At 43.1% G+C, this 143,653-nt stretch overlaps 4 protein-coding genes across 6 annotated transcripts; 3 read left to right on the top strand and 1 right to left on the bottom strand.

The window, feature by feature from the left end:
* Positions 1-35,886: 35,886 nt before the first annotated feature.
* PTDSS1 (phosphatidylserine synthase 1) lies at positions 35,887-64,360 on the bottom strand. 2 transcript variants are annotated; one of them, XM_053959067.1, is made up of 13 exons: positions 64,069-64,360; positions 58,733-58,824; positions 57,189-57,233; positions 54,984-55,108; positions 51,697-51,855; positions 49,104-49,255; positions 47,072-47,213; positions 46,019-46,131; positions 44,449-44,514; positions 41,541-41,640; positions 40,309-40,377; positions 39,637-39,706; positions 35,887-38,323 (listed from the first exon to the last, which is right to left on the bottom strand). In XM_053959067.1, the coding sequence occupies exons 1-13, from the start codon at positions 64,245-64,247 to the stop codon at positions 38,211-38,213; spliced, it is 1,425 nt and encodes a 474-aa protein (XP_053815042.1). In that variant the 5' UTR covers positions 64,248-64,360; the 3' UTR covers positions 35,887-38,210. The 2 variants fall into 2 exon arrangements, with proteins under 2 accessions (XP_053815042.1, XP_053815051.1); XM_053959076.1 differs by having other exon boundaries at positions 35,887-38,320.
* Positions 64,361-64,517: 157 nt separating this feature from the next.
* Positions 64,518-80,472, top strand: MTERF3 (mitochondrial transcription termination factor 3). Its single transcript, XM_053939322.1, has 8 exons — positions 64,518-64,609; positions 65,057-65,410; positions 67,755-67,907; positions 68,890-69,079; positions 72,068-72,215; positions 73,426-73,497; positions 76,222-76,383; positions 78,715-80,472. Exons 2-8 carry the CDS (start codon positions 65,080-65,082, stop codon positions 78,907-78,909), a joined length of 1,251 nt encoding a protein of 416 aa, XP_053795297.1. The 5' UTR covers positions 64,518-64,609; positions 65,057-65,079; the 3' UTR covers positions 78,910-80,472.
* A 946-nt stretch (positions 80,473-81,418) lies between these two features.
* On the top strand, positions 81,419-85,896 carry LOC128786216 (cytochrome b-c1 complex subunit 7). 2 transcript variants are annotated; one of them, XM_053939345.1, is made up of 4 exons: positions 81,419-81,442; positions 82,534-82,605; positions 84,303-84,469; positions 85,659-85,896. In XM_053939345.1, the coding sequence occupies exons 3-4, from the start codon at positions 84,308-84,310 to the stop codon at positions 85,734-85,736; spliced, it is 240 nt and encodes a 79-aa protein (XP_053795320.1). In that variant the 5' UTR covers positions 81,419-81,442; positions 82,534-82,605; positions 84,303-84,307; the 3' UTR covers positions 85,737-85,896. The 2 variants fall into 2 exon arrangements, with proteins under 2 accessions (XP_053795320.1, XP_053795310.1); XM_053939335.1 differs by lacking the exon at positions 81,419-81,442 and adding an exon at positions 81,561-81,947.
* A 32,404-nt stretch (positions 85,897-118,300) lies between these two features.
* Positions 118,301-129,051, top strand: GDF6 (growth differentiation factor 6). The gene is made up of 2 exons (XM_053954261.1): positions 118,301-118,637; positions 128,189-129,051. The coding sequence occupies exons 1-2, from the start codon at positions 118,301-118,303 to the stop codon at positions 129,049-129,051; spliced, it is 1,200 nt and encodes a 399-aa protein (XP_053810236.1).
* The last annotated feature ends 14,602 nt before the right edge of the window (positions 129,052-143,653 follow it).

The raw sequence follows: 143,653 nt of genomic DNA, 5'->3' as shown, positions 1-143,653 counted from the left end.
AATTTGCTGTCTCTTGGTGTTCTGGTATCTCACCCATGAGAAGCTATGTGCATATCACTGTGCCCACAGAGCACCACAGAATCAGCACCCTCTCAGGGCTTTGTGAAGCGCTGAGGCAGCGATGGGCAGCAATGGGCCACGAGTCCAACCTCTGCAGGCAGTCCTGCCTGGAGAAGATGAAGCTGAATGAGCACATTTAGCTTGATTTCAACCCTACTCAGGTACTGGCAGCTGAAGAGATTTGCACAGAAAGAGCTACTGCCAGATCATTGTTGGATTTAGATAGGAAAGGAAGAAGATCAGGGTGGACTCAGTCCCTACACCTGTAGATGGCAAAGGATCTGACTTGACGAGGACAGGCAAGCCCCTGTAGGGAGTTTTTCTCCAAACATGATACTGTGGGTCCTTTCTCTCTGAAAAGACCCCCAAACCTGCTGAATGGCTGATGTCAATGGCAGGCAAGAGTGTGGCTGAACTCCACAAAAGCCTCACAATTATGCTTTTCCCCACATCAACATCCAAGAGCAGCCTCCTGCACCCCCAGCTCTCTGTGATGACAACATGAAGCTACTCTTGTGTTTGCAAGTTCTTGCTGCATTTTGATTCCTCTGTGATTCACAGGTGTTTGCATGGAGACTCAGCCTCCTGTTCTTCTCTGCAGCCTGCTGTGCTGAACTGCCTGCCCTGCCTCCTTTCCCAGGATTACTGGAGTTTATGGTCACAGCAGCAACCAAAAGGAATTAAGAAAAGTAACTTCATTGTGATACAGCTTCATGGTGAAACTGTTGAAGTTTACATACTACATACTACAAAAGCCCCATTTTTCTAGTCTTGACTTGCTCTCTGAAGATTATTAGAAAGCTGTACCAAGTAGTGACAATGCAAGAGATCAGGGGTGTGCCTTTTTAGTGTAAATCTGAAATGGATCCCAAATTTGCTGCTGATAAAAGTGCTTCAAGAAAAACCCTTGGCAGGTATAAACAGTGTAGGGATTTTCATCAGTTATGACCTGTTGGGTGGAGGTTCACATCTGTATCAGCTTGACAATAAATTTTACAAAAGTGAGGGATTAACGGGTAAAAACTGATGGTGAGCATCTGACATGGAGTCAGAAATGCCTGCTCATACCATGGTGAACATGAGGAAGGCACGAGTGCTGGCATGCTGACTTAAGGGAAACTGTACATTTTCCTGCAGATCTGTATCTGATCCAAAATCTGTACACCTGAGGGAAGGGAAATGTTCAGCCTCCCATGGAAATTGACACCAGCAAGAAGGGTTCAAGAGAGACTCAGGTATAGCCACTGCTATTTCAGGGAAGAATGACCTTTTCTTAGTGGTTCCTGGATTTCAGTGTTAATCCAGCTGAAATAGTCCTCACTTGCCCTCTGGTGCCAGAACCAGATCCTGAGGTAAGGTTCAAGAGAGCAGCTGAACCATTTCACATCTCCTGTTGGACACTCCTCTGCCAATGGTGCTGCCCCTTCAGACACCACAGAGGTGCAGAGCAACTTCAGAAGCTCTGTAATTATCTCAGCAGGAAATGGGGCCAAAATCACAGTGGGTTCAGTGCATTGGTATCTTCTTGAGCTGTGCCTATTGCATAAAAATCCTCCTATTGTTCCTCCAGTGATACATCTTTGCCAAACAGACGGGGGTCTTGGTATACCTGCTACTAAAACTGAAACACAGGCAAGTGGTAAAATTTGCTTCAGATTCAAAGGAAATCCTTTTATTGAGGGTGGCACTGGCAGAGTAGCCCAGGGCTGGCAGGCTGCTGCTCTGCCCATCACCCTACTGGATTCTTTGGAGGAAGGAGGGTCAGAGGTGGAAGTTGCCCCTGTGTCACCCTCCAGGTCAAGGATCAATCCTGTGGCATTACTTTAAAAACGGAAGAGTGAATGTGTAACCTCAGCAATGTCACCAAAATTCCTTTTGACCATTAAACAAAATGAAAGAGCCATCCAGAGCCACTGGAGTTGAAGTGCCTGACAATTACCTATGCAACATTGCTGTATGGTTGCTACCAGCTGATGGATATCCACTGCAGTTTTTACATACTCCAAGTGTGAAAAATCCAACACAAACTCAAATTCCTCAGGACGTACTTCACAGCAATTCTAATTTTAAATGGCTCATGCACACAGACAGACTTTGAATGAGAAGCAGATGTCCAGATCCGATACCTATTGTCAAGCATATGCATAGGACGATGAGACGCAAAGCAACAAACTCTAAGCACGTGACCTGAGTTGGTTGTGTGAGCCACTTGCATGCACTGAGCTGAGAGTTTACAGGAACTTACTGCACTGAATAATTCCAGCAGGGTACGAGGCGTTTCATCCCATTGCCTGAGGGACGTTTGATTACTCTGTACTGCAGGCTGCAATCCTCAATCAAAATGTTTCACTATGTTCTGTTCACCGAATGGGAACATCTGGCAATTTACAGCAGAACGTCTTGTAGCATTTAATGCCCGAGTATCTCTTTCCTACAACCTATTTTCATTTTACTGAACAGAGTCCCAATTTCCTGAATTTTTAAACAGTCTTGCTAACATAATCAAATTACCCTGATTCCTCAGCAACGATTTCTAAAAGTCATAAAAGCGCTGTTCTGGCTTTGCAGTGAATCCCTATTACATGTAGAAGATTTTGTAAACACTTTAAATAGAATGCTTTTAATTCAATCAGACGAGTAAACAGTGTTTGGTTTTGACTATTCAATATATTTGAGCCACAAGCATTTTTTCAAGTGAGTGGCTATGGGAGTTTGTAATGCAACACAAAGCAAACACTGAGAATATAAAATCACACTTGTTCAAACAGGATTAGAGAGTTTATTCTAGCAGAGTTTCCAAGGATTTCAAAGAGAAAATAGTTTGGGGTTTTTTTTTGGTTTTTGTTTTTTTTTTTGCTTAGAGAGGTAGAAAATATGTGATGCCTGGTCAGTGATTGTACTTGGTAGAATCCCAGCGATACCGTGCAGTGGTTCTTGCTGGGTAGCAGGGCAGAGATGCCATTCATTTTTTACCATCTCCCAGCCCTTTGCATCTCTCTCCAGTTCTGCCTTTGCTCAGCAATTGCTTTCATTGTATTTCGTTTACATGAACTGGAAGCCAGAAAAGAACTAAAAGCCTATTTCTGGCACGCATGCAGCAGCTGCTGAAAATAGGAAGTATTCCATGTGTCTTCATGTATGCTTTTTGCAGGCCCTGTGTAAGACATGGTGGTAAGAAAGAGAAGAGTTTCTTTGGCCTGGGGAATGGGTACAGTGCCTCAGCCCTGGCTTGGCAATAGCCCTTGCTCCCCTGCCCACACCACTGTACCTCTCCCTGCATCCCTCCTCTCTCTCCATCCCTCCCTGTGCCTCCTGCAAAGATCTCCAGGTACCTTTTGCCAGTATTTCCTAGTAAAACATCTTACACAGGCCTGGAAACATCCAAAAGCATGGAGTGGGCATAATCCCTCCTCCACTTCCAGCAGAGTTGGACCCCATGGTGTCTGGCCATCCCATCTCCCTCAGCCTTCCTCCCCAAGGCAGCAGCACATCAGGGTGATATCAGAGCTCCATAGGAAATGACTGCAAAAACCTCACCCCATTCAAAATATTAGGCAGCACAGAGAGGTCTCTGCAGACTCCCCTAAAAATATTTCCTAGGTACTGCATTCCAATTTTCTGTGATAGTAAAGTATTTGTTGTGGGGATGTGTGAATCCTTTGTCCTGGATGGTGGTTAGCAGGTCAGCTTGTGAGCCCCCACCCATTTCTGCAGAGGCACTTGTTATTTGTAAGCAGACAGTGAACTGCTTGAACACATGATTTGTAGAATATGGGCAGTGCACAAACAAAACCACACAATTTTTTAAAATTTGTGTTTTGTTTAGCTACTCACTCTTCAGGACTTGTTTTATGCAATTGGCAATTTAAGTGACACAGTGTCATTTCTGATCCTGGATTAGATGGCTGAAGTATTTTAAAGAGAAGAGGCGAGAACAGCAGACAGAAAACAATGCCATTCTGATGCAAAGACACATTTCTTCTACAGCTCATCATCGACTTCCATGGCATTTTTGTAGGCATGAACAGTGGTCCAAACACTGCCAAAATGTCAGTAAGAAAATTCCACTGTACCCAGGGTATTAAGAAAATATACTAAAAATTTAGATTTCTTTTACCAACTGACCTTGTGTGTCTGCATACACGCCCACATTTGTACAGGGACACATGTGGATGCAAAACCAGAAAAAAAAAAAAACCTTGTGTAAATACCATATGTAGAAACACTTTCTAGGCATTTACTGTAAAAATACACAATTTTGCAATCCTTCTGCAAAGTTTGAGCAAATGTTTAGTGTTATCTATTATTGTGCAGATTCTCTTAATGCTGCCTTGATTTAGTACTCTGTCAGCAGTCCAAAATCCTTGTCAAAAAAGGTTAGAGAGATGAATTTTTATTGTCAATTTCCTTAAGGTTGATGTTCAGAATCAAATAATGTTTAGCCACTGCAGTGGTACCTAATTATTTCTGCTTTTGTTCAGGACACTGGAGTGCTCTGGAGAGCCTGGGTAATATGAGTGAAAATTTGTGAGTCATTACAGTGAACAGAAGCTCTGATATAAGATAAAGCCAGCTATTCCCCATGGGTATTTCCAAAAAAAGGTGATAGTCATCCCAGACATTTTGGGTCTGGGCAGCACTGCCCTGTGCTGTGCCCCTCTCACTGCTCCACAGTTCTTCATGCTGAGGGCTGAGCAGCTCCAGTGCCCCAGGATTTCAAGGCTGTGGAGAAGCAAAGCTGGGAAGTGCATCCTTCCTGCAAGTCATCCTTACATCAGCAGATTCCAGAGCTAACAAAAAGTGCAGGTTAGGGTTCCTTTTCACCTCATTGATGATCTAATGTTCACTTCCATTTGACCAAAGTAGGAAGAATGGACTTAAAATAGACAAAGTGAATGTCTTCAGTGGAATATTTAGATTCTGAAGAGTTATCAAATATATTTGTCACATGAGTGGGAGAATTTCCCCATAGAGCTTGCAAGATGGTACTGCAAAAATACTACTTATGAGGGTAATATTAGGCAATAGTCATATGTTTAGCAACATTTTAAGTTATTTAGCATCTGGAAATAAGGAGAGAGGATCACTCCCAAATGATTCACACTGTAGAATCTGCTTTGTAGGCCAGAGTTTGGGATGCTCTCTGCTCTAAGTAGTTATTTCTGCAACAGGCTCCAGTGTGATACCATGAGTCATTCAGCACCAGTGTTTAGTGCTTTCTCAACAGCCTGTACCCATGTCAGATCTTTCTTAGAACCCAACCACAGTGGCAAAACTTGCACAGTAGGATCTTCAGACATGAGACAGTCTCAACCTAGAAAATAACCTTGTCCATAAATCTAATGGTGAAGAATTCCTTAACGTTTTTCTCAGCTATATGTGTGGCATTCCTTTGACAGTGGGGGGACATGAGAAAGTCTATGGCCCTAAACAATGGTAATGGAGTGAGTTAAATGGTAACAGTTCTCCTGCTGGAAGACCTCTTGCAGTTTTTCAATCCCTCTTTCTTGGTTATTTTTATTTAGATAAATGAAACATAAATTAACAAAAGAATTACTGAGCATTTTGGAAACAAATTTCAAAACAGCTGATGTAGTTGGCTGTTTACAAAAAACGGAAGCAATGAGATTCTCATTGCATTTGTTGAGAAAGGGAGGGCTAGGTTATTTATAGAATTTACTTTTCCCTGACCAAAACCATGCTCACAGCACATTACACTTCTTGCATCCAGGTATTGATCTTTTTTGGGGTTTTTTTTTTGTTTTTTTTTTTTTTTTCTATATGAAAGCCCTGGTAGGGTAGGATTGTACCATATCAACATTACATAAAATAAATCAAAACTTCCTTTTCCACAGCTGGATGCTACATGGGGCCCACTGCTGGGGCTTCCAGTCAAGACCAGCAATTCACTGATACAACAAATCAGAAGGGGGCACTGGCAGCTAGTTAGGCACAGGATGAAACTTTCAATTCCTTCCTTTTATCATTTAATCTCATCACCTTGTCATGGAGGCAGCATTTTATTGGTAAGCTTTGGAAGTCGGTAAATAACATTGTGTAGAAAAGTGGTATGAATTAAGTGCTCATAATTGTGAGCAGTCTGAGATTTCAAATACCTCTGCAGATGGTAAAAGCAGGAGATGAGCAATGGGATGTATGGTTTCTTGAAAATTTATTTTGGTTTGTGTTTGAGTTTTGTTTAAACTGCTGCAGGTTGTGTAGTTTATTTGCAATTAAAATACGAAGACCAAGCGGCCCCAGGAATGGAGCCATTTCTGATTGTGGCAGTGAAAGACAAGAATGTTGAAATTTCAGTAAATGTTATTCACAGCCTCTTACTTATCAAAAGAACCATGCTATTTAGAGGTAACTAATGGATAAAATATGAACAAAGATTAAACTACAAAGGCTAAAAAGGATTATTTAGAGCATTGCCATTATGCAAAATCCTGACATTAATATTTAGACACTCATGAACACTTACATAACTGCAGCTTATTCTTAATGGTCTTCTATCTTGCTTTGACAACAGGCTGACAAAATGTAATTTAGGACTGTAAGCTGTGAGCCCCACATGGAGAAGAAAAGCCTGTAATTCACATCATGCCCAGGCTTTTAAGACTTAAGAGACTATAGCAATTGTATGGCAGAGAGCAGCTTGCAGGGCAATATCCATTTACATGCCATTTGAGCACCTCAGGCTATACGAAGTGCTGCAGAGTGCATCATTAAAAAAATAGGATGAAAAGAAGCCAGTTTAGTTACAAGTGAGCTGACATGAAGGCAAATTAATTCATAAGGTAAGAGGAAGAAAGGAAGTCCTGGTTCTGTCAGTGCAGTCACATACCCACTGACTCGGGCACATCTGTGACTTCACTTTGTGTTGTTAATTCATCACACCAGATTTTCTGTCCTTCCCTTGGTATAAAACTGCAGGAAGGGGGTAAAGCATCAGATCAGTATTTCCCAGGCAAATAGAAAGTCAAGCAGAGCCAATGTTTTAAAAAACCCCATGGTTTGTGTGTACTAGGAAATCAAAGTTATTAGTTAACATTTCCTTTTTCCTCATCCAGCCTGAAGTTAATAATTATTAAGTCTGTTTTGAAATAGACAGGGCCAGGGCTTGACCCCTGTTAAGCATGGATGTCACCAGTAATTATCCAGGGCTGCCCCTGATGTGCCCCTGGGAACTCGGTGTGGGTGACAGGCTGTAGAGGTGCTGCTGCAGCACCTGGTTGATCTGCCCCTGGTTTGCGTTGCTGCAGCTGCTTTTCAGTTGGAGGAATGTGTTAGTGGTTCCCAGAGAAAGACCCTCAACCCCCCATGCGTGATTGTGCTCTGAAGCTTGAAGGTGAAGCACTGCTCCTGCTGCCCACACTTAGGTGCAAGGATCGGGCACACAGGGCTGAGGACACTGAGGCCAGGTGGCTCTGCAGAGAGAGGAGCCCCAGTCACCTTGGGGTGATGGCTGATGATGCCTTGGAATGGCTACCTAGAACAGAGGCTACACAGAGTTAGAGAATGAAGTAGGCATTTATTAAAGGCCTTCAATAGGCCTTTAGTACACCTTGGGCAGTGCAGAGACTACACCCAAAACGGACGATGGTCATGAGTTTTTCAGACAGATGTAAGTTTGGTCTATTTGCATATCAGGGGTAAATTGTCCAATTGCAGCTTCAGGTAATGAAATCATATCCCCCCGCTTTGCTCCTCCCCAATTCACTTTTGTTTATACTTTTCCGGGCCTGAGGCTGTGAGGGTGACCTTGGTTCCCAGGCGTGGAAGGATTGTTTTATCTGACCAAAATGTGAAGAGAGCTTACTAACACTCTGTATGGAGTGCAGTGTTATATGCTAATGCAGTACAGGGTCTGAAAAATATAAAAGCTAAAAACTTAAGGCATCACTGATGCTGCTGCTGTGCTGGGGCATGTCTGAGGATGGCTGGTGGGGTGGCTTTCCCTTGGTTAGTCCTCGTAGGAACCAGTGGCCTCTGAGGAGTTGAGCAGGAGTCCCAACTCTTTGCTTGTCATGGTATGTCCTGTTTGTCTCCAGTTTTATGACTGCATGATTTGGCCTTGAATTTTTATGCATAAAAATAAATGTTTATATTCCCACTCTAACAAAGGTTGGCTTCACTCAGAGATTGCAAGCAAGAGAGAGTAAGTATAAAAGTAAGATGAAGACAGAAGATCACACTTAAATGCACAGTCAATGTATCTGTCATCAGTCAAGGTCTGTTGCTGCACTACATTTCCAACCTACTTCTCAACTAAACTGCCAGTGGAGACTCATGGTGGCATGTTGGGCTGGGTCTTGGACACTCTGGGAGAGACCTCCAACATTGATCCTCTCCTCCTCCCAGAGCTCATCAGGGAACTGAGCAAGGCTCTGGTTCAGTGCTAGGCTCTCCTTGGCCAAGCCCTGGAGCCTGGGCTGCAGACCACCACCTGTGGCCAGCACTTTCCACTCCTCATCCTCTTTTATGGGTAATGAGCTCTCAGCTGGGCTGTTTGCTTTATGTCAACTTTGCAATAACTGGTTTAATCAACACCTTCTCTCAACACTCTGGCTGGCTACAGATGGAGGGAAGTAACAGGCAAGGTTATTAGCCCTCTGTGTCACCTTCAGGCCTGTCTACCCAGACCTTTTCAGTCCTTTCCAGCATAAGTGTTCTGAACCTGTTTGAGACCTGGCTCTTCCTTTTGCTCATGGAGCCTTTCTTAGGATAACAGCTCTCTAGAAGGTGCTTTGTGGCCTCACAGCTTTCCCAAATCACTGAGATGGTGTAGTCCATCTCCATAGGTAAAAGAAGCTTGATAACAGTGGTGACAGGCTAAAGAGGTGTTGGCCTCGGTGTCCATGAAGGTTGTGGGAGGGATTTGGGACAATCTTGGTGGATTACTCTGGGAGAAGGATGGGCACACATGCTTTCTGATGAGGCTGCAGGAGAACACCCTTACCCTGAAGATATACTTGAGATTTCCACAGGATTGTATCACTTGGGTCATCCTACATATTGTTTAAGGATCATTTGGGCAGTGAGCCCAAGGGTGTGATCTTAAGGCATGATGTGATCATAGGACTGGCTCCCTCAGCTCCTGCTGCCAGCAGGTAACATGGGCATCTCCTGAAGGACTGACCCTCCCAGATCAAACACTGCTATAGAGAAGACAGAGGCTAATGGCTCTTTGTGGTGTTAACACAAAGTATGGCGGTGTAACTTCATGAGTCTCAACATGCCACTGTGTTAGTATATAAAAATGACTGTGAGAAAAAGTCACTTCAGATCTGACAGTTGTAATTTCTTTCTTCACTCCTTGCTGTAAAGATAAACCCTTTCTCTCCCATCTTTTTCTGATCATCTTTACTGAGAGGACCTGTCCTTGAAGACATTTGCAATAGGGAGCTGGAAGCCTCCTGTTTAATGTGTGACAGGCAAAGGAAATCACTCAATGCAGAATTAACTTGACAGAGGACAGGCTGACGTGGTCCTAAGCTGGAACAGGCACCGTTATGGCTCTGTTGGAAAAGAGGCATCAGGCAGAAAATCTGGGGACCCTGAACTGGGGTTGCACAGAGAAGCAGCACCAAATGGTACAAGCTGGGAAAAGCCACATTGCCCTACACAGAGCCATATGAAACAAAAGGGACACTACAGGTTCTCCACCCATTAAAGCGTATTGTGAAGAGCATATCATAAGCCTGGAGGGTGTCTGCTATGCTCTCCCAGAGGGCAGCTGCTTTGGAGCAGCAGAGAATGATGAAACAGGGTAAACAAACCATCACTGGAAAGAAGACTAACATCTTCACAGAAAGTGAAGAAAGTGATTGGGGATAGCTGCTCAGGCTGTATGAGGATGTCACCTTGGGTGTACAAAGTTTCAACTTCTCCAGACTACAGCAGGGGGAAGAAATACTCCTGAGAGAGCCACTCTGCCTGAGAAGGCTCCAGAGACAGCTGTAGCTGCTGGTGATCTTATGCCTGAGAACATGAAGTGATAGTGACGTTACAGAACTGAGCTAATGAACTCCCTCCACAATGACACCAGGAAAACCTCACAGGTCATGAGACTGGGCAGCTGCTGCCTACCCTTGGACCAGGAGCCTAAATCCCACCAGAAGTACCAATTCTGGGAAGGAGGAGGCAAGAAACTCTTGAGCCTTCCCTGACATCTTGGGCAAATATGGCAAAGTCAAAGGTTTTTTAACATGTGCTAGGGTTTCTGTTGTGCTAATAATAATATTACTGACGTTTTGGTTAGGCTGGGAAGGGCAAGGGAGAGGCTGGTGACAGCCCTACAAGAGGCCCACCAGAGCCAGTCACTGTCTTGTGCAGCAGCTCAGATTAGCCCTTGTGAAGTGGTTTTGACTCAGACTCAGCAGAAGCACACCCATGATTATTCTGTTGCTAAAAGAGGTTTCTAAGCAGCACATCTATAACCTGCTTATATTTTTATATGTGTAAAAACATAAGTGCATCACTCCAGTTCTGGACGAACTATGCAAAAGCCACAGGTAGAGTAGCTGTAAGCCCAAGCACATCAGCAGAGTTGGAAACGGGATGCCAAGAGATGCTGGGGACTGCACTCATTTTGCCTGGGCTCTTAGGAAGCTGGTTGTTGGTGCTGTTTGTGAAGTTTATGTCAGTGGCATATTTTAAACACAAAGTAGTCCATTAAATATCAGATCACAAATCAGTGATGTGCAAATGCTGTGTGCCACAGAGAGACTTCTGCTCATTTCCTGTGTGAAACTGTTTATTTATTTTCTTCAAAACCTGTAGACTGGAAATTCAGGCTCCTAACTTGAATGTAATTCATCCATCACAGCAGGATAGCCATCATATTCCCCACAAAACCATCTGCAGTAATAAAAATGCAACATAAAACCCAGGCCTCACTATGAAAATTTCACTTCATTTTTAAACCTTCTTCTTTGCAATAGTGCTACTCTTCCCTCTTGCTTACTGGTACTGAGAGCCCAGATGTGTCTACCACACTGGTTTAATATTCTCTTTGGAATACGAAAAATATTTGTTACCAGTCATGCATTGTTATTAACCTGCCAAAGAAGAACTCCCTCCATTATTTGATAGCTGCTGCTTTCTTCTGACAGTCTGAGTTTTTAACTTCTCTGTTTGTGATGGATTGGGCACCAGAGGAAGGGAATTATTTTGGGGTGCTGCAGAGCAAGATGTTTCAAGGATGTTTGGCTGTAGAAGTGTTGATTTCCTGGAGGGTAGGAAGGCCAAGGCTGGGCTTAGGCCAATTGTGTGAGGTTTCACAAGGTGAAGTGATGAGTCCTGCACTTGTGTCACAAGAACCCCAAGCAGTGCTACAGGCTGGGGGCAGAGTGGCTGGAAAGTGGCCCATTGGAAAGGACCTGGAGGTGCTGGTTGACAGTGGCTGGTTGTGAGCCAGTGTGTGTGCCCAGGTGGTTGAGAAGGCTAGTGGCATCCTGGCCTGATAAGAAACAGTGTGGCCAGCAGGACCAGGGCAGTGATTGTCATCCCCCCCCCCGTACTGCCCACAGGTGAGGCCACAACTTGAATTCAGTTCAGTGTTCAGTTTTGGGCCCCTCACTACACAAAAGACTGGTGTCCAGAGAAGGGTAATGGAGCTGGTGAAGGGTGTGGAGCACAAGTCCTATGAGGAGCGGCTGAGGGAGCTGGGTTTGTTTAGCCTGGAAAAAAGGAGGCTCAGGGGTGACCTTTTCACTCTCTACAACTGCCTGAAAAGAGGCTGTAGTGAGGAGAGGGTCAGTCTCCTCTTTCAAGTAATAATCTATATGACAAGAGGAAATGGCTTCAAATTGTGCCTGGGGATGTTTAGATTGGATATTAGGAAAAAATTCTTCACTAAAAGGGTTGTCAGGCATTGGAACAGGGTGCTCAGGGAAATGGTGGAGTCACCACCCCTAGAAAGGTATTTAAAAGCCACACAGATGTGGCATTTAGTTTAATGGTGCACTTGGCAGTGCCAGGTTAATGGTTGGACTTAATGATCCTAGAGGTCTTCTCCAATATAAACAATTCTATAAGTATTTGTTTTAAACATTTCTTTCCCTGATCACTCCTCAGCTGGCAGACCACAGGGCAGCATGGAGTGAGGAAGCCCCACATGAGTCTTGTTCCCACCGTGGTCTGCAGAGCAGCACAAATAACCAGTGAGAGCCCTTGCTGTTCAAATGCCTGAAACTTCACTCCTTCCTAAGGTCCTGAACTCATCTAGGGCATCCTCACACTACAAGCTTGATGCTTCACTGTGTCAGTGGAAATTGAGTCTTTCTGGGGGATAGAAGAAGCTTTGTTTGAGTCCACGAATGTCCTCTGAGTCCAGTTCACTAGGTTTCCAGTAGGCAATTTTACCTTGGATTTCATCACAGATTTATCTTGATGCTCTCTGGGTCATTTCCTTGCTTTACCTGCTGGCGTCAGGACTGTGGCTAGAGGCAAATTGATTCTCTGATGTCCTTGCAAATGAATTAAAAAATCATTTCAAATAGAGTTGAGAAAGGTTTTTCAGGTTCCTGTGAACAGCAGCCTTTCAATGCTAAATGATTCTGGCTCCAAATCTTTTCCTTGAAAATACCTTGAAAATAAACACAGTCTCATAAAATCATTTAACTTGAGTAAGACTGAATGCATAATTGCTGTTCATAATAAATTATTAATCCAATGAAGGAAATTTTGGCATTAGCTCTGTTTTAATTTTCAAAATAGAAAATTGTATCAAATAAGAATTGCTTATATTGATATATTTTATATAAAATTATATCAAATGGAATTGCTTTTCTAACACAGAAATTACAAGGATGGATTTCCCCTTCCTTTACATGGACCTGGAATCCCTCTGAGTGAGTGTAGGATCTGTAAGGGGAGATCCTAACTTACAGGTTCAGGTGTAACTAAACCCAGGCCTGCTGCAGTCAGTAGGATGTTCCCCTTCATTTTAGGATGTGCAGACTCAGAGTTTTAGATGCACATTTTCCTTTAAAGTAATTGCACACCAGTTAATTGTTTGTGTGTGTATGTGTGTGTATGTGGACCAGATGCACAGATTTGCGGACCCCAGAGAATTTCAATGCTTTTAAAGGATATGATGTAAAATTCTGTACACTAAATTTATTTCTTCCCATGCAACTGTGTACAATCAGTTCTAATAGGAACTAGACACTTCCTGCATGTCTGTTTTTTAATGGAATCTGCTAAGTTTTACAAGGGCCATATTTAGCTGTACATCCTCTCAACTGTTAACTGTATTATCCTTTTAAGGAAGTCATTAGCTGCTCACTAAACACTCTTCCTATAGTGGTTTTACAATGCATGCACACTGAAATGTGGTTCTCTGCAGGCTAAATAGCTCTCTGTAGTAAAAGAGTGCATATGTATGTGACTAGAATAAATGAGGAGAACCTCTAAAATGTATGGCACAATTAGCAAATGATTCCTTCCTCTCTGCTCTCCAACAGCTCCAAAGACAAACTTCATATACTTAAACAATTTCCTTTTTTTTTTTAAGCATCTGATCCCAGGACTTTTGCTCATGCCACCCAGACATTATATTTCCTGCTACATTTTTTTTCATCTTGAAGGAAGAAATTATTTTCAGATCCTGACTGGTTCCGCATTTGCAGCTGAAGCTGTTTTCTTCCATGTGTCATTCTGGACTAGCTTCTACTTTTCATCTCACACCATTCTGTTATGTACAAAGTGGAATCATCAACTTTCAGTCTAAAAGGTCTATTTTAATATGAAGGGGAAATAAAATGAGGAAGATCGTAAGTGAAGTCTCCATGAAGAAGTTCACTGCACTTCCTCTTTATGAAAACAACCTGGAGGCTGCCTCTGGCAAATACAAGATTTGTTTTAATTTAAGTGTACAGGAAAGACCTTACTCCTTGAACCTGCCACAGTCCTGCTCTGTTGAAGTCTGTGTAAAGTTTACATGGAAGTTACAAATCAGGAAGAGAGAGCACTGAAATAAATGGTCTCTACTTCCTATGGAATAATGGTATTGTACTCTGCCAAACTGCAGGTTGGATTTTTGCTGTACCTCTTACTCCCTTGAATAATCAAATACCAAGAAATTAGAATCCACATTCCTTTCTTTACTTACTTGCATCCACTTCCTTTACAAAGGCAAAAAATAAAAAAAAGACCCCACCAAGTCTTACTTTCCAATGTGTATGTTTTCATCCTAAGTTTTGTGGCTCTTCCTCTAACCGAGACGTGTGGAAGTATGTGAACAGGTGCCTAAACAATTTCAAGCATTCCCACATCAGAAAAACGTCCCGTTCTGACACTGTGGGACTCTGTAGCCCCTGGAGACGGGTCAATGGTAACAGGAACTGCCTGTGGGCTTGCATAATCCACCTACTCTGCTGTTCACTTTTGTGGACTTCTCCCACAGCAGTGGTAGACAGCAGAAAAAAAAATAAATGGCAGAAAAATTATTCTACCTTACATTTTTGAAAGTTTTCATGTTTGGACTCTTTTCCCCTGTCTGAGCCTGTCATGGGCAGGTCAAGGACTGATGGGGTCACAGTCCCAGTGCAGAAGCAAAATGCTGAGGCATGGGCACAAAAATAAGATGTTGCTATCCCAGTTGGCTGGCATATTTGGAGAAACAATGAGACTGGGGAGGATGAAACCATGACAGTGTGTGTGCTCAGAACAGGCAAGTAATGAGCCTTGGGCTCATCCTAGGATGCTGGGGGCATTGTGACCTCAGTGTAACTTCTGCTCTGATTTGCTCTAACCAGCGCAGGGGCCAGGGAAGTGAGAAGGAGCTGGTAAGTCTTGTCTTCAGTCTGGCAAAAGGACACCTCGCTTTCAGTCTCTGTGAAGCCAAGGGGCCACACCACGTCATTCTTCCCAAAAATGCAAATCCCAGAAGTCTGATAACTTGGAAAATCCAGAGTAAAACATGAAAAAACTTTTTAGAGAGTTTTTCCTTCATCTGCATTTTTAGGAGCTGTGATCAAACTCTCAAGGTTGTTTGCCTAACATTTAGCATCCATTTAAAAAAATATTTATTTTCATCATCCACATAAACAGGATCTTTCTTTTTTCCCCTTCCCTCTGAAAGAAAAAAATACTGGCTGATTTGTTTCTAGGAAGCTAACAAGAGCAAGAGTGCCTAAAAAGCTGGATATATCTACTTCCCACAAAGCTCTGCTGTGTTCTGGTGTTTGTAGGACTTGGTCCTTTATGAATGAAAACAAGATAAATTCATTGAATTCAACATGACAAACAAAGATTTCTGGAGAAACAATGAAAAGAAAGTATTTCAATTTTTACAGAAATTATGGGAAAAAAACTACTTTTCAAAAAATCCCCAAGCTTAAAAAAAACTACTTTTCAAAAAAATCCCCAAGCCTCTTTTCAAAAAATAGTCAGAACTTACTTTTTCAAAAATTCTCCTACATTTTGTTCTGCTAGTTGGAGACTACATCTGTTGATGGAGCAAAGAAAGCATCAGTATGGCCATGTGTGTAGCAGACATGATTCCAGTCACAAAGAGGGCTGTCATCTCCATGGTAGGCTTCCAGGGAGAACCCAGGGGCCTCATTCACAGCTTGCCACCCCCCAAACTAGGCCCTGCATAAATACCCTGAGACACACACAGCCAATTTACTTTTAAGAGGAGAAATATACAAGTCACTCTTATTATTATTGTTCAATGGGAAATGGATGCGGAGGGCACGGTTTTGATTAAGGAGCAGTTTACCGCTACTACATGGAGGAATAAATGACTACACAGAGAGTGGAGCAATGGGGAAAACAGTCTTTTTGATGGAGATCTTCAGGCTAAAAGCCAAAGTTTGGTGTTTAGGGTAAAGGCAGACCCCTGCATCACAGAACTGGAGGGGAAACCACTGTGCACTGACTCTTGGCGGATGAAAAGAATGAGAGCACCTTGCTTCTTGACCAATGACTTCTGACAATACTCTTCACGAGAGCCCTCAGGCCACTGCAGGCTTGGTTACAAAAAAGGAAACAAATCACAACTTTTTTACAATGGAGGAAGGTCAAGGACAGACTTTAGCAATTTGTGCTGGGACCTGCTGATCAATAGACTCATAAATGACCTAGACAAAGAGGTGTGCAGCAAGATAGGGAATTTTCAGATGATAGAAAATATTGAGGATACAAAGGCACCCTACATTTACCAGGGCAGGGTTATGAAGTTCAACCTGATGCATAAAGCACACGAGATAGAAACTGAACATGCATCACCTAGTGGCAGTGCTGGTAGGTCTAAACTGCCAATGGTGTGTCGTATGCATAACTACACTGTAAATAGATTTATTTCAGTTTATCTGTTAATTAAATTCATGTTTATAAGCTGCAAAACCCAAATACTTCCTGCAGACTCAGAAGGGCTGTGCCGGATGGAATGACGTTCTTCAGCTTTGAATCAGATCTCGTGGCCAGTGAAGGAGTATGATTAAGAAAGGCTAAAACATCTGGAAAACAGCTGATGATGTCCCCTCAGGGGACATCATCAAAATATCCTGAAAGAATATTTTTGTTGCAGAAGCAAGGCCAGTGTTGCACACACAGAAGTAATTTTTCTTGGGAAACTAAAAAACTGTCCTCATCCAGAAGTTTTTTTCTTCCCTCTATTAAAATTCAGGGGAAAAAAATTGAAATAGCAATTCCTCCTTTTTTGGATAATGAAAACAAATGCTTACTAATATCTCCATATTTAGACAGGACAGCATACTTGGGAGATATAGTCACTCATTTGATATCAAGGGTTCCTTTGTTTGCAGAAGCAAAAATAGCATTTGAACAACCCTCATGGACACTTGGGCCTTCAAGCATAACATAGCTTTAATACAAAATTGCAAGTAGTTCAAATCCCCTTTGAAATTTATGTTGAGATTCAGCTGTGGCCTGCTGCTCTTGTCCTTAAGGCCTGAACTTATTTCCTCCCTGGCAGCGTCAGACACTTCCTCTTGTTCAGCGACACAGGGCTTGGCTCTGCCCTCCACGGCCATGTGCTCATGGGGTGGCACAGAGCTGGCCTGCCACCAGCACAGCTGGTCAGGACAGAAGCAGCACAGCTAGACAGCTCCTTGACCTCGGTAATGAAGGGAATAACACCTCAAAATCTTCCTGAAGAGCATTTCCACCCCTCTGGCTTTCTGGCTGTGCCAGTCTCCTCTTAATAGACAGGAATGCATGGGGCTGGCTCCTTCATGGCTCCTTCAGCTTAACAAAACCAGACCTTGGCAGCTGCTCTCTGTAAATTCTTCCCTGACCATCCAAGGACATGAAGGTCATGGGTCAGCTTCCTAGTCAGGCAGCAGGGACAAGATAAGCTGATGAGTTTTCAGATGGAGCTTGATCTTTTTAGTAAAGGACTTCAATGAGTTGTTGGGCTGCTTTGTAGAAACCTGGGAGACCCAAGTTCCTAGGAAGCTATAGGCTCTGTGTTTTTCTATCTGTGTGGTACCAGCTGTGTTACCAGAGGATGACAGGCAGCATCAAACAGCTGAATCTTGGAGTGTTGTACAGTCACAGAAATGTTGGCCAGTACTGTTTTCAGATATTAACCTTTGATAATGGCATTTAGTCAGTCATTGCCCACACTATGGCAGCAAAAGGCTCCTCCTTATTCCTCATTATGGGTATTGTCAAGTTCTCTTCTATTTCTAAGGTAGTTTTCTCCACTTCTTTTACATTTCCAAGGAGGAAACCAAAGAATCAAATGGCCTTAAACCAGCTTTCTTTCAGCATGATATTTTTCTATTGTGTCTTGTGGTCAGCAGCCTCTTGTGCCTGCCTCCATGGGATTCATTTTTCCCCTCATGGCAGTATTAAGTTTATACAATCCTGCCATTACCTGCCATGTTTCCAAGGTGAGTCAGGTAATTTTGGTGGGATCTCAGAAGCAGGCATTTTATGGCATTTTATGTTCAGACTGCAGCAATCTATGGCACATGGCAAGTACCACATTCCATCTTGCCAGAAGCAATTATCTCTTTAATGCAAAGTTAGTCTACATTCAAGGTAAGAGAACTGAGAACATGGCAAAGAAACTGGAGAGCTGCAATCCAAAATTTTGTGTAGTCAGAGCCATATGAGATCCCATGCTGCAAAGATTGGACAAGACATCTAAGGCTGCATAACTCCATGCTTCAGTCCCTCTTCACATCCTCATGCATTTCTTCTGAAGCCAGGGAGAGTCCATGTGGCTTCTACTAATTGGAGTTTCAGGATTTTTGCCTGAGTTTCAAACAGTTACTAGAATGTAATGGGAAATGTGATCACAAGGGGTCCATACTTGGTAGTTTTCCTATATAGTTAATAAACACATTTATTTAAGCTTAGCAATTTCCTGTGGTCTGCAGCATATTTCCAGAAAGGAAACTCAAGTGCTGCTGTACAACTGCTGTCTATAAGCAGCACCACAGAAAGACAATACACAAGCCACTTTCATTTATTTCACAATTCGGAAGTAATCACACTCCTTTGTAGTCATGTGCTTTTTACTCAAAGCTCTCCGTGTACTTCCTCTCAACACAAAGTCACGTTCTGTTGCTAAAATTAATGCTTCCTGAGTAGTGATGTCATGCCAGAAGAGCTGGTAACACCACTGACTCAGAGCCAGTCCTTTCCTCAGCACCCTACCCAATGACCTGCTTTGTTTCCAGCTCCATAGCACAGCACTCTCACTATCTTTCTCCATAAAGAGGTACCCAAAAGAAGATTTGACTCGGCCTGTCCAAGCTGGGTGTAGGACTTGATTTCCAACCATTGGTTAAATTCCCACCTGGTACTTCAGTGGTGTTTATTTAAAACAACAACAAAGTCTCAAAACAGTGTAGCATCCTGCTGTCCAAAACCAATCCATTTATGAAGAAGAGCATCATCACTCAAGACTACAAAAATAAATAGAAAAGCATAGTTACTTGGGGTATGTTACAACTGGTTGCCAGTGCCAGGCAGCTCATGCTGTGCCATCAGACCTTCTCAGAGTTCATCCCTATAACACCAATTAAATCAGTTGTCAGTAATCTGGCTAAAGATGGCCTGTGGGGATGAGTAGAAACAGAGGAAGGAAAACTACAGCAATAAAGGAAAGTGAATCTGAGAAATTATGTATAACTGTAAACAGCAAGAAACCTGGCTCCTCTTTTCAACACATAAAGGGTTATGAAAATTCTGTGTGATCATTACAGGGCTGGGGGCGGGAACCACAGGAAGCATCAAATACTTACAATCCAAATTCTTGCAGAAGATTTGATCTGTTAATGCAGGCACTGTTGTGCTGACTTCCCATGTTGCTGGCCCTGGGCGAGCCTACACTCCAAAATACAGGGTAGTTTGGCATGGGGAAGTCTGGGAAGAGATCTAGAAAACATGTTCACAAACATATTATTTAAGACACAGAAATTCAAACCAGCAAATTTGTAGCCAGATTTTATTGTAATACTTATACTTACTGCTTACCCAGAAAACTGACTATTTAACAGTTCTTCCTGTATCCACAGTAACTAAAAGTACTTGCACTGCCCAGGGTATGCACAGGGACTCTGAAACAAAGCTGAAGTTTGAATTTCTAGCCAAGGCTCTTCACTGAGACCTTTGCCAGTGGGGGCTTTGGAGTGAAATAATCTCCCCTTGAAAAGACTATCTCTTAAGTCCTGAATATCCCATATCCTCTCTTCTGTTCCCTGTTGCTCCCACACCATCTGTGCACGTGCTGCCACCAAAACTTATGATTCCTTGTCAATGGCAACTACTACTGATGGGGAACTGATGGGAGTAAACAGAGCAGGCCCCAACTGAAAGGGAAAATATTGCCCAGAGTCAAGCACCTGAGGCCAGCCCCAGTCTTACCCAGTCTTACTATTGGATACAAACAAGACACCTCATTCAGGCTGGCTAGCAGTGGGGCAGGAGCAGGTTAGGTATCTGGAGACTTCCACAGGCTGGTGTGGAGGGCACCCAGCTGAGCAGGTCCTGCCTCCATCCATCCCAGCAGCCACAGACAGGGTGTGCTCACCCACAGCAGCTGGAGCTGCTCAGAGCTGGGGATAAGCAAGCATGCCAGTGGCCTAGAAGTTGGAGAAATACTGATACATGGGTGGACTTTAATTTGTGCAGGCAAACTCTAAATATCACTGCATTGAGGGCAATTGCATTGATTGCAATTGTTCCTTCTTTTCCAATTAGTCTGAGGTAATTTTATGGGAAAGCACTTAGATTCTCAGGTGGGGATTTTGGGGATTTTCTCTGAAGCATGGACTGGGAGGGACTTTTAACTGGTTTTTCAGAGTTCCCCCAGGGAGCTCCGTGGGCAGAGAGTCTGAAGGCTGGTGAGCACCACTGTGTGTTTTACATACACGTGGTGTTAGCAATGCTATTCCATCACACACAGCAGAGTGGGCTGTCTTTCATTTGCCTATCGAAGCCATCAAAGCATTTTCTTTCTGCTTTTAGCCTTAGAAAAGATTGGAAAAATTTCTCCGAGAGCAGCCGGGTTATGTATCTAAACCTTAGCTTCATTTGGTGTAGAAATCCAACCAAAAGGAAAGTGGTATTACAGAAAACTTGTCTTCATACAATCATTGCTGTCTCCTTTTCTTCTCAGGCTTAGGATTTGTACTTAGGTTAACTCTACATTTCTAACTGTCTTTTTGATTTAACAGGGTTGGCAAGGAAAGGAAGAGCTGTCATAAATTGTTTCACCATCTTTTTTTCTTATTATTCTAAATCAAACAAACTTTGGAGGAAACTGTTTTACAAACAAAAAATAATCTTTAATGAAACTTGGAGAGCTGTTTTGTTCCAGTTTCACACTGATTTCTGGAGCAGTCACTCAGACATAAAAATATGGGTGTAAAATGCTGAAGAGGATCTGGTTCTGGCAAACTTCATCTAACCTCTGTCATGAAAAGTATGTTTATATTATGAATGCTAAATATAAATATATATATATATAAGATTTTCTGGCCAATATTAATACCCAGAATGTTAAAAGGTGGCCCACTGTGTCCATTTCACACAACAGAAAAAATGATAAGTGATTGATACCATTTTCCTCATGCTTGGGTCTGAAATCACCTCCTTTGTTTGCAAATGCTTTGGGAGAAGTTGCTTAAGAAGAGAAGGTGTGAAGTAATACCCAGCTTGTAAGACATTAACACTTGTTGGCTCCAGAAGAGAAACTATAATGACAATTAGATTTTGCCATTGACAATGGAGCAGCTAATCGCCTAAGCTAAAATCAGATTACCCAAAATGAAAATCTTGCTTGGCTGCAGCTGAGTTTCAGATGTTCTTATTGAAAGTGTACTAAGAGGAATTGCAACCCTGTTATCCAGACAAGGACCAAAAGCCCAAATCAAATACCAGACAGATTAAACTGAGGCTTCCCATGTCCCCTCCCTCCTGCTGAGCCCAGAGCCATGCACTGCCCCTCCTTGGACACCTCCTGCCAGGCACTGCCTTCGGCTCTCCAGCAGCAGCCTCTGAGCCAACTCACAAGACCCAACCTGCAGATCCAGTTTAAAAGATGATGTAAATGCTAACTGAAAACTTTTTATCTCATTGGTCTCTTAAGCTTTTCCACTCTTTGTGTTCACACATTGGTTGCAAGATGGCACATAAATTCAACAACAAATTTTATCCTCTGCTGGACAGGCATGCTGCGGTCAGAGATGGTGCAATATCATGTTGGCAAACATTTGCACTCCTTGGTATTTTTGTAAATTTATTAATATTCAGCCAAAGTTTGCAGAAGGGTTTAGCTAAAAGGTCAATGAAAGAATATCTGCATATTGTAAATCTAATAATCAGAGAAGATGTAATTTGTGTAAATTTGTAAAAAAGCCAAAGTAAACATGTCAGAGAAATTGCTCATATATCTGAGGCTAGAAGTGGGGTAATAAAAAATAGAAAATATGTACATAGGACCAATTGTGGTATAGAAACTTAACCTCAACATATTGATTGAGGGAAGTCTTTTTCCTGAATTAATATATGCCTACAAGTGAGTATTTGTTTTAGGAAAGCTAAATAGAAAGGCCATGAATAAATATAAAGGCTGAAATGAAATAGCCATCTGGACTATATTAGCCCAAAATGCATACTTGGAGCAAAGAGAGCATACATCCTTTGATCCAGTCATGAACAACTGAAATCAAAGTCAATGGGCAATTCCTCTTATCTAATCATTGGAGAAGAGTTTGCAGCACATGTGAGTGAGAAGGACCACTGGAGAGATCCAGCTGGGGCTACCCCTGCAGCAGGAGGACCCCAGCTACACAGCCACAGGTGTCCTCGTGTCTGGTGCTACATCAGGGCCAGGACTTTGGTGCAAGCCCTAGCTAGGCTTACGTTTAAACTGCTAAATCCGTGTGTCCAGCCTTAGCATCTCTGCAATTTCACACGATTGGCAGCAGAACCATATGGCAGGGCAAGCTTGAGCTTGGCTCTGTGCAGCTGGAAGAGGTGGGGTGGCTTCAGAGTGCCGCATTCAGCCATGGTGGGACACCCAGTGTCCCACAGTGAGTGAGGGTGGGCAGCCAGGCAGGGAAACACCAGCTCCTTTTAATCCAGATTGGTCTTGCAAGCAATGGCATGGAAAGGGGGCATGCAGTGTTGTACTGCTGCCTTGGAGTATCCTCCATTTGGTTAAACATGAGGACATGGGAATGGGATTGCCAAAAAGTAATAATGGGAATGACAGCCTTTACTTTCAGAGCTTGAATTCTGCCTCAGCCTTTGAATCCAGGGCTGGCTCTGGTCTTCAAGGCACACAGATGCACTTAACACTAAGGTGAAGGAGCAGACAGAACTGAGGTCTTTGAATAGGATTTGCAACCTACCGTTGAAATCCCAGCCAACTCCTGAATGAGCTATAAACTGATCAGAAACTTTCTTCACTAAACTCTGCTTCCCTGAGCACCTCCTTGCCCAGGCCATGAACAGCCCATCAGAAGGGCTCTGCCTCCTGGCCCCTTGGTTTCTTGGTCAAAGATGTCCTGTTTGTCAGGGCTGCAAGTACCCCTGGTCCTAGACCAACAGTGTTGTGCTTGCAGAAGTCTGGAGTATAAGCCTTCATAGGAAACTTTTCACTGCTGTAGATGGCTTGAGGGGACAGAATGGGGGGACAGGGAGTAGCACAGGGCTGGTAGTCAGGGCATAGCAGGGGGCCAGGAGGCAGAGGCACCTGCTCAAGAGCCAGGCAGGAATAAGATGCCCGTTGATTTGGTAGTGGGCAGCACACTGCCGGAGTGAGGAGATGGCAGTGCTCAGGAAAGCAAAGCTTGCTGAAGGCAGCTTCTGATTAGTTTTTCACTTACTCAGGAGGTGGCTGGGATTTCAACAGCTGGTTCAACCACAGTGAACCAAACTGTCTCCTAGCAGAGCCCTGTCTGGAAAGGGGGAAGAAATTTAGTTGAATCCACGGAAATAACTTTTCAAGACCCTGTTGTCAACTGCCAGCTTCTTGAATAGCTTTTCCATTTCTCCTGTGCTCCTCAGTTCTGTGCCTGTGGTTAATGTGATGGGTTTGTAAACAGGCAGAATGTAAAGTCAGCCCCTCTGTGCTGAGAACAACAGCTCTGTGGCCAACAGCATAATATTATTTAATAATATTTCTTTGTTATTTTCTCAGCTCACAGAGCAAGGGAAATTATATGCAATTATTCACATATATATATACACATACAACTATATAAATGTATTTTCTGACATTACAACATGAAATGTTCCTGTGGTGAGTTTTTCCATCATTTCCCAAGCTCAATCAGATATTTCTTAGATGAGTTTGTCTAACTGGCATTATGTAGATAATGTTATAGTTTTTAAAGGATTGACATGATAATTCTAGAAAAAAAATGAAGTAATTCCAGAGCCTACTGATTTTGAGAGTGGAAAACTTTTAAAAGTTAAATTTTCAAATCCTTGAAAAACTCTTCATTGAGTAACTTCCAGACTGAGACAGACCTCATCCAACTGGCTCTGTTATGCAGTCGCCTGAGAAATTGAGAGATGTGTTAGATATGGCTCTCTTAATGTTATCAAAAATTATATAATGGGTCCTGTGACATACTGGTCATGATGGATGTTCTTTGGTAACAACCACCAGTCAACTGAGTGTGCTCTCTTCCAGTTAGTTAGGAAAGTCTGTGTGCAGGATGTTATATCCAGAGTACAGACCCAGCAGTACAGAAAGGGCAGCTGAAAAAATATACTACGCCTTTGAATAACAGCTCTCAGTCCTGTCAGCTCCCTTTTTAAAATCCAATCCCCAAGCTGGAAAACAAGATGAAACAAGTTTTCTCTCAGGGACTGTCAGGTATCACCCACTATTCTGTCCATCCTCTCACTGGAGGATATCTTCCCTTTGTCCTCAACAGTTTAGAAGAACACTTTTTTTTTTTTTTCCATTTGCATTTCACCATATAAAATGAGTAAAACTTGCACAAGAGTTCAGAAGAAAAGAGGATGCCCCATATCCCAGGCACTCACTCTTTCCCACGCAGCATGGCCACCCTCCTGCACTGTCCATCTGCCAAGTAAAATTCAACATCTTGGAGACAAATAGCAAGGGGGAAAGATTTTTCATGAGAAATGGTGAGTTTTCAGAGCAAATACTATATTCATATTTGTCAGGAACAAAAAGTACCATTTATAGCCACATGTGGCTGAATATAAATGAGTTTGCACAGCTGAGTTAACTTTAACCCTGCTGGGGAAGAAGAGATTTAACTTAACTGGAAAACCCCACATCAGATTTCTCCAGCCACAGCCCCATGCACTCCTGTACTGGCTCTTTTGGTCACACCACTGCAACCTGCCAGCAGCCTGAAAGATTTGTAAATGAAACACCATACTCCAGGACTAGGGGAAAGAAATACAGTTGAAGATTTTTTCCACCCCATTGAGTCCAAGCCCAAATACATTTACAGACCTACCAGGAAAGCCCTCAGTGCTCTTACCTATCCAGACTTCATCGTGGTTCCATGAAGTCTGAAAATGAAGTCAGGGTGACCCATCTGAAACAGGAAGGGTGAAGTCAGAGGGCAAGGCAAACAAACACAATTGCTACCTTTTGTCCCATTTCCGAGTCAGCCTCTCAGGGTCTAGAGTTTCTAGAGATGTGGCTTCAAGTTCCTGCTGTGACCCAGCTGTTCCCATAGGCGTTTCTGATGGAGCTGGCTGGTTTCTTGGCCTGCTCTTGCACTCACAGCACCTCTGTCTTCCCTGAGGCAGCTGGCTCTGTTGCTTGGTCAACAAGACCCTGTTTCACTCCTGCAGCCTCCCACTCAAGCCTGGTTTGGGGCTCTCTGGTAGGACTCCCCTTTGCTGATGTGGAGCTGAGCGTGCAGGCTGGAGAGAGATGTCTACATGTGACAGTGGATGAGTGTGCCACTTGGTGCCTCCATGCCCTCGTCAGGAAGCCCAGGGGTCTCTTTGATGAGGGTTGAGCTCTGCCACTTTCTTCATCATTTGTCAAGGAACAGCTGGAGATACTCAGGACACGCTGTGATTAGCTGATGTGGACTCACTATCAGTCAAACACAGGCTGCCAGAGGAAAGATTAAGGGATAGAAGAGAAGGGGAAAACAATATATCTGGGATTTGTCCTCTTTCCACCCTGTGCATGTTGCCTGAGTTGAGTTTCAAGGCCTTGTACATGTGCCTGGCTGCCAGCTGAGAGCAGGAGCAGCAGGTGGGATGTGTCATCCTGCAGTGCTGGGGGTGTGCAAGCTCTAAAGCAGAGCAGGACAAGAGGTCCCAAGCTTTCCAGGCACGGCTCTGGCTGGACCCACACAGGAAAGCAGCAGCTGCTGTACAAGGAAAGATGTTTGTGTGGCTGGAGGCTGGGGGAGCTGATGCAGTCATCCCTGTTGAGCTGGTAGGTCTGATGTTGCTGGAGATACCGAGCTGTGATATCAGCCAAGTGTCACAGGCACCAGATGACAACCTTGCATTAAGCAACTTCTGCCCCTCTGTGAGAAACAGGTTTAAAGAGAACATCTTCAGGATAGTACATCTTCTACTTCATCCTTTGAATCAAAGCTAGTCAATTGTGGGTGTAAATAGGTAACCTGAGTAACTTGGCCTTAGAATTCACATGGATGGATGGATGGATGGATGGATGGATGGATGGATGGATGGATGGATGGATGGATGGATGGATGGATGGATTCACCTTTGATAAAACTCCCCCAACCTTGGTGGCCTTGTACTAGATCAGCAGCTGTCCACATCTGGTTCCTGCTTGCTGACAGCTGGAAAGGCTGAAACAGGCTGTGTGATTCACCTAAGAGTTGGACCGGATGATCCTTGTGGGTCACTTCCAACTCAGAATATTCTATGATTCTGTGATGGAGGAGCTTCTCCAGATTTTTAGTGTGTCCAAGGCCACTTCAACATCAACCAATTTCTTAAAGTACATGCAGTCCCTGGAGGGAAGGTGGAGCCCTGGACTCGGCAGGGGAGCTGGCAGGCACTTCTTTAGTCCTTGATCCCTAAGCAAGAGAGTAAATACAGGACAGCAAAGCAAAGTTTTCCACAGGAAAAGGAAAAAGGGAGGGGGAAGAGCCAACTTGCCCACATTTTTATATCGAGATGAACTTGTCAGGAGCCATGAAACCAACACTTCACTAAGAAACCAGAAGCCGTGAAGGGCTCATTTGCTGACAGGCTCAGTCTCCTGTGGCTGTTGAACTCGAGGCCTACAGGGAGGTGAAGTACAATCATTTATATTGTTCAAAAAACCACTGGGCTTTATCATAGCCTGCCACAGGAGTACAGACACCTACAGATCTGGGAGTGTAGCTCAGATCAATGGTAAGACTAGAAAGGAGGGAAAACTTCCCTGGGGGTATTGAAAGCAAAACAGCCCCTCAATCTTCAAAGGCAGCTTAGCAAGAGAAACAGATCTCACAAGTTGATTTCTGCAGGCACTGCTTATCTTTTCCAGTGCTGGAGGTTTCACACTTTAAAGACTCACTTCCTCTACAGTGCTCACACAACATCAGTATAATATTATTTCCTCCTCCTCCCTGGTGTCAGTCATTATCTTCCAGTGTCCCAAATGTCTTACTCAGATCACAAACACTGTTTGTGGGCTCTTCTGCAGAGTCACCCCTTCACATGGACAAACAACAAATAACTGCAAATCATTCCCAAGGTTTGTTGTCCCAGTGCTGCCAGATTTTTTCAAGACATTTTATAAAGCCATGCAAAATTACTTGTCCTGACCTATGGGCAGCAAAGCCTGTAGCTCATGACAAGGGAGCTGTTAGCTGCAGCCTGCCATTCACTCCTCTCCTCTCCCGTTCCATCCACTGAGGTCTCTGTCTGTCTGTCTTGCCGTGGTCTGTCAACCTACAGCCCCTGGCTTTTGGAGAGTCAGGAGTCTGGCAGAGGTGGCAGGGGAAACCAGGCAAAAATCCTGCTCTTCACCCCTTCACATGCATCCACAAAAATGGTACAGATAGTAGTCCTAATATGTTCCTTGTTTTTAGAATGCTGTCATGGTCTGGGAATCTTTCTAAGTCATCCTTCCTTTCAAGAAAGTTGAAAGCCTGTTGTTTTGCATGTCATGTGCAGAGACAAGCAGAACTGACTGGGTCCTCTGCAGAAGAAAGACAACACAAGAAAATTAGTAACATTTGAGGTGATTTTACCCAACCTATTAAGAACTGTAGTTCTGACAAAAGATAAATTACCAGTAACTGAAGATGGCATAACAAGGAGAACCTGAAATATCCTATATTAGCATGTATGTTGGCTCAGTAAATTATCTAATTTCCATTTTTCTATCTTTGGTTCCTGCCAATCCACAGCACTACTTTATGCAATAATAAAATGTTTTCTAAATAAAGCCCCAAGCCCAAAGACCCCACTCTGGGTAAATCAACAGAAGTAAACAAGCAAGCAGCTGACTGGAGCTAATTATATATCTGCCAGCAGCCTTGCTTTTAAGCACCTTACAGGTGAACATTTTAATTACTTAATGTGCTCTATTGTTCTTGAATTAGATATAAGAAAAATAACATTGATCTGATCCTTTTTTTATTTTTACACACTGGAGTTGGAAGGCAAGTGGCTTTGTAAGGGGATTATGCATGCATTAATCCTCTTTAGCTATGATAAAGTTCTCTGCTTCCTAGTGAGGTTGTTTAACCCTCTTCTAACAGCTGAAGGAAGCTGAAGATGAGTTACATCTTGGGAGAGCTGAAAGCAGAAAGAAATAAATGTTTGTTTCTTATCTTTTGCCATGCTGAATATTGCTTATCACAGTAGTAGGAATACAGCCTCAAATTTAGCAAGTCCTGTAAGAAAGTAGGTGAATGTCATTCCATTATGGAACCCTTAGTTTCCTTTTTCATGCTGTAATGTTCTCAGAGTTTCAGCATCATCTTAAAAGCACACCATCAGGAGGAGGGGTGACATGTAATTCCCATCTCATCAGATGAAGTATAGTTTTCCTGCATCTAGAGAACAGCATCATGCTGTGAGGACCAATGGGGAAAATAGTTGGATGCCTCAAATCAATGGAGCACCGGGAGCATGTACCTGGACTCATCCCTTATAATTTGGGTGCTTGCAGGAGGTGATGCAATGTGAAGAAGGCTGATGTAGCTACACACCCACTCTCAACAGTGAAGGCTCCTTTGGAGGTCACCTGCAATTCCAGAGAATTATTAAACCATCTAAAACCTCCCTTGCTCTTTGAAGATGCCTATAGAATATTCTTGACTGGCAAGGAAGCCTATAAGGACTCTGCACCTAATTAAGGCTCTTCTGTCAATTGTCTTAAGTGGAGATGAATCCAAGTATCCCATGCTGCTGCTGGGAGAGGCTGACTGCTGCATGACAGAAAGTGACATGGCTGCTGAGGGAGAAGAGTGAAAAGTCATTGTTAGGGGAGCAGAAGAGAGGCTGATCTAGACTGTGACCAGGACACATCTGTCACCCGCTCAAAGCTGAAGCCTTGTGGGACCATATTAGGTGGAAGGATAGAGATGAGCCAGGAACCCAGCTCAGAAACAAAGGTTTTTAGTTCCTTTTTCTTTTCACTTTAAAATGGTTGTTATACTCTTACCAAGTTCAAAAAGTAATTAGTCCTTAACAAAAGATCTCTGATGCATCAAGGCAGAAGAGCATGGCTGATGGAAACAAACACCAGGGTCTGACAGGCTCAAGAACAGTATTTAAAAAGCAGAAATCAAAATTTTTTAACCTGGTACAATGACACTTGTGTCACTGTCTCTTTAATTCTTGCTGTAACAAAACAGAGCAAACACCCTCATGCCAGCTCACACAGCAATTGTAATAAATGCAAAACCATGAGGGCCTTAAGGTCATGGTGTTAGTGGCAGGCCTTTACCAAATCATCCATTTTCACAAATTACAGTTTCTTCATGCAGGAAGGCATTGCATGCCTGGGCAAAAAACCCACAGCAAACAGGTTTCTCTGGAGTTGTCCACCCAAGAACCGTGCACAGCACTGCAGGTGAGGTCTCACCAGAGCACAGAAGGGCAGAATCCCCTCCCTTACCCTGCTGGCCACGCTGCTTTAGATGCAGCCCAGGACACATTTGGCTTTCTAGGCTAGGACACACATTTCTGGGTCATGTCCAGTTTTTCATCCACCAGAACCCCCAAGTCTCCTCCACAGGGCTCTCAGTGAGTTTTCCCAGTTTGTATGCAAGATCATCTACTTCGCCCTACGTGTGTTGATCCACCTTTAGCAAACCCTAATTTTACATCAACAGCCAAGGTATTGGTCATGAAAGCTCACTGAAAAAGGTAGGTAAAGTGAAGTGAGCCAGTGAAACAAAATGAAATGAAGATCAGAATATAAGAATGGAGGGGGTATCACCTTGCTCCTGTTCCATCTTACATTGTATTTTTATCTTTAAGGACTAAGAGATGTGGCTAACATTCTTGGATTTACTACACCAGCCCTTTTTTAGGAAGTCCCATGGTAATTTTCTGGTAACAGCATAGAACCCCCCAAAGGTCTGCGATTTTACTCTTCTCTTTGTCTTCAGTTTCCTGAGGAAATGTAGACAAGTGACTTACCCTTTGTCCCCATTTCTGTTCTTTAAAGTGAACTTACTGGCCACTCCCCCCCATCAAGTTTGCAATGACTTATGCATTGTTCCAAAGAAATTTCTTCAACATGGAAGTGGTACAAGGAAGAAAACTCTACAGCATGAAAGATCATTACTGGTAATCATGTTACCATCCCCGTGAGAAGCACTAGGAGTGAATGAACAGCATGTGCTGCCGAAACCTGAAGTCACCAAGCGGAACATTTCACCCTGAGAGATATTTTGGGATGTTTAGAGAACATGTCACCAGGAAATTGCAATTCAGCTCTATCTGGTTTCTCCACCCCAACCTCTGTCCTGCTATTCCAGATGCATTTTAAATGTGGGCAAATGGAATGCATAGATGTGGATTTGAGAGCCAAATATGGCAAAGTCAGCAAAAGGGTAGAAATAATAGTATTTAAAAAGTTATAAGCATCATTTTGCATCACCTACAACCCTTACAGCACATAAATAAGAAAAAACACAAACCTAAATGTCTCAGCTAATGTAACAAAAGGTCTTGGTTTTCATCCACGTTATTTATTTGATTAATGGAAAAATATGACTCTTAGCGATATTTTTCACTGTATTCTTTCTCCTCTCCATTAAGTACTGAAGTCAGGCTACAACAAAAACCAGTATAGGCTTACCTATATTAGTGGCTTCCCTAGGCAGAGCCAGATTGAGAACAAGGACACTATTTCCTCCTGCAAGGAATGACAGCTGCTATTTTTTCTTCCAGCTGACCATATAAAAGTTAAATTTTTTTTTCCCCAACAGCCATCTTAATGTTAACAGACAGAAGTCATAATAATTGGTACAAGTTGGGTGCCTTGTTGAGGTTTGTAACTAGAAGGATTTTCCAAATCTTTAGAAAAAATGACACTTAAAGGAGAAATGGGAATTCTTTGCAGATGGTATGAAGTTTTGAATGCGTATTGATAAATACTCTGACTCATCCAAAACTCTGAGCCTCATAAACACATGAAGCAATAACAATCTGCATCCAGTGGCTTCCCTATCCTAAAGAGATTGGCAGGGATGAGGGACAGGCTCATCCAAGCAAGGAGATAAACTCACAACTTCATGGCTACAGCCACAAACTCAAGGGAATGGGCAACACTGGAGATCATGCCCTGGTTCAGCTGAGCTCCTGGGAGCAAAAACCAACCCACTTTTTCAAACAGCAGTCATCCTATCCCTCCCAGTGCCCTATACAAAGCCCAGTGGGAATAGGAGAAAAGCCTAAGAACCCTGCACAGAGCTTTATCCCAAAGATCCTCGGGAGAAAGTAGTGTTCCCTTCAAATCAGGAAGATACTCAGACAAGAAATTGGTAGTCTGGGTATGGTGGAAACCAGAATAGAAGTCTATTGCTCTTGCTCTCCAAAGCCTAGAGCTATCATTTAATGCTTTAAATAAAAGTCTTCTCAAAGCTACTAATTTGATTTTATTTTGCTTTGGTTATTCTGTAGCAAGTTTGATAACAAGGGCACTTTACAGGACTGCACGCATGGCACTTGTAATTAAAGTCAACGGGAGTTATGAAATCTTTAAAACCGAGCCTGGGTGGCTAAAGCCAGTAGCCCAAAATTAGAAGCAACATTTGAAAATCCAGGTCATATTCTTTGTATGTTTGTGTTACAGCATCACCTAGGGGCTGCAACTGAGATTAATGCCTACTGCTCCTGGAGCTTCCAGGGGAACAGACAGACTTGGATGCTTCCAAATGTTCAGATGCGCTGTAGTCATTGTCACAGAGACTGTACTGAACCAGGCTCCAAGCACTTTGATGAAAAAGTTCATCTGGTAGATTTATCTGTATGTATACAAATGCACACAACTATTTTATACATTGTTTTTTGAGCAAGAACCACTAAAATACTGAACTGGAGGGCACAACAGTTGTAGAACATACTTTGGATCACAGCCACAGGAATGCTGCTGCTGTAAATTCCCTACTCTAAAAACATTAAATAAGCCATCCAGTTATTTCATGATCATCTGAAAACTGAGATCCTCAAAAATGATGAAAATTGAACCCATGTGTATCCTCAGTATAGTCTGGCACTCACATTGTTGCTGATTATAGGAATTCAATGTTTATAGTTTGCATTCTTTCCCACACTTGCTTTTTTTTTCCTGCATTGAAGTAAAAACTCACTTGGTCTTACCATAATATAATTTTGAATGTTGAGGGCAAGACTGCTCCTTTGTGAGAAAAAACAAAATCCAAGCACAAGAGACAAATTTTTGTCTTTCACTGAGAAATGATGGAAACAGAAGATACAGTCCAGATTAAAGACACAGGAAGAAGCTAGAAATAAAAATTAACACCCTGAATTTCCAATGTTCTTTGAGATAATCATGACTTGGACTCAGAGTACAAAGGAATTTGATACATTTTGCTGAGCAGCTGCCCAAAGTGAACAGAGAGGTCACAAGCATACAACAGGAGACTTGTGCAGGATTTACTCTTTGTGATGTTCTTTAGATGGATAGCATACTTGCAAAAAAGCAACAGCAGATTTAGAATCATCCAGAAACAAACATACCAACCAACCAAACCAAAGTACTTTCCCCTGACCCAAACTGGGTTTCTAGAGTCACCCTCATGGTTTATGCATCAGCTCTCACATACAGGCAGGTTAGTGGCTTCATTGGTACAATAGAAAACGTGAGCAAGACTGAAAGCCTACTTATTATCTTCACACTGCCAATGATAAGCCCTCTGGCCCCAGCTGTGCTGACATGCCTGAAAAAAGTCCAAAAAAAGCTGGAAGCAGCACAGCCTGACTATCAGCTGGCTTATGGGGACAGGGGGCTCATACAAATGAAATCAGCACAGAGGAAGGCACCTGAGGTGCACCTGCAGCCACAGCACTGACAGATGAGTGAGCAGGCACAAAGGTAACAGACCATGTACCCTGCTGGGCATAAGCCAGGAGTTTGGTTGTCCTTGTACTTTTCAGCCCACTGTATGAAGAGCTTATGGTTTTCTAGTCCTACTTTCTTTGAGCAATATGTAAGTGCCCAATTCCTGACCAGCTATGCTAAAGCAAAAGCAAGTAACATGGGCAGGGTGTTTGTCCAAAACACATTTCCACTCAATTGGGAAACTGCACCTTTAGGAACTACTTTAATTTGCTACATTAGGACCAGGGCCTGCCATGGCTCCAGAGAACAACTGTGGTGTGGATAAGAAGGCAGATCACACCTGCAGACAAAGGGAGCCAGAGTACTGCAGGAGGTATTTTGAGCATCCAAGTAAAATCAGCTCAGAAACCTCTGGTTAAACCTAACTGTGTGCTCCTTAGAGTGCTCCAGCATATACCAGAGGGAACAGATGGCTCAGGAGAATCGTGCTTAGGCCCATGCATACATTAACAGGATGTAGCGGAACATGAGCACTCAGACACTGAATTAGGCACACCAACACCTATTTCAATCATGCTGCCAGCTTTTGAGTCCTGCTTCTAGTCTGGGCCAAATCATACAATCTTAATAGTGTGCAAGTTGTGCTACAGGGTGACTGAGCACAAATGAAGCCACTAGGCCCATCTGACACTGCTGATTAAGCTCCACCCTCAACAGCAACTACCAAGACATAAAACAAAGATTGATCAATGTTCAAATGTAGTAGAGCTCCATGCTTATAAAGGAGCACATTTTTGAAGTGTTGCTTCTTATACAAAGTTTCTTCCACTGTTCCAATTTTTTTCCCAGTAATTTTAAAATGTTTTAATGACGAATGAAAAGATAAACACCCTCCCCCTCCCCTTCTCTAATGCAGTAAGCAGTGTTCTGAGAGAGGTGGCTCTTATAAGTTTTTAATCAGGTATTTTCCTATTCTTCTGAAGAGGTTTATAAACTGAACACTTGACTTTTAGCTGTTCTTCGCAGACTATGAACAAGCTTAAGTCCTTAACTTAGGCTATCCCTAACTTTACTTCAAGCTCAGAAGGTACGGCCTCTCTGTAAACCAGAATTCAAAAAGAGAAGTCCTGTTGAAGGAAAGCCCTTCCTAGCAAATCAGAAAGTCCCAGTATTCAATGTCTGTATAGAGAAGGAACTGAAGAAGAAAAGAAAAGCTATGGTGCTTTACAAACTACATATCTGGCTCTGAAGAGCAATCAATAGCTCACAACAGATCTTAGGTATAACAGAACTGGAAACTGCTGTTGTGGGAACTGTCAGCAGTGGAAGGCAAAGCAAAGTGTTTAGACTCTCAGTGGCACCTTTATACTGGCTGTTTACTTGCTGACAGCCTGTCCTACTGTCCTTGTACAGGAGGCCTCGTTTCTTCTTTGAAGGTCTGTCATGAGACCATCTTGCAACTCAACTCTCCCATGAAATAATAAATAAAACCCAAAAAGAACAAGTAAGACAAGAACTTATCCTGTACATTCGAAAAACTTCAGAAGGGATAATGTAACTGTTCTTGTTATCAGATCTGCTTTTCCAAAATAATAAATTACAGCAAAACCTTAGAGTGCACTGTAGGCTTCTCAGGAACCACTACATTTGTCAAAATTCATTTGCTTACAATAAAACATATGAGCTACTAAAGGCAGTATGCCAATTTTCTATGCCTTACAGGTACAGACAAACACACATACTGGTGATATGGGTTGATTTACATAATTATTGCAAAATACAATACTTTGCAATCAATACAGAGCAATTGTATTCAAAAATTATTAAGTATGTGGTAACATCTGTGTCCTCTTGTGATAACAAAGTAAAAAAAAATAAAGTTTTAACAGCTAGAACATCAAATGATCATCTTCACAGAAGAGTAACAAAAGAATTGGTCGAAACCATGTTCAAAATGTTTAATTATGTGTGGCGTATGATCCGTGCAGCAACCTTAATACTGGAATTCAGCACTCAACATGAGCTCTGGTTCATTGTATAAATCTATTTTAAAATTCTCCATTTTTATTTAATCTACTACTTAAAGTTTTTGCCACTACCCTCTGCTTACAACACGTTGCCTCAAATTAGCCTCCCTTCAATGACTGACATTGATGGACAGCCTCTGGAGGGCCAATTCCAATCTCTCCATAGCAGCACAGGAGATCACTGGAGGACAGAGAAAGGAAAGAACATCAGAAGTAGGAAAGTAGGAATGAGAGGCTCTGGCAGAACAAATAGTTAAAAACAGGACAGTGCATCCATGACTGTTACAAAACACTGTTCAAGCAGCAGAACTCACACACTTTGCTAAACAGCTCAGTGATTTGTCATTATAGGTGTTACACACATACAGAATTCAGCAACAGCACAGTAGCTGATAAAACTGAGATCACCAAGTTTACAGCAGTGATCAAAAGCACCTTTCCAATGCCTTCCAGTGCAAAGCTCACACCCAAAGTGATGGGCTGAAAATACAGTTGTTAGTCAGTGGAGGACTTGTGAGAACACATGTGAATTCCAGCCAGAACTGCTGATAGAGGAGACAAAGTGCCATTTACCAAGCAGCACTTGAATAGTTTACTTAAGTTTTCCTTCTCCCTAGCAATCTCTCCTTTAAAGTAAAGAAATAAAAAAAAACAGCAAATGCAAGCAAAAAAAAAAAAAAGCCAAAAAAAAACCCACAAAAAAAAACCAAACAAACAAAAAAAAACCCACTAGAAACACAAACCAAGAAAATCCCAAAACCCCAAAACAAAAAACAACAAAAAACCCCAAACCAACACCCTCCCAACCCCAAAATGAAACACCACACAACAACCAAAAAAATTTAAAATAAAAATACTTAATTGGAAATAATTTAAATATGTTGTCAAACAACATTTTTTCAGGACAAAGCTGTTATAATAGTATACAGAAGTCAGCTTCCATCAAGATGACACTTCAATATTTCTCTTTCCAGTATTTTTAGGGTGCAGTTCAGCAATGGGAGCACCAGGCCTACATTTACAAAACATGTGCTTGTCCCCACAGGCAGGTAGATGTTGTACTTCAGCAGCTCTTTACACACATAAGCTTTGTACACATAGTTGGTGTGTATACCCCTGGCAAGTACAAAATAGGCTCTCACATTGGAAAACCACAGTACTTAAAATACCTAAACCATTAGATGTCAAATCTCTTGCTTTGGTATTGAATCAATAGAAAATTTACAATGCCATTCTTCAGTCTCACACAGACTGAGTTTTTAACCAAGAAAATAAAAGTATCCAAATAAAACTACAAATACATTCATCAATATGTAGTACATTACAAATACAAACACAATATATGGAATTGCTATAGTATGAATGAAAAACAAGTAGGTGTAGGAGAGCCTGGAAGTCTTCCTAACATATTTTTTCATGTAACATTTAATGTCACTGCGGCAATGATGATACAGCAGCTTCTACTACATTACTTTCCAAGATGTACAATCCATGTTTGATTGAAAAGCAGGGTAAGAAATTAAAGGCCTCTGAAGAGCTCAGCAGCAACACTTAAGTGCATTGAAAACATTGATAATCTGTGGCACATGGGAAGTGATGGATTACACAAGATACCTTCTTCTATTTACAATATCATACAATTGTATAAAAGTCTCTGCTGCATTTTTTTCTTTAGTACCTAGCCTGTGGCAAATCACAGTAACATTAGTCAAAGAAAAAGGAAATCCTTTTTTCTCATAAAGACTAAGGGTATTACTTATCCTTGCTTAAGCTACCTACCCCTCTGAATACCTTGAATCCCAAAATTTAATTGGCACTAAAACATTTTGATAACTTAATACAGAAACTGCTCATGATTGCTTACCTCTTGACTTAATCATTACATTCACTGCTGGATAATTATCCACCTTGCTAGATGTCACAATTAATACTTTAAAAAAAAACGAAAAGAACACCCAGACAAAAAGTAAATCACCCTTCTCAAAAAAAAAAAAAAAAAAAACCAAAAAAACCAACCTGCAAGAAAGAGAAGAAAGAGGGACTTTGCTTTTGAGTATCTGATGCATGATAGGAAACACCGAAGCAATGGGGTCTATCACATCATGCTGGCTCTCAGACACCAAAGAGAGCCACAAGTCTTCACAAATAATTATGTTTATGGAGATAGTAAGCAACTCAGCTTCAGCAAAAAACTGCCTTATCACCAAGCTCATTAGGGCATCTGAGCCTTCAAAGCAGTTTCTGATATCAGTCTGAAGACAACAGGATTTCTGGGTCCAGCTAGGATGGAAGCAAATACAAGGAAGTAGGAAGAAACATTGTACACAATGTGGCACAGATGGAAAAAAGACATATTTACACTTGAAAATGCAAAACACCATAGAGGAGGAAAAACAATGAAATAACATGACCTTTGTCACTGAGGACAGGAGGCATGGCCCTCTACTATGTAGCAGATTTTTATATATGTATTTTAAAAACTTTTAAAAATTGAATATGTATGACTCAAGCAGGAGGACAATGTAGAACAAAAACATCTGTTTGAAAATCAATTTCACATCCTTTACAAGAAACTTGGACCCATTTCTTTCCTAGTAAAACCCTGACATAAGGCCTAAAGAGCCTTTAAATAAAAGCAAGCAATATGAAATTTTTAAATACTTATTAACAGTTGCATGGGAAAGTTTTGTTGTGAGACTGGGAAAGAAGGGCAGAGTTGCTTTTAGTCAAAGGGTTGCATACTCTTCTAGAAAACAACACAATAAACCAAACAAAAAAAATCCAATTAACTACACCAACTCACTATCAGTTTACTAACCTTTGGGTTGAAGTCCTCAACTAATCTATTAAAAATGACCTTGCAACACCTGAATGCAAACCAGGGAGTACCTGCTATGATAAAATAACATTTTTTTCCAGTATACCCTTCATGAACTTTTGATGCCACACACTGAAGAAACTAGATTTATATCAGTGAATGGCAAGTGTCATCAGGCAATGATCTGCACTACACTGGTGGCACCATCTTCATCATCCTTCTCTTCAACACCTCATTTTTAAACTTTAATTTATAAATCGATCTTTCATTTGGTAATTCAGAGCCAGGTCTGATCTTCTTTGTCATTTCTGGTCACACTGTAGGATGCCTTTAGATACCATTCTTATTTCTTGCCAATTCCATTTGATACTTTTGATTTGGAGTGTCGATTCCTCCTTCTAGATGAATGGCTTTCACTGTTGACTGAATGTTTTGGTGGACTATTGTCAGCACCTGCTGAGAAATAAGTATTTGTTTAATACATATACATATTTATTTAGTTGACATTGTCAAGCTCCTATCTGAAAGGCAGTAAGGTTTTTTAGAGCTACAGTGTTAACAGTATGGATTATTTCAGTATAATACAAACTGGTTGATACTTGTACTCCATCTAGTGGCCTACTTTTTTTAAAGCAATTCTTAAGACTCCTGTAAAATTCTTCGCTCCCCTGCCAAAAAAAAAAAAAATCAGAAGTTTGCTATAGCGAAGTATAGTGGGAAAACATCTTCCATTTAAAATCATATAAAATAATTAAACCTCCCCATTTTTCTTAGTGGCAGGTACTACTATCAGAAAATAAGAATTATGTAAGCAAAGTCTTTTAAGGATCTTTTAAGAGTACACCTCTAGATTTCAGTTTTTCAAATGACAGAACATGTTTTATTCTGAGAAAAAATGGGAGGCAGTGAGCACCAAAACAAGAAATCAAGAACAAAATGTGAAAGAAGCTGAAGCCTGCAATTAATGAAGTAACAGGAAGTTACAAAGAAGCAGGTTTTTGTCAGATTTCTCCAGCATGCACAAATAGGAAAAATATTCTGAGTGTAAATAATTTTTCTCCAAAATAGAAAAGTCCACAAATTTACTAAACTGAGAATAAACATCCAGAAAAATCATGTATGAAATATACAGAAGATCTGCTTCAGGTGCTTTTCAAGCTTCTGATAAATAAGAAATATTTTTAATTTTGCAAACATCTGGAACATAAACTCTGACAGATATCTTCCAGGTGTGAATTTTTGATATTTGTTCAATAAGCAAGACTACGCCAAGAGCCTACAGAGGAGGCAGATAGCTAACCTCTAGTGTAGGGGAAAAGAAGTCAGAAAGAAGCTGCCTTTGCTTAGTGCAAAGAAAGCTGCTTATGACCATTAGGACTGCACTGACAAGGCAAGTGTCAGTAAGAACACAGGCTCCAGGGCCCATTGCTGACTAGCAGAAATAAAAGTACAGCAAATCAAACATGCAATGTTCAGAGAGAAAACCTGTTCACAACAGTTATGAAATGCATAATGCCCAACACCTACAATAACAGCCCGCAGTAACAGCAGAAAAAATCAATTGACACATCAAAAAAGAAATACACATCCAAGAATCAGAATTTAAAAAGGAGTAAAGAAAAATAGCTTTGCAGATGATTTATCTGCACTGGTCTTGCAGAGATATTAAAACAAGTCCAGCTGAACTAGGCAAGTTTCTCAAGCCTCACTTTCTAGTGCTGAGCCTTAATTATACCATTTCAGGAATACAGCTACAGAAGTACCAATACCTCTGCTGAATTTAGAATGAAGCCAGGAAGCATCTGGACTGTATGGACTGTCTTCACTTTCTGATAAGGTCTGTAAAAACAAGGACACATGTCATTGGGGTGTTGGTGGTTCATATTATCAGTACTCCTCCCATTTGCAACTGGACTTAGAAACTGTAGCAGAAGTCCTCATAAAACATTCAGACAGTACTTTGGACTTTTCCCTTACTAGTTCGAAGGCACCACATAGATCACACAGTAAGAACTCACCACTTGTCACATGATCTGTTGTGTAACCAAGTATTCTTAATATTCCCCTAGCATTCCACCTGTACAATGGGAACATTAGCTAACCATTCATCCTTGAACACTTTGCTAAAATTACGGCCTCATTTTGAGTAACTAAGAGGACAGCATTCTTTAGAAACCACAGTGTAATTTGGGATCTGTCCAAGACCTGCTGAATTCAGAGTTCTTTCTATTGACTTCAGTTACACTCTAGACCATCCCCCCTTATCCTCATTTATGCTAACTCTGGTAAAGAATTCCAAAATCTAGGAGCTTTGGAGTCTTAACTCTGGAATAAAAAACAAAAACAAAAAAAAAAAAAAAAAAACAAAAACAAAAAACCAAACAAACAAAAACAACAACAACAACAACAAAAAAAAAAACAGGCTTCTTTTATATAAGTACCTTTTCTCGATGGCCGTAGTACTCTGCATACCAAACCATACCATATAAACACAGGAAAGTTGTAAAGGCCTAAACAAGGGAGGAGAAGAAAAAGATCAACAAGAAAAACAATCTGTAAAACTTTTTCCAAATTCCTTGCTGATTCAAGGTCTCAGAGTGCCTGGAGATGCCACATTTAGACTTTCATGCTCTGTTTCTCCCTGCATCTTTTGTCAGGATGAGTAAGACTCGTGCGTCAACTTCAAGCTACACACAAAGCCAGCCACCATGGGGTATGCAGAACAATTCTCAATGGGAGCAGGAAAATACATCCAGATCACCCACAGGAAACACTGCCAGCAGGATTTTTGTCCACACTCTGTACAGTCATCACACAAAGGCAGTTGGTAGGCACTTGTAGGTATATTATCAGGATCCACCAGTCTGGGAGAAAACCAAATTCTCCTCCTCTCTGCCCCATGCTTCAGGCTAGGTTACATACTTGGTTTCATGGTACTCTGATCTGAGAAGCAATTCAATACTTTTCTCCTCTAAAGTATCAGGAATAAAATCACCATGCTAAATAAGAGAACAATAAATTCTGACTCTCCATCACCTGTTCAAACTGTGTTCCCAATTAGAAGAGAGAAGTATTTATCTGTCAGCCCATTATAAATGCCTTATTTTTCACTGACCATGAAAAATGTGCTTGGCATCAGAGTTACAAGTCTGGCAAGACAAACGTCCATTTACTGTTATAAAATGGGCATTTCATGCTGCATTTGCAGTAATCACACTAAAGTACAGAAAGTTACAGTGAGAATGATTTGCTTGATAAATGAGGGTTGTTTATGTAGTTGTAAGACTTCAGTGTAGCACAACACACATTGCTTATTAACACTATCCATTAACTCCTGTTCATTTCCAGCAGGCACTACAGCAAGCTCCACCAAAGCTAGGCTCAGTCAAACTGACATCATCTCTCATAAAGATAAAGCATCCTATAACTACTGTTTGTTTCATTGTTAAGCACCAGTAACCTGCTATGTCAAGAAGTGAGAAAAGAAGATATTCTAGTCCGTTCAATGTGAATTCTAAGCAATCTAGCATGTTTTTACTAGGACATGCATAAGGCTCTTTACTGGCATTGCCCCACAATGATCTCCTGCTGCCAATGTTCCAGAGAGGAAGCTATTTAGATGCTTTCAATGCTTTTGTCACACTTTATGTTTCACATTAGAAATTTCACTTACCACACAGAGAAGCCAAAACACAACATACAGTATTTGTGTTTTGGAAAAAAGATCTTGTCCAAACTTTATGCACACAATAGCTTCAAGGAAGGCAATTACCCTGTGGGTAAATGAAAGCAGGGGGGGAGTGATTAAAAACACTAAGGATTTAACTCACATGTTCACAATTCAGACCCCAAACTGTCAACTCTAAACAAGCACTACCCTCTAGTGAGCACACACCTCCCTGACAGCACCATTCTTTGTCAAATGTCATTTTCTTTCTATACTTTTCTCAGCATAAATAACACACAAAAAAATGATTGACTGGCAGTTCACTGTTCCATGGGGCTCAAGGGAACAAGGAGCATGTGCCAATAGCAGAGAATCTTCAACTGTGCCTACCACTGCGCTTCAGCTCTCACCACATATGAATTTCTTTTCCATGCTGAACACCCAACAGACTCCCTTGATGGATAGAACTGTGCTTTGTTCATTTCTCTACTAGATGTAAATTTACTACATCTCTAAGTTGTCTAGTTTGTTTGCTTCACATGTATTTCCCATATTTTTACATATAAGAAAATTCATATGAAACAACATTCCAAATTTTCTGATGATCCATGCATTTGCTCTGGTTTATCTGTTAACTCAGGTCCACACAACAGCCTCAGAGGATTTGGGGAGAAATGTGAGAGGAAGAAATGCAGAGTTTACTTTCCTCTCTGACATTAAAAGGATCAAAAAAAGTGTCTCCATCTCTGTCCCTGCTACCAGGTGTTTACAACTTTTCAGGTTCAAAGCTATGAAGGCTTTTCCATCACTTATTTATTAATCCAAAGTTTCTACTGTCTACCATGAAAATAAATCTAGTTTGTATAGGTCCTGAAGCGAAAATTATGCATGTTTAACAATACAAGTGTAGAAAAGTGACACTAAAAACCTGCATTAAAATTGTAGGAAACTGACTCATCTCAATCTGAAGCAAATAATGAAAAACACTATTAAATTTAAAGTGTAATAGTTAGCTTGTTCAATAGAGACTTTAAGGTTGTACATCTGAGCAATGCATGAAAACTCCTCCTCACCTGTGTGCAGACAGACTTAACATCACGTCAAGTGTTCCATTCTCCCCAGCTTGACACTGCAGGACACATTCCCTACCAGCACTCTCAATAACCAGTTCACAAAAAATGGCACTACTACCTTTCAGGGAAGACCCAATTTCCCCCATGAAAGGGTAAGGAAAATGTGTGCTTGACTAAACCACTGGTATTGTAGAGATGGTCCTGGTGCAAGTAATAAATCACAGCTTTCCCTGTACTATTTAATGTGACTTCGAGCATGATGAGTGGGGCCAAAACTTAAAATGCGGCAGTAATACCCAACTGACCAATACACAAATCAATGAGATGCATATTAGCAAAAAATTGAGAGCAGTACTACTCTCTTGAGTCACTAACTATTTTTCTTTCTTGGTTTTGTATTATTCTTACTGATCCAGCTACAGAGTAAAAAATCATGAAACCAAATTACTGGAGTGGGAAGAGAAAGACCACCATCAGGAAGCCAGCATAGGGTTATGATACACTCATTGTTTTATAAATAAAACAATAGGCTATTTTTTAATAAGGACTCAAAAAAAATTAGAGCTGTTTGCCCTGAACTTATACATTCTTTCTGTTATTCCTGTCAAGAATACTTGGGTTAAGCACATTTTACAACAGGAAAGCTATTAGTGGTAAATCAAGAGAAAGAAGGATGCTAACAGGGAAGGGTGTTAGTGTCCTACTGGAAAGGTCATGAGAGTACTCCACAGAACTAAATATGGTAAGTTTTCATTCAAGGAAAATGGTCTTGTAACATACTAACACATTTTCCTTTTTGAAAGGCTTCATCTTAATAAAAATAGTGCAATTTCAGCAGGGCTGTTGCATTGGCCTTGTTCATGATTTACATAACTTACTGTATCTATCAAGAGTGATGCAATAGTTATACCAAATTGAAACAGTTTTGTACTAATGAAAGGCACTAATTTTAATTATACCCATGGTTAGGCTCCTTAAAATTCCATTTGTGCCTTTATAAGTGTCTTGGTTACCACAGAGATGAATGTTCTATATAATTGCTTCAGAAATTATATTCTAGATAGTTACATTACTGGAAGATTTCCTCTTTTTCTGCAATCAACAGAAACTCCAGTGATGTTCTGTTATTTCTAGCAGATTACAGAAGTAAGCAGTAGAAAGGAGAATACTTATTCCATACACATTTCCCACTATTAGATCAGACTGTGGGTGAATGTTCTATTGCAGTAGACAATAGAAGAAATCCTGCAGACATATTTGGGTATCTATTTATTGACACACATTACATTAATGTGTTCAGTGAGAGCTTTGGACCAAGGATGATGAGTTCTGTAGTCCTTAACAATTTCCCAGAAGTAACCATGCAAACTCTTCATATAAAGGTATCCTCTAAGAGAAAAAGAGATTGCAAGGTCACCATGGCTCAGAGTACACTCATAGAAACAAGCCATGAACCATGCCTTGTTTCACTCTCCTTTACTGTAATGCTGCTATGCCCCTCTTGGCAGGCAGGGAAACATTACTCTCACAACCATCAAGCAAAGGCAAGCTGTAGAGGTAAACACTTTTTCCTTCTCACCTGACTGAGAATATGGGGAGAAAGGCCAATGGTGTTTTGAAAGAGCCTAGCTTTATCCAGCAGTTCCCAGTTATTCCTTCTGTTGTCCTTACTCATTCCATCACTTCCCATGTTCTACCTCCAAATTCAGAATTTCCCTTTCCTCTGAACTTGCAAAACCAAAACAAAACAAGGACTGGCTTCATGGGAACTGCCTGTTCCTGTGCTGGACCCATCCATAACACTTGTCCAAGTGCTTCAGGAATGCAGCAAGAACACTTACCCGAACACCCAGCACTGAGTTCCCACCCTCTTGCACTGTGTGTCTGTGAGGTAAGCATAGTATTGCCTGAGAAGGGAAAAAAGAAAATTCTTCAGTCAAGTTGAAAGTCCCCAGAATATTTACATTTAGAAAAAAACTTTGTGTTACAGATATATCTATAGTGAAAATGAAGTGCTGATGGTTAAAATTCACAAGCAATCATTCTGGATGTCTACCAGATGGCTTCAATTCTAGTAGGACAGATTATCACATATATCAAATAGCTTGAAACAACACAGAAAACAATCCTGAGAGCAAGGACTGGGAAAGTACCCAAACTAGTAGGCTAGCAACATTTGTCTCCTGCCTCTCCACTGAGTTTCCAATTCTTATAGGCAAACTGCAGCAGTTTCAAAAGAATTAGAGAATCCCTCATTTTTTTCCACAGTTCATCTTTTATTTATTAACAACCACATTTTCTTGAGAAATGTGGGCTTGAATCTTGAAAGAATATGGCTATTCCATATCCTTTTTGAATGTTCTAACCACTGGCATATTTTCCTCTCAACAACAGTATAATTTTTCACTTTTTTGAAAACAGTATGGAGACCATTCTGCTCTGCTCTCTATGCTCCAGAAATTTAAGTTTAGAGAGGGGAATTCCAAAGAAATGGAATCAAAGTTCCTGTTCTCAGTTTCTGATTTCCACTGATAGATGTGAAAGACAAGTGTTATTACTCCAACAATACAAGGACTGCTAAAGAATAAAGACTTCTACAGGTGTCCAAGTGCTACAAAGGAAAAAATAACCTTACAAATTCACCTATACAAGAGCTCACATCATGTTTTGAGTGATTTAATTAATAGCATGAAATCACTGCACACAACTTAAGGCAGTATTTGAGGAATAAACCAATTCATGACTGCCATTTAACTGTCCAAAGTAACATCACTTTGGACATGAAGAGGAAATTCTCTACTTCTAACTTCAGATCTGTGTGCATTCTGTCTACCTCCAACTATGTAATGGGGGAAAAAAAGAAAATTAAGGGACTTTGCTAACAAGGTAAGGGACTTTTAAGGGACTTTGCCAACAAGGTAAAATCACACACATGACCAAAAGCAGATTCATACCAAAAGCAGATTAATTCTTAATGCTGCATATGTACTGTTCTGTTCTCACAATAAGCTACTGCTCAATCACAATCAGGAGCTGTTAGAAAAACCAACAGCTCTGTTTTTCCTCATCTACACTTTTGGGAGCACCTGACTCATTAACTTGAATACTTTCACATGCAGTCCTTAAGGATAACATATGCAGCTAACTCCCAAAACAGGGAGATGCTACAAAACAGGAGAAGGAACAGACTGGCTCTGCATCCCTATGGCAACACAGTTGTTATGTACATTTTACCTCATTTGTCAGGAAATACATTTTATTGACAAGAGATTATTGTTTTGCATTTCATGGTGGCAAAAGCATACATTTTGTGAAATGTGCCATACTTATTCACAAACTATATGTAGTTCTTGGATGCCTAGAAGTTAAGCAACTTTAAACTGAAAAAAAGCACTGAAGCAAAAAAATTACCTTACAGTGGGTGCTGTAATGATTCCTATGAAGAGAATTCTCCCCCAGCTTAAAGGGTGGCTTGCTTGGAACACAAAGATATGTTTCAAAAAGAATGTGTTCAACTCAGTTAGCTAGATCAAAAAAAAAGCTAGTTAATAGTGTTCAACTTACATAACTCCTAATGAGTTAGTACAGAAAATGTGCAAAGATTAATATGGAAACTAAAACATAAGGAATTCCTGCTCTGTCTTTTGCTAGGACAAGCAAGTAATCTACTAGTAAAACAAACAAACAAAAAAAAATCCCCCATAGAAACCTCTATCAAAGAATTTGCTCTCTTTCCCAAAACTCATTAAGGGACCAGATACTAATTCATCCTGTAGAGGTCTTCTGATAGCTTGCATATCCTAAATCAAGTACAAATTACCAAGGCAATTTTGGGAGAGAAGCAGAAGAGATCATATAGTAAAAAAAAAACCCCAAACCTCAAACAACTGTATAAAATATTTATGGTTTTCCTTTAAAACACTAAATTAAGATTTTTTTTTTTAAATTACAAATGTTTTAGTTTTAAGTTTTTAAAGCATTTGTGACACATCATAGAGTCTTGCTGGATCAATGACAGTATTTGAGTATCCTTGATCCATTCAACAGTCAATGGGAAAGGAAAAAAATCCAAGCAAAGCAAAACAAACAAATAAAGAAACACTTCCGCACATAAACTAAATAAATAATCCCCTGCCACATCAACACAACAAAACCAAAATAAATTAAATTTCCAACACTCAAACCCCACTGTCTAGCAGTTTTTAAATCTGTGTCAATTGCAAAAAGCCAATACAGCAATCTGTTACATTTGGCTTTTTCCAGAGATTCTGTAATTATACTCCTGAACTACCACATAACTCCCATGGAAGTGCCCTTTCCAATGCCACATTATCAATTCATTTAACTGTGTACTTCAGTAACAGGCATACTTTCCATCAGAATATTTTTTGGTCCAACATAGCCAACAAGTAACTGAGCTGATTTGATTTGAGCAGCTTTGATTTCACAGAATTTATTTCTTACCTGCCAAATAATCATGAAAAGGTAGACTCCAGCCACTCTCTGAAATGAAGACTTTGGGTCAAACCAGCGGACATAGGTCCAGCTGGCTGGGGTGAACTGTAATACAGCTCTTTTGATTTTCCCTGTGGTTGTGTGAATGTCCCTGGAAAAAATAATGGCTGGAGTAAATACAAGGAATATGCCAGAAGGAAAAAACAAAAAGCAACAGCCCTGTTACTGATGTTTCTGAGGAACAATCACTTTTTTTGACCAACAGCAGAGATCTTCTCAGACACAACTATGTACCAGGCAAAGGGGAATTCAGAAAAAGAATCTATTAAGCATTTCAGTCAAGGTGCGTATTCTCCTACACAAGTCTTCTCTAGCCTCAGTCAATAACTCAGTAACTAACTACAAAACGCATTTAGCATTCTCTTCACAAAGAAATGAGGACAGCAATTCTGCAACTTCCTTGGAAAATCTAGAGGTTATTTCTTCCTATTTATGTTGCCACTGCTCTTACCCCAAACATTCCTTGTTATAGAGCTCACTGACATCAATCCTTCAAGAATCTGTCAGATTCATTACTCATTATTTGTATCAGGGACTGGCTCCACAGGTTCAATAATACTACACCTCCAGCACACATAAGCCCTGCTGTTCTGATATCAGATGCATGTGGACCTCCTGGAGAGGTGTGATAACACTGTTAAAAGCTGGAAAGCATTTAAATTCCATTTTGAAAGGGGATTTTAATGCAGGCTCATCTGACGTGTTACTGATTCTTGCTTTTCATAATATTAATTCAGATGAGCAACAGCATCCAAAGGACACAGAATCTAAGAAATACTCAGTGCTTCCTCTTCTGAAGGAAAGCTAGCAGGACTAGAAGCCGGTTTTTTCACCTTTAGCCCTTCTGGATCAAAAAGACAAACCCAAAAACCCCTCAGATTTGATATTTCCAATATTTGTGTTCTTCTAGGCTGGAGAAAGCTTAGATTAGGGAGAATCTTGTAAACTTTAAGATCTGTATTTATTAAATGAAAAAAAAAAAACTAAAAGGGCACAAGCAAAAGCTTCTCATTCTCATGAAGCAGCACCTTCATGTTAAAGGTCAGAAAAATCTACTCATGCATTTAAAAGAACATGAGGAAAAATTATTCCACAAAGACAGTAAAGACTAGTTGTGCCATAGATAGCCTGCTATTTAAACTTTCAGTGAACTCTCTAAAAACAGAAGGACCATCAACTCTGATAGAAATGCAGGAAAACTGAATTCAGACTAAAGGCTGGATGGTTCTTTGAGTAATTAACAAATCTGTGAGTAAAAAAAGAAAGCAGTACAGAAATTCACACAAGGGACAAATCTGGAAGTCAAGATCTGAGTTCCTTTCCACCTCTCAAGGCAATTCACTGCACTTGACCCTGTTTCACCTACACCACTGGTAATGTTCAGATAACCATGATTGCTACCAGCTAGCAGGGAAGAAGGCAGGAGAGGGGCTATGGAAGCTATGGAAGAAACCACCTGGACAGCTAGGAACTGACATACTAGGCTATAAGCTGTTGCCCTTTTGTACAACAAATGCCTCTTTATTTTACAATTACTCCATTTATTTTAGAAGGTCAGCAATGAGGTAAGGCAATTCACAGCACAGGTACCATCAGCCCCATGCCCCTACTGCAATTACAGCTAGTGCTGACAGATTGCCACACTAATGCATCACCAAGGTGAGCCCAAATCTAGTTCAAAAATGTGTGATGAAAAAACAATCACAATTGGTTTTGCTCCCTCAAAGTTTTATGTATACAAAATAAACTGAAAATGCAAATAGCTTTACTATTTTGTATTGTCCACTGGCATCAATGCTTGCAACTTAAAATTACAAAGGAAAATCATATATACACATTTACAAACATGCTGTACAAGAACACTACTACGACATTGATATTTAACATTGAAAATAAAATTACAGCACTGTTAGCACAGGCAGATTCCATGCTATTTTTATACATGCAAAACAATGTTTATCAAGCTTTAATTTAGACCTACTTGAAGCTTGCCCAGTGATAGGTCCTCATCTCCAAGAAACGACAAACTACCATGCCCAACCAGATGCCACCCCCGTTACAAAGCAGGATGTCCAAAATGACTTGATCCCACCAGCATTCAGCAAAATTAGGCAGAAGGTGCATGAAGAAGAGCTATAGAATACAGCAAAAATATTCTGAGTGAGGAACAGCACAGAGTTAATATAAATTCACTTTTAAAGTACACATTCAAAAATCAGCTTTTTCAGTACACAGCATACTTCAAGGGCATGAGCCACAGACACTGAAATTTGATGGACATCTTTCCATTAACTTCAGAAGTCCTTGAACAGAACCACACAAGGCATCAGAAAGTTCCTTCTCACTGTTTCCTGTTGAGGCTATGCTGTATATAAGGATACCATGCAGTGGTTGGCCTCTCAAAGACAATACATGATACATTAATAGAAATGTATGAAACAAGCAGAACTACTGCATTTCTTGGATGAAATAAGGTGGTTTGTGCTTTAAAAAATAAAATTAAGAGAATCTTTGTTTCATTTTTGCTGAATAGTTTTAACTAGTATGTTTTCTAAACCAGCAACAAGATGCACAAGCTTTGCTGCTATACTTAACACAGAATGGCTCAAGAAGTTAAGAGGACATTTCACTCTACTGACGCAGTGAGGGGAACAACTGGCCAAAGTTAAGGCAAAATATAAACATATTTTACCAAGAGCTAGAAACAGATTCACTGCCTCTATTTCTCCTTTAAGAAAAAAAAAATTATTCTTTTATTCTATGAGAAAAATCACTACAATCCAAAAAACAGACTGTAACAGAAAGTTACCCACGGACAGGAGATCAAGACAGCCATGTGTTAAGCAGTCCCTCTGCAATACTCAAGGAGGTAATTAACAAAATACATAGAAAACTAAAGAATGTACCTCCACATAAACAGTGCAATTCTTGTCAGTTAATGTACGTACACTGTGGCTGTGGAAGATTATTGGCATGATTTTGTAATAAAGTATCTTTTGTTCAGAGATGTAAGCATAAAGTACTGAAAAAAATCAGATTTGAGAAAAGGAACAAGAATGTTTTCTGTATACAACAGGAATGAATGCTGGCTCATTTACAGTACATTAGAGTGACTAATACTGGCAATGACAATTCCTATGAAAACTCTTGCAAAAGTGTATCAAAAGCAGTCATTTTTCTTTGACAAAGCTATGTTGTGGATTTCAACCTTTACAAGAAAGAAAAATTGACTTTTTCTTCAGAACTCAAGTGATACAGTGTTGTTCATTGTTCTGCTGAAGTTTCCCTTTCATATTTTTAATTAATTTAGCCTGAGAGGGGTGATAGCCTACAAATGTCAGTCAGATCCAGGCAAAGACACCAGAAGTTACATACAATGAGGCAGCAAAATCCAGAGCACAGGTGTTAGCCTGACAGCCTCTAAGGTTCTCTAGCTGCTTTCTCACAATGAGAGACCAAGGTCTGCCTGCTTCCCAACTTTAATCCGACAGTATGGAACACGAGCCAAGTTTCCCATTTCAGAAGAAGTTGGCTGAAATCCGTGAATGCTAATAGGAAATACTCAGCTAAATCCCTGTATAACTGCCCTGATAACTTCTGGAGGTTTCTAATTACTCTCCTGAATTATCTAATTTATCAAAAATCTATTTAAGTGGTGATAACATATCTGTGTTTTGAACCTTGTCCAACACAGTATCTGTTCCAATAATCTGCCTTCCAAGGGGAATACTAGACACCTGATGTGTCAAATTGAAGATGAGGGTTGTGTGATAAACAATAAGAGTATGAGTGAAACAAATCCAAATACATTATTTTCCAGAGGGAAAAAAATTAGTACAATAACTAGTTGAGGTGTTTTCTGTGAATAGGTACTTGTGAAATCCCAATCTTGAGCAATTTCAAAATTACTTAGAAAACAGTATCCTTCAATGCCACAGAACAAAAGCACATTTTTAAGAGGAACTCACGGTGCCAGGATTTTCAAACCCAAAATTTAATTTTAGATGAGTAAATCTTTATCTCTGTTTCTAAATTACAAATGCTTTGTCAGATAAGCCAAGCCTTCTCAAGACAGCAAGCTTTACAGAAAACTGGTTTTAAAGACTAAGTTCAGGTGTTTACACCAAGAAGATCCCTCAACTCTGTTTCATTTGTACATTATGCATGACTATACACAATGTGTGATATTGTTGTATGTGAGGTACAGGGACCAAGAGAGTAGATCACAGATATTGCAAGGTGAAAAATGAGAACAGTTGCTCTGAATCATGAAATACGTGAAGTAGAAAAAGTAGCATGATCCCCATAACAGCAGAAAATAAATTCTGAATGGCACAAACAGGCTGAGCTAGACTTCATTTCTATTCAAGCAGCAACAAATCACTTACATAAAACCCAGCTTGCTGTTGTCTGTTCATTCAGCTGCATCAATTATTCAGCATCTGGTTTATAAGACTTAAAATGTAAACTTATACTGAGAAGTAGAGAGCCATCCTTCTAGTAACATTCACTCTTCCCCCAAGAACAATTCACATCTCTTACCTTTGCTGATAATTAAGATAAAAGTAGCCTACCTCAGTGAGCTCCCAGGTGATGCTAATAGTCCAGCAGAGCCCATAGCTGCGGATCAGCAAAGCCTTCATAGCCCAGCCCCAGAAATGTCCAAAAGCAAATATATCAAAGTGGCTGAGGATTCTCTCCCAGGTGATAACATGACAGTTCACTGCATACTCCTGTTATGAAAAGAAAAAAACCCAGAACAAAATTACTCCATCAACACACAACTTCAGAAAGAAGAAACATCTTTCCATCCAGTGCTTTAACCCTGGAATTGCAAGGTATTAAAGTTAGCATTATTTCATTTTCTTATCCTTCTAAACTGTGGCAGAAAACTTCCAGTATTAAGACTCAGTGCCATCACAGTACAGCTTTAATTTAAAGGGAAATAGAATGGACCTTGGTGCCTGAAGAAGCATGTATTTCCTAAGTGACAGAGAAGCAACAGAAACAATAAAATCCATAACAATAAAACCAGAAAACAATACTCTAGAAAATACTTATTTGCCTTTCTTTGGAGTCTTGATTTGATATAACCACCTTTCTCCAAGTTCATGCTGTCTGGTATTCAGATGTGGCCTCATTAGTGGCTAATCCTCCTCAGTTTCTGATGTAATGTTATTTATGTCAAAGTTTACTTGAATATCTTTTGTGTCTTATTTTCCTCATGAAAGCAATTTCCCAGAACCCATTCATATTGAGGACATCCAGTCACAGGCTTGGATTGAAAAAAAATTTAGGGGAAGATCAAAGGGAACTTGCAAATGTTTTTTCACAGATGAGCAGCAGATTCCTTAAGAATACTAATTAATATTCTAGTCACCAGTGACAAAGGAACTGGGTTCTCAAAACATGTTGTACAGCAAGTGCTAGAAATCACTGCCCAACAAGAAAAAAAAAAAGTATGCCATCAGGAGGCTGCAATTGTGGGCTGCTGTCTCATCACTGGGCACAAACTGAACTATTCCTAATGGGAAACACACATTTAAAAAAAAAAAAATCTCTGCTCTTCAATCCTCCTAAAATACACATTGCCACCTGCAGGTGACAACTCAGCACTGCTCAGTGCTGTTGAATCAAGAATTCTCTTTCAGGCCAGAACTAATGCTAATCCTGCACAAATGAACACTAATCAAGTTGAAGATGAGATAGCAGAGAAAGACTTAAATCCTGGCCACCACAAAGAGAAGAACGCACAATTTCATATAAATCCATCTATCAGCAGGCAGCTAAGTCCCACTGTGGGATGATAGAGTTGTGTAGGTTACTGTAAGTAATCCTTACTGCTGGTGCTTTCTTGGGCATGCCTGTGCTGCTGGTCAGAGAAAGGTGCACCATCTATTCTAAGGATGGTAAACTTGCAGCTTTAGTGCACCAAGAGAACTGAAACTGGCTCCTTTGCCAGCATGAGAAGCACAGAATACACCACAGAAGGTACAGGCTCTTTGCTACACCATGATACCTATGATGAGTGAACACAATGAGGCTACTCCAAAAGTAAGGGTTTTTCCATAGCTCTTGTTTTTTTGCTTTTATTTTTACTGGGGCTTTTTCCTCTCTATCTCATCTTTCCAGCTGCAGTTCTGCCAGCCATACAGTGAAATGCGTTGAACTTTTTTTTATATCCAAGCAACTTTGCTAGTCCTGTGCAAGCGACCAAGCTGCAGCCTTCATTACAGCTGCAGTTCTGCCAGCCATACAGTGAAATGCGTTGAACTTTTTATATCCAAGCAACTTTGCTAGTCCTGTGCAAGCGACCAAGCTGCAGCCTTCATTACAGCTGCACTTTAAAAATTTACTCCAACTTTAAATGACAATATCTGGATTGCAAAGCAGACCAGGGCAAGTTTCCACTGACTGCTACAGTCAGGGAATCTGCTGTACTGTGGTTCTGTGCCAGTAGTAATACTAGTCCTCCCCTAGTTAGAATTTATTTCTAATTTAAATGACAGGAAAGCCAGGTGAATCTGACAAACCAACAGACTCCTTGTTTCAGCACCCTCTTGTTGCTCAGCAACACCACTGACACCAGTGCTGGGGCTCCATTTAGCCATGTGTCCTCCCCCATAAGGGCAGGCTGCCCTCACCTCTCCACCAGCACAGGAGATTCCTTGCAGAACCCAAAGTCACAGCCCAGAGATGCACAGCACGTGCTGCTGACAGGCTGAGGTGTAATACCTGAAGCGTGCATTTTTCCAGGCAAGGAGCCTGCACACAGCCCTATCAATCAACATGAGCTTACTGCACTGTAAAGATTTCCATTCCCCCATGTGCTCCAGGGCACGAGTTTGCAGCCACTGCTGATGAGGTGCTGTGCACTGGTTTGTATAAGCAGTAAGTTGCCACGTGTGAAAGACAACTAGTGAATTTCCCTACTCATGAGGCATGAGCCCTATAAAAGCACCTAGTATATGACAGTGACCATGGATGCACAAACCCAAGGTCAAGGGAGCATGTTGGTCAGATGGCGAGGAGTAATTTGATGTGATAGTGAGGAGGGCAATTGGCAATTCTTGCCTCCCCATGCAGCCTCCTCTTCTGCTTGGTGTCCAACTGCTCATACTGTGCTCTGCTTGCCTTCCTGCACAACTTACACCCTTCTTCCAGGCCTCCTTTTACAACCTCACCTCTCTGTGTTCGTGTCCTCACCTGAAGGGGAATGTTCTCCATATGGAAAACTCTTTGCAAGCTGCTCAGCGAGCAGAAGAACAAGCCTGGCTTTCTATGCCACTCCAGGTTATGGTCTATGGAAATAATTTCCCAATGGCAACAGCATCAGTGCTCAGTTGCTGACTGACTGGAAGGGAGCAGAGCCCTGCACGTACAGGACACATACTCCACAAGCTCCGTAGCACAATGGTAATGTACTAAACTCAGAGCAACAAGATGAGACCAAAGTTCTTCGAGTGCACCACTGTGGCATCAAAAACCCTGATCTGGGACGCACAGCATACAGGCTTCATTTAGATACTACCTTGCAAAGTCTATTTTCAGAATCCATGCTCATATCTATTACCAAAAAGAATCCAAAACCACCCCACTGCAAACATATATCATATTCCAAATTGCACACTCATCTGAACATCTACATTAGGAAAAAAAATATAAGAGAAGACTGAGAAGACTGTTTTTCACACCAGCTGATTTCAATGTAAATAAATTATCATTGACACAAAGGACTTGTTGACTCTGTCAAGTATAGGCACAAACTTGCACTGCTCATGCCAACAAATTCAGATTTATCCATTCCCACTCATATAAAATGTGCCTACAGTATGTACAATAAAGTGTCATGGATACATACCATAATATCTGCTTCCCTTGTGGCATAGCGAAGATTAGGGTCCAGCCAGTACATCACTGCTTTTACCTGCTCAAAGTTGAGGAAGAGCACGAACACCAGGAATAGAAAATAGAGCACACTGAGACCTGCAAAAAGGCTCAGTTTTAAAATCATGTTCACTCACAAAACTGCTTGGAACACAGAGTCCAAAAAGCTGCTTTCAAACAGTTGTTACAAATGAATTTCTATATGCAGCATCTACATACAGAAAAGCTGAAGAGACACCAGTCAGATGGCAATGTCTGAGCACTCAGCCCTTCATATCCCCTCCTGTGACAAGTGATACAATACATGCTCAACTGCATGAACCCAATCCAAACAGAATCAATCTAACCAGTTTAGACATGTGTAGTACAAGGCTGTGATCAAGAGATACATTAGGATCCAGGATTGCATTAGCTCTATCCCTTTGCTTTAAGTATTCTTGGTCTCATTTAATGCAAGTCCCTAAGGCTTTACACAGATTTCAACATAAGGATCAATTTAATAATGCCACCTGGCAATTCTGAGCTGTGCTGGTAATAAAGAGTAATTATAAACTAATGCATGTCTGAGTTACTTTTGTGAGCTAGAAAATTTGATGCTTGAACATTTTAAAGATAAATATGATTATTTATTTTCACACCACTCTAAATTATGAAACACAATTGCATTTAGGAGTACCCTTTCTCTCCTCCAGTCTGAATATGGAATTTTTTTTCAAAAAAGAAAAACTTCTTAGAAGCTGAGTCCTAGGTGTAGCTCTGTGGGTAGATGAAGCTTTTTCTGGGACCATATCTTTACATTATTCACAAGCTCCCAGATATCCAAGACCACATTAGGAGGAGGCATACAAACACTATTTATTTCCAGAGCCTCAAATGTACTTGTATCCTGAAGCCATGTCATGGGAGGCAGAAAGATTAATGTGAATAAAATTAGGATGTACCATTTAAAATAAACTGCAGCAATTCTAAAAAGGACTCACATGCTGAAAGCCCCCAGCGTACACCAGAAAGCAGCTTTTGTTCAGAGACACACACATGCATAGGAAGTATCTATATGGTCCTGAGCAGTCCCTCCCAGAAACACGAGGGCAACAGATGTCACCCTGCTAAAGGAAGCACAGCCTGTAGGCCAGGGTGCATCTGGAAATGTTGAGGATGCACCAGTCCTGCCCTTCATCTAGCAAAGGGGTCTGAGAACTCAAACACAGCTAAATGAACCACACCAAGAAGCAGCAGAATTACACAGGGGAAAATGTTGCTCCTAATTTTGCATGCAGCCTTTTCCCAAAAGTACAGGGGTCAAGCTCTGACAGTATCAATGTTGAGAATGACCTTTCACTCTACATGTGGTGAAACATGTGGTGAAAGTGAGCAGTAGGACCTGTGTTTCCCAAATTTTCCAAGAAGCAGGTTTGTTTAATGAGCACTGTCTAATCAGCAGTATCCTCTCAATGTCAACAGATGAGTAATCAGCTACTTTGGGAACCTACTTATTTTTAGATATAAAGTGGCAGGAGAGAGGAACATTCAGTCTGCCTAAAAAAAATGTGCAGTCTAGCATATGCTCTGCGAACCCTGAATTATTTGAAAATAAAATTCCTCATGATTTTGCTGTGTAATTCAGATGTTTAAGGAGCAGGATTTCACTTATTAGTTTTGTAGCTAACAGAACTATTTTTCAAACTATGAATGCAACTGATATTTACAGGTACTTATAATGAAAAAAGAATATGAATATATACATGTTGAGAATATTAATAAATGTTAACCTATGCAATGATACAATTTAAGAAATGTATAAAGTAACAGCATACTTTGCCAGGAATAAGAAAACTCCAACTACTCAACTGCGTTTAGAAGTCAGACAGTATATGCAGTAGCTGGGGTCAGAAAAGTAGGAAAGGTGTGGGGGAAGGACATTGGGAAGCACAAAACAGGGTTAAAACAGAGTATCCGAATGAATGATCCCTTTTTTGTGATGTCATTTACACCATCCTGACTACAATGATATTCCCAAACACAACTAAGAACAGATTATAAGCAACTGCTCAAGAGTAGGAGGAAAGTAACATTCACACAAGTTTGATGCACAATTATGTTTCATGACAATTCCATTCATCAGAAAGTTAAAAAGGCAGGTCCTGCAAAATCAGTGCAAAAGTTGGGAACACAAACTTACCAAAAACCATCCTCCACAGAGCAGGGTGAGGACGTGTAAAGGGTCCTATAGACAGCAAAAAAAAAAAGCTTATTAGGAGACAGTAAAAACTACAAAATTTATTTTTGAATATCATATATGACTACTTGACATGAGCATGGATCAGTTTTTCATCAAACTATATAATACACCTGAAAGTTGGAGCTCTATGCTGTTAAAAAAAAAAAAAAAAAAAAAGAACAGCAGATTTTAGAGTGGAAAAAGTAGACTGCTAGTTGGTAACATTAAGACAAATTTTCACTGTTTTTATGGAGTCATGTCTAGAACAGTAGCATGCTGTTTGTTCAGCAGACACCACATCTCAGGTGTCACCTGAGGATTTCCTGACCTGGTTTCCAGACTGTAGCTTGCTCCCAATTAAGATATCCCATACAAATTTGTTAACAAAAAAACATGGTGCTTATCCTTCAGACCAACACAAAATGTTACCGAATAGGCCTCCTGAAATTTCCAAACTGAGCACCATATATAGCTGACAAGAAGGAAGACACCTGTGCTCTTTACCAGTATCAAATTATTTACTTTAGAGCCAGGGATGAAGCTGATTTATTAGACTAGAAACCTCTCAGCTAATGTGAATAGCAGAGAAGGCAAATCTGGTGAAACTGGAAAACATCTAAAGATGAACCATATATTTAGATAGCAAGAAGTGGCTAAACAAATATTTTCAGCACACACTGCAGGCCACTCTTTCACCACTGTATGCATAAAGCTGCTTTTTCTCTGGCATTCAGTTTTTCAGGCAGTACTTTGTGAAAAGTGTGCATATAGGATTTTTAACATATGGGAAAAACACATCCCAACTCTGCAGTACAAAGCTGCCCTGAACATGATCACTGCTTTTTCCTGAACACTGCCAACTGTGAGACAGTTTAGACTTGACCCAAGAATCACGATTTTGCTGACAATAAGTAAAAATTAAAAAACCAAAACAGACAAACCAGGTATAAGCATTTTTCCCACAGAATTAAGTGACACACAAATGTTCTTACATTTTTACACTTTCTGCCTTTCACACAACTACCAAAACTTTTGACCAACTTTAACTTCTACTGAGCAACTGTGGCTTTACATTGTATATGCAACTTAAACCATTTCTATCACTATCTTCTGGTAAGGTGTTGTGTCTGAGAATCATTAGAATTACACTCCTGTTGAAACACACTGATGCAAAGTCCTCCTAAACATTATTTAAGGGTCTGTTAGCATCATTACTTAAAATCTGAGCTGCAACTGCACAGCTGCAAATAGGACACTGATTTTGAGAACTTGACTTCCTTGTTAAATACAGACTATAAATAACAAGCTATAAATAACACTTATCTCTGCTCAGTATGACTACGACCCATTTTTAGACTGTTCTTTTATATTAAAGAATTCAAATGAGTAAAGAAAAAATACACTGAAAACTGGCATTTAAATAGATGTAAAAGTAAATATAATGGCAATAAAGAGAAACTCACATTTAAAAAATATGAAGTACAAGCTGTATAAACCTTACTCACCATTAGGAAAAGCTAGAACACTGATGATTAGAAAGAAGAAAATCACAGAGAGGATACCCCTCCAAATATTATCCTCTGGTACAGAATCATCCCTAAAGAGACAGACAACACAGTATTAAAGTACATTATAAGGATGAAGTCAAAAGGCTCTCATGATATATTATTTAAATAAAGAATACATGGAAATTAAATATAAGAAATATGCATGCCGATTATGTAACAAGTTAAGACAGTAATTGCACAGAATTATTTTCACACTACACTTCTGGGTGTCTCCTTCTTACAAGAAGGTTAAATATTTAGTAAACACATGCAAGCCATTAGCATTGTTAGAAGTGAGTGTAGAAGCAATGATCAAATTTAACAAAAGGTGAAAAAATCTTCCTGCTTTAATACTTACAGAAACATCATCAAATTACTTTTACACAGCAACTTTTACACCTAATCTAAAACCTCTGGAAGCCTGGATGCAATTCCTAGGTTTCCCTCTGCTGTTTTGGTGCTACTTGCAATACCCTTTACTTCCTTTTGCCTATCCTCAACATCAAATGCCTCAGATGAGGGCAGAAATAATGATTACAATCAGTCTTTAGAAATAATGCATTTACAGCTTAGAATCTGTAACAGAGACACAGCACAACTTAAAAGACCCAAGGAAAAATATCAATTTGCTTTTAGATCTATTAAGCCAAAGCTCAGAATATAGCATCATGCATTAGTTGTGCTACTGTTACATTATAGCCAGAAGAGAGACCTAAGAATACAGTTCAGAATGCTGAGGCAAACTTGACAGAGCCTTTTCTTTTCAGGCAGGTGGAACATGGTAGCAAGATTAACAAAATAACCCTTACCTAACTTTTCTAACCAGCAGAAAGCTTCTGGGATACTTCAGTAATACAAACAAACAAACTTCAGACTATCATAGTATAAACAGTGAATATTTTATAATATATCACCCACTACAACTAAAGTCAAAGTTTTACTATCTGGGTAGTTAGCATGTACTTAGGATTAGTTTATTCAGTTGAGTATGTTTCTTTATTTATTGACAATACAATAACAAAAGAATTCCTAGAAAACTTTAAAGGTATAAAGCTCTTCCTGGAAGAGCATCTGTCACATTTCTGGATGGTTCAGTAAAGAATCCATGACAGCATAAATGCTCTCCACATTAGATACTTGCTGCAGTTAGAAAATATTTCTCACTTAGATTATTTTTCTTTTCCTCAAAACTGAATCTTAACAGCTTCACAGCAGGCTTTCATCACTGTGAGGCATTTAAGCACTGTGTTAGTTTAAATGTATGGAAGGAAAAAGTGCATTAAACACAAATGGTTTCTCTGCAGGCCTTAAGGACTCCCCACAGCATTTTTTTTTTTTAACCAGCAGAGTTCAGCTTTACCAGTCATTTTCCAGCAGCCATGCTGCACAGGCTGACACTTAAAACCAACTATAAACTCCAAGTCCCAGAGCTTAACTCTGGCTGCCTTGGCAATCCCAAGACCTTATGCCATCCAGTGCACTTCCTAGCCAGAGCCTCCAGCTCTGATGCTTCAGACAGCAAAACCATATCCCTCTTTTAACACATGTAAATAACACACTGAAACATTCTGTCATGGCTGCCACCAAGAATATGAACTATTTTTTTTTTTTTAGATAGAACAAATAACTACAGTTGTATCACATCAATTCATCATGGCCAGCAAAGCAGTGAAAGACATTGAGATCACATCACTTAACTGCTGCACCAGGTGAGAAGAAAGGTCCTCACCTTTGCAGATCAGGATTCTGAGTACTACTCAACTTCAGAAAAGCTCTCCTAGTCATGTTGGCACCACTTCCCCCCAAAATCAACAGAGATGTATGCAGTGTTAAACTGCAATTCTTTCCAAGTGAGTGGCAAGGCATTTTATTTTGGCTTGCAGATACATTTCACAAGGAACAGAAATCCAATCTTCTTGCCAGAAGCAGGTAAGAACAGGTGTGAGCAAGAAACTTGCTGCTGTGCACTAGCTGGTATAAGAATTATAGTGTTTACCTGGAAGAACTATTTTGGGAAATGCCAAAGGGGAAGATGCAATCATAACAAGCTGCAATTGGGAAAATGAGCTAAATCATCTCCTCACATAGCCCAAGAATTGTTGACTCTGATTTTGAAATACAAGCATTTATGCAGCAAAAGCAAGGTTTCTAATGATTACATGGAAGGACAGATGAAAATTCTCTCAATTTTAACCCACTTCACGAGGGCACTTATCAATTCTGTGGCTTTTTAGATAAGAAATTTAAAAAAACAAAGTGCATAAAAATTGCATAATCTTTATCCCTCTTCTGTTCTTCTCCAGAGTACTAGATTACAAAAATGTCAACGAGTGAGTTATTACATCACACACACACAAAAAAAAAAAAAAAAAAAAAAAAAAAAAAAAAAAAAAAAAAAAAAAAAAAAAGGGGGAGATACTCAATTGAGGAAAAAATAGCTAGGACACTATATTTGGAATGTGAGAGAAAGAGGAAAAACATCTTGCATAAACTTAGCCAAACCTAAATACACAATAATCCAGTTTAATCAAGCCCATTAATCAAGGGACATGGAAGATAAAAACCCTACATCATACAGGTCTTACTCCTGCTTCCACAAACCCCAGCAGGTTCATACTAGAAGCCACTAGTCTGTCACCCTTCTCAGTCCTATTGTTGTGTCCCACAAAATATCCCCTCCAGGACTCACTCCTGCTGGTTGCCTCTGGGCTCAGAGAGGGCCACACACCTCTATCAAGGCTGCAAGAGGACAGGGAAAGCTAGAGCCACTCCCCATCTCTGCCCTAAGGCACAGGATGGAAGCAGAAGAGCCTGTGTCTGGCTCATTCAGCAGGAAACAACCAAGGAAGCTGCAGCCATTGTCAGAAGCACTAGAAGGATGTGCTTTAAAGAACAGAATACCCTCTATTCCCCACGTTAACATAGAAAAATTAAAAACACATTTCTTTTGGACTACTATTATTATTATCATCATCATCATACCTGAAGATTACTGCTATCTGAAGTTCAGTTTCACCCTTATCTGTCAGCCCACAGACAGTAGCAGCTACTCTCAGTGTTCCTAAGGAGGACTTCATGTTATGTATGGCTTGCTACACACAAGGCAAAAGCATTTTCTAAGTTTCCCAGATTCCTCCACATAATTCGGACACAAAGCAATTAAAGAAGAGACAAGAATTTAAGGAACACAGAATTTCCTCTGTCTATGGTGAAGTTCCTGAAAAAATAAAATTTTACTTCAAAACTCTATCATAGAAAATCCCCCACTCAACAAACTGCCCAGGAGAGCTACGGAACAACTGACAGCACAGGGGAAGCAAAGAATCCCTTGTGACACCTTACAGGGAAGTCTACAGTGCCTTGGAAGGGGGAAAATGAACTTAAACATCACCTTATTGCATGAGTCAGTGTAGACTCAATGCAACAAGCTGATGGAAAGGAGCACAGACTGTAAAAGCATGTGGGAATGTATCTCCTCTTACCCAGTTTCTCAAAGAGTGTATATGGTTTGGATAGTGTCCCAAATGAGGCCCAGAGGCAGCACTCTGATATCACTCAGGAGATCTATGAAACTCCTGCAATAGTTGAAAATAGCAGAAGGAGGAGAGGGGAGAATGTAAAATCAGAGTACCTTCTACAACCTGAGGAGAAACAGAGAAGAGTTAAAGAGAATTCAACTGGTATTTAAACACAGGATGTGAGGCAGAGATAGACAGAGAGAAGAAAATGAAACTGAAGAAGTCAGTTATAAAGACAGCAAAACAAATGGAAAGACAAACCAGCAATCCTTTTGCAAAAATGCAAACAAACATCCCAGAAGTGAAGCAGTTTTATTTGGGCCTAGAAGACTCCAAAGTCCTGAAATTGCTTCTTAGCTCATCTTCTGCTTGAAAGAATTAATGGCAAAATTCCTTCCCCAAAGGTGAGCAATCCATTAATCCTCCAGACACTGTGATGAGAATTTCTTAGTGACTCAGAAGTTTGACCTAAATTAGCCCTTCTGGGAGAAAAGTGATCAGGCAAGGGGATGAGGAGCACTTGTAACAAAGGTCTGTAATTAAACATTGTAGCAGAGCACAGAAATATGTGTCTGATTTTGGAGTTAAGAAGAGATCCAAGTAGAACAAGGGATGTGCTCACCAAAACTATCTCCCTTGCAGCCATACACGTTGAAACAAGAAAAGGCACACCTCAGACCATCTGCAGTTATACTATTTTACTTTTCCTTATGCTCCTATGTCAACTCAAGCCAGGCTTAGTCATTATTTCACAGCTGATGAAAACTATACATTTGGATTCTTAGAATAAAACAAGATTACACACTGAACTGTGTATCAGGCTTAGTGACAAATAATAATCTTCTTACATCAAATGGAGAGTTGTCATGAATTAATGTTTTAAGGTCACTTTCAAGGGGAGGATTCATCACTATCAGAGTTTAAGCCACAAGACCACTGAAATCCGTGACTATGTACATACAATGCCACAAAAGTTTAAATGAGCCTAAAACCAACTGCACTACCTAGCCAAAACCTCTCAGGAATCACTGCCTACATACTACACAATTTAGTCCACAGAAGGATTATGCAATCATCTTCACATCCAGTAGGAGGCAATAAAAAGTATACACAACTTCAAAAAACATGCAAGATACCCCTCAGACTGCACTGCTATACCCTTTGTTTTCAAGCAAGGTTCCCAAAAAACGTGTCCGTTCCTGGCAGCATGGCCATGAATGACTGCAGGGGTGATGCCCAAAGAACCCTCCCTTCCTGTGGTGCGCAAAGGATGTGGCTAAGCCCACCTGTGCCAGGGCCTGAGCCAACCTGAGACTGACCAGACAGCGTGGGGTACAGAAGCGATGCCACAGAACAGTCACTGCCGTCCACTGCACGCTCGGGAAATCATCTACATGAGTGATGTCATTGCGGGGCTGCTCGATGGCCTAATAAAGCCCATTTTTGGCAACTCCTTGAAACGCACGTTTTAGTAAAGACTTTAGCAGAGATCCCCAAAACGATTAACAAGTTCCCAGGAAACGCAGTGGGGATGATAACCGCTCTGGAAAGGAGGGGAGGATGCCCGCTCTCCAGCACGGGCCTGCCGAGCAGGGGGCGCGGGGCCCGGCGGTGCAGCACCCGCCCGGGGAGCGCACCGCAGGCCCGGCCCGGCGGGTGCCGCGCTGCCCCTGCTCGCCCCGGAGCCGAGCACCGACCTTCCCCATTCCCTGCCCGGGAACCCCCTGCGCCCCGGGGCTGCGGGCACCCAGGGGCGGGGCTGCGGCGGCCGCGCACCTGGTGAAGGCGAAGGCCATGAGGCTGAGGATGGTGAAGCTGAGGAGGGTGATGGTGTGCGGGCGGTAGAAGAACTCCAGCGTGATGTCCTCCACCTGCTGCTCGTTGATCATGCGGAAGTGCAGGCGGTAGTTTACGTCGTCCTTGCTCAGGGTCCGGCTCCCCACGCACGACGCCATCTCGCCCCCTCTCGCCTCTCGTCTCAGCGCGGTTGTGGTTGCGCGGGGCGGCACGGCCCGAACCAGCCCGGCCGCCCGCCCGCGCCGCGTCCCGCCGAGCACAGCCGAGCGGGGCAGCGCCGCGCCCGCCGCGCCGAGGGGCGGAGCTCGCCCTGCCGCGCCCACGGGGCCCGGGAGGGAGAGAGCAACGGAGCCCGGGAGGGGGGGGGGCGGGGCCACATCGCCCCTTTAGAACACCCGGAGAGAAGGACACTGCTGCCTGCTCCCCCCCCGTTTCCTCCAGAGTGGTCTCGTCCGGGCCGGCCCGGAGAGCGGGGCGCACACGTGGGCCGGGCCGGGCCGTGCCGCGCCGTGCGACGCAGGTGAGGCGCGGGTGGGTCCCGCTGTTCCCGGGCCGGGCAGTACTGCCCCTTCTCCTGCAGGCTGCACTGCCCCTTCTCCCGCAGGCTGCACGCAGCGGCCGCCGGCGTGGGGAGCCCTGCGAGGGGAGGGCGGCGGGCGCGGCCCGACTCAGCCTTCCCGCCCTGTGGAGAGTGTGTGGTGGCGGCTTTACGCAGAGGGCCCCGTCCCCCTGGGAGGGTTTAGGTCCTGGCTGGGTTTCCCCCGTGCTCCCAAGGGAACGGCTGTCCTAGAGGGCGGCGGGCGGTGGCCTCAGACCCGGCTCCTCCGTTTGTCGCGCGTTTAAAGCCTTAAGGCAGCTAGGTGGTGCTTTGTAGAGGGGTTGCTGTAACGCCCGGCGATTCACGCTGCCGGCTCTGAGGCGAGGCAGGCAGCGCCTGTGTCACTCTGCAGCCTTTTTTTGCCTGTAGGATGCTCCGCTGTGCTGAGGTGGATGATGGCTGTGTGGGCTCGGCACGTCTCCCGCTGGGGTTGCCTGCTGAGCACGGCCCGTGCTGCTGAGCTTCCTCGGAGGCTGCGGAGTGGCGGCTGCCCCGCACGGGCCTGCCGTGAGTTTGCCCGTGTGGCCGTGCTGCCCGCTGGAAGGGAGGCTGTTCTGGGCAGACTGCCGGCATACAGGCAGGTGTCTGTAGGAAGCTGTTCCCCGCCCGACAGCGCCAAGGATGGATCCTTCTCTTCTCCCGAAAGTAACTTGCCTTCAGTACAACAGGAACAAGCACAAACAGAAATATTACCTGATCTGAATGCAAAAATACTGGACGAAGGTAAGAGGCTTTAAGGGATACCATTTCTCCCGAATCCTCAAATTATGTTTTCAGTATGCTGCGGTTTAACCCCAGCTGGGTTCTCCTTTGCCCTGTTTGCCTAAAATACGTATCTGGAGTTCCTGACTTTCACTTCTGATTATCTGCATAGTTAGTTCAAATAGTTACGGTTGATGTAGCATGCAAAGAATATCTTTAAAGTGAGATGAAAGTATATTTGGGTAGAAATGTAGGTCTGGAGCTGCTGTTTAAAGGAATTTTCATAACCCTACCTGCATCTGCTGAGCGTTTGCCTTTCCCTCACAGATGTGGTAGTACAAACGAAAAGATTCTGGTTTGGGGTTTTTTTTGGTGTTTGTTTCTGTGAGGGTTTTTGTTTGTTTGTTTGTGGGGTTTTTTTTTTTGTTTTTTTTTTTTTTTTTTTTTGTTGGTTTGGTTGTGGGTTTTTTTTTTTTTTTTTTTTTTTGCGGGGGGGTGGTGTTTGGTTTTTTTGGTTTTGTTTTTATTTTGAGCAAGGCTGGGGGATTGCACGCCTGAAGCAGCTCACGCTCCACGGCCGTTTAAGGGATCAAGGAGGACCAACAGGAGGCAGTGGTGTGAAGCCTCCTTTAGCGCTGCTCTGCTGAGAAATGCTCGCCCAACTGTCTGCTGAGGACAGGACACGAAAGGAGATAAATACAGCGGCGCCTTGGTGTTGTTACCCTGAGGAAATTTACTCACTTTTTTCCCCTACTTTTACATCTAAACAAGGATTATGATATTTCCGTCCTTTTAAATTACTTTGGGTATGTTGAGGGAACTTGCTCTGAGTTACTAAGCAGCCTTGTATGTTCAGATTCTGCTTTGAGCCCAGCTAGCCTGGATTATACGGAGCTTATTATTTGGGGTGGCTCAGACCTGCAACAGAGATCTATGTGCTTAGTTGAAACAGTGCTGCACCAAAGTGATGGGTCAGCCAGCTGGTATGTGGCTGCACCTGCAATGCAGTTTATCCACATGCCAGATTTTTATCTGCCGGCAGACTGGCTGGAGAACGTGTGCGTGTGTAGCATTTCGCCCAGTTGTCAGTCTATGTAATGGAATAAACATAATTGATAATTCTGGGGGGTTTTGGTAACTAGAAGTATGATTCCCAATAGGAAGTGTAAGGACCTTAAAGTGGCAATAAAAGACATGCATGCGTCTGGAATGGACTTTAATGTGTATTGGTTTGGTCCTCAGCAAGTTGAATAAAACCACTTGATATTCCTAGAGAGTTCCTGTTCAATGTGTAAATGTTGCTGAGAACATCTGACTGTGCTTTTGTTTCTGACACTATGAGAAAAAGACAAGACCTTCAACAGCTATCAAGCTAGTCTGTGCAACTCTTCCTGGAGCATTAGGCACATCCTAATTACTTAGTAGTAGTAGAGTTACTACTAAAGTAGTAGTAGAGTTACTACTAATCACTAGTAGTAGACTTCTGGTGTGCCTTTGTTTCTTGACTTGGAAGAGTATTACCCTGGTCTCTCAGAATCCATTATACAAAGGTATAGAGCACCAAAAATCCCCTTCCTGAAGAGTTTATAGTCAGGGCATCTGATCAGTAATTAAACTGATGATTGATGTGGATGCTAGCAGCTAGCCTGCAAACAGCAATCTTAATCTTGCTGCTGTGAGCTCCTATCAATGGAAAAATAGATCTGTTTAGAGAATTTGTTGTTTAAATACACTGTGTTCTGTGACTTGGAACACTTAAGGGGAAACAAGCATAATGGTGTTCCCTTTGAAACCTTAGTGAGTAGGAAGTTATTCCTTTTGCTATTAGAGATAGTGGCAGTCAGCTGCCTTTCTGTAATGGATAAGACATAATAGCTTGGCTGGAGTTGGCTATGAAATACATTAAAAGCTAAAACAGCTGCATTTCAGGCATCATATTCAGGACAGTCACAAAATAGTGAGCTGGTCAGGTTATGAAGAATAATCTTTGCAGTAGCCTTTTATCTGGCTGTGATCAGGCAAGAATGCATTTGTGAAGACATGAAAGACGATCCTTTTCCAGGGAGTGATATGATCTGTTGTCTGCAGTGGTCTAGGCAGCGGACTGAAGGCTGGCTTGCTGGGTGCTACTCTCAGATTTGGCCATATGAGTAAAAGTTGATGGGCAGTGATAAGGAGATGGAACAGAGGCAAAAACTGGGAGCAGAGTCTATGTTTTTATGTTTTCAAATATTAGTTTGGCTGTTTATCACATGGCACAGTGTTCCTGCATTTTGAAAGGATTTTAAGAGATCTGTATAGCGTTTGGTGGCAGCAGCTTTGTCTTTCACAAAATGCATTTGGGTCTTCTATATTTGTTTCTCAGACTGGGATGACATCCCACCTTCAGCTGCTTTGGAAGTGATTTCTGAGGAAGAAGCTGTACAGATCATTGCAGAACCGCTTCTCCCCATTCAGTCTTCCACGCTCCGAGATTATGTTGATCACTCAGAAACCCTTGCAAAACTTGTCCACCTAGGTATGTGTGATTTTGTTTGTGTGCTCTGCCTGTGGCAGGAGCTTTGGAGATCCTGTAATTTCTGCTTTGCTCTTACTGGTTACCTTGTAGACTTGAAAATGGGAACAGTGACCAATGGTAAAAAGCTGCAGAATGTTATCCAGGGTAAATGGATAAAAAGAGGGGACTGTGTCACTAGCAATGACATACTACTGGAAAACAAAGCTGGCTGGTGTTAGTCCCTTAGTGCTGTGGATGTTAGAAGGAAGCATCTCCCACAGCTTCACGAGGTGGGGATCACTGTTTAACTTAATTGGTCTTTCTTCTTTTGGGCTGGTTAAGGATGCTTTAATTTGCTGCAAAACAATGTGCAGCTCTCCATCCTTGGAAGGAAGGAAAGAGGATGGTTGCTATGCATAATCTTAGGAGTGAGGCACAGCACACTGGAGAGGCAAAAGGGAAGGGATTGATGAGAACCTTCCTTCTCATCAAAAAACACTGACTACAGAGATACGAAAGTTCCAGCTTTCTCACTACCTTGTTTCTCAAACGTGCAAGGAAGACTAGAAAGAGGTTGGAGACATTAATATTTGAGAGGCGGAATCTGTCCCCATGTGGTAAGAAATGGTCATGTGTGAGTCAGTATACAAAGTCACTTCACTGCAAAATTGTCATCTCCCCTTTTATAACAGATTTGGGAATTTCATGCACACATACTTGAAACAAGAGCAGGTCTCTAAATGTGGCCCATGCAGGATTCACTGCAAATGTCTTTCTTCAAAAAATAAACTCAGCAAAAGCTTCTAAAATGACTGCTTATTTTATCTGGAGTCTTTCCACAATATACAAGGTGGTGTAGCCTTGCTGTGTTGAGTAATTAAAGTATGCAAAATCAGTGCAAAACATTGAGTAGTCCTATAAATTCCAGCATGCCTTTGGGAAACATTTACAGAAAGCAAGGTCTGTGTTTAATTAAAACAACTTCTGATTTTGTTTGTTGTAGGAGTTGACTTATCCCAAGTGGAGAAACGTCAAAAGGCAGGTCAGCTCTTACTGACCTTGGACTTCGAAAAAGATGTAAAAAAAATACTTCTGTTTCTTAAGGATGTGGGTATAGAAGACAATCAACTGGGACCATTCCTGACCAAAAATCCATACATCCTTGGTGAAGATCTGGAATCTTTAGAAACCAGGTAAGCCTTTCAAATAGTAGCAGGGTGTTAAGCCCTTTGGCTTGAAGATCTGGTTTCCTGGTTGGCTTAACCTTGTCTGAAGGAACCTGTGCTGCCTGCTGCCTCATTTCTCTACTCATCCCCTAGCTCTGTATTCTTGTGCCTCCCCATCTGTTAGCAATAACATGTGATGGTATCATAAGTCAACACCTTCATCTACCTGAAAACTGTCTAGTAACAAATTTTACTGCCCATCCCTGTCTCTCTGCCACAAAGGAAGCAGCTTGCCACCTTAGGCCACTTGCTTTACTCGTGTCATCTTTCTTTCCAAAATGGCATCCCTGAGGCTTTAAATAAATTTGTAGAACAACATTAAACTCTTCAGTCACAATTTGAAACCTCATGAATTCTGCAGTCAAAGAAGCAGACTAGATCTCTTCTGTGTTGACATCTAATAGCAGCAGGAGGTTTTGGTGACTTCTTTTCTGTTGTCCAGCTGAACCTCAACACAACACTACAGCAAATTAATTTGTGTGTGTGTGTTCGTTCACACTTGTATGGCCCTAAATTGTTCTTCAACCCTTAAAATGAACTTTAATTTATAATATTATTCCTAATTCAATATTTTTCTTTCAGAACAATTCGTGTGTATGTATGTGCATGTTTAATGAACTCAAAACTTCCCAGTACTCCAGAGAAAAAGTCTGTCGCCTTAGCTCTTGCATGTAGTAGCATTTCTATCTGAAACAGAAATCTGAAAGTACAGATATTTAGAAACAGGCACATGAGTAGACTCTTGTATAACATAGACCTAACTTCTTTCCCCTCTGTTCTTCTAATCTTTTGATCAATAAGTGGCCTTTCAGAAACAATATCCAAAAAAATACCCTGTGTCATTTTCCAGCAGTAGTTTTGAGTCTAGAAATCAGACTGCTTATGCTCTTCTGAAGAGAGGTTTGGGGGTTTTCTGTGATAAATATCCTAACTCTTCCATGAAGTCAGATTTTATTTTCAGTGCCTGTGGCACTGGCTGGTTAGTGAAGTAGGGGCTAAACAAAGCAATCGGATTTCTTCTTAATTTTCTGCAGTATGATTCTTCTGTATGTTTGATACTGGTGAATGATTTCCTGCAAGCTTTAAAGTAAGTAAGTGTGCTATAAAGGCTGTGAAGTGAATGTGTCTCAAATAGCTGTCTTTTGAAAGCTGAGTATCACCTTTGCATAAACAGTTCGGTGCAGATGGACGTGGTATTGGTTACATCACTCTGGAATGTTTTATTGCTATGGATTCCATGTTGCCAGGAAACAAAACACAAATTTCAATAGGTTTGGCATTTGACTTCAGATAAACACTGTAAAAGTCAAAACATTCCATAATTCCTAACAATTTTGACAGTTGCAAATCAGTCTCTGTACTGCAGCTGCACCAGATGCTTTGTTTTATTCTGGTGTTAATGATGACTTAAAACTGTTAACATGCTACATAGAACTGCTGAGCCCTGTAGTGGAACGAGGGCTAACCTCGGTGCCAGCACTCACAGATGTATCTCAAACTTTGGCCATGTTGAATAGTTGTGTTCCTTTAATATTCTAGTTTCTACAGTCAGGTTACTACAATCTTGCCATCCCTCTTTTAGGTTTCTTGCCTTTCCAGGAAGAAATGCTTCAAGTGTGACTCTTAATGAGTTGTTAACAGAAAAGTAGTGGAGTCAGGACAGCCAAAAGATTTTATTTTTAATCTGTTCATTTAGCTGTTTCTGAGATGCTTGGAAGCTGTGCCAGTTCCATTGTTATTGTCTGGAGCCTAGGGTGCTGCTACCTTCTGTGTTGGGGTGCCTGCTCATTTAGGAATTGGTCCTCTAGAGCTTGTTTTTATATCTTCCATCTGGGAGTTTTTGGCTTCTAATAATTTAATTTCTGAGGATTTGTGGAAAGAGGGAAGTTGTAGTGACTGGAAGGTAATTTTATTTTCTTTCTCTCCACGAGACATGGTTTAGCAGAAAGCCCAATTTTTGCTGAATATCTGTTTCTGCAGAATATTCTGCAACTCATTTAGTATCTTAATTACTACCAGATAAACCAATTCTTGTATGCTCTAAGTTGATCTGACTGCAAATACTTCTCATAATGCAATTACTTTCACCTATAACCAGAGGAAGTGTCTCCAAATTGTAGTTTAGTTGTTTAGTATATGGTAGTATGTGGGTTAGTTGTGCGTCTTTGCTTTGTGTGCTGTATTTCCCCTCTTCAAGCCTTTTTTTCTGAGAGCTGTGGTAATCATCTACTGCAAGGGGTTCTTGAAATAGCATTTCACTTTCACTGAAATCAACAGTTTGGAAAAAGCTTTGACTTGGAAAGAAAGAAAGCAAGCAAGCTCTGTTAAATATCAAAACTTTAGTCAACTCCTCTTGCTTTCTGACAACCAGATGTTTGTTACTCACTTGTTAGACCAGTGACTGAAAATAGGGACCTATTTGTGGCAAACGCAACTTCAGCTGATGCAGAAATGTCTTTTTCGACAGTATCTCTACACACAGCATCATTATATGATATTTCTTCTCCAATGCTATTGGCAAAACGGGAATGTATGAGGTGTAGTACTCCATTCTTTCAGCAGTAGAAATGGAATTCATTAAAATAGCAAAAGGCTGTATATATCTTCTTGTCCCTACCCTATTAATTTGTTTGCAATCTAGGAGACAGACTGGTAGTTAACTCTAGGTTAACATAGGTATCTGCTTAAGTACAGCTGGAAGGAATTAAAATCTGTCTTCAGTATTGACATTCTGCTCTGAGGTTTATTTTACTTCTAATTAATTGGAAGGGAGGGTATTTTGCTTTTACGATAACTGCAGATTTCACTCTAATTATTTTTGGCAGGGTTGCATGTTAATGCTAGAACATCTGTCCATGTATAAGATACCACTGAGGAATTTAAGTGATCACTGAATAAATGGAGGCAATATAATTTTCATCACTGGATTTTATTTTGTTTTTGTTCTCTTTCTAGAGTGGCTTACCTAAAATCAAAAAAATTTGGTAAGTCAGAAATTGCTCAGATGGTGTCAAGAGCTCCATATTTGCTATTGTTTTCAGTGGAAAGACTGGATAACAGACTGGGTTTCTTCAAAAATGAACTTGGTCTCAGTGTAAAAAAGGTAAAGACTTTAGATATTTTGTTAGTGACAGTAGTAAGGTCTTGCAATATGAATACTCCAAGTGTTTGGAGGTTATCAGCAAACATTGTGTTGTCATCAGTAATGCCACTAGAGGGTTACAGGAGGGTAACATGGTTTTAGCTGTCTATGGAAGTGATATGGACACCTAAGATTCAGAGGACCTGAAGTACAGTTTCTGAAGATGATCTGCTACAGATTATTATCAAATAAGCATGTGTATGCCCAGTTCTATTCTTTCAGGAGGGTCTGAGGACTGAATTAATTACTGGACCAGCAAGCAACTCCTTAAACTTGTGGAAAACTATTTGGTGCTCTTCATCTCTTTAAGATACTGTGACATACTGAAATAATTTTAAAAATAGTCTAATCTGTGAATATCTTATCAAGATAAATGCCAGATCATATGCTCAGCTCACCAAGAGTGACCTCTGTGTTTGCTCATGGGTGCATACCACATTATGTGCATAGTGGGGTATTCAGCACCATGCTTTGGGATCTTCAGGGCAGGTAGTAACTAGACTTGCCTGGAGTAAGCGGGCAGTGTTAGTTGTGTCCAGCAGTAGGTGGGGATTGCAATGAATGCCAAATTCCAAGTGGAATCTGGGATTCTTCTATTATCTGAACAGTCATAGCTGCTACAGTGCCCTGTTGCTGGCCTTTCCATATTTGAGGTGAGACATCTCCTCGGAAAAAGGTTTAGTCACCACCTTGTACTCAGGATGGATTAGAAGTAATCAGACGCTTCAGGGAATGTGGAGTAATTTCTTGTGCTTTTACACTGTTGTCTAATCAGATTCAGAAGTGAGCTCCACTGCCAATGAAAAATCCTTTTATAGCCTCCATTGGGTAGTGTGTTGTTAACTTTTTCTAAAAAGATGGGAAGAAACAACTTCAGGGCTGAGAGAAATTGGGCACTTGAGCATACTTTCTCCTTTTGATGTGTGCTTTTGCTCCCTCTTCCTGTCTGCTTTACAGTTTTATTATTTTTTTTGTTTTCCAAAAGAACATATTTGAGCAATGTTTTGCATCTTAACATACTGCTGTTTCATGCAAATTTATCTTTGGTCTAGAGATAAAATGAAATACAAAATTAAATGTAAAAAATAGTTTATATAGGGTCTTTCTTTCACAGATAAGTAAAGAAGCCTTCAGTAAAACTCTTTAATTTATGTGGTTTTTCTGATTATAGACTAAGGATCTCGTAATTCGTCTTCCAAGGCTACTGACTGGCAAAATAGAGCCTGTAAAAGAAAATCTTCAGGTGAGTTTATTAATAGATATTAAAAGTGTATTAAGTATAGTTTAAGAGTTGTCAGAAGATAAAATTCCTATAGGGGATTGTGCACAGAAAGAATTTAATGAAATCATTTTAGTGGTGATATAAAATAACTGTTAAACAATGTATTTTCCTCTATAGTGTGCAAGCTTATTCAATGCATGGAGTGTTACCTTATTCTGTCTTCTACTCTGATGGCCTTCCTGCCAAAAGTTGCTATATGATGACATACATTTTTACCCATTTTTTAATGAATAGAAAAATCAGTCTTTCCCCCCTGCCCCTTAATTATTATGTTTTTTTGCTAACTTGGATTGTCTGTGAGTATTTAGGAGCAAAAAATGTGCAGTTGATTATTTTTCTCCTGGCAGGTAACTAGCCTGCCAAAATGTGCATTTGACACCTATTGTCTGATAGCAGATGGTCATTATTAACACATATTGGGTAAATAACTTCAAACCCATGGGGATTCCTTTCCCTTTTGAAAATGTAACTGTATTGCTTTAATTACTGTGCTGTAAAGCCATCGAGGCCAAACAGCATGATGTAGTGTAACAATTTGTGAAATTCCATTATCCTATAACAAATAAGTATAAATCAAAACGTATAATTTTCAGACAGACTCACTGTTCTGAAACTATTAAACACTAGAAATCTTGCAATCTGAAATGTGTGTGTGGTAAGGGAGGAGACTGGAAAGTAGCAGACTGTTCTAATTAATAGTGCTTTCTTTTTAACACACATTGTTTCCACAGGCTAGGGAGCCATTATTATAATGAATGTGTTTTTAAGATCTTTAGTTCTATGTGACTATCTTGTTTATCTACCAAGAAATACAACATAGCACCTCTATTTTTAAAATGTGTGAGAGAGGGAAAGGAAGGAAGGATTATTAGGTCCTCACTGTTGGAATCTTCTAATTCTTAAAAGCTCAAGCTTTTCAGGAGGTTGGATTCAGAGTCTGTGTTCAGACCTGTATGTCCTAAACTGGTGGTGGGAGGACAGTACTTGGAAAGTGAAATCACGTACCAGCAGTTCAGAAGTGCTCAGGTTGTATCCCTCATTCTGAACGGACTGTTATTTAGGAACAAGTACAGTAGCTGATCTTGGTTGTTGTAAGATAACCAATCATGGACTAAATGTGCTGAAGTCCATCCTCTGAGGGTTTAATCAAGCACAACTAGAGATTCATTCACAGGGTAAAACCTGTCAAAGCTTTCATTACCACTGCCTGTTGTGGGAATAATACATACTTCTTTGAGTGTTGCTGAGGCTTACACAGTAAGGATGTTAGCATGTGTGGCCTAGAGAGTTATTGAATATTAAACACGTTTGCTGTCAGACTGAGTGCAGTCCAAGCAACCTACACTTGAGCTCACTGATCATGTCGAGGGAGCTGTTCCATGTCACAGAGTAGAAGATAAAAGCTCAAGATTTTTGCCACAATTACCTCTACAGTGGGCCCAGCTTTATATCTGCAGTGATTTAACATGGATTCTTAATGCCAGTTGTGTATCCTGATGCAGGAAAGTTAGGCCTGCCAACTCAGGTCCATGGAAGATACCACTCATGTGCTAACACTTATTTTCATACTTGAATGCTGTCTTAGTTGATTGGTATTTTGGGTGGTGCACAAGTATTTATAAAGCAGAAAACCTAAAATGAGGAGTTGAAAGACCTGATTATAGTTGCCTCTAGAAACAGTTCCCTATAATCATTTGGAAGTCCTAAGGTAAGTTCAAAACCCACATTCTAAGCCCTTCTCTTCGTATTTGACAAGCAGTTCTGGAAAAGAGCTGCAGTCTTGGCACATCAAATTGGGCAAACAAAACCACCACCTTCTTGCCAATTGAAGTACCTTCGTTTGATACAAAAGTCTGGTTATGTTAACTGGCAAGCACACCCACTTCATGACTGAAAACAAGCTGCTTGTAAGTGTCACTGGAGGATAGAAGAAATGACTGAGTTAACAGACACTCTTGTATGCTGAATTCTTTCTCAACAACTCAATGAATTGCTTGTCATTCTGCACTTTGGGAGGAGTGCTCATGACTTTATTGAAAAAATGTGTTTTGTTTTCCTTTTGGGAAATCATAATTGAAGTCAAGGCAGTCTCTGAAAAAGACATCTTACTTTAGACTTTATTGAACTGTAGAATAAATCGAATACACTACACATTCTACACATCTCTTTTAGGTTCAGCAGTCTTAAGTTGACGACTACAGAAATTATACTCTCTATTATAAAAATGTAACTTGGATCCATTAGCAAAAGTAGGCACTAGCTGTTTGATTGCTGTGTTTTACAGAGCTCAACAGCTCCACAGGAAGAAAGTCTCTTGACGGCTTGGTATTGAAAATGATAAAGGATTCTTAGTGGAGAATTTTTATGCTTTTAACTGCCATACATATGGTGATGTGGGTTTTTTGTTCATATCTCAGACAAACTGGAAAATACATAACATTCACAGATGTTATCTTTATTTTGGGGATAGTCTATAAACAAATTACACTTTAATCTAGAAGAATAAATAATTTGCATTGTCTGACTTGAGAAGAACTGAAGTGGCAGATATTTTTGTGGTTTGCATTCTTGTTGCTGTGTGAAAAAGGATAAAAGAATGTTGCATTAGTTTATTTCAGTGTCACATTAAAATAAGCTAAGTTTTCTGTAGCTAACTTGCAAAGATAAAATTGTGCTCTTTTTCAGGTTTGTCAAATTGAACTTGGTTTTCAACGTAATGAAATTCAACAGATAGTGTGTAAAACTCCCAAGATTTTAACTGCAAGTAAAAAGAGACTCAAACAGACATTTGACTACTTACACAACATAATGGGCATTCCCCACCACATGCTTACTCGCTTTCCTCAGGTGAGCTCTTAATCTGGGAATAAATTGTAGGTGCTTTTGTCACAGCCACTTCACTAATGTGCCGAAGGTGGAGCTTATATACAGAACATAAGTGTATTCTTAGCTAGCCTGTGGCTTTTACTGTAATTGGGATAACTTTTATTAGCAATCCAGAAACTATTGAAGATTTCCATATGGAACTGCTGCTTATTTTCCCTTAGCACATGTGACATCACTGCCCCAGTCTTGTGATATTTAAGGTTTTCAACAGAGGTAGTCATGCTCATCTCTTCTGTGTTCATGCAAGAGAGATTACTGCCTCCTTAGGGATTTGCTTGTCTTGAAATCTTACCTAAGATACACAAGAGAAGACAGATTATGCAGAAGATCTGTTCATTAGATGACATTATATATATAAATATGAGCATTTCTTTCAGGTTTGTCTACTTAAAAAATAAACTTTAGAAATTTTAGGATCTGAAAATACAGTGTAAAGGTAAGAGAAGTTATGTCCATTAGAAAATCAGATTATCATTGGTCTTCTTATTGCTGCAGTAATTGCTAAAATACCATGGGATTGAACATAGATTAATTTCTTGATTACTGTTTTGGGGTTTTTTCCTACCTCCTCATTACTGCTCTTTCCTCACAAATTAAAAGCTGAAAGTGTTAGTCACTTCATTCAATGCCTACATGCATATCTTCTTACAAGGTAAAAATGAAAGCAGAAATTACAGCTTCTGAATTGCAGTAAAATTTTCTTTCTAAAGCAAGTCTAGTAGAGAATCTAAGTGGCTAGAAAGCCAAAATTGCACGGGGAAATAAAACTACTCAGGATTTTTATTATCTTGCTTTTAATCTGTCTTTACTTAACAAGGATGCTTGCTCTTAATGCTCATCTGTGTCACTTTGTCCTCCTTTATCTGTAAGTGACTTGCAAGTTTGCTCACTTCTTCTCAGTTGTCTTATTGTTGGCTTTATGGTGGTTGACCTCACTATTTTTCTTCTCTTTGTTTGGTAGGGTAAGTGGAGAATTTCCTCTGTTCCTTGTTCTTGGCACAGTCTTTCCTTCTCTTTCCTGTTCTTCCCTTTCACCCTCCAACTGTGAATTCCAGGATACTGGTAGTGCACATCGGTCTATATATGGTTGGGCCTTTAACTTGTGCCTTCACAAATGCATATTTATCTCCATCTGTACTCACTTTTATCCTGATTGACAGTAATGTTGAAAATAGGAAGTATACAGGTGTTTTTTTTTTTTTTTGTTAAATTCTCTCTGATGTTACAGTTGCTCTTGTAACCATTCTGTCAGCTATCTCCATAAGTGGTAGTTAAGTGTTTTTACTTTCTCCTGTATTTTGACTGCCTCTTAAAATTCAAGGAAGGCAGAGGAGGAACAGTAGTTTTGTTTTTCCCTCCTTGTTCAAATTAGTTTGCATCCTCATGAAGCTCTACTTCTTTCAATGGAGTCTCTTTTTTAGTAAAATCTCTGCTTCCTGTAGCATTCATATTTTCATCATTATCTCCTCTATCAGCATCTCTTTCTATTCAGTTTTACTTCTCAGGAATGAACTTACATCTTTGCTTTTACAACTTAACTGTGCATCTCATCTTCCCCACTTCCCTCTCTTTTTAAATGTTCTGCTGATTTCTTTTGTGTTTCCCCTACCATTGTTCTCATCTTTGACTGTCTAGACTTTTTTTTTGGTTTTTTTTTTTTTTTTTTTTTTTTTTTTTTTTTTTTGTTTTTTTTTTTGTTTTGTTTTGTTTTTGTTTTGTTTTGTTTTTGTGGCAGGTATCTTCAAAGGTAGGCATTGATATACAGTAGAAGACAAATGGTTGTTTTGAACCACCACTGTGCCTTTTGGCCATGTTATGATGACAGGAGTCACATCCACTCACCTTTGCCCTTGCCACTGTGCCAGTTTGTTGTTTGCATTATGCCATGTGGTCACCTCTTCATTTCTTCCTTGTAACAGTGTCATGTGAGTCTGTCTGTGATGCTACAGGGAAGGTGCTCCCTGTTACTGAATATCTCCACTTTCTTGGCTGTGATTACACCAAAGTAATATTGTTCTTGTATTGAAACAATTCTCAAGCACATTAGGGGTTTTGTATCACTCCCAGTTTTTTGTTGTGTATGTCAGCATATTGTATTGAAGTATTTTAGAGTTTACATAATTTATATGTAAATGTAACCTACCTGGTGTTTGACATAAATTAAATTAAAATAAGCATATTATTTGTTTGCTTCCTAGATCTTCAGTTTGTCTAAAAAAGGCTCTTATTTTCGATGCCTCAGGGTCTGAAATTTAGACAAGCTAAAGAATTCTTCCCTTTTTTCTTTCTTAGGTTTTCAACTCAAAGCTATTACGAATCAGAGAGAGGCATATGTTTCTTGCATTCTTGGGAAGAGCCCAGTATGACCCAGCACAACCCAGCTACATCTCCCTGGATCAGCTGGTATCCTTGCCTGATGAGGTGTTTTGTACAGAGATTGCCAAAGCATCTATGCAGGACTTTGAAAATTTCTTAAAAACACTTTGATTAGTAACACATGTAAAAAATTATAGAATTAAGTTTCAAAATAAACATACTTTGTAAAACTACTTCCCTTTAAGGTCTCCTAACTTTTTAATTACTGGTTTAAGAAGTCATTTTTTATGAAGTGTGTAGGATTTAAAGGCTTACATTAATACTTACAGTAACTTAAAAATTATTTCAGAAGGATTGAGCCAATATGTTGATTGCTAATGCAAGTCTTTTAATTAATCACTAACTTAATTGAAAGTGGATGATGCAGCACATTAACAAAAAGGTAAATTCAAATTCTTCATTTTTTCTTTTGATAATGGCAAAATTTTGGGAGATTGGAAAACTGGCTAGTGACTTATTCCCTGTCTTCCCTTCTGCTATGTTCTCCTTTCACCCTCTTCTCCAAAAATAAGAATAGCAAGGTAGTGTGGTGGTGAAGTAGTGTTGTGTTTACCTGCTTGAGCTAATAATAATGTTATTATTTTCTTTGTATGGTAGAAAGAATCACACCATTAATATGTGAAGCACCTCATACAGAAAGGCATTCTTTCAATAGGTTACAAAGGTGTTTCCTTGTGAAGCTGGCTGCTGAAATTTGTATCCTAAAAGCTGGTTAGAAATGTCAAAAAAAAAAAAAACCCATCAAATGGAATTTATGGAAATTATAAAAAGAAAATAAAGCTCTTATTGTCCCTGAAATCTAGAAGAACTTTATTTTAGTTACTTTTCTCTTCCCTGTGTTCAGTTTTTTTCCCTTCCATACTAATGAAATTTGTGTGGCTTTAATACACATGTAACCATATGAAAAGAGGCTGTAATATATATGAAGGTGATAGAGCTGGTCAGTTGTAAAAGCTGAAGTAAATGCAGCTGACATTGGGCATCATGGAAGTATTGAAAATACTTTAAACAAAGCACGTTAGTATGAAATTATCAAATGCTTCTCATTGTATTTGGGAAAAACGAAAAAGCTGCCTAAATGTTGTTTAGAAGCTTCCATTCCTTCATTAAAAACAGTTCATGAAGTCTGAAATCCAGCTCTTTTAATTTGGATTTAAGCTTATGTAATGAAAGAGCCTCAATGTTTTAAAACCTCATTGTTGAAGCTAAAAATAGCAATTTTTATGCACACAGCAGAATAAAATCCAAAAGGCTGAATTCTACTAATAGGTGGGAAATAAAGTAAGATTAAAGAGATTTAAAGAATGAGAATAGTAGTGATCTCTGGATTATGACTTTGGATAAATTCTTATTCATCCAAATTAAGAATTTGAAAAACAAGTGCTTGAAACACATTGAAAAACCACATTCATTGTCTGTAATATATATCTGAGATGATCTCTTTTGTCTTTTTTCTCATGTTTCCTGTTCCATTGGCCTGGAAAGATTGCTTGAAATAGTCTGTTAAATAGACTGTTCTTGGTGGAGATGCATAACAAATTTCACCGTGGCTGAAATGTGCTGATTAAGCACTTTCCCCCATTTCCTCCTGTTAAATAATAGTCTCCAAAGTCCAATATGCTTACTTGGATTTTTGACTGTATTAAATGCTAATAAAAAACTGTAATCTTCAAACCGTCTTGTAAAAAATAATGTTTACAGTGAAAATGTTAATAGAAAGTGTGTGGGTTCCTAATGTTGGAGTTAACTTTGCAGATTTGCTCCACTAGCCTTATTACTATGTATTACCATGTGGCAAACCATTGTAACAGGAATTACATTACAGAGCGTGTATATTTTGAATGTCTCAAACTTTGAGCGCTAAATTCCTTTAATATTTTTAAATGTAGGAATGATTGCTGCCAGAGCTAAACCAGTTTATTTGAAATGTTGAATGCACAAGCTTCTACCGAAGTAGCTTCCCCGAATCACGATGGAGAATGGACGCAAAACATTTAAATGGAATGCTAAAGTGGAAGGGGGGAGGGTATCGAAGAACTTTTTGAGGATCATGACAAAAACTTTGTGGCTTTACGATTAAAAAAAAAACAAAACCCCACAAACTTTTCTGACTGAAATTGCCTACTGCGTTGCCTACTACGTATTTCTGGGCTCCCCCCCCACCCCGTCCGTATTTTGTTTCTTTCAAATGGCAGTGGTCCCTTCCTCAAGGAAGGGCCGGGCACATGCAGCGCTCTGTGCCTCAGAAGGCAGCGCCGCTTACCTGCCGGCTGCGATACCTGAGCGCAGATAGGTCTCTGCTTCTTGGCGTGACCCGTTGTTGCTTTGCTTATCGTGCTTTGCAAAGCTAGTTTTAATTTTTTGTTGTTTTCGCCCGTCACTTCTATCTGCCCTCCCGCCAGAGCGCAGGCGCCGGCGCTGGGCCGGCATTGGCGGGCGCGCCCCGCCCCGCGCCTTACCCAGGAGGCCGCGCGCCGCGCCGAGGTCAAGATGGCGGCGAGGGCCCCTGGTGAGGCGGCGGGGCGCTGAGGGGGCAGCAGGGGCGCTGGGGGCGGCGGGGCCGGGCCTGGCCTGGCCTGGCCCTGGCCCCCACCCCTACCCGCCTGCGGCGCTGGGCTCGCCCCGGCCCGCGCTGGGCAGCGAGGTGGGCCGTGACGGGGAGCGGGGGAGCCGGTATGCACCGTGTGCCCTTGACGGGGACAGCGAGTGCCGGTTCCACAGTCGCCGGGCGAGTCTCCTCGCCGGCCCTCCCGTGGCAGCGGAGGGAGCCTGGCTCCGATAGCTGAGCTTTCTGGGCGTAGAGAGTGCTCGGGTGCACTAGAGGAGGCCTTGGGCTGCTCATGAGAGGCCTCGGGGATCGCTGTCCTGCGCGGATACCGACTCTGAGCGCAGTTGGTCTAAGGTTATTCCTTGTCTGGCCCCAAAGGACGAAGGCGTAGCTAAGTAACCTGCTGAGGGAGTGCTCTAATGACCTCCTTTGGGGTGTTTTGGGGCTGACGTGGTAAGACAGATGGCTTAAAAGTCACGTAAAACAGCTCGCCCGCACTGCATTGCCCGTGTTGTGCCGTTCGTGGCCTTCTAGATCCCTTGTTGAGGTATTTGATACGTGTAAAGGCACCTCTGCCGTCCCAAACGACATTTAAAGGAAGGTGAACGTGCTGTATGTGGTGTGGAGGTCTGTCTTTTTGTCTGATTTTTTAAAATTGTGGGTTTTTTTGTTTGGGTTTTTTTTTTTTTTTTTTGAGATTTTAGTGTGGATTTTGTGGCTGATTTTGGCAGCTCCTTGAAAAAGGAATAGCATTCAAGTATCTGGAGAGGAGAGCAGAAGGTTAAGAGTATAATAATATGCTGGGCTTGAAGTCACATAGCGAAAGCCAGGGAACTTAGAAAAATTGTTGGAAAAGTCTGAAGGTTTTGCTTTATGTAGACACTATGGGTTTGGCTTATGTAAGTGTTACAGAGTCTTGTTGCTGTCTTTTGGTAACATTTTTCCAAGTTTTAAAGCAGCCCAATATTCAGGTTTAGTGCAATGGGTTAAACTCTTGTATGTAATGAGCAGTCCTTCTACCTGTTCAGTGTCAGTTATGGGATACTGAGAAGTAGAGGCCAAGTCATGTATGGTCAAATGTTGCATTACTGCATGTCTTGGAGGCCAGCAAATATTTGTGTGCTGCCACAATAATGTGTAAATGTTAAATTTTACTTTGCTGTGCAACTGATGATCGTCATGTTCAGTTGCAGGAGGTGGTCGCCTGTTAGACACGATTCGCAAGTGGTATTACAATGCAGCTGGGTTCAACAAATATGGTAAGTGTTTCATTGAGTTTTAAAAACTGCAAATGTAACAGTTCTCAAACTGGTTATGGTTCATAGCTGGCATATGTACATGTTGGCATAAATCCTTTTGATCAAAACTAGCTACTACTTCTGTGGCGAAAAGAAGTTGGCAATAGGTTCAGTTATTTCTGTTATTTCCATTATTTCTGTGTTTGCTCATGTTCCAGCGAATTAACTTATAACGGCTAAGGCCAAGGTGGGGAAGTTGAACTCAATTATTTACATTTCCCAACTGAGTCACTTTCACTGGCCAGTGTCTTCTAACCCAAATATTGCCCTTTTAGCTGGAGAGGTTCCCACTGATAGTAGCCAGCCTATCTGCAGTACTTATGCAAAAGTATCCAAAGTGCAAAGAAGATTATAGTTATTCTGCCCTTTGTGTCACCATAACTTCAGCTGGCATCACTCTGGCCTGCACAGCAGTGGAATAGGTGTCAGTACAGGGCTTCATTAAGGAGAAGAGGGTCCCTTAATGGTATTGTCTTTTTTTCTTATTGTCCTTTATTCAGAGGTGTTACCAAGTTTGTTTCAACCATTTAGATGGCAGAACAGTTCTTGTATGACAAGAATCTGAATATTCAGATGCTGCAATTTATTGCTCACCACAATACAAGCAATTTTTTTAAAGGAAGTTAACATACCTTCCCTGGGGAAGTTAGGAAAAAATTACAAGAAAACTGTATACAAGTACCTTAGATCCTTCCTCCAAAGATGCAGTGCTTAATTCCTCTTTGATAATGCCTGTCTGCTGAAATTCTTACTTCTGTTGCTTCTCTGGAAATGCAAGTATAAAATTAGAGAAGCACCAAATTTAATATAGTGATTAAACTAGCAGCAGTGCTCCCTGTTCCTTTGAAATAAATTACAAAACTGAATTTAAGAATACGTGTCTCAAAAGAAATTTTTGTTTTATTGAAACACTACTGCCAAATCAGTCACATGAGATGAAAACCTTTAACCACAAGTCAGTAGGTATGTTGTAGTAATCATCTTGGAATGCCACAGAAGTAATATTTTGTCCTGTTTTGTTAATACTGAACCTTACAGAAAGATTGATTGAGTTTCAAGAATCCTTTGTTCCACAGAAGGCCTGGGAGTGTTTTTAGTTTTGAGAAGACTGTGTGTTTCTCCCTGATTTAACTTCTAATTTGGAACTCGCGCACCAACATAGAGCTTTAGGTCTCCATAGCTTCATATAGTCAGCAGAGGTCTGGTCATTATGAACAGGGCAGTTTAGAGAAAAATTCTTCAGTACTGAGGGAGTTTCATCTGTGGCTGACTGACTCTAATGGATTCAGAGTTCTCAAAAACCCTTTACCTGGACAGTCATCTTAAACAGAGATATAAAATTAGATGCACCCCTTAGATCCAGAGAAGTTTTTGTTCTGTATATGTATATTCTGCATTAAACACATTGAATTAAGTACCCATTTTCCTTATTCCTCTTTAAGAAAAGGAGTGAATAAAGTAAATAGAGTCTGTGAAAGTCAGTGTTTAGGATTGCATATTCTCTCTAAGCAACTAGTGGCTCTCCTGGATTGGTTTGGCTTTTCTTCATAATTTTGTGCTGGAGGTGTTTTGCCCATGGTACATGGGCAAGTGTCAATCCTAAATCTTACTGAAGAACATACATTATTCAGTGGTACTGTAAATTCTTCTTGGTACAGGGTTAATGCGAGATGATACATTGCATGAAGATGATGATGTAAAAGAAGCATTGAAGAGACTTCCAGAACATCTGTACAATGAAAGAGTATTTCGCATAAAACGAGCACTGGACTTAAGCTTGAAACATCAGATCCTTCCCAAAGACCAGTGGGTGAAGTATGAAGAGGTATGTGCACGGAGTGTTTCCAAAGTGCAGGTCTTAAATGGCACTGCTAGGACTGGTGGTTGGGATTTTCATTCTCTGGGGAGACATGTAAACATGTTCTTTATAGTCAATGAGTCAGTATCTCATGGAGTACCTCTGGAAAACACTTTTGATTGCTGTTTAAAAATCTGTTTTTCTGTACGAATTACTAAATTTTTCTCAAGATGACAGACACTTAAGCTGCAGCTCAGAATCACAGCACATTGTTTGTGTTCATACAAAATATTTCTTCTAGGCTGTCAGATAAAGAAATACAATGTAAATAGCTTTGGAATTCTTAAAGAAGGTCTCCTGCTTTTCTGATTAATTTCTTAATCTTGCAGAAAATCTTGGCCAAAGCTTTTATTCATGAAAGTGCCAAGGAAGAATAATATGAAGGGAAATCATGCATTAAAATAAGTGTCATCTTGTACTTCAGAAAAACAAACTGCACTTTATCAGATGTCACTAAATTTTATTTTTTGGTAATGAATTGGTTGACATACTTTGCATTACTGTCCACCTCAGCTTTCTCCAGATTACCTGGCAGAGAGGAATTTTATCATTAAACTTTTGATTATAGGAGAGTATAAAGGTATTTATGCATCTCTGAATAAGGAGAGGCTGTTTCTTTTGGTCTCATAGGTCATACTTAGGTAACTGCTGCATTGAATAATTGGTCACATATTTCCTCAAGCAACAGTTTGGTTTGTAAGTGTTAAACATGGTTAGGGTGTTCTATCAAATACAAGTTTAGAGAGCTGTTTAGAAGTTAAACTCAAAAAGAGATTATCTGGAGTATTATTGTTGGACTTTGAGCTAATTAAAGTGGATCTTGTGTATTTGTGTATCTGCCAAAAAGAACACTGTTTCTAAAGGCATAGGTGGAAGCATCACTTTGCCTGCTAATGTTGATGAGGCATTAGGAATTAGTAGTTGCTGCAGTAGAGAACTTGTCATCACAGACTTGGCAGATACAAAGTTTACCTTTTCGGGGTAAGTAAGGCTGGATTTTTTGTTTTGTTTTGGGTTTTTTTTCCCTTGATAGATTAGTGTTTAGTCAAACCTGGGAAGGAATGAGAAAGAAATAGTCTGTAGGAATGACTTGAGATGTTTCTGGACCTTGCTGTAAGTTTAAATATATTTCTTCTATATATCTCTTCTTTTTCAGGATCACCATTATCTCGAACCATACCTAAAGGAAGTAATCCGTGAAAGACAAGAAAGGGAAGCATGGAACAAGAAGTAACTATTGAACTACTTCATGCAAATATCCAGCTATTTCTGATATTTTAAACATTTGGTTGTAGAAGTCCATAGGGAGGCAATTGTGGGGCTTAGGAATACTGTTTCAGCTTGTTCATTGAGTCTGATCATCCAACTAAAATAAACACGTCAAACTATGAAAATCTTGGAAGAGTTCTTTCTAAATGTTAACAAGCTAATATTTGGATCTTTCCTGTGAGCATATACATTACACATTAGCTTAGTGGTATGCAGTCTCATTCCAGCTTTTGATTCTTGCTTTTTTTCATCATACAGCTGTTTTCTGCAGTAGTAGAATTAGGTAAGAAATGTTCAAGGCTGTTGGTGCTAGTTGCTCTCTAAGTTAAAGAGGATTTTGTATTTAAAGATGCGGGTATATTCATTCATCACTTCTCACTGTAGACAGCAATATTGAACCAGCGTTTGATGTTAAAATGGTATTGTGAGACAGCAGAATGTAATATTCTGTGTACTCAAGCGGATACCTATTGTAAAAATGAAAATTATAGATGATTCCTTAATCATAAAATAGGACATGTTTCACTAACTTTTTATACCATATACATTTTTAAGCCTTAAAAACTATTTTCATGTAAACAGTAATCGCTGTCTCACTTCAGCTTTTTGAGACTTTTTATTCTTTTAAAGAGTAAAAATAGTATTCTGATGTGCTTTAAACAACATAGCACTTAATATAGTTAACTTCTCATGGGTTTTTTTAATCACCTAAAGCATGCTCTAGTTTTTAGTGATTCATATCAAGAAAATACTGGCCCTTACTGGCTGAACACCTGGAGTTTAGTCTTCCATAGTTTAATGGTAGTGTGAAGTTGAGGCAGATACTGGTATAAGGCATGAAATTTAGAGCCTGTTGTATAATCTGGATAAAGTAGAGAATCTTGCATGATGGCCTCAAGACTTGCTTTTTTCCTTTTGTTATGCATGCTTGTCTGCCAAATGCAACATTCAGTTTACCAAAAGAAAAAGGAGTAAACCACATCTGCAGTTTTGAATTGGTATGACCAAGTAAATAAAATACTGGATTAGAAGCTTTTAGCTTTGCTCATCACTCTGTTAATAACTGTCACCTGCTTGCTTAAGTCCCTTATATCTGTTGGATGGATACAGTGATCCCTCAAAACTTGACAGCCTCATGTGGCAAAACAAAATTCTGCAAAAATACCTGCATTGCCAATATTCCTCTAAAGTCTGTGTGGAGAATACGTTAAGAATTTGAGCTTTCATTTTTCTCATATAGTAAAATCTAATAATTGAACCATACATAATTTGATGTATTTTTAGGAACTTTATTATTTTCTTCCAAGAGACAAATAGGGCATGAAGTTTCACACTTTTCTTTATGGAATTATTAGAGTATAGTTTTCTAATGAAGTTAGAACTATTTCATTATCTCTTAGAATTATATTAGAAGACTTAATTACATAGTGAAAGTAGTACTATAAAAGCATAGCTGGTTAAATTTCTATGAAAGCTAGAATTCTGTGGAAAGGCTCTGCTTATTTGACCACAGGTTTGGATTAAGAAGAAAGCCTCTCAGAAATTACTTGGTTTGGACAAAAGGGCTTTGTTGGCATAAGGCGCTTAAAAATAGGGTAACCTATGAGTGAGGTGCAAAGCAGCCACACCCCAGTTGGCCTAAAACATCTGAAATCAGTGATCCCTTTTCTCTCAAATGTAACATCTTAAAGAGTCAGAGGTGAGTAGTACAAGTTAATAAAAGAGTCTTTCCAAGTGATCTTCTGGGTAGCTCAAGGGAAAGAGGGAAAAGGAAGCCATGTTAAGAGCTTTCAAGTTCACTGAGGCTTCATTTAGATGAGTTTCAGATGCTTCTGTCTTGGACTGATAATTTTTAACTTTAAATTTCCGTAATGTCCAAAGTAGTCTTCTGTCGAAGCATTTTGAAAAAATGCTACATCTACAGTACTATTATACTACAACTTCTAAGTTGTATCTTGGAAGGCTATTAGTAAGGAAAATGTTTTTTGCCATTTTTTGGCAGAGATGGGTGTGTATTTGAAACATTAAAAATGATGAGGAATAGGGAGGAAGGAGGCTGGTGTAAGACTGGCATCTGTTGCCTGGGAACCAGAAGCTATAGCACCTTTGTTTTAGAGCCCAAACTCTACTTTGGGATATGTGGTGTGAGATTTGTATGCTTCTGCTACTGGCTAATGAATGAGTAGCTTGGGAGACATTTCATGTTTCACCTTCTGGTATTCCCCTCTGTGCAGATTGAGTTAACAAGCATTAATCTTAGCCAGAAGAAATGGGAGTTTTCTTGTATGTAAGATTTGAATCCTACTGGTGACAAGTTGGAGGGTCAGTATGATTCCCAATTTTGAATGCTTGCAGTTATGCTTAAAAATATCTGGGATGGGAAGGAATGCATTTGCAAAAATGGGATTTCAGACCTGCAGTTTTACTGTGTTGATTCTACCCCACCTGTCCATCTCTCGGTGGGATCCTGCCCTCTGAATCATCCTGGCCTGTGCAGCCATTAGCTTGCTATCTTCAAAAGTTGCCTCATTTTAAGGAAAAGCTTAGTAATAGTAAAGGGGATCAGATAGCTAGAAAAGAGAAGAAAAGAAAATAAAGAGAAGAAAGAGTTTGATGAGGAAGGAAAGGGCATTCTGCTTTGGAGAACTGGGATTTCTTTATTCTCCTATCACAAGGTTCTTCTGTAATACTAAGCAAGACACTTGGTTCACAGAAGCTCCATAAAAATTTTGCTAAGTGCTTAATATATCTGTGCTTGGAGCTACATCTGCAGAAGTACAGAGTAATCACATCTATGTCTGGGTTCAGTTCATCAGTTCTGAAAATATTAGGTGCAAGTGTTGGTATTTATCCATATACACAATGGTTACTACAGGTGGTGGTAGCAGGAGCAAATTTCACAGGGATTCTCACAATCCTCATTCCTCTGGTGGTAAGTGCAAAAATACTTGCATAGAAGATGATGTCTTTGTGGCCTGTACCTGGTGCTTCCAGAAGGCAAGGATGAGTTGTCCACTGAAGAGGATTGTAAAGAATTTCTGAATGAGAAGTGTGCCTAAAATGTGAACCTGCGATTTAGGGTCATATCATCATGTACAATGCAACAGCGAATCCTGCATCTCCTTATTCCTGATTTTGAAATCTTCACCTTTGTTAATGTAGTTTTTTGGATATAAATTTTGTAGGGATTCCATAAATTACTGAGGTATTTCTGTAGCTCACCACATCCAAATTGTGTGTGTAAAATTAAGAGTCTGAGCTGACATTGCTAGTCCTACAGTTTGATGATAGTTTTAGCTTAAATTATTCTTCATCACTTTTGAGCAAACCTGTGCTTCGCTTGAATTTCTCTTTATTAAATACATAATGAAATATAAGAATACATTTTGATTGCTGAAGATCATGTTTGCTATGTCAGATTGATTTCCTTAAATTTTGAATTGGTCAACCCCAAAACAATGGATTTTTTTCAGCACTGTAACAAGAAACATATGCTTGTTTTACATCCAACTTCCATCTGAAAGAGAGCTACAGCAGATACAAATCCCAGAAGAATTTTGATGAAACATCGTGCTTGTCATTTTAATGGAAGTGTTTTAGCATTAGTATGGTAAACACATTCTGACTTGAGGCATTTTCTCTCTAGATAGCAAAGGTCAAAGATGACCTTCAGGATTTCTCAGTGTTGGCAGTCAGTTTTCATGGACTGAAACTGTGGCCAGGGCAAGGGCTGCTCCTGGGCAGCAGAACAGGCAGAGGCAACCCCTCCAGGGTGACACCAGGGTGACTTCACTTCTCATAGCCTCTCTTAGCTGATCTACGGCCCAAAGGGCTAACATCTTGAAAAACTGTAGGTCACGAACTTCATTGTAAACAGTTTGTGTTAGCATCTAAATACCATGGGGCCTGGTCCCAAAACTGTTTCCTCAAACTTCCCTGCAGGCTACGTGGAGCTGTAAGCTTCCTTCAGTGTCAAGAAGTTCCTGACTCTCCCAGCACCTGTGCTGGTGTTACTGGGATGAAGTGACAGGCAAGTGTGCTGTCCCCAGGTGCCAGAAAGCATCTGCACCTCTGCCTTCCTGGCCAGGTACATGTTAAGACATGTCTGGAGAAGGAGCCCTCAATGCCTTCTGCTCACTGGTGATTTAATGTTAGGTTATGCTGGCAGCCTGTCAGCTCAATTCCTTTTACTTCACAAAAGGTGTGGATTCACAGTCCCCTTCTCAGTGAATGCTTACATATTTTTACATAATATTTACATATTTTCTGGAGTGCCAGTGGGACTATTAATCCTTTTGGCTATCTCTCTTCTGCTATGAAAGATCTGATAAACTGTACCAGGAGACACGAGGACTTGAATCAGTTGGTTAGAGCTTTTTTCTAGGCTGGTTTATGATGTGCTTCAAAATAAGGGCAATGCCTGACTCCACCTGCCTAGAGGCACTTGCCTGTCTGAACATTTACTGCCCACCAGCTTCTGCCCTGCTCTCTCCTGTACTACCTGAGCCCTGGCACTGGATCAGGGAGATAGGCCATGGGCTTTAGTGAGGAATGCAGGGTGGGTGAGGGGTTGAGGTAGACCCAGGATTAGGGAATCATGTGCAGGGATTTGAAGGAAGTATAAAGAATATAAATTGACCTCAATCCCCTTTGCCTGCTCTGGAGGTGCATGGTGAGGATGAGGTGGAGTTGATGCATTTATGTGCAAACATGGGGTTTAATGCATTTTGGGAAATGGGACCACTGAGTATGAGCATGCGGAGAGAGGTATGAGGTGGTTTGACAAAGGCAAGGGTGCTTTTTAGGCCACTGCAGAGAGTGACGCCTGTGTGTCCTAACTTTTGGAATGCCAAGTTCATGGCACTCACTGAGGCTTAAATTTTCCCTAAAGAATATTTAAAGATCATCCACTGAATCCTATTGTGAGTGCAATTCAAGCTGTCCTTGCCCTGCCTCCCAGGTGCCCAGACATGGCCTAAGTGTCCATCTCCTGTGGCCCAACATCATCTATTTCTGTCATGAAAACCAGATCTTCAAGAAGATGCCCCCACAGTTACAGGGTAGGTCTGAGTTCCAGATGCTCACATCTCTGTTGCAAAAGAGGAGTACTGGATCTTTCTTTTCCAAAGCCTAAGCAAGTGCTGGAATTGTTGTTGCTGCTTTCTGAGAATGTGCTGCTTTGGTTCCTGTGCTGGGAAAGGATCTGGAGCCTGAAACCTGATCAGAAGGAGGTAACTCAGCACAGCTGGGCTGTGCTCTCCTCAGCCCTTCCTAAAGTGGTTCCCCACTGGCCTACACGGATCTGGTCCTTTGTGTCTAAATCTTCTGGATTGCGAGGGGCGGCTGCATAGTGAGACATGGAGTTAAGCACTGCTGCACTCAGTATTCCAACACCTAAGCTCTTTTATGAAGCCTCATACTCCCACTGTGACCTAGCAGATTGAAATGAGTGTTTATAAGCAGCAAAGTTCAGAGTCCAAAGCTCAGATCTCTTCAAGGCACTTCAGAGGGTTTTCTGTCTGCAAGTTGTGTTCCCCAGTGGAGTATTAGTTTAAAAAGATACTATTATGAAATAGTCATAAAAGCAGCTTGATCTGTTTGGTTTGCTTTAATTAACTAAAAATTCTCCAAGTTCTCCATGTTTCTCGGCTGCAGTCTCTCATCCTGAAGAATGTGGGTGAAAACTCCATCAATGTGCAAGCAGGTCCCCAGCAATGCTCAGCACTCAGCCAGCCTGCTAGAGCTCACCACACTGTCGTGGCAGTGTAGAGGTGGCTCTGCTAAAAAGCAAGAGGCATCCTGCTGCCAGGTGAGGCTTGGCTCAGCTCTGCTCTGCGCACTGCAAAAGCCAAGGCACTAGAGGAGGGGTGAGATCATCATTTTGGAGCTCTGTGGGGGCACTCATCCCTGCCTAGGAGCACTTAGGGCAAAGTCAGGAGGGCATGGGGCTGCACTGACAGCAACTAGACATGCTTTATTTATATATTTTATATAGCAACAACAACAAAAAATTCTCAAGAAAAATAAAAGTAACAAATTGTATTTCCTTTCAGAAGTACAGCTTTGTTTTTTATGTGGTCACAGACTCTTGCTCTTTCTCGTGGAAAGGAGGGGTGTAGTCACCTTCACCTTTGGAGCTCTGGGGGATCTCTTTAATGAATTTCCATCCTTAGCTTTTCATAAGTATATCAAACCCAATGGTGTGTCTGAACGTGTCCAAAACAGCCATTAAAGCCTTATTCAACAAGCTACTTCAAAAAGAACAAGAGGAGGTATGATTTGAAAGGGGACTTCTCCTCCAGCTGCTTCCACCCAGCACTTTAAAAACACATAAGACACAATAAAGCACGTGTTGACATAAGTGAGCCTCAAAAACACCATTGGATTATTTTGAAGGAGTATAATCTTAAGTGGGGAGAGTTATCGTCCTTCACACAGCAAAACAATTACATCAGTGCAGCTTGGACTGGGATCTGCCTTAAGATCTCCCAGATGTTGCAAATGGTGTAGTTGCTGATCAGTTGCTCTGGGTAATTATAAACTGTCAGATGGAGGAGGGGAGGTTAGTTCTCAAATGAAACAACATAAAAGCTTTTTGGAGAATTGTAGAGAGGAAGATCCACAGTTCACAGCTGACACTGAGAGCCACAACAGTCTCTGCTTATGCCTGACTTTGCCAAACCAGTGTCAAGGACGTGTCTCAGAGCCTGTCTTAGCCCTGAGCTATGGCATGCTGCACAGAGATGAGCCCTGCAGCAAGGGGTTTGCTGTGGACTGATCCTAGCAAATCTGCTCAGAAATCACTTTAGCAGAATCTCCTAGCCTGGAATGAGGGACCTGCTGCCCACCTCACTAGCAAAAGCCCATCTGATCCTGAGGCAGCAGATGCCAGCCCTGAGAGTCAAATGGAAAGAGGCAACCTGGGTAAAAACTGCTACTTTGCTGGGCCTGGGGGAAAACAACTTTCCCAGTCACAGGGCTGGTCTCCTGCTCAGACCTGGCCTGAGCAGCTGGAGGATGGAGCCCCAGATGAGGTGTTGGTGCTGTGCTGCAGCACAACAAGAGTTCAAGACACTGGGAGCTGCAAGAAGATGGGGAGCAGATCTCTGATGCTGTAGCTGGGTGGCTCAAACACTTACCAGAGCCTGTCCCCAGCTCAAAGGCTCATTTTTGTGCAGTTTCTCTGAAGTGTTTGTTGTTTGTAGCACAAACAAACCGTGGACGTGGTGAGCTTGTGCCAGAAATAAGCCTGGCTCCTCTCCTCATTGCATGTGACTGTCACCTCCCTTAAACACACCAGCAGGTCACTGGACTCACGGAGCATGCTCAGGTCATCTGTGACCCTCTGCTCAGCCCTTTGAAGGATTTGGGAAGGCACCAGCATCCTGAATAGCCTTTGGGAATTAGCTGGGAGATGCTTCAGCCTTAGAAAGAGAGGGGATTTTGGTGTTTCCATGAGGTAACATGAATTGGTGAACTGCCTCTCCAAGGTCCCTTCTGGGAGCTGCAGATCACAGTCCCACTGGGCTCCAGCCATGCCATCTGTCCAAGTGGTGAGTAGCTGGGGTGTCCATCCAGCTCCCTGCAGCCCAGGATATGTGACAGAGCCACGTTTGCCAGCTTGCAGCAGTACTTAGGCTGTGAACAAGGGCAGATGAAAGCATGGTGAGAGCGAGAAAGCTGGGTGGGCAGAAACCATCCCCTCATGGCCTGCCTGGGGTGGTGAGCAGCAAACAACGCCAGCAGCTAACGCTGCCCAGTGCCAGGCAGAGGGAACACAGGCTCCCAGCTCACAGCTCTGGCCTCTGTTACCAGCACATTGCTGCTGCACCACCACCTGCTCAGTGGGGTTCCTGGACCCCAGTACAGACAGGGAAGAACTCAGGCAGGGTGTGCTCGGCCACCACCCTTGCAAGAGCTGCCCAGTGCCAGAGAAGCAGGTGACTTCATCAGCACACAAGGGTGACAAGCTCAGCATTAGGTCAGCTACACAAAAACAAACTCCTGGCAATGCCAATGCCCCAGGTGGGAGGAGTGGCTTTGTCCAGGACAGAATGATAACAGTGGGGAAAACCACATCACCCATCTCCAGCATCACCAATCAAGGCCAGCTCACCCTGACACAAGGTGGGGCTGTGCTGTAACAGTACAAGCACCACCAGAATGTCCTGGCATTGTCTTCTTCCCTTTTTTTAATTTCATTTTTCAGGATGACAACACTTTAGAGGTTTATGACCAACAGGAGAATTTACTACTAAGTCATATACTGATGTAATGAAATCTAATATATGCTGTGTAATGAGTTATGAGATGTTATTTAGTTTCAGGGTTTTATTACTTCAATCAGTTATGACCATATTTCCTTTTATATGATTGCTCACCCTTTAAACATACCAGATGACTGTATAAAGAACACCTAATAAAGTCTGGAGATGTTAAAATATAAATGTTTTAATTTTTGCCATAAATTTGTTTCAATTCTGCCAGTGGTAGCTTTGCACTGGAAGTGGTGCAATCCTTGTTAGCAGTGCAGACTCTGAAAGTGTTGACTTGTTCCTTTGTAGGAAGGAGCTGGACAACTGTACTTCATTACAAAGCACAGTTAGTCACCAGCACACATCCTAGGTGATTATACACAGAGATGGGAAGTTTTTTAGAATATAAACAAAAGAAAGACAACTGATCTGTGATAGAAGTCATCATCTCAATTAACCTCTCATATTAACCTTGCAATTGCAACATACACATGCCCTGGTTTCTACCAGTCTTCAAGAAGGGAGGATCAAGCTCATAGTCTTCAGCATCAAGATCAAATCCAGGGATGTTCTGCTCATGTACCATTTGGCAATCCTCCTAATTTTTCCGTATTTATGCATTGTATTCTAAAGTCTTTTGGGATAACATCAGAGCAGTGGAATTATATAGCTGTGAAATAAGATCAGGATCAAGTCTTTAATAAATCAATGTTTTAGCGAGCAAAGGACAATTGCAGGAGTAGAGTCCCAGTTGTGGCGTGTTCATGGTGAGTGTGGAGCTCTCAGAAATTATTGTAGAATGTATTTTATGATGTTAACAACTCTGCAGTAAGAGTATGTGTCCAAGTGGATAGCGACTGTTGCAAGACTGTAGCATACGGCTGCCCTCTGGTGAGCCACCCGCTCCTGGGAATGCAGAGGTCTCCAGCGCTGCTGGCTGGGGTCCTGCAGGGTGTCACCTGCCTGGAGAAGACACCTACATATAGCAGATCTAATGACAACGTTCTGATTTCCTCCTCACCTCTGCAGCAGGCAGCGCTCTCATGATTTGCTGAACCTGGTGGAAGTCCCCACTGCGGGGCTCGAGGGCAGGGGAAGCCAGGCTATGCTGCGCTGGCTCGAGGCTGCGCTGCTGCCTCAGCTCAGCCTGGTTAACCTGGACCACTGTACAGGTCTTCTTGGCCAGCTTCAAGGGGGGGGGAAACTGCCTTTTAGTTACATTTTAATTTAGTGTTTGCAGCAGCCAGAATATTTTCAGCTTGTTTAATCTGCTGTGACTGTGGCTGCCACGTGTCATGGCCCAAGGATGTCTTTGTAGGGATGATCCCTGCTGTTCTATTGCCTGCAGCAGAAAGGTACCAGAGGCCCAATTTGACAGAACTTCCATGCCCATCTCCATCCCAGCCTCTGAGGCCTGTCTGTGACCAGCCTGTGCCTTGTTTTAGCTGTGGGTAGTACTGCTGCCATATGTATTCCCTTCCTTCCAGTTCTACAAGGCAGGTGTCATCTCAGAAGAGTCCTTCTGGACAGCTGTTTATCAATTCAATGTTTGTAGTTGTATGTACATCAATATGCTTTACTTCTCCCAGTATTTATTCAATTATTGATAGAGATACTAAAGGAAGGGAAAAACTTCTAAATTATCTATCTTACTTCTCAATTCTATTAATATCTCTACTGCTAATTGCATTTTTTTTAGGAGAACTACAGCAAGAAATGAAATAAAGAATTTACTCTTCACAGTTCCAGGCTAATAATTCAGCCAAAGCGAACCATATATCAAATAAATGGCCAAGTGTAATTAAAATATGTCTTTGTACAGTAACAAGGCAGAATTTAATCCCATTAAGAAAATGTTGGCAGTGGCTCAGTGTTTGGGAACATGCCACTGAACTGTCCTGCTGTAACCTTGGATGTAGGAAACGTTGAGACAAAGCAGCATACTCAGTTTGACACATCTTTGCCCTTTAGGTCCTTAATGATGCCATGATTTACTGAAACATTTAATATTTTTTAACTGCAGAAATTGTCTCATACGTGGAAGCTAAGCAATAACATGCTTCTGAATGTGCCCTATCTGCTGCTTCATAAGCAAAGTTTATTTGCAACTCCATAAAACACAGATTTCTGAGCTACCTAAAAACAGCAAGTCTTCATATTAATTTATAAAAACAAAATCTTTGTTCCATATATCTTATTTAAAGTATAAAAAGACAGGTAGGTTAATTTCTCACTAACCAAGGATTTAAGAAAAACATTTTTTCTTTTCCTCAGGTTTTAGTTTGCATCTGGGTTACTCTGCTTTTACTTTGCCCCTGTTATTCTCAGAAGGATCCAGAGTACTTCTCTATTCTCCAGGTACTTTGTATGTGGCACTCTGCTGCCAAAACAATTAACTTCTTTCTAATTAAGAAGGATTTAATGTTTACCATAGGAAAAAAATAGTGTGGTTAGATGCATTTCTCATGACCACATATTGTATCTTGGAGTTTTAGCTATAGATCTTGGGAAAAATACTGTATGAATTAATGAAAGCATTAGATTTTCAAGACAAAATCACAGCTCATTCAGTATAACCTACCTCCAGCAGCATGCTGGGGGCTCAGCACGATGAGGACCTGCTGCTCTGGAGTGCTCCCCACACTGCTTCTGCTCCTCTCCATGCACATAGCTTTCTTCCCTTTTGCTGGTGTGGCACTTCCCTGATTCTCCAAGCATGGAAGGAAAATGGGTGCTTGGAGTGTTATTAAAATGCACAAACAGTGTGAGCTGGAAGTATCAATATTCAGTGCCTTCCACTGGTCCTCTGTTGAAAGTCTTGCTCCTAAAGTATCATCTGTGTGGTTTCCCTCCGCTGTTACTTGCAGCATCACGTTGTTGTGTGGAATGAATCACTTGACAGAGCTTTGTGTCACTTTGTACTGTAACAGCTTCTACAAAAATTCAAACTGGCAGTTTCTGTAATAAAGCACGAGAAATGTATCTGAATAGTGCATGTGTTTTATAGTGCAAGGTCAGAGAGTACCCATGCATCACAGTGGGGAAAAAGAGGGTAACTATATATATATGCCTAACACACAAACATGAGTGATTATTTTTTAGCTCTCATCCTCTGGCATTTGCTGTCAAACCAAAGAGGAAAAAAAATGCTGTCTCCTTTCTGTATGATTGTAGGAGTCTTTGCTTCACAGAATACAGTTCAGAAATGGCAGGAAGCAAATAGTGTGGCCCATAGCAATGGGGTGGACTCGTTTCTAGTCACAGTGCTAAGGATCTGACAGAGATGCTCAAAGAGGCTGTGCTCCCGTGCTGGCAGCCCCACAGTCATGGCCAGGATAGGGTAACCATGCAGATTTATTCCAGCAGATTTACTTCAAGGAGCAGAAGGGCAGCACAGCATGGTGGGGCAGTGTACCCTAGCAGGGCTCAGCACCAGCACTGGCTCCTAAGTGGCTCTTTGCTGCCTGGTGTTGATGTTTTAAGGGCAGCTTGCTGTCAGTGGAGGTAATATGACAAAAATTAGGTAGGCAAGAGGGATTAAAACATGTACAATATTGCAGAACTTGTTAGGCTCAATTACACGAGTCAGGAACTAGTGGAGTGTTAAGACCTGGAAATAATTCCAATTTGTCATACCAGGAGACTCCTTCCCAGAAACCGGCTGTGTAAGCAGAGGCAAGTCCACCATATGGAGAACAGATGTCTCAAGGGAGCTGAAAAGAAGATACTTTGCTAGTACTAAAAATATTCAGTATGAGGAGGTGATAACAAGTGCTTCTAAAGAAGAAGCAATTATTTATCATTGAGTAGACAATTTTTACTGTTTCCTAGAACACAAACCTATATGCTTAAATAATCTCAGACTGCCAGACTGAAGAGGCACTGATTCACAGCTTGGGGTAGAAACTATAATAATAAGCAGATTGCACATCTTGTTTAACCATCTGATTTTTAAAGCATATTTTATCACAGACAGTATCACTCTGAAAAAAAATGAAAGTAAGTCAGAAGACAATGAGTTATTAATATATAACAGTTGTTTTAATGTACAAAGCAGAATGGTTGCCTTTGCCATTTGCAGCTTGGATGTTTTACTTTTTCCATTTAATTAGGAACTGTCATGGACATTGACTCAGTTTACACCTCAGTCTTCTTAGAATGGTGTCTGTGAGAGCTGCCTCCAAGACCAAATCAGCTAAAACATCAGGAATGAGACTTGAGAGAAGCACTTCATAGCTGCCTTTGGGTGCCTTAGGAGATGTGCTAAGGGAAGATCCAACTGAGCAAGGAAGCCCAAGGACTGCTTGAACTGAAGTGGAGCTCTGCAATGGCTTGCTCTATAAGCAAAAGCATGCAGCTGTGGCTACTGTCTGTATAAGTACCAGCCATGGTGCTTTCACACATCCCAGGCAGATGGCTGGGTTTTCCTCCTGACAGAGCTGTTCTGCTTCCTGCACAGCAGAACAAGAGCTATTGGCACAGCTCCTTCAGCTCCAGCAACTCCAGCAAATTACTGCAGGGAAAGATAAAACAGTACCAGCAAGGGCCCTGTGGCTTATTCTCTGGTGCTGAGGTGAGAAGAACTGTAACAGGCTGTCTGCAACAGCCATTCATCTAATCTGTTCTTAAAAACCTCTAATGACTGCACTCCCCCAGCCGACAAAGGCAGCATGCTCCTGAGCTTATATTTGTTTATAGCTGGGTAGTTTGTCCTACTATCTAAACTAAATCTCCCTTGCATCCTGTTAAATCTATTACTCCTTATGTCCACTCTCAGTGGATATAAAGATAACAGATTTTCATCCTCTTTACAGAAAAAAATTTGAAGGCTGTTATCCCACTCCCTTTGGACCTATCTATCTTCTCTTCACTAGACTAAACAACTCCAAGATCTTTCAATCTCTCCTCACAGGTCAGATTTTACAAACCTTGTAATACCCTTGATGGTCTCTCAGGGCTTTCTAATTTCATTTATGTCTTCTCTAAAAGATGATGTCCAGTTGCTGGATGCAAAACTTGAGGAGAGAAGTTCCCAATGCCATGAAGTTATCGCTCAGCCCTTAGCTTTCACATCCCCACGTCTACCCTTGTGGGTGTCACTGTGGTCAGCTGGGCTGTGTTCACCTCCAGGTCTCTTCTGCTGCTTGGTTGGTCACTCCTTGTTTCAATACAAGACCTTTTGACCTCCTAGCACTTTGCATGTATCTCTCTTTGGTTCCATTTGTTGATTCTGGAAAAGCTCTCCAATTTTTCATAGCTATTTTGAATTTTAATCCTGGGCCCCAATATGCTCACAATCCTCCTGGCTTAGTGTGATGGGCCGATTTTATAAGCATGCTTTATTCCATTATCCGAGTTACTAATGAAAATATCAAACTGAAACAGGCCCCAAACAGACCCTGGGTAACCCTATTAAAAATGAATTTTCAGTTTGATGACAAACCATGATAAGTTCAGCATGTTTTCCAACCACTTGTGCACCCACTGATTAATGATTTCATCTCTCCTTAGCTGTCTGTATGAGAAAGTCATGGGGGACACATTCATATGCCCCACTCATCTGGGCAATTGCTATTTTAAAACTGAAAAAACCCCATTATTAAATACATTGTCTTTTTCTGCTGATCAGTTCTGGGGTCTGCAGTGATCATGAGCCTGTAATGCACCAAGTCTCCAAGGAAATAGCTAAGAAGGGAAGGAGGAGAGCAAGGCAGCATCCTCTGCAGGAAGTAGCTTGTACTGAGGCTCCTTTCCTCTCATCCTGCATCTGCACATGGGTGCTTCAAAGAAAAACCCAACATCTCTGGTAGCCAACAGTGAGAGCAGCAGCACTCACAGCCCCAGAAAGGCCAAGGGATTGTTACCAATTCAAGGTGAGAGACATTCTCCTTGATTCAAGAAAGGATTAGGATTTCTGTACAGCCCTCACACGCACGGGGAACCCTCCTTCAGTGAAGGATCTGTCAGAAGGAAAATAAATATCCTCCTGGGAGACCACAGGAGAAGGTTGCGCTTTTCAGCCTCAAGCTTGAAGAGGATGCTGCAGGAGTGACAGAACTCTATTGCTAGGGAAGAGACAAATAGTTTTTAGTACAGGTTTTGGTTGCCCAGGGCTGAGTGTATATTGGGTGTCACAGCAGCTTCTGCAGCCACAGGATTCAGGACAGAACCTTTTCTGCTGGTAGCTCTGGGCTATGTATATTACACCTTTACATTCAATATGATACTGCCTTTAGCCTGCTGGCCTCCTGCCAGTGCAGCTGCAGAGAAGTTGGGGAAGTTTGCCATAATTTGCTTGGGAATTCTTGTGGAAAGTGAATTTCACCTACTGCAGTGGAAGGGGATGGGTTTAAGGCGTTTGAGTTTCTTTTTGTCCTGAAATGCTCATCCTTACTTAAAAGTAAGGTGGAGTTTAACATTAAAATATTCCACCTTGAACACACAGGACAACTGGAAATCAGTGTTGAAGACTGTTCAGAAAATGCACTGAATTCATGTCCCAGATCAAAACAAGGCAAATGTTACTTCAACCAAGATCCTGTGGATGTTGCTAATACCAGTGAAGAAGATAGTCTCAACCCAGATTTTGGTGGACAGCTTTACAAAACATTGAGATGGGTGTCTTAGTCACTGCTCAGACAGCAGCACAAGCTCAGCAGAGTCAGGCTTAAGGCAGCCTTGCCCACATGCTGCTTGGCCAGCAGCCAGTCTTCCCCTGCCTTCAAGGAGTGAAGTCCTGGCACTAAAACCTCTGCTGGCACCAAGAGCCCCAACTGCTAGACCCTTCAACTTCAACAGGGGTCTATCAATCCTAGAGGAAGAGGACCACAAGGATATGGACAATTAAAGATAGAGACACAGTGGACTTTTATCTGTTTCCTATCAGGAAAAGCATAAGTGATGTTTTAGGCTTTCAAGAATACCCTAACTCAGCATTTTGCTGCAGCAGGGTGGTCACTGGGCTTTGGACTGCAGCCCAGCCAAACAGAATGGAGCTTTTCGTCAGTTAAAGTCCAAGAAGGGAATAATGATCTCAGAGTTTTGTATTTATCATTGGACTTGGCCTCCTGACCCTCCTAAAGAAAGGCAATGACTTGAAACAGTTTTCACAAAGCCAAGAAATAAATGGTTGCAGTAAAAATTAATTTCATTCTGATGTCTTTTTTTTTTTTTTTTTTTTTTTTTTTTTTTAAACTCCCAGATACACAATTTCTATTATGTTTGGATAAATCTTACCCCCTGGTTACCTCGGAATGGTTAGTGCAGTTCTCCACATTGGAAAGCTGTGCTGGCCCAAAGATGTCACTGTCTTGGCAATAGCTCACACAGCCCCAAACAGGGCGATGTGCAGCTATGTGGAGTTTTTTATGATTCAGCAGCAACAAGTGTGAAAAGTCTGAGACTGCTAGCACTCACCCTTCCTCAACCTTTTCGTATTCCTGGCACTCCCTGCGAGCATTGCTGGCTGCAGATATTTAAAGAGCAAAAAGATTGAGTTCTGAAGTTAGCTCTTTTTTTTCACTTAGCATTTTTCCTTCCTCTTTTTTTCATTTAGGCAGATCTTTATGTTCTTATGGACATGAAAATCTTCCCCTGGTTTATTAGCACCAGCACAGATCATCTTGTTCTCCCAGCAAGTGCTGTGCAGTGATGAGCAGTACTCCTTGTCCCAGCAGCCTTTCTCCTCACAGCAGGCACTTTTTTCCCCTTACCCAAGAAAACAAGCAGGATTTATGTGGTGAAAGCACAGGGGTTTTTCTGCCACATAGTGGGTGCATGTTCAGCGTGGTGGAGCACAAGCACTGGCTACAGCAATGAGGTATCTTATATGTTCCCCTTTACAAGCTGCACTATACCAAGAGGTCTTTGCATTTTTTTCCAGAAGGCTGGACATTACTGCTCTTTGAAAACTGAAAGACCTCTACATAAAAAACCCCAAAACCACAACATAAAAAACCTCTGAGAAAAGACGAAGGGATTTCTATGCTTCCCAGTATGGAAAATGGAAAATGGAGACAAAAATCTTTCCACACTACACCTACAAAAGCATGCTACAAGATTCCTTTATGCCTGCCACAGCTTGAAGCTCCACGTTTTGTCCTTCTAGTATAATTCTTCTGGTATGAAATAGGGGTAAGATCTAGGTAACCTAAAACACATCTAAATTGGGACTTTAGGCTCAAAAATCCACCTGATGCTAGGCTGTGATTTAGTCTCCAGGGTTGTATTCTCCAAAGAGGTACTTAGATTAATTGGGTAGTTCCCAGGCCACTGGCACCTAACTTCTGACATCCATGTGTTCCTCATTCCTCAGGCACAATTGTTAATTAATGTTAAATTCATTTGGGGGTGGCTGGAGGATTTGAGGAGGGGAGGTCAGAGAACCAAAACCACTCGACAGGCAGGATTCCTGTCCACCTGCACTGGTTGCCTCGGCAGAGGTGCCAGTGATTAAATGGACAGAGCCTCATCTCTCAGCCAAAGATGGCTTTCCAGGTGCCCAGAGACCAGCACTGCTTGCTGCTGAATGCAGAGCTCAATTTATTTTCAGGTGAAAGCAAATTTACTGACAGTCCTGACATTGAAAGAAATCACATGCTTAGAGACCAAACATGTATATTTGGTTTTATTCTTCTTTCCCACAACGTACATGATGGCTGTAAATTTTTCTTGTGCACAATCTTTTCTTTTTCTGTTTATCTGTCCTTATTCAAAGCTAACAGCTGGTTTTACCTATGAGAACCAGCCCACAGATGCACTTCAGGATATAAAGCACATTTATGATAAGACACCTGATAAATCCCTTTATGTTCCATACCTTTCCTGTAAAGCTGGGGAGGGGGCGAGGGGAGAAGGAGAAAAGACCTGCCTTAGGATGATGTCATGGCTGTCGGGCACATCTGCCCCAAATTAAATTGCCATCAAAAGGGCTTATTTCTCAAACATATTTCTTTTCAGCTTGGAAGGAGACATAAAGCAGTGTATCCCTTCAGTTTGCATTTGGGCACTCTGAAAATTCAGGATCACCCTCCACAGTATGCCAGCAAGATTTACTAGTGCTGAGCCTCTCAGGTGATGATGCTGTACAAGTTGCATGAAAAATGAATCTTTCTTGGTTCCTTGATTAAGTTGTGACTCCTAATAAATCTTCCAGAGACATCAAGCCTGTCTTGCTAAAAGCATGAGGGACCTTTGCAAAGCCCTCTAAGAAGGTGTGAGAAAGAAGTCTCATCTGGGAGAAGAAAAGTTTAAAAAGTGAACCTGTTTGAATTTAAAAATATTAATTCTCAGTTTTTTCACAGTTAACTCTGTGTGCATGCCAGAATTGGAAGACAAAAATGCAAATGCATAGAAATAAACAACAATGTCTAAACACACCAAGAATGAAACACTTGCAAATAGACTGCTTTGTCTGCTATCCTACCATCCCCACCCTGCATGCCCCACCAAAAAGGCAACAGGAAAAATGAAGAGGAGACATAAAGGGCAACTATTATTTTTTATACTTTATGTGTAATCTTTTCCTATGAAGGCACTCAGCCTCTATTGTTTGTGGGTAAAAAATAGGAGGAAAATGCTGCACCAGACAAAATCCTCATGTTCTTGCTGCCTCTTAGTACCAACAGCAGGTGTCCCCAAAATATTCATGGTGGCAAAGCCCTGTGTAACAAGGGAAACATTTTTTTCCTCCTGAGCAGACCCCCTGGACCCAGTGGCCATGACAGAGCTGTGCATGTCTGTGGCATCCACTGCATTGGAGGAAAAGATGCAGCACATGCCACACACATGTGCAGCCTTGTAACTGCCTAGGCAACTGTGTTGCCTCTTTCAAAGCCCTTGCCAAACAGCATCAAAACACAGCAAAACCTCTCATCCCATCTAGAAACCATGGCCCTGGTTTTCCAGCACATTCATTTACACCAGCTGAGGAACTGTTCCTACATTTCCACCTGGTTCCTGAAGATTTATATACTAATTCCCTGCAAAACATTACAATGGAAAAAGAAAAAAAAAAAAAAAAACTGCCTTAATTTCGTCCACAAGCCCTATTTCATAAGTGAGTTATCTCAGCCTTGCTGGGTCAGATCTTACTGAGAGGACGATACATCCAGGGCTGTCATGTAAATCATTTCCTTTTGAATACTTATGTCTAATCAACTTCAGACCTTGTTTTGGACACATTGTATGTTTCATAAGCTGAAGAACTCTCTCTGATGAAATCCTTGCCTCCTGACCCCAAAATACATCTGAACAAAATTGTCCCATCAGGAGTTCAGATAATTGCTTGGCCTTTCCTGTCAGTCATAAACCAGACAGATGCAACTTTTTTGGACACTTCCCCATACTTGACTGTGTGTTTCAAACATATTCCAAACAGTGTAAGAGAATAGGAATGATTGCTTTTATAAATGTGTAGTAGTTCATATGCTTAAGCAAAGAAAACAGAGACACTATTTGCTGGTGCCATATGTCTTATTGTGTGACAAAAATTTACCAGCCTGTAGTTCTGCAATTATTGTCCTTACAGCTCCATTAGTCTTAAATTTTATTTATTTCTGTGGACATTTTTCCTTCATTGGAAATATCAGGCTCTCCCTTTTCTTGCACCAAAGCTTACAAAGCACTGAGTAGTCCAGGCACAATTTGAAGACTCCATCTTTCTCACACCCAGAGATATTGTGTTTAGGAGTGGTCTTTCTGCTCCCACACACAAACCCCTTCCAGACCTGCAGCCGTGCAGTTCCCTGGACCCGGCGCAGAAGGCCAGTGGCTGACCCAGCAGGACACAGGCACTGAGCGAGGCTCACACCCCCGCCTGGTCACGGCAGCATCCACCTCACAGGGCTGCAGGAACAACCCAAACAGGAACAGCCCAAAGTCCTCACTGACGCTGAGCTGGGACACTGCCCCAGCATTGGCAAGGTCAGCAGGGAAGGCACGGCATGGACTCTGCAAAAGCAGGTGAAAAGTTTTCTGGTGACTTCTGAGGGGACCATAATTTTCTTCTCCTTGCCCTCCTTGACAGCCTGCTGGTGTACACAGGAGAGCTTGGAGAGGTGAGAAAAATTTGCTGGAGGAAGCCTGGAACATATCTGCTGGTGAATGGCAAGTCACCCCATGCGCTTGGATGGAGCTAAATCCTGAACAATGATAAGTATTACAAATATTCAGACATCACAGACAAGAGTTTACAGAGATCACAGTCTTGAGTTGAAAGCCTGGGAATTCCTCAAGGAGAAGGTGTGGTCTGGCGCAGTGAATATGAGCCAAGAACTTTCCAAGTGCCTCTGCAGCTCTCAAAATCTGATGAGAAAATTAAGTTCATGGGCAAAACACATTGTGAAAATGGAAAGCAGGCTTCTAAACTCATCAGTAAGTTGAAAGAACGGAATGTATGTGAGTATTAGAAAAGAAAAATCATTAAAAGTTCATTCTACATCAAGAAGAAAACTTTCTAAGGAGTGGAAAGCAGGACCTGCAGGGCTCAGGTGCCATGAAAAAACCTCACTTCTGCACCTGAGTCCTGGTTGTGCAAGCAGAGCTGCAGAACCATATATATTGTCTCATAGACAATTTGGATGCTAAGCCTGAAAATGGTTCCTGCAGACAGACAGGCTCTGTTAGACATTACTGTGCCTGTTTGCATTGCCAGCCTCTTGGTGGCTTGATGAAAGTCATTGCTATCTAGCAGAGGTGACAAAACTGAACGTAACATGACTCCATTTGCCGCAGTTGTGGTCTAGCACTTTACACCTGTAGCAAAGAGTAATCTGGAAACAAAACTGGTGTTTCTGGCACTGGTGAGTGACACATGGGGCAGGGTTTGGCTCCAGGACAGCCTCATCTATGTGCCCAGGTCTGTATGAGTTACAGAACCACTCCTGAAGCTCATGCTGGCTTTATCATTTTGCAGGGTACCTTTGTGAGCCTGTAGTCTCAGGCAGAGCTCACACGGGGTTTATTTACAGAGCTGTCCTGTGAGGACATGGAAAAAAAAAACCATGAATCATTGGAAAAATTGTATTCTCTGCAAGAACACCTGCAGCAAAGGCCACAGGGGTCCCCTGGGTAGCTGCGACCCATCAGGTCGCCAACACTCACAGATCAGCACATACTGAGCTGCTTCTCTCCAAACTTTTCACTCTTTCCAGACTTATGCTAAGTGTAGGAAAATAACTTTCAATTTTTCATATTTCTGCACTTCTCCTCTTCACTATTGTGATAAAACCTCTTATCTCATAATCCTGCTGTGTGATTTAGTTGGATGCCCACTGTTTCAGCTCTTACCTTCTTGTTTCCTCACCTCAGATGCTCCCTGTCTGTGCTGTCATTCCTGCTAGCATGCAAGGCAAGTGTCATATGGGAAAATCAGTCTGTGGGCTCCTGCTTTGGGGACTGGAATGAGCATGTGGAACAAACGAACACGAAAAGGAGGTCAGAAATTTTTGGGAAGTGAAGGCACTCCAGCAGAACAACCCCATGGGCAGCGCCGCCCCAGGGTATGGAGACAAAAAAAAGTCCTCGAAAAGGGCCGTGTGACTGTCACAGCGGAGCTCAGGGCCATTCAGAGCGGGAGCGCACCACAGTGTCCCAGCCGGAGTGCCAGCCGGGAGAACCCACCGGGAGAACCCACCGGGAGAACCCATCGGGAGAACCCGCCGGGAGTGCCAGCCGGGAGTGCCAGCCGGGAGAACCCACCGGCAGAACCCACCGGGAGAACCCTCCGGGAGAACCCTCCGGGAGAACCCATCGGGAGAACCCATCGGGAGAACCCACCGGAGGGGTGGGGGAGGGGCTCCCGGGGCCGGCCGCGCCGCTCGCTCCGGCCGCCAGGTGGCGCTGTCGCCACGGGCATGCCCGGCCGCCCCGGGAGAGGTGAGGGAGCGGGGCGGCACCGGGGCGGCACCGGAGCGGCACCGGGGCGGCACCAGAGCGGGGACGGTGTCCCGCTAACTGGGGGAAGGGGCCGCCCTTGCTGTCCTCTGGCCGCTTTCCCGGCCGGGGGCCGGAGCACGCCGGGCTCTCCGGGCCGTCCGTGAGCTGGAGGTGCGAGGAGGAAGCCAGGAAACGGGAGCAGAGTCCATCCGCCGTGTGTCCCCCGCAGATCTGCACTCCTCAGATGTTGGCCTTAAGGGGGAAAAGTCTGCTCAGAGCCTAAGTGCCAGTCCCACAGAGCGCATTTCGTGTCACCCAGTGGTGACACCCATCAGGTGCCAGTACGATGCCTATTTTCACTCAGACATCTCCCTCCGAGGATGTTCATTCGCAGACCAGCCGGATTTTCACTTGGATGCTGCTAGTTCATTTGGAGTGATGCGTGGAATGACTCGGTGATCCTCCCAAGGACCCCCTGAGCAGCAATTTCTCTTTCTTATCCCCATGCAGTGCCTTGTACAAGCCTCTGAAATACATAATGTAGTCCAAGCATGGTTGTGTGGTTGTACTTTTAACCGGTTCTCCATAGAAAAGCATATTTCTTATCTCTTTGCTCTGATCATTTAACTTGTGCTAGTGGCTGTGAGTTTACATGTCTGTTCAAAACACTCGCAGCATCTTTGCTTACTTCTGTTAGAGACATTTGGGATTGAAGCAAGCCCACCACTCAGAAGTCCTTCACAGTCCAGACATGGTCCCTGTCCCAGGTCTGTGCAGTCACCAAGCCCAGCTAGCATTTCATTGCCCACCAGTTTTCTCCACAGCTCACTGATACGGGCAGTGGCAGGTGATGTGTTCTGATGTGCTCAGCTCCCTTCCCAGGCACCTCATCAAAGCGCAGCCTCTGACATTTTCCAAACACCATCTGCTGGTGTTTATTTTGGCCCTTCTACAGGTGTTTCCAAATTATTTTGTGAAAGAACATGGAAAACATGATTTAGGGCAACTGTTGAAGGAACTGGGAGACTGAAGGTGAAAATTCCCCAGGTGACATCTGCTGTTTTTACATCCTCAGTGCTCCATCCTGCCTTGCTCTGACCCTCAGTATGAATGTGCAGTGCTGAGTCCCTCAGGAGAGGCAAAGCCCATCCACAGTCCTCAAAACAAGGGCTTAGGAGTTTATACAGAATGCAACCTCTGCTCTGGAAAACCTGTGACTTTGGAGACAAATGGGATTTGGGGAGGCTGAAAAGGCAACGAGAAGATTTTCTTCAGATATGTAGATGCTGTTGTAGGCTTCATGCGCCATCAGTAAAGGAAAAAAGAAGTTATTTTAGTAAACAAAAATGCACATGTAAGCATTGAAAGGTGAAGTCAGAAGTTTGGAGTCAGTTTGCATTTTAACAGACACAGAAATAACAATGTACTGAGGAAACATGCTTGTTTATAAGGCTGCCTAAGCAAAGCCATACAAGTCAGACAGAGAGCCATCAAACTCAGTTATGCTGAATAATATCCTATTACTCCCTGGACAAATAAGCCAGTCCTCACTGGAGCTATCAAGGAATACCATTCCACAAATTATATACAATTCTGACCTTGTTTTTTAAACATATGCTTTTTGTGGGGGTAGGAAATCCATTACATTATTTTCAATAATGCCCTCTGTTTCTATAGGTCTGATAAAGCTCAGTCTGTGAAATGTTTCTTCAGCTACCTCAAGGCAAGTGCTGACATTACCAGGAAGCAAGCAGTGCTAAAGAAAGAAAGGTACATAAGTGAAAGCCTGGGCTGAGATTACATGTGATGAAATGGAAGATGCTCAGACAAACATTAAAGTGTTTCTGCTGACTTACCATGGAGCTTTGTCCTTTTGCTGAAGAACTACTGTGGGATTTCAGGCACGGTTGAGTCTTGATGAATTGTGAGGCAAAATTTGATTTTGATTAATTACTTGGTAAGTTCTGAAAATTGCATACACGCGGGGGAAGTCTCCCTATAACATGCATTTCTCTGGTTTCCATTCCTTGTCGTGCTGCTGTTGGGGATATTGAACACCTCCAGTTGTGGAATCCTTGCCCCGGGAAAAGGACAATGTCAGCTAAGCAAAGGCAGTGCTGAGATTTATAGAGAAGTAAAGACAACTTCTGTTATTAAGCAAAGAAAGCTGAGCTGGATAAAAAGCTTGCTTGAGTAAAATTAAGCTTTTATTTTTCTTTTTTTCTTCTTCCTCTTTTTCTTTCTTAAGCTTAACAAAAAAGAAAAATGGAAAATCCCCACTGATTGCATCCAGCTGTTAAAATTTTATGATACTGAGATTCCCAGTTGTCATGACCACTTCATGTAGTTTAATATGCAGTCGTATTCTTTTCAGTTTCATTTTCTCCCCCAACTTTAGTTAATAAAACACCTTTCAGACAGCCTGTTCTTAGCAGTTATAGAGTGCCTGGTCTTCTTTTATAAAGAGGAGAACTGTGTGCGGCTATACCCTGGCACATGAGAAAGTTAAACTACAACCGTAATTCCCATTAGTGTCAGTGAGAGCAGCACTGATGAAAAGGCGCTGCGGGCTGAACGGCAGCAGGTTTCTTCTGATGACCGTAGAGCAGCCCTGCAACAAAAAGGTGAGCTCTCTGCCCCAACCCACTCCCCTTGCCTGTGAATGGTTTTGGCCCCATGCCCAAAGTAAGCAAATCTCTCCAAACTTCAGACGTTCAGAGGCAAACCAGTACCTCCCAAGCTATCATACATTTATTCTGTTTGATGCACAGAGAGCATGAGGGTTGTTATCTACACTATTTGCACAGTTTCAACTTGGATTTTATAAAGGACTTTTTTGCTTGATTGGCACAGATAAAATACCCAGGATAAAGGCCATGCCCATAATTTTACTGGTAAATACACTAATATTCTGCCATCACTCCCAGTTCCCTCTTGACTCCCTGGTGTCTGCTCACACTAGCAGCCATGCACATATAGGAGGTATGGAAGTGATTCCCCATGCCAGGGCAGAACTGGCATCAGTGGGGAAGAAGAATACTCCAACAAACCCTTCTGCTTTAGAGTTCTTGTTTGGTACAGCACACTGGCATTGATCTGCATTGCTGCCACTGCTCCTGTATATAGAAAAAACCCCACCATACATTAAGAGAGAATAAATGTACACATCGGCAGCTCCAGGATCAGACCAGCTGATTTAATTAATCCCAGAACAAGCATTTAAAATAAGCATTTGATATAAATTATAATAAATTATGATTAAGCTGCAAAGGAAACAAAATATGCTACAGGCAAGAGGGTTTTGCTGTTCTCTAGCTCGTGAATGCTTCTTTTTGAGCCTTGGCATTCTTTTGAGTAAGTCTTTTGCCTTTGTGGTGTTGAAATGGTTTGAGGAATCTATTTAATGATGCAGTTTTATGTAATAGGTAAACACATTGCTGCATTAAATATAAAGCAGTTCAGAGAAGCTGAAAATGAACTTGTTGATTTCCTAAGAGGTAGCACTGATAAACACCTTGGTCCACCAATACATTTTGTGGACAGTGTTGAAGGAAATATTATCTTCTGATATGCTTAGCTTGAGGAAGCTTTATCCTTCCTATGCCAGTATTTATAGTCATAATTTAATAGGAAGCCTCTAATGATAACATCTTACTGCTTGTTTAATCATCTTTTACTGAACAAAATAGCTGAGTTAATTCAGGACCTATAAAGGATGGACACTGGCTGGCTAGGATAGGAGCATGGAGGCTCCCTGTGGCTGCTGGCAGGCATGGAACTGTGTTGTGGCACTGCCCCTTGGAGCAATACTTCAACTGTTTCTCCAGGGCAAGTAATCAGCTTCCATTTGCTGTGCCTGCCTCTCTTGTGACAGGGAAAGGAAAAGTGGCTTTTCTAAATTACAGAGATTTTAAAATGAAAAAAAAAAAAAAAAAATGTAAAGGGAAAGGAACACTTGCAACATGTGGGGCTGTTTTCTGAGGTGGAGTAGAATTCACATTAAGTCCCTTTATTTAATGGGGAAGATCCAGCTGGCATCTAACCTGATATAAAACCACTACCAGCTTGCCTTTTCCTGTCTTTCCCTGATCCCGTCTTCCTCCTCTCTATGCCTTTCACTCCCTCCTCAGTAAACCAAACTAAAAGGAAAGGGGAAAGAGTGGAATTACCATGACAGCTGTCACCATCACAGAGATCAGCCTGTGCCTCTCCTTCCTCTGCCACCATCCTCTGGCACAACTTCTCTGGACAAGGGAATGTCCCCAGCCTGAAGACTGCTGCAGTTCATCTCCTTCCAATATCAAAGCATTGCCAAGGGTCAAAATGGATTTTATACTTCCCAGGAGTTTGTTTTGTTTGCCAGAGCCTATTCTATTGGCACCTCCCTGGTTTGGATCTGTATGCAGTGACTCTCCTGCATTGCTTCTGAAGGGTTTCTCTAGGGCAAATGGCTCCAAGCTGTGGTTTGGGAAGGCAGAAAGCAACACCCAGTGGGCTTTTTGTGGGGCACTGGTGGATTGCTTTGAACTAATGTAAGGAAAAATTAAATTTTCTCTACCAAGAAAATAAATAAGTAACAGTAGCATGGTGGGAAGCAGATCCTGTCCTGAAGAGTTTGTAGCTGAAACAATGAATAGACAGAAACAACAGTAAGGAAACATACAGTGACACTCCTAAGGTAGTGTGAGTAGGGATGAGATTTGGTACCCACACCTTTGAGGTGTCAGATAAGTGTTCATTTTCTCCCCAGAACTGGTAACAGAACAGTAACCAAGACATCTTGAAGTCTTCTCACAGTCTGTGAGAAAACCCAGCTGCCATGCTCCAAGTGGCCATGCAGTGCTGAAGTGACAAGAGGGATGTGAAGGAAAAAGAGATGGGTGAGAAAGGAATTGTAAAATAAAAGGATGCAAATAAATCTCTTTGTGCTGTTAGGCCAGACTGCAGTGATGCAACACTTGTACAGGCTCCTTCATCTTCTTTTGAAAGGAATTTGTTCTATGTCCCTGTCCCTATCCAGTCAGAATGCATGGTTCTGATCATTCATAACAGCAAGCATCATTTAATAGCACCAACTTGAGTGAAGCCAAGGATGGAAGTCTGAGCTGAGGTATTCCCCCCAAAAAACCCCAAATGCAGTTAAATCTAGCTTATCAAAACTGTACGTATCTTACATAGAAGGAAAAAGTGCAAAAAATATACAAATTATTTCACCTTTCTTCTAAAATGTTAAGTTACTGTGCATATATGAGCTCCCACGCTTCCTGAAGCAAAGAACAGCCCTAGGCATATGGCCGCTCAGTATTAAAGGCAAAAAATAATGTAATCCTGCCCACAAATTGAGGGCTGAATCCTGCTGGATCTGAGTTCCTTTTGTGTCGTATAAAATTAGGAATTGTGGATATCAAAGAAAAAATGCTGAGTATCCTCCAGGGCTGGTTCATAGCCTCGCAGAAATTCAGACTAAAAAGAAAACAACAAATTAAAGTCCCACAAAATTCCTCAGAACAAATAAAACTGCATCGAAGCAACAACTTTCACTTTTACCCCCTCAAGAGCTGAAATAAGCAGGCACTGAGGTGGTAAGCAGTTCTCATCCTGCCACCAGCAGCAGGATATACATTCTTTAGAAATTACAGAAATTGTCTGATTTAGCAGAGTAGCTGAACAAATTAGAAATGATGGTGTGAGCAGGGGTTTGGTTTATATAGCTGGAGTTCCAAGACAGAAATACAGATTATGACAGGTTAATGGAGACTGTGACGTTCCCTATACATGTAAATAAACACTGAATTTGAGAACCTCTGTTTTCCCCAAGCACTAGTAAATAAAAGTATAACAGAGACTTTGTATAAAGTAACCATATGCTTATAATTATACAAACATTGTGGATCCCCTGTGTGAAATTTCACATCTTTATTGCATCTATTTTAATGTTTACAAAGTTAGCAGTAATTTTTCAAAATTAAATCTATCCTAAACAGGAAAAACAATTTCCTACATAATTTTGATTTTCTACACCAGGGCAAATGAAAGCAGAATCACTGTTGTAAGCTTCTTCTCTTTCTCCTGATCTATACGCTGCAATTTGTTTTCCTGATGTCAGGATCTGTTTTGATGCACCAAGAATGCAGGAGTGGCTTCACTCTTCATGTCCATGTATTAAGTTTTTAACTGTGAGTGAGACACAATGTGGTTCTAATCTAAGACAGTGACAAAAATGCAGAAAGCTTGCAGAGAAGCGAAGTTGCCACTGTTTTGTGGCAAAATAAAACACTGCAAAAAGCAACAGTGATGCATAGGGTTAGCCCTGCTCCTTCTCCCGACTTTTCTTGTGAAAAGACAAACCACCAAAGGCAGGAGCAAAAGGAAGAGAAATGGGAAAGCCTGTCCCCATGCTGTGGGGCTGCACAAGCCTCCACTGAGCTGGAACACGGGGGGACTCATCTGGAAGAGCTCTGCGGGCTGTGGGGTGCTGGGAGAGGTGCAGATCCCTTGCGGGATGCTTGGAAAGTGAAACAGGACTTTCTTTGGAGGACCACAATGCAGGAGGTACTTCAGACTCCTAAAACAACCCTATTTATTTGGGTATGCTCCTTTGTCTTCTGTTAGTTCACACACCATCTTTTGGGCAGTTAAAAATCTCCATCTGCTTAGATTTTTAGGGTTTATGTTGATGGTTTGGAGATGGAGCATGTTGAAATAAATATGTTTAGGAAAAAAGGATGGTTTTCTGTGTTAAAGAAAAAAAAGTTTGACTAATGAGATGGTCCAGAATGCAGGCAGCAGAGAAGGAGGTTGGTGCTCCATCTCAGAAGATACCCTTGGCCAATCAAAAGCAGGGCAGCTCAGCCAGGAGGGAAACAGGGAGAGGAGCTGGCCCATTATCCATAAGGGAAGATCCATATGGGGAAGAGGAAACAATGCCTGGGCCAAAATATAGCTACTGAAAAATAAATATTCCTGCCAGTGTGAAGCACTGAAAACCAACCTTTTCAGAAGCACTGCAGAAAAGATTAGAGGTGCAAAAAATGCTGAGACTAAAAGGGTAAGAATTTAATGCCTCAGAACCAGGGCCTTTGGGAAAAAAAAAAAAATCCCATTTTCAAAACCAAGGCTTGTGGAGACTGATGTTTTGCTGAAAACCAGCACATATGGACTACATGGGCATTTTGGAAAATGTGCTAACTGGTATTCTGGTACGAATCCCTGCCCCCTGATTATGTGGTGTAACCACAGCTTTTTTGGAGTCTATTGTGCTAAAGTAGGGAAAATCCCATAGTTTGAGGGGGTACATTTTCTAGTGATCCTAATAAAAAATTATTTTAGTTCACAGAAATAAAAATCCTACAATAGATCATTCATGTTAAAACAAGCATCAACCTAGATGCAAAAAAAAAAAAAAAAGAAAAAAAAAAGAAGAAAAATACTATGGGGGAATGTCTACAGACTGATCAACTCTGTACTCATATCCCTTACATACTACAGTAAGTCTTACAAATGACCACAAACCAGAGGTGAAATGACTGATGCTTATGTCTTGGCTTGACCACTTTGCAGGGATGAATTTTAACCTCTGTATTCCTCAATATGGCTGCTCATGTTATGGTTATAGCAAGAGAAATTTCCATTAAACTTCCAGATTAAAGAAATCTCATTTGATTTGGACTGCTTCCTGATTTTCAAATTTGTCTCCATTAATTTATACTTTTCCCCAGAATAGCAAATTCACAGAAAGAAAAAATGTGACACATGAGATGTTGCTAGTGCAAGCAAATTAATGAAACTAGTTTTAAAATTGCATTTTTGCAGTCTCCAAATTGCTTTAGTTCTGAGAAACATATTTGAAATTTTAAAAATGTTGCAAAATATGTATAATGCAATTATAAACTGAAATCTGGCCAACTTTTATTGTTGAGAAAACCAGAAAGGAAACAAGTTTTTAAAACACTATTCTTCTTTTCTGGTGGCTGCTATTATTTTACTCTTTTTATTGTTGCTGCCATTATTTCACTCTTTGCCATGCACTGAAGCGGGGATCTCAAGTGTCTCACAGGCACTGATTCATTCTCATGCTGCCCCACGAAGTGCCCACTCCTGCCTGCATTTCTCAGGTCCAGTTCCACACAGTTTTCTCAGGGACAATAAAAACCAAAGCTTCTTAAGATAGCTCAATATATTCAAGTCCCTTTCAGTGACCTGACTGTGTTGCTCCATGAGGCGCCACAATTGTTATATCCCCACAGTTCCATGCTCTGTCATTCCCTTAAGTGACTGTCTTGGCAATTAGCTGTATTGAACAATGGCATTGTGTTCCAAAACGGCACGGGGACAACCCTGAGCAACCTAAAGCTTTGAGAAACAGGCTGGAAAGCAGCACTGCCTATTTATGGCTGTTACTGCTACCTGTGTGCACTCTCACCCGCTAAGCAACAGTCTTGGGGTGCTACTTGGGGGGCATCTGCCTCAGCAGGGCCTCAGCCTCCACACTGCCTGAAAGGTCACAAGAGCCAGAGGAAAGGCCCTGTTGGCTGCAGAGGGCTTCAAGTCAGGCCCCGGATAAAGAAGTGACAGTGCAAAGCAGCCATCCAAGTCAATTTTAGAGAATGCATTAAAACATGCAAAAGCAGCAGGTAGAAATTAAATCAGGCTGATGGAAATTGCTCTTGAGACCTTGCAGCTTTGCATTAGCATGAAACCACATCTCCTTGGGAGAGGAGGAGGTCAAGGGAGGAAAAAGCCGAGAACAAAGAGGGAAGAGGAGAGACAGACCAAGAGACAAAGGCAGGAAGGGAACAGACACTCCGGGAGCACCAGAGGGGACCCTGGAAACCAGCAGAGTGAGAGTGGGAAAGGGCAGCCGTGCAGCAGCAGCATTTGGGACCACAAGGAGGGGATGTGGGAAGTGGGAACAATATTAGAAAAGAAAAACAGGACAATGAAATACAGCAGGAGAGAAAAGAAAGAGCCTGAGGGGCTAGGGTTGGGCAGAAGTTGACAGAGGAGAAACTGGAGCTGGGCAGCTGATTGGAGATAGCCAGCAGGAGCATGGAATAAGTGAATAGGACACAAAAGGGGGAGAAGGAAACAAAAAAGTGATGATAAGGCTCCGGAAGGAACTGGGTCATGGCAAGGAAAAAAAAAACATAGCCAAAAATGCTAAGTACAGAGCAGAAAGGATGGGAGGGGCAAAGGGGAGCAGAAGCAACAAAAGTGAGGCATCAGAAAAGAGAAGCCAAAGGGACAGGAGGAGGGGGGACACTCCAAGTGCAGAAAGCAGCTGATGAAAAGGGAGGGTAGTGGCCAGGAGGGTGTCTGTGAAGCCAGGGGGTAGACAGGAGGAGTGAAAGCACAATAAATAAAAGGGGGTGAAGAAACGGGACAGAATGAAGTGGGAAATGGTTTTGCAGAACACTTGCCTCATTTCTGCACTGTCACTGATACTTTTTTGTAGCCCTGCCTCTTCACAGTTCATCTGCCAGCACCTCGCAGTACATCTATCGTGCTAAAAAGAAGCCAAGGCAATGATGGGCCCCTTTCTCTAATCCCAGCTGTATGATGTGTCCCACATCCACATGGGCACATCCAAATGGCCATCTAGGGACAGCCCCTGGCACAAGCCATAACTTGTAACAGACCTGGGTATTGGCTGGGAAAGTGCTAGGTGGCATGGGCCAAAACCACACCAGGGAGCTCTCTAAGCCATGTATGGAGGGCTACAGGATAGTGTGAGCTCCTATCTTGGAATTATCTTTCTTTCTAGTAGAGATGCAGCCTGGTACACTTGGAACCTGAGCCTGACACTTGCTTTGAATGTTCCCCTTGTGTTTCTCATAGAGCCTAGCATCTCTTCACAGGAAACAGGGAACACAGTGGGACTAAGCACCCTACAGGCAAACTGGGATGCGCCAGGCTAGAAGCCTGTCAGGGTCTGCCTCATCCCACTGATCCTGTGTTGCAGTGGAAGTGGTGCCAAAAGCCCAGGCATGAGCTGCTCTCTCTTAGTGGAAAATGAGAATGGGGAAGAAAAAGACAAGTCCAGTGTATGACTGCATGAAGAATGGCAACTGATGGAGGAGCATGGTCAGAGATCTCATATTCCCTTTATCTGCTATAGACCAGGCTTTCACAGATAAACACACATGACCACTTACTGGAATTAGAGGAAAATCCACCAGTGGCAGAGCCAGGGCAGATAGGAGAGGTAGGAAGAAGTGGACAGTGGGAGATCAGGAAAGAAGGAATGCTCAGCACAGGGCAGAGAAAAGCCACATGGGGAAGTGGAAGAGGGCGGTTTGTGGTTGCCTGCAGCAGCAGTGTCATGGTTCAGGCAGGAGGATGAGAAGGTGAAGGAGAAGAAAGGATCAGGACAGGTAGAGTAATGCAAGCATGTTACTATGCTTTGTCATGGCTGTGAACCCTAGACAGGCGGTTGGATGAAACCACTGGAGAACTGACACCAGTTTTAAGCTGAAGGATGCACCTCTGAAAAGCCAAATGAAAAGTGGTGGGTGAATTTCTGAGTCCTTGTACTTCTGCTCCACTGCTGTCTTTTGCGTGACCAGGACAAGGCAAATGTGTTCCCTGCTTGGAGGAATCTTTCCTGCTTGCCCCGGGTTACCCTGATTAGCTTGACAGTGCTGACTGCCCAGTAGTGCCCAGAGCTGCTTTTTGCCAGGCCTCAGCCTGGCACTGTGCTCCACTTGGGCTGGTCCCCTCTTGGTGGCCGATTAGCAGATTTTGAGACAAGGAGAATGGTCTCTGGCTCTTCCTATGCTTTCCTTTCCTTCTCTAATGGGTGTCAGGACCTGCCTCAAGGCTGCTAGCTAGATGGGCCCTGGCACATCCCAAGGTGAGACCCTCACCTGCCACCAAATTCTCCTTGTTATAAGACCCTGCTTTGTGACAAGTTTTCGGGCACATAGCCACGGGAATACAGACAGCCTCAAGTAAAATCATTAGCATCGCACGAATCTGCCCACACTCAAACCTGGAGAACCTGTGAGGCACCTGAACAGATGACAGCACCGCTGGGTTGATGAGAAGCGGCACCCGAGAGGTGGCAGCAAGACGCGCGGCATCTCTCTCCGGCCCTCGTGTCCGCTTCCCGCGTGGAGAACACAGCGGGGAGGGTGCAAAGGGACCCCCAAGCGCCCGACCACGGGGTGTCCCGCCCCGCCGCGGACCGCCCCGCGGGGGCGGGCTGGGTGCCCCCACAGGGCGGTGCGCGGCGGGGCGGTACCCACGGGGCGGGGCGGGCGGCTGCGGGCCGAGCCCGCCCGGGTGCAGTCGCCGCTCCGCGCCACGCCGCCGCGCAGTCCCCGCGCCGCTCCGTGGGCCGCCGGAGCCGCACGTCGGGCCGCCCTCCTCTTCCTCCCTACCGCCGCCGCCTCTCGCTATGAATGCACGCCGGGCCCTGCTCTCCGCCGCCTTGCTCGCCAGCCTCCTCTGGGATTTACCTTGCTGCCTCCCGGCTTCCCTCCCTACCTCCTCGGAGCTCGCCGCCTCCTCCAAAGGTGGTCGCAGCCGCAGGGTGCCGCGGTCCCCACGGGAAAACCGCCCGCGGCAAGGGGGACACGCCATGGACCGGGCGCTCCCGCGGGCAGAACCCCACGAGTACATGCTGTCTCTGTTCAGGACTTACTCTATCGCGGAGAAACTGGGCATCAACGCCAGCTTTTTTCAGTCGTCCAAATCCGCCAACACCATCACTAGTTTTGTAGACAGGGGACGAGGTAAGTTCTGGCCCCCCACGCCCCTCACGGTCCCCCCGGGGCTGCGGGTGTCCCTTCCCGCTGCGCTCCACGGTACGAGGCTGCCGTGCCGCGGAGCCTGGTGCTGGGGAGGTGGGGAGCGCGCTGCAGTGGTCACCGGTGCTGTTCCCCGCCCCGGTATTGCAGGAAAGTGCAGATCCCTCGGTAAATTGGGAGTCGCGTTGTTTTATTTTAAAGCAAACGGCCCCGCGGCACTAAACCCGAGCCGAGGCAGCCCTAAGTGCTGCGTGCGAGAAACACGAGTGTTCCTCCCTGAATCGTCATGAGCTGGTGGAAAACACACCCCAGCTTTGCAGGCGGAATTTGGGTGTACATTCAACATTGAAAAAAAAAAAATTAACTATAGCTCTTCTGGTTTCTTTCCACCCGCCGGAGATAGGGTGGCTCTTATCGACGCGGCTGCACAGCGAAAAGAAAGTTTAAACTGACCGAGGGCAAACATCTTCTGCCTGAGGCTGCTCTCGCCTCGGGTCGCGTTATCGGGGTTACCTGGAAGAGCCCCGAACCCTTCCGAGAGCGCTGGGACTGGGACCCTGCGGCTCCACTTGCGGGGGGGCAGCGTGCAGCCCAGGTACCGCCCGGTACCGGGACTCAGCGAGGGGCGGCCGGACTTGACGTCTGCTCCGGGGCCGCATCCTTTGAGCTGTGTGCGGGGTTGGTCCTCACGCACCCCCGGGCCGGGATTGGCAGCAGGGCCCGCTACATTGGGCCGCAGAGCTTCCCGGGCGGCATCGGTGCCGCGGGGTTCCCGGGCCCCCTCCGTGACCTGCAGCCCCGGCCGGGGCCCTCCTATGCTCCTTTCTCGCCGTCGTATCGCTCGTACCCAGGGCCGCGGGTACACATTTCTTGTCGATCCAGAGTAAAATTTCCCTTCCATAAAAACGCCCCTCTGCCCCTTTTATGCCCCCCTTTTTTCGTTACCCTGGTTGTGAGCCATTAAGAACAGACTAATTAACAGGTTCTTAATGAAGGTTGCGCTTTCATTCCTCCCTCTCTCTCACATCTGAAGACCCTCCCCTCCGTCCGCGCCTCCTCGGGCACTGGTGTACCTGCCGGGGGCTGGCAGCACCGGGAGCCGGGGCAGCTCACCGTCCTCCCGCCGTGCCCCAGCCGTTTTAGGGCACAACACAGCGCCGGGAAAGTCACACGGCTCCCTGGAGCTGCAGAAGCCGATCGCCCCAAACCAAATCGAACCGAACCCAAACCGTCCCCCTTCACCGCCTCCCCGAGCCGGAAGCTTCTCCCCGCCCACGGCACCCAAGGCTCAGCCCCTTGCCCCATTGCTACCCCTGGCTCGGGGGAGTTCTTTCCGCGGAGAGCTCGGCGGGGCTCTTCGCCTCCCGCCTTGGTTCCCGCCTTGGTTCGCGCCTCTCTGGGCTCGGGAGGACGCGTGGGAGCGCCCACAGTATGTGCCCCTCGCGGTCGGAAGCCCGCAGACGTTTTCGAGTGGAAAGGGGAGAAGGGGTTTTGCTCTTCGCCTTATGGGGGTTGTTTTCTTCGTCGCTGTTAAAAGCGGGGGTTGGGGGTAAGAGGACTCCTTTCTAGAAACACGGTTTCGAAAATTCAGCCGTCAGAAAGGAGCTGGACCGCTCCCCCTGACGGAGAAGAAACGGGGTGCTAATTCTGCGAACCGCAGGAAATGGAGCCGCCCCCGATATCATCTTATTCTTGATAACCAGAAGAAAGACAGTTAATTTAACAAATTTAGCTCATCTCGCTGTATGTGAGATTCTACTCCGAGGGAAGTGATTTGCTAACAGAAGTCCTGGTTTGATTAAGGAAAAGCCTCACTTTTCCCCATTGATTTTGATTTGATGTGTCACAGGCTGTGACCTTCTGCTGGACCTTCTGAGGGTTGCTTAGCATCAAGCCACTGATTGGAGTATTTCAACTCAGTGATCTAATTGAGTGTTCATGTCATAACATATCAAATATTGTCTAGTCTCCCATAATGAAGTGGACCAGCCGATGGCACATCACCAAAAAACTTCAAGAGAGCTTCCGTTCCTCTGAAGTGGTAGCTATTTTACTGCCCACCTCCCCGTGGGCTCCTAGCCCAGTTAATTGGCGAGCTGGAGTTGTGCTGATGATGAACAGTCTTTGCTCAGGGAAAGCGGGGAAGGGGGGGCAGATTTTCTGTCACTTCATTTGCAGACAGTATAGCCGCCCAAATTGACCCAATTAGACGGGCTGCTCTTTACCTAAGCGGCAGCTCCGGGGGGGATATGACGGTGGCCGTCCCACCTGCCGCACGCCATCCTGCATGGCAGCATTTCGGGGGGACAGCAGCCCGCAGAGGAGCGCGAAGCAACTTTTAGTCCTGCCGAGAAATCCCCTTCCCGTTCGAGGCGGGTTGCTGTGCCTGCGTGTCCGCGAGAGCGGCCGGCGGGGCTGCTCGGCCCTCGGCTCCGACCGGCAGCAGCTCCCGGCCGCAGCAGTCCCGGGCCCTCCCAGACTGCGGGGCAGAGCGCTTCGGTGCAGACACCGACAGCAGCTTCCCTTTGCTTCGCTTCTTCCCTTCCCGCTTGAAGCTAATAAGATCGTTTTCAGGGTAGCGCGAGAGGGAGTGAAGACTCACTACTGATTAATATATATGTAATTTTTCCCCCCGTCGGTTGAAAAAGAGAGGAGAAAGGGGAGAAAGGGTTTGCGATTCCCCCTTCTCCACCCCCTCCCGCCCCCCACTCGCTCCCCCTTGTTACGGTCGCAAGATCAGACAGGACCTAACTGAATGTAGGAAAATTACTGTTGGCACATGAAGTAACTCATTAAAACGCAGATGGTGCTCTCACTGGCCTCAGGACCCCCAGCATTGGAGCTCCACAGTAAGGCAGGACAATTAGGAGCTGCAAGGACTCCACCAGGCAGGGGAAGAAAAAAAAAAAAAAAGAAAAAAAAAAAAAAGAGAGAGCGGGAGGGAGCTGGAGAAGGGAGCTATAAACAAGCGATCCCACAGCTAGCAAGAAACGCGGCATGACTGGGAACAAATCGAAAACAAAAAAGAAATAGCTGGAGTGCGAGGGAGCACGATTTTCGAAAGGATCTCCGTGGGAAGGGATTGCCACGAGGGCCGGCTGCTGCGAGTGCCCCTCGCCTCACCCTTTTGTGTCTGCAGAGCTGCCCGCAGCACCGGCACCAAGGCAGGGCTCCCGCATACGAAATGCCGCGGTCCGCGCCTAAGGGACGGGGAAATCGAAATAGGTCAAGATCGTCTCCTTTTTCCCTCCCCGTTTTCTTTATGCAGTTTCGCGTTCCAGTTGGAAGGCAGCTGATTCCGATGGGCAGGGATCCGAACATCGTTATTTTGCTCTTGACTGAAGGTGGTGAATAGACGGCTAGGACGAAAGGGGGATCCCGTGTGCAGATACAGAAAATGGCTCGGCAGTGCATGCGGCAGAGGAAAAGAGTGTAAATCTCACTTGAAGTTCATCTAGTACAACATATTTATGCAAAACAGCGGGTTTCTGGGTGGACCGAAAGCTGCAATGTAGTGTAATCTGTGCAGCGCCTTTGCCCAAGCAGTGTTGTCGTTGGCAGAAGGAAAATGAAATATAAACAGGGAAGTATTTTAATGGGAAAGGAGGGAATTCACAACTGTTAATTATTTGGTGACCTTGTATTCGATTTGTTTGGGCCCCTTATAAAAACACTAATGCAGACCAGACGGCCGGAGCGCGGCAGCGAGCTGCCGCTCCTCATCCCCGCCGTGCACCCGGGAAAGGAGCGAGCGGCCCGGCCCGGCCCGGCCCGGCCCGGACCGGCGGGGCCTCCGCCCCGCGGAGCCGGTGGCGCGGGGGCGGGCGGGGCGCGGGCGGGGCGCGGGTGGCGGCTCCGCGCTGCCTGTGCCGGGAGGTGTTGCGGGGTTGGTGTTTTGCCCCCGCGCCGCGGGAGCTGCGGGAGGGAGCGGAGCGCGGGGTCGGGGCGCAGGCGGAGCGGAGCGCAGCGTCCCCTCGGCGGCTGCGGCTGCACCTCTCGCCGCTTCCCAGCGAAAATGGGGGCTGTCGGCGGAGGGAGTATTTTTTAGTTTATCTTTCGTTTGTTTGTTGTCCCTGGAGGAGGCGTGGGGTCTCGCGCACGCAGCGCCGCGGGACGGGAGGAAGGTCCGGGGAAGCGGCGCCGGGAGCTCCGTAGATCCGGCAGCTCGGCGGGGCGGTGCGCTGCCACGGAGCCGCTTTGCTAACAGGACGAGTAATTAACGCCTATCAAATTATTCCAGGGGCTCATTTCGGACCCGGTCCTGATTTTTTTCGTTATTACTATTATTTTTTTAAATCCTGCGGGGCTTGCTAAGAGGCTGCATTTTTTTTGTTTTGGTTTGGGTTTTTTTTTGCGGGGTGGACACGTGGGGAACGGAGGTCCGAGGTCTCCGCCTCGGAGCTGTGGAGTTTCCGCCGCCCGCGGGGAGATGCTGTGCCGCAGCTGGGCTGGCCCCAACCGGCAGCCGAGTGGCCCGCGGGGAGAAAATCCGGCGCAGGCCAGGGCCACTCGGTGCTGGGCACGGCAGCGGGGCGCCTCGCCCTCCTCATTTACCTCCTCCCTTCACAGCAGAAAAAAAACCTCAAAACTGTCGATCGGAGGAAACCCTCCTTTCCTTGAGATTTCGGGGCAAGCCGAAACTGAGGGTTGGAGTCCTCTCGTGCCTGAAGTCTGATTTATGAGCGAAAGGGGATGTTTCAGTCTTGGTTAGTTATGGCCAGATCTGTATGCTCTGTTGCTCTATCTTAGCACTTCCACATTTACCACTCAGAAGTATCTTTGCTTCATTTCTTAGCTCCAAGCTCTGGGAATATTCAGACCGATTTTCTCAGCACGAATAATTTCGGAGGAATTATTTCTCCTCCGTCGAAGTGTTTCGGGTAGCGTAACCGCCGCAAATGGGGAAAGGGAAAGATACTGGGTTAAGGTCTGTTACAGCAGGTAGAATCCCCCCAAGGAAGCTCCAGTCCGCCTCGGCGCATCTCCTGGGACGATGCCGACAGCCGAGGGCCCGGAGCCTTGCGGGACGTCCCGCGGGTGTTGCAGCGATCCCTCTATGCCCGAGGGCCGAGAGTCGCTCGTGGGAAGCGGGGAGGTGGCGGCGAGCGGGAGGCGGGAGAGTGGGGCAAGGGCAGGCAGCTTTCCCGGAGCAGGTACAGTACAGCGGTGATCAAAGGTACATCACAGCCAGGTGTCTCCCTGCGCCGAGGAGGGAAAAAAAAACAAACCAAAAAAACCAAAAAAACCAGCCTTCCAACAACTACTTAGTGTTTTTTGGCAGGATTGGGAATTCGTCCGAGGAAGGTGTGGTCTTTCTCGGTTACTCAATAGCGAAACGAACGATACATTTAAATCTAATCACTCGGTGTAATAAAAAACCGCGGCGAGGCAGGCGCTGGGAGATGTGGAATTGAAACCCGGAGAAATACCACACATGGAGAGTCAGCCCCTTGTTTCCACAGCTTGGGTAATGCTCCGAAAGAAATACCTGTCAGCCTTGCGACTCCGCAGACAACGTATGGGCAGACCTTCGCAATTAGGGACAATATATGTTTTAATTTCCAGATTATTGTTGTGCGAGTGTCTGCAAAGTGTCTTTAAACTGAAAATGTGCTTTTGGTTTGCGAGTTTAAATATGGCTTGAAAGAGAATTTGGGAATGGGAAAAATCTTCTTGAATGTGGTTTGGGTATAATTTGCAGTGATGTAAAGTTAAGATCTGAGCCCTGATGAATTGGCTGGGAGCCCAGTACCTGATCTGCCATGAAAAGGGAAACTTTGTGTAGCCTTCGTTAACCCCCGTCTCTCCTCAAAGCCCAGACTGCGGCAAGAAAGCGAGCCGGGAAATGGGAGAGGCTTCACACAGGGAATTGAGGGAAAAGTCCCAAACCAGTCATTCATTTAGCTTCGGAGATGCTGAAACTGCAGCCACCGCACCGCGAAGGAAAGCGTGGGGGAAGGCGGGCGGGGGCCCGGGGCAGCGCCCCCGGCCCGGCCCGGCCCGGCCCGTCCCGCCCGCGGGAGCACCGGGCACGCCGCTGCCCGAGCGCCTCGCGAGGGGCAGAACGGAGTAGCACTGCTCTCTTCCATCCGCCACTGACACATTCTTAAATTTCAGATACACCTACTCCCTCCTTCTGTCCCTCCTTCCCCCTCCTAATATTTTATTTTCGCCCTAAATAAAAGAATAAACTACGGAGAGTCGAAATAGAACACATACTTACTGCGGAGCTAACATTCATCTACATTAACGCTACAAATATAAACACACCTTCCCGGTGCATTTTCTGCAATGTGGCTTTCCCCAGCCCAGCTGGGATGACTTCGCTGTTCGCACCATTTCGGTAACGGGAATATCTGTAAGGACAGCTTCAGCTGAGAAAAAGGCAGATCTCGAGCTGGCTGTTAGAAACCCTGGGTTTCGCCTCAGTCGCTCATTGGGTTTAAAGGAAAACTGAAGAGGACAAGCCCCTGTCCGTTGTGCACTGCTCACAGGAAGAGAGAGGGACAGTCAGGGTGTCCCCACGCCGACTCCGCTGCCGCTCTTTGTGTGCTGGGAAGGCAGCAGCTTCGCTGGGACAAAGGGTCCCCAACCTAGACCCGTGTCTCCCCGTTTTGTGGAGGTTCCGGCGGTCCCGCTTTCCCTCTCCGCCCTCCGCTGCTTTTCCCACCCTCTCGACTGCGCTGGGAGCGAGCCAGTACTGGTTTAGGATTATGTATTCATCTGGAATTATTAGGTTACAAGAGTGAATAAATAGCGTTTATCTGATCGGATTCAAAGCTGCTTATTTGAAACAACCGGCAGCCCTGCCCCTTTCCCTGCCCTCCCGAGAGAGGCACGGGAGCCGGCAGCTGCCTGAGCCAGTGGGACTTTTCCAGCACACAGTTTCGGTGCTGCTGAAGCCCGTCTCAGAGATCCGCTTGACTGGGGCACATTTCTCTGCAAATCGGCCGTGTCGCCAGCGTGCCATGCCACCGAGCAACGCGGACCAGCCGTGCAGCGCCCCAAACCCTCGCCAAATTGGAGCCTCAAAAGATGCTGCTTGGGGAGCATCCCTGAGTATGCCTTTTGGCAGCCACAGTGCCGGAGCTGGTTTCCTCCCGCACCGCCCGGTGACAAGGGTCTGCAGACCCTTTAAAGCCCATTTTCAGCAGCGGGGACATGTGGGGAATTCAGCCTCTCGCTGCTTGCCTGGATGCTACCCCCGAATGGGATTATTTCCTGCGCTGCGACAGGCCACCTGCGTGACGGTTCCTCGGGAAGGGGAGAGGCGCTGCCACCTTCGTGTCGCCTCATCCCTCGGGGAAGGGCTGCCCTTTCCCTGAAAGCTAAGACTGCCGGGCAGTGCTGCCTTGCTCTTGCAGCCCGGCAGAGATAAGGGGGGGCCCAAGACCATGGCCCTGGCCAAGAATAGGACAAGGAGGAGTATATGTGGGGGTGTCTGTTCCAGAGGGGCAGCGGCCCGGAGGCAGCATTCTCCTCATCCTCACCCCATGGCGACTGGGAGTATCAAAGAGAGCGAGCATCTCTCTCTGAAACCAAGCGAGACACCCGCCTCTCCATCCCCTAAGCAACGAGAGCGATTAAAAGCGAATCCGTGCCCAGGCCCGGCTCTGCCTACATCCCGAAGCTGGGAATAGCCGCAGAGGAAGATGCTGATCTAGTTTCCTCGACGGACGCTGGAGCCCTTGAACGAAGGTCTGAGGCATCTCGGCAGGCCAGGAGATCGGTCTACGCCCTTTCGGATGCCCGGGTGTCTGACAGATGTTGGATGCAGGAAAAAACCTCCAAGACGACGAGAAAGAGGCGAAGGAGGACCTGCGCTTTTTTCTTACCCGAGGGCTCATCCGCTTTTCTCTAAAGCTTCCAGGACCCCCTTGAAGGAGGAGGCAATGATACCAGAGATCTCCTGAGCTGTTGGACCCTCCTCCTGCAACCACGTGCACCTCAGCCCATGGCCCGCGCCTGTGAAGGGTAGAACTACCCCCACGCGCCCCCAAAACTCACAGGAGACTCATGGACCGAATCCTGGTCTGTACTTGCAGTGCTGATGAAACTGTCCAGCACCTCTAGGCAGCTCCCGATGGGTTTCACTTTTATTTTCACAGCTCGATAAAGCAGCTGTTGTCGTCACCTGGACTGTGGCAACATTTTTCGGGCTCTGCTCGTGGTTTTTTTCAGTCTCCTCCCGCACTCCCTGAGCGGGATGCACGACCAGGGCTGCCTCTCGCCCCTCGCTGGGAAGGAGAAGCCCCACCGCGAGGAAACAGACAAGCCTGAAGTGGGAGGCGGAGACAGGGATGCGAAAGGCCTGGATTCAAATTTTCCGGGATGCCTGAAAGGCCTGACCGATTCCGCATCGCTCCCGCCGGCGCGCAGCCCCGGGGCGGCGGGGAAGCTCCGGCTCGGGAACTGCCTCTCCTTGCTGACTCCTCGTACCACGCCGGGCGAGGCGGGGACCGCGGCCATGCCCCGGCCGCCTGGCTGCGGGAGCCGGGCAGGTGTGCGGGGCCCTGCGGGCGCCCTGCTCCGCAGCCTGAGATGCCGCGTGGGTGCGCGGCGCGGTCCGGGCGGGCGCGGGGCCTCCCACGGCGGCTCCCTGCGGGGCAGGTCTTTTTCCCAGCAATTCCCGCTGTCCCTGATGCACTCTACGCTCCATCTCCCTGCTGACGTCTAGGGGAACACGCAGCGACGCGGGGCGACTGTCGAGTGTGCTAATCCGCACTGATTAACTGCACGTTAATCCGCATTGATTTTTTACATCGCCGTGGCGCTTCTGAAGGTTTTGGTTTGCATAAATCATCCCCTTGTCTCTGCTGCCCCGCAGGGGGTTCCCAGAGACCTGTCAGGTAGAGCCGAGGTTTTGAAACATACTGATTAGGAATCGTAATGACTTTGGATATCGATAAATAACAGGCGGGTGTATAATTCTTTAGTCTGTTTCTACGCCCGGGGCGGGCTGATTTTGGGAAAGCGGCGAGGGGCTGCTGAACAGAGGCTCCAGTGACACTTTTACTATAGAAATCTACACAAGCTTTACTAGCTTCTGGGGAAACACAGGGGCTTTGGGAATTTTTGTATTTGCTGGGTTGTAAACATTTTATTGGAAAGCAGCTCAGGGGAATCTGGTTTGCTTTTTGCGCTGCACTTTGTACACCGATGTGTCAAAAAAGAAGTCCAGGTTTTCCTTAGAGGAGCACAGATACGTGTATATGGGGCTGATAGGCAGAGGATGTGCGTGGAGCAGGGTCTGCCTCTAGTCCTGGAGAGCTCTCTCCTGTCTGGTGCGGGTTCTTCCATACTTTCTTTCCTTTCCATATTCTTCCTTTTCCTTTCCATATTCTTCCCTTCTCCTTCTGCTTCTTTGGCCTCTCCCTACCCTCCCCCGGTCCCGGTCCGGCTGGGGGTGGGGGGTGAGGCAGGCAAGAGCGGCCCCGGCCGGGCAAGCCGGCGGTGCTCCCTCCCTCTCCCGCCTCAGAGACCTCTCGGCAGATCCCCCCAGAGCGCAACTGACTGTAATTATTTTTATCTCGCAGACGATCTCTCGCCCGCTCCCTTGAGGCGGCAGCAGTATGTGTTTGATGTGTCGACCCTCTCGGAGACGGAGGAGCTCGTGGGGGCCGAGCTGCGCCTGTTCCGCCGCCCCCCCCAGGGCCGCCCGCCGCCCGCCGCCCCGCTGCACGTGCAGCTCTCCGCCTGCCTCTCGCCGCGACCGCTGGACTCCCGCGCCCTGGACCCGCGGGCGGCCTCGTCCGCCGGCTGGGAAGTGTTCGACGTGCGGCAGGGCCTGCGGGAGCAGCGGCCCTGGAAGCGGCTGTGCCTGGAGCTTCGGGCCTCGGCGGACCGAGGGCCGCGGCGCTGGGTCGACCTGCGGGCCCTGGGCTTCGCGCGCCGGCCGCGGCCGCCGCAGGAGCGGGCGCTGCTGGTGGTCTTCACCCGCGCCCGGCGGCGGAGCCTCCTCGGGGAGCTGCGCGCCGAGCTGGGCGCACCCCCGCCGCCCGCTGCCCGCCGCCCGCCGGCCCGGCGCCAGCGCCGCACCGCCTTCGCCAGCCGGCACGGCAAGCGGCACGGCAAGAAGTCCCGGCTGCGCTGCAGCAAGAAGCCGCTGCACGTCAACTTCAAGGAGCTGGGCTGGGACGACTGGATCATCGCCCCGCTGGAATACGAGGCCCACCACTGCGAGGGCGTCTGCGACTTCCCGCTGCGCTCCCACCTGGAGCCCACAAACCACGCCATCATCCAGACCCTTATGAACTCCATGGACCCCGGCTCCACGCCGCCCAGCTGCTGCGTCCCCACCAAACTGACCCCCATCAGCATCCTCTACATCGACGCGGGCAACAACGTGGTGTACAAGCAGTACGAGGACATGGTGGTGGAGTCCTGCGGCTGCAGGTAGCGGGCGGGACGCCCCTCGGCGGCAGCCGGGTCTGCGTCTGGCGGAGGTGCGGCGGCAGCGGCGAGCGGGGCCCCCGTCCCGCGGCCTGCCGAGCGCGGCTGGGGCGGAGGGGACCGGCGGAGGGGCGGGCGGCGGCCCGGCGCCGGGGTTCCGCGGCGGCTGCCCGCGGCGGCGGCGGGGGCTACGGCAGCGTCGGCCCGCGCCTGCCGGCGGGGAAGGGCGAGCAGGCCGGGCAGGCGGAGAGGCCCCCGCCCGGTCCCTTCCCCGCTCCCCTCTCCTCCCCCGGGGTTTATCTGGCGATCTATCCTCCTCCCTCCAAAGGTGAAGGCAATTTACCAAGTACAAAAAGAGTCGGGGGAGGGAGAGGGAGCAGACTGATCCCTCTCTCTGAAGTTGCTCTGAAGAGGGCTGTTTCATTTCTGCCCTCTCTCTTTCACATTCCTGCAAGCTTACCAGCCAGAAATAGCCTACGCACCCCCCCCCTTTCCCTCTCTCCCCCCCAAGGGAAAAAAAAAAAAAGAGAAAAGGAGAAAAAAAAATGGGAGTTGCTTAAGATTGTAATTATCAGCTAGGTTTTATTTTAAGACAGCAAGCTGTGAAGAGCGAAGTGTGCAGAAAGCACAACCGGGTGGATTGGAAAGGAAACTGCTTCGGGTCCCACGAAGAGTGCAAGGATGCCATTGCCAGGTCTCTGGGTAGCCGTGTCTCGGCGGCCCTCGCAACTTGCAGCAGTATTATATGCAAATGTTGTGCTGGAAAAGGCGTTTTATGTAAGATTTCTGTTTCTTTCCTACCTTTGGTCTCAGCTGTGGCTTCACCTGAGGAAAGTGCACTTCGAAGCTCTGCCTAGCCCTTTCTTAATGTAATTATTATGTTCGTAGTTTCAGGCTTTCCCCCACCGATTTCTAGAATTGTTGGCTTATCTGGTATTGCAGAGCTACAAACTTGTGGAAAAAGATAAAAAAGAGAAGAGAATAATATAAAATGCTAATAAAAAGACTCGACCAGGAGCATTAATTTAAAATGCACATTTTGCTTTGGATGCACTGTTGTTCATGTAAAAGTTGTAAATATTTGTTTATTTAAACAGACTGAAAAGTGCAAAATGGAGATGAACAACATGCATTTCTTTTTTAATGTACAAAACATGATATGCACTCGAAATGTTATAATTTCTAATATTTTAAAAGTTTATATTTGAGTTGTACAGAATTAAGCATTAATCAAATATTTCATCCTTACTTAACATTATCATTTCCTTAAGATATTATTACAAGATTTTAATTCTGTGCTAATAATGGAGAAAATAATTTTTTTTACTGTCTACCTCAATATAATGCAAGTATTTACAACTCTAAAGTTATCTGAGGTAAATTAATATTCAGAACATTTTTACAATACACCTTTACTGGACGATACTACAACTATTATTGTATTATTAAACATTTTTTTCTCCAAAAAGTCAGCTTGCTTTTATATGTTCTATTATTTGATTAAGTAATTCTGAGTTCTCAAGTAAATATTGGCTTTAATTCTAAAATGCTGCAGACTTGAGTTGGATCAAGTGCCACTTGAAGGCGCACCTAAAGCCATTCCTCCTGTCTGAAGACTTTTTGTACTCTCACAAGATCTTTAGTTTCGTCTTTGGTTTATGCCAGTGGCATAAAGCTGCATTGTGTTTTTATGCATTTTATGCAATGATTATTGTAAGTGGGAGATTGCATTAAGGGGAAAAATTCAGGCAAACGTTTGTAAATCTCATCTGTATTGGGGACGTTAATATACACTGTATGATGATGATGAGCAAAAGACAATGAATGTTTTATAAATGATATTTATTTTGATGCAATGGGTAATATATTTATTAAATATTTCCTGGCTATCTCTTAGATAATGAAGAACTATTCAATGAGTAGCTGTTTCAGTAAGAGAAGGACCTTCTCTCAGTGATGCGTGCAGAGGTGGTACAGGCAGCTCGGGGGCTGTGAGCCCCACTCTCAGGGAAAAAAATAAAAGCCTCATCTTATATGCAGAAGGGCTGAAAGAGCTGCTCACCTTGTGGAATGTGTTTGAAAACAAGGTTCCTTTCATGGAAAGTGGATTTTTTTTTGCCATATCACAAGATCTGATCCCACACGTTTTTCTCTGACCAGCTTTCACTCCCTTAGACTGGTGCTTGAACAAAGGAGTGCAGAATCGGGCCCAAGTGTTTGAATAGCAGCAGCTAAGAGACCTGTAGAAGACTCCAGCCTTAGAGTTGGTACAACTACCAGAGGAATATTGCTTTCTAGTACTTAATAGTTTTTCAAGTTCGTTACTAACAGTAGATTTAGAAATTATGGCTGACAAAGCCAGGTTCACCATGTGCAGTTCTGACTGGTGTGAATTTTAGTTGCTGTTCTGACCACACCAGTTCAGTCTTTTGCTATGGATCAAGACTCTGCTCGCTTTATGAGGGAAAGAATGGGCAAATGATGTCCAACAAGCTGCAATATACTCTCTGAGGAAAGATAACTGAGATATGTAAGACATTGTCAACTGGAAATGAACATGATGTAAAATCTGAAATTCTACAAAATTGTCAGCTAGAGAAGGCTGAATGAATCATCTCTTTATTTTGCTGTCTATTGAGCAAATGAATTATTGTGTGTACAGACAATGCTTTGGCTAAGACCATACACTGAGAGTTTCAATGCAATTTCCTTTCCATGTAAAAACCAATATCGCTTCTGTTGCAAGCCCATTCATCACATGCGTGGTGGCAAGCTGTGCTGTCACTGAGTTGTCCTTTCTGCTCCACCTCAGACATGGCTTTGGGGAGCTTCATCAGACAAAATTCAACTGTGGGAGGCCTAAGAAAACTGCCATCAAAGGAAGTTGTTAAAGAGGCAATGCTTTTCTCTCCTGGGTATACAGTGTAGTGCAGTTTGTACCTTCTTCTACATTAGCTGAATTTTTGGTGACGTCTTTAATGGTCAAAAAATGTTTGAAAGCCCCTTGTCCCAAATGCCTGTGGTTGGTAACCTCAAAAAGGAGTGGAGAACCAGAAAAAAGGCAAAGATAGTTAGAAACTGCGGTATCTGCTTTGGAGGCGTACCTTTTGTATATTGCTTACTGAAGCAGAGAAAACATTGGCCTTTTGGAGCATGTGCTCTGCATTCTATAGCTAATATAACATTATCTGAACCCATTTTGGCAAGTCTGCTATTCCTAAAGATGGGATCTCTGCTCACTTCCTTTTTTAGGTCTGCAGTATTCTTTTGCACAAATCTGAAAAGGAGCAATATCATGCTGAGAGGGAGAAGTGAACAGATACAGCAAAGCTGATAGATGGTATTTCTATCCTTGCACTTCCCATCCTCTCTCCTGCCCTCCCCCCAAGAGATACCCAGTAAATTGAAAATGTAACAAAAAATACCTGTAATTATTTTTTTTAGCTTTTTTGCTACAAATTTGGCAAGCCTTTGTTACAGAGAAATCCAAATATGGAAGTGCAGTGGATACACAGCTCAGATCTCTTTGTCCTGCCAAAGTAATATGAAGTTTCTTTTCCATTTCTCAACTCCCCATGCTCAAAATCACATTTCAAAAGGGGAAATTATTTCTTTTATTATGTTGCTGGCCAGAAGAGGGAGCAGAATCTATGAAATAGTGGGAATAGACAACGAGGGACAGAAGACAGCTGAAGTTGGTCTGGCTGATGGTGTGATACTTATCAACAGACGTTATACAATTCATCCATCACACTGGCTGTGCTGCTCAAGCACAAGAAAATCACTGACTCATCTTTGAAGTGTAGATATGCATTGGAACAAATTCTGAGTACATGAATGAAAAATCAGCATGGGACTTAAGCCCTTTTATAAGTAAGCTCCTTTTTGGACCATGGACTCCCTCTTACATTTATTTGTCAGAGGGGCGTGTTTCTGAATTTTTTTGTTTTGTTTTGTTTTTTGTGGGGAGAAAAGCTGGAAATTCCCCACGAAGAGCAGATCCAGTCTTCCTGCTTGTCATCTCCATGTAGATGAGAGGTTAGTGTGTTTACTGCATCTATAAAATAAGCACGTTGATTTTTTGCAACTCAGTGTTTAACCTCAAATCCTATTTGAGCTGCTCACATTGTATGAAACTTCTTTCTTCATAAACTATTATCTTTGCTTCAGAAGCACATCTGAAGCTTTGAGAAAGTTGAGTGACTGAACTTCACCCTTGTCAGTCATTCAGAGGCTGGGCAGCAGGACAGCAGGTATCAATAGTGTGTAATTTGTTCTCTCACATAGCAACCATGTGCTATAAAGGAGTATATTCCCCTAGAGCAGGGTCCTCTTGTCAGCATTCAGCTATATTATGTGATTAGATTTCCAAATATTTGTTCTTGTTTCTTTGCAGTGTCAGACCTATTGTAAACTGAGGATGTTCCAGCTGTTCATAATTGTGAGGGAGGAGAATCAACATATTGTCCCTGCTACACTCATCACCTGCCTATTTCTTGGTGACTGCAGCCTTGAAAATACCACTGTCTTAGTTAATATACATTACTACTTAGTGTATTATGCTGTTGGGAATTAGAAACGGTTCTCCCGAGGTTTTACCCAGACCTAATTTTGCACATCAGCCTGATGCAGAGCATGGGACTTTATATTTGCCTATGTGCTAGCATTTTGACAAAACTAGCATTTGTTTAAACTATGAGTGCTGTCAACCCCCTCTCTGGAGCTGAAAAATCTGAAATTGGACTGTGGACCTTTATCTGATAAGACTGCTTTCCTACTAACAACTTTCTGCACCATTTTTTAGGAAGACCTTAGGGAGAATCTCCATCCTATGGAGCATTGTTAAATCAGTCAAAAAAGCATTGCTTTCCAGAATGTGAGATTTTTATTACTAGAGAAAAGTGAGTGAAAATGCTCCTAGGACAGCAGATTTTGAGTGAGTGGGCAGGAGAGACCTCAGGTGAGTAAGAAAAGTAGAGGTCTGGTTGACAACTCATTGCTTTGGTGGAAGTGGGAAATTGCAGGAGGGCCATAGAAGAACGAAAGGGATAATGTAAGGGCAACCTGCCAAACATCTGAGATGTTTTCACTCTAATGGTAAGAGTATGGAGAATAAACAGGAAGAACAAGAAGTCTTGGGACACAACAAAGGCAACAGTTTAGTCAGCATCACATAGGCTCAGTGAAATAAATTGTGGCACTTCAATATTAGCAGAGAGAGTATAATCTGTGTAGGAAGTAGAGGCAGTAAAAAAGGGAAGAGTATTATCTGGTATATTAGGAATGTATAGAAGGCCAGAAAGAGGGAAAGACAGAGTGGTTGGAGATGAAACAGAGGAACAGTAAAGCCCTGCTAAAGATCACTGAATGAGGAGGAGGCTGATGTCACATTTTTGAGCAACTTCTGGGAGTGTCCTGAGGATATGAGGTAGTGGTAATCTAACTTTATCTAACCAGATTTTCTGCTGTCAGAAAATTTAAAAACCAACAAAACAAAACCTAACAGCACAGCACAAAAAGTTCCTCAAGTTTTTGTAATGTGTTTGGACAACTCTTTCTTTCAAAGTATTAAGGCAGTTATGGGAGACATGGCCAGATAAGATATGATAGATATGATTAATAAAGAGAAACTTGCTAGAAAGCAATTTGAGCTTATGTGTCTGTGGAGGAAGAGAGCACGACCAAATGACTCCTGTATGGCAGATTTCCTCACTTTGGGCAATTGATAGGGAAAGTTTTGAAGGGAGGAGCCAAAAGGAGAAAGAACCTTAAGAAAACAGGCAGTTTGGAAGAAATCCTTAGTTAAAGATCTCATAGGAGCCCATCCTGCTGGCAAGGGGGGTAGCATTGGAGAAAATCGGAGGTCTGAGTCAGATCTTGTGTGGTTATCTATCGACAAAACCCCATCATACAGAAAGTGAGCAAAGACACTACTAGGATAAGTAAAAGAGAAGGACTGAAGTATAAAGAGTGCAAAAAGGAATCAGAAAAAGAAATTAGGAAAAAGGGAAAAGGCTTATCACTTCACGGGGATGTCAAACAAAGGACAAATGACAGAGTGGGCTGAAGTGTGAAACACCACCTTTGCAAGTAGGAGACACTTGATATGAGAGGCTGAACACACTTAGGACTAGCAAGGGAATTGAAATGCAGCTCACAGAAGAGAAGTGAAGGAACCTTTGAATAAAGGGCATATACTCAGAGCAGGAAGTCCTGGGGAAGTTTACTCTGGTATAATTAAAGAACTAACCACAGGAATTTCTGAAATATTAACAAGTGTATTTAGGAACACAGAGAAGATTTAAAAGGTACCAAGAATTACAGACCAGACAACCTGCCTCAGATACCTCCAATACTTTGAGAATTACTGCAACAAGTTCAAGTGCTTCATAAAATAGCAACTGCAGAATGATAATGTGATAAAAATATCCAGTGTGAATTTATCCAGAACAAATAATATCTAATTAGTGTCTTGTTCTTATTGTTAAGAGTGATATGCAACTCAAGCATGTAAGTTTCCAACATGATTTTGCTACATTAAAGGGACAGTTTGGTGTAAGTACAGTGAAATGTAATAGCAACAATACACAGTTAAGCACTTTATGCAAAATATTACACTTAAGAAAGGATAACATCAATCAAAATGTAAAAAAATTCCTAGTTAATAATGCTCATACAAGAGAGAATCTGGACTGTATAGTGAAATGAGTTCTGAATACAAGGTAATGAATGATTCATTTAGTTGCCCAGTATATTCCAGAGAATAACAACTGGTATCTTCTGGATCACTGGTAGCCTACTGGCCACAGGCTAACATGACCTGGGACATCAGTGTATGTGGGCACAGCAAGTGCCTATGTAAGACCCACTCAGGGCCAACCCTTTCTCTGTGTGTTCTGAAAAATATTTGCAGTTATGTCTACCAGGGTGGGCCTTGCTCAGTCCCTTGCCATCAAAAGAGGAGGGAGTAGAGCTCCCAAGGTGCTGTTATGTGGAGAACTCTGCAGTGCCACAGTGCCTGAGATCTACACATCATAAACTGCCTGACACTGAGAAGAACTAAAAACTGTTATGCACTCATCTGCTATTATCTCCCTTGAGACATACAGATCTGAATTTTCCTCTTGAAATGGAAAGAGGGGATTTATATTAAGGCTTATTGTGGCACCTAAACTGGACTGTACACATTCTGGGATGTCATTAGTACTGAGCAGAGTGGAATAAATGTCTCTTATAACTTTATATAAGGCATTATGCTTAATGCAGCCAGATGAATGCTTCGCAAGGAAGGAAGAGAGGGAGTCCCTTTGTTCACTTCCACTCAGATGGGGTCCAACACTGGATGAAAGTTTCTTGTTGCCATCATAGGCCAGACAATGGGTCATAGCATGACAAAATTGTGCTTCTGTGAATTCACCAGGCACAATTTGCTGTTGATGCCAATTCTGGTCAAAAAACCTCCCAAACCTCAATCAGCCTAAAACCAGCTATCTGCACTTTCCAGCAGATGTTCTGCAGCCAGCTGTGTCCTACAGCTGACTCTGAAATACTTTTCAGAAACTAGGTTTTGTGTCCTCAGGTGTTTTAATCTAACATTGCTGTTCTGTTTGTCATTTATTTCATATTGGTTCAGATGTGGAGCTCTGGGGAGGAGTATTGGATATTACTGTGACTAGACAAATAAAAGCAATGAAAAATCTGGTCCATCTTGAACCAGAAACCCTGTGGACATGAGGGGAATCAGCTCTTGCATATATGTCTGCAGGCCCTTGGCACAGCTGTGAACAGAGTACAGCATACCTGCTGATCAATCCTCTTACATACATCTTTGATTAGTGAACAGGAACATCCACTATGACACAAGCTCCCAAATGTTTTTTTCTTTGTTGTTTTAGAGGGAAATAAATTACTATCATAATCTAGAGCTGTAATCCTGTAAACCATACTCCTGTCCCTTTTTGTCAATACTCTACAAGTAGAATATTTTCATTAACAGTGCTGAAGTTGTAATGACTCTTCTGTATCATTTGGTTGCTCTTTCTTTTTGTTCTTTCAGAGTAGAATCTAAAAACCTATTTAAATTAAAGGCTATTTTGCTGGGAGACAATGCAAACAAATTCATGACTGATGAAACAGGCAGCAGAGCCATGAAACGTTAGGGCATACCTACATAGTAGGTATGGCTGAAAGGTTTTGAGAGAGAAAGAGGAAATAAAGAAGAAGTGTTCACCATATAAGGACTTCTCAAGTGTTTCTGACTTCACATTTTATCTCAGGAAGAAGAGTACTCTTTACATTAAGAGGAATGCCAAGATGGCAAGGAAGATGAGCTTGACCTGGGGCCATTAGAAGTGTGGCAGACAATTGGAAAGCAGTCACATTTGCTTGAAAAATGACAAAACCCAACTTTTTCTCTAATTATGAGAGCTATGGTATTTGAAATTGCTGAGGCATCTACTCTCTAGCTGCCCCTTAAGTACCACGCTGTTACAGATGTGAGAGGTTCAGAGTAGCTTAGAGAAAGCCAGGATGATGTACTCCTGGACATTATGTTTTGTACAGCTTGGTAGTCCTAGTGGGTTTGCAAATATTTCTTGCTCTGGATTCTGCTCTGTTCTCTATCAACAATCACCAGGACAAATTCCTTGATGTGAAGGTAGAATTTATTTCAGATGGAACAGCCCAGATAATGCCTTCTCCTCCCTACAGCTTTGGCTTTGGTTTTTTCTGTTTGTGGCACAAGCTTTGCCAGGAGCTCTGAGGCATTTAGACTCATGGCCTAGCTAGAGGGTTTTGTTTTGTGTGAGGAAATATATGCATTTGAATTCAAAGCAGATTGTTTTATGCAGTGTCAAATTCTGCGCAGATGGAACATGATATGATATGTTGAAGTGGGATATATAGCATATGGCTATAATTCAGGGAAACACATTTCTCCAGCTGGATACCTGCTATTGAGTTGGAAAACATGTGTCCTGCATTCTGGTAGGCTTCCACCAGAGCAGTGAGAGGACATAAAAGACAGGTCATTCCTGGTATTGAGTATCAGCTAATACTTACATCTATTTCACTGGTTTCATAGTGCTGTTCACAATTAAGCCTCCTGTTATCACAATGAGCATAGTGCAACTGAAAAAAAATAACAAAAAGCTGTTGCTGAGCTCTACACCCACAAGTACATGTGGACAAGCCAACATATGCAAACAGGCTGGGCTGCTTTAGGGCTGGATGGCCATGCCTTCTGCACTTTCTTGTCCCTAGGGAAAACACAGCCTGTGCTGCCTCAGGGTGTGGCCCTTCTTCCAGACACCAGCCCTGACTCTGGGGCTGCATCCCATGTCTCCATGGATCCCCTGAACCTGGAGATGCCCTTGGGTGCAGCACCCACCTACAACCCACATCTCGCTCAGTCTCACTGTGGTGCTGCAGTGAGCATCTGGATGGGAGCGATGGTGTCTTTGGACAGAGAAGCTGCAGCTCTGCCTGGGTCCTGCATGGTCTGGCAAGGTGTAGGCATAAGTTCACAGCATCCCTAAGCAGGCAGGAGCCAAGTTGTACATGATAGACCTATTCCCCAAGGAAAATGGGCTCATTTTGGCCCATGGCCAATGGGAGAAGTGAGATGTGACTTAAGCTGTATTAATCATCAACTTATGCCTTCTGCCAGGCAGAGGTAGGCTGAGCATACAGCTTCTTCTGTGGTTCAACTGTTAAATACCTCGTGGTCAGGTTCATGAGTAATTACCTGCCTCAGCCAACTTAAAATAACAAAGCAAGTATAAACCATTGCCCTGGAGGGATCCATCCTTTTCAGTGCTGCTGTTCCCTGCCTGCTGATCACCCTCTCTGCTCTCTTGCACCCATCCGGGCTCTGACATTGCTCTGCTCCATCCCAGCCAATCATTTCTCTCCTGTGATCAGGCTAACAATGCTCCCTTCTCACACCCTTGCCTCTGCTTTTTCTTACGCAGATTCTACTCCTCTTGCCCTTAGTTTTATTTTCATAACCTTGTGCAGCTAATAACTACGCTGAATGTTGGCCTTTCTCTGGCCTCTTGGAGATGATGGCATCTGCTATTTCCTCCTTCTTCTCCCTCTTCCACTTGTGGCTTTTTCCATGTTAGTCACCCCTTCCTTACTCCCAGATTTAAAGCCTAGCATACACAAATTTCATTATCTTCAGGTGCAATATACCCTTGGAATTCTGCTAGTTCAATTCACACCATTCCAGCCCCCACAAAAGGCTAGTCTGGCAAAATCCTGATAGCAAAAGTGGAGGCTGACTGGTATGCAAAAAAAAAAAAAAAAAAGTTTTCCCTAGCAGCTTTCTTTTTTTTTTTTTTTTTGCTTTCTTATTTTTACATAAAAAATGGCTACAATTTTTTTATGATGCAAAGCTCTGCCCCTTCACTGGAACAGACATATTCCTAAGAAGAATAAGAGATCTTTATGTCTAAAAATATCACTGAAAGAAACTTCACTGTTGATATTAAAGAAGGTTTCTACAAGGATGGAGAAAAAAATATCACTTTCTGTGTTTTTTCATCTCTGCCTTCTCAATTTTTTCAATACCATGTGCCAAGCAAAATAGGAAAACACAAAATCCTAAAGACTTACATTTTTCTAAAAAAAAGTGAACATTTTCATTTCATTACAGGCTTAGATCCTCAGCAACCCTTCTCCCCCCAGCATTCTGTTTTTCATGTTTTTTATAAAATCAGCAACTGTTCCCCTCCACAGCAGGAGCGGCTGGGGCAGCTGGGATGCTCTGAGACCTGGCAGGTTCAGCACTGCAGGAACCAGGTGCAGGAGAATGTGTTGGTTCCTGGCGCACCATGGGGCTCCCTGGGACGTGACAGTGACACCAAGAGCAGGTGTGCCAGGCACACCTCCCTGGCATGGCTGAGCAATAAACCCAGACACCATGCTCAGCTGCACTGGCTTTTCCCCAGCCTGCTGATGGCTCCTATTTCACCTAAAGTGACATAACTGGCATGGTGCAACCCATCTCTTGTTTCCACAGATTCAAAGAGATTCCTCCTAGAAGGTTGTGGGAAGCAGAGAAATATGTATGTGACCCGAGGGCAGGCATAAGCAGCTCCCATCGTAGAGACTCTGGAGCAGCTCAACATTTCCCTTTTGCAGACAGCCTGCAATGTATCTTGATGAAGAAAATACTGTAATTTTAATGACTATTTCTAAAAGGTTTTTCATGTTGCAATAAGGACTGAAAACAGTAAAAAAAGGACAGATATTGTCCTGCATGGAGGATGTGGAAATTGCAACACGTTTTCTGCCTTTGTACATTGCAATTTTCAATATAGTCTATGCATATTCCTGTCCCTTTTGTGCATGAACATGGCAAAGTTTGAGTTCCATGGGCAAAAAAACACACTGCATTTTAAAATGTTAGTTTCATTAACAATATATTAAAAAAAAATAAAAAGAGGAGGTAGAAAACAAAATTGCAGGGTTCTTATTCCTCTTATTTGTGCTGGAAGGGGACAGGAGGTCATGTCACTTACATGAGCAGCAACAGCTTAACAGCACAGCCCCAGTTCTGGATATTTTAATCAAACCAGAATCAAAACAGTGATGATGCCCAGAGGTGTGTGAGGGATGGAGCTGCTCATAAATGTCAAGTTAGAAAAAAAGCCACAGCAGCTGTTATAAAGTGTAGTGAACACTCTGCTATGGGTTTTGGGTCATATGCACCCCTGAAGCATTCATGGGAACCCCGAGCTAGCTGATGGAGGTGCTCATGGATTTCCAACATGTTTAATCACTGTGAGAGGCTCTTCAGAAGAGGGAGTTCAAAGAGCTCATGGCCATCTCCACTTCCTGCCCTTCTCAGCTCCTGGACCTTACAGAGGATATCTCTGCTGCCCATTTAGGTTGAGGAGAAGCTGAAGGACGTAAGCATGTCACTTCTCTGTAGCAGCAGATGCTCCATGAGAAGATGATGGTTTGTGTGCCAGAGCAACAAAGCAGGTTGGAGCTCTGCAAACAGCACCTGTTCCAAAGTGAGGAAAGCAATCCCAGCTGGAAAGTGTGGTGTATGCCTCATGTGGCAGTGAAGTGACCCTGGGAATAAAGTGGCTGCTGGAAGCTGTCCAAAGGCTACCACACAGCAGCTGGTGGCAGGTCTCGCTGTGGGTGATGGTGGAGGGTCACGCCACCTGCGCTGGTGGGGAGTAAGTGTGGTGCACGTGTTGTTATTGACCCTGGAAGGAAACACAGACTTTGATTTCCATGACCTTTATGGAGGAATAGTGCTCAGCACTGTTGTGACAGGAGAAGAGGTGCTTTTATAGGGAGAGGACTATCTGTAATTAGGGCACACAGATGCTGTAGGAAAGTCCTGATCAATACCTCGGGATGATGGAGCTGGATATCTATTCCTATCAAACTGAGGCTCTGACTAAACTCTTGGAGAAATATAATGTTTCTGTTTAATAATAGAGAAAGTGCATTAATGTGAAGAGTTGACATGCTATCCAAATTTTGGACAGCTCTGTCTCTCCTGAGTTTTGTGTTTGCGATAAGTAAGTAATGTCCCACAGTAACTCTGCAGTCCTAAATATTTGGTTGCCTGTGTATTTCATGGAAGTTTCCCCTGATTTTGAAAGGTCACACAAATGTTAGAGTTTGGCCGGATGTGAAAACCAAAGAACCTCCCCTGAGTGCTGCAGACCAGCAAGTCACTGGCCACCCTTGGATGCCACAATCATTGTTCATCAGTTTATTAGATGGGCTGTGCACAGGAACGATCTCTATGGAGTTAGGAAGTCCAGACCAGTGAATACTTCTGTACTATTTGCCAGCTGTTGGAGGGGAAAAAACCCAGCATCTTTTTTATCTACAACCTTTTCTCCACTGAAATACAGTTCCAAAGGAATCTGAGCCAAGGGGCCTGATGCTGGCTTTATGCCTTATATAGAGCTGCTGCTTTTCATGCAGCACACCTGAGTTCTCAAAATGGCATAAAAACCAATTTAACCAGTCTCAGAGGAATGGGCTGGAGTGTGGAGTGCCCTTCTGGGCACTGCAGATGATGGAAGTGCCCATGATCTGTGCTGGGGCATGGTGTGCTGCAGCACTCATGGCTTCTCTTGGATTTCCAGATACAAAACCCACACTGCTGCAAAGGCTACTTGAAGCTTTTGTCTGCCTAGGAAAGCACCTTGCCTAACCAGTGGAGGGCCCACGTTGCTGAGGGATTCTTTTGTTTTTCTGAAACGAGCTGTATAATGGTCCCTTTCACACTAGTGTGCTAATAGAAAAGGCAGGGCAAAGCACCTCCCACCAACACCTCACAGAGCCCACCAGCTCTGCAAATATTACCAAAGAAGTGACAGCAGCCTTCAGGTGGTTCAGTGTGAAATGGAGAGTGACATGGTGGCATCCTGCAGAATCCCCAGAAAGAGTGAGCTGCTGGGTCGTTGCTTTCTCATTTCAGCATCAGGTGTGTCTCCTGTGGGCAGTGCCCTGTGGGGCAGCAGCATCTCTTCACCACTGAACTTCAAGGCTGCCCAGAGCCTCTTGTACCTGCAGGGCTGGCTCTTAGATCCTGTACACTGGGTGCAGTTATAAAGAGCTTTTGAGGTCTGATATCTATGCAGGATCTCATGGATTATGCTTCTGCTTTCCTAAAACAGTGAGTGGTGACAACTATCCCCATATTTCCTTTCAAGTGTCTGAGAGGGTGAGTCATTGGCAATTTGGAAACAATTTTCATGTGATCACCTTCCTTGTATTTACCCTGGCACGTGAAGTTGGACAAAACATCAGTGTGCAAAACCAAGGCAAAGATAGGGAGCTACTGTATCTTATGTTTAGTTTAATATAACAGTTTGAGATGAGAAACTGGGAGATCTCATGCGTGGTCTCAATTGGCCTGAGTCCACATCTGCTTGATTTACTCCAGCTGAGGATCTGGCTCTAAACCATTTTCTTCCTCATAGATGTAGCTGCAGTCAAGCCAATTGGTACATGTCAGTGCAGAGGAGCATCCTGTGTAAAAATCAACAGACAGCAGACGGGGGAGTATAATTTCAAGCACAGAATGGCAGCATTCAGTTAACCCCTGCCTCTAGGCCAAAGCACACCCAAATGATCTGCACCCTGTAGCTCAGGATTTCAATCACCACAGGACTTGATCTATGCTGTGCTCTACTGTCCCTCAGAGTTTCCTCCCTCCTACCCCTTGCAGATACCTCCCAAGCCCTACAAGACCCCTCCTCTCAACTTCTGTTCAAGCAGTAGCTCCTGCCCTTGCCCTGACAGAAGCACACTGCCTCTGGGGATGGCAAGCTACATTCTCTCTGGCAGACTTGCTCCTTCTGCCTTTTTATATATTGAGTACTCTCCTCAGACTCTTATGCTGGCCTTGGAAGCCGGATGGAAGTGTGACACAGGTGCCTGTCATACACAGCCTGCAACTGAGATCACATCCACCTGTTTCAGTCTCAGACTGATTTTCTTCTACAGAGAATGGGAACAACCGACATGAGAAGATTTTTTAAGGCTGCAGGAACAGTTTCAGATTTGGACTGACAATCTAAAATTTTGGGTGCTCTGAACTCACCAAAGAGGTCCCTTCCTTGGGG

The sequence above is a fragment of the Vidua chalybeata genome, chromosome 1 (assembly GCF_026979565.1).
Source record: "Vidua chalybeata isolate OUT-0048 chromosome 1, bVidCha1 merged haplotype, whole genome shotgun sequence".
Taxonomy (NCBI): Eukaryota; Metazoa; Chordata; class Aves; order Passeriformes; family Viduidae; genus Vidua; species Vidua chalybeata.
The sequence above is the reverse complement of the archived record's forward strand: the minus strand, read 5'-3'. Positions and strand labels throughout refer to the sequence as shown.

What these genes read in the sequence shown, in the direction of transcription:
- LOC128786216 (XM_053939345.1), top strand. Translation starts at nt 84,308, where the DNA reads ATGCGAGATGATACATTGCATGAAGATGATGATGTAAAAGAAGCATTG. An exon ending in AGTGGGTGAAGTATGAAGAG is followed by an intron (nt 84,470 to 85,658) that starts GTATGTGCACGG and finishes CTTCTTTTTCAG; the next exon opens with GATCACCATTATCTCGAACC.
- MTERF3 (XM_053939322.1), top strand. Translation starts at nt 65,080, where the DNA reads ATGATGGCTGTGTGGGCTCGGCACGTCTCCCGCTGGGGTTGCCTGCTG. An exon ending in TGCAAAAATACTGGACGAAG is followed by an intron (nt 65,411 to 67,754) that starts GTAAGAGGCTTT and finishes TTTGTTTCTCAG; the next exon opens with ACTGGGATGACATCCCACCT. An exon ending in TTGGTCTCAGTGTAAAAAAG is followed by an intron (nt 72,216 to 73,425) that starts GTAAAGACTTTA and finishes TTCTGATTATAG; the next exon opens with ACTAAGGATCTCGTAATTCG.
- GDF6 (XM_053954261.1), top strand. Translation starts at nt 118,301, where the DNA reads ATGAATGCACGCCGGGCCCTGCTCTCCGCCGCCTTGCTCGCCAGCCTC. An exon ending in TTTTGTAGACAGGGGACGAG is followed by an intron (nt 118,638 to 128,188) that starts GTAAGTTCTGGC and finishes TTTATCTCGCAG; the next exon opens with ACGATCTCTCGCCCGCTCCC.
- PTDSS1 (XM_053959067.1), bottom strand. Translation starts at nt 64,247, where the DNA reads ATGGCGTCGTGCGTGGGGAGCCGGACCCTGAGCAAGGACGACGTAAAC. An exon ending in TCACCTGGGAGCTCACTGAG is followed by an intron (nt 49,256 to 51,696) that starts GTAGGCTACTTT and finishes TGTATTCTATAG; the next exon opens with CTCTTCTTCATGCACCTTCT. An exon ending in ACTACGGCCATCGAGAAAAG is followed by an intron (nt 39,707 to 40,308) that starts GTACTTATATAA and finishes TTGTTTTTACAG; the next exon opens with ACCTTATCAGAAAGTGAAGA.